General features: G+C 33.4%; 9 protein-coding genes and 3 pseudogenes across 10 annotated transcripts; 7 read left to right on the forward strand and 5 right to left on the reverse strand.

Annotated features, from left to right (window-relative positions):
• The first annotated feature begins 4350 nt into the window (after window positions 1–4350).
• Window positions 4351–10778, forward strand: LOC120143011. Of its 2 annotated transcripts, XM_039157441.1 has the most exons (9): window positions 4351–4743; window positions 5642–5794; window positions 5865–5942; window positions 6033–6227; window positions 6314–6391; window positions 8097–8162; window positions 9126–9191; window positions 9285–10176; window positions 10451–10778. In XM_039157441.1, the coding sequence occupies exons 1-8, from the start codon at window positions 4480–4482 to the stop codon at window positions 10128–10130; spliced, it is 1746 nt and encodes a 581-aa protein (XP_039013372.1). In that variant the 5' UTR covers window positions 4351–4479; the 3' UTR covers window positions 10131–10176; window positions 10451–10778. The 2 variants fall into 2 exon arrangements, with proteins under 2 accessions (XP_039013372.1, XP_039013373.1); XM_039157442.1 differs by lacking the exon at window positions 8097–8162.
• A 15269-nt stretch (window positions 10779–26047) lies between these two features.
• Window positions 26048–30298, reverse strand: LOC120143070 (transcription initiation factor TFIID subunit 12-like). The gene is given in 10 exon segments (XM_039157490.1): window positions 26048–26251; window positions 26522–26714; window positions 26892–26927; window positions 27044–27108; window positions 27200–27278; window positions 28018–28092; window positions 28568–28650; window positions 28653–29052; window positions 29578–29721; window positions 29803–30298. Coding segments are annotated over 9 exon segments (1482 nt in total). The 5' UTR covers window positions 30259–30298; the 3' UTR covers window positions 26048–26251; window positions 26522–26570.
• Window positions 30299–38044: 7746 nt separating this feature from the next.
• On the forward strand, window positions 38045–40013 carry LOC120142987 (protein SELF-PRUNING-like). The gene is made up of 4 exons (XM_039157419.1): window positions 38045–38300; window positions 38392–38453; window positions 39617–39657; window positions 39766–40013. The coding sequence occupies exons 1-4, from the start codon at window positions 38100–38102 to the stop codon at window positions 39981–39983; spliced, it is 522 nt and encodes a 173-aa protein (XP_039013350.1). The 5' UTR covers window positions 38045–38099; the 3' UTR covers window positions 39984–40013.
• A 1914-nt stretch (window positions 40014–41927) lies between these two features.
• Window positions 41928–45220, reverse strand: LOC120142986 (CAAX prenyl protease 2-like). The gene is made up of 8 exons (XM_039157417.1): window positions 44816–45220; window positions 44492–44551; window positions 44168–44380; window positions 43598–43709; window positions 43045–43116; window positions 42773–42835; window positions 42384–42461; window positions 41928–42269 (listed from the first exon to the last, which is right to left on the reverse strand). The coding sequence occupies exons 1-8, from the start codon at window positions 45023–45025 to the stop codon at window positions 42136–42138; spliced, it is 942 nt and encodes a 313-aa protein (XP_039013348.1). The 5' UTR covers window positions 45026–45220; the 3' UTR covers window positions 41928–42135.
• Window positions 45221–53757: 8537 nt separating this feature from the next.
• LOC120143145 (HVA22-like protein j) lies at window positions 53758–56234 on the reverse strand. The gene is made up of 7 exons (XM_039157539.1): window positions 56178–56234; window positions 55963–56061; window positions 55419–55475; window positions 55194–55257; window positions 54808–55026; window positions 54529–54721; window positions 53758–54104 (listed from the first exon to the last, which is right to left on the reverse strand). The coding sequence occupies exons 1-7, from the start codon at window positions 56207–56209 to the stop codon at window positions 53758–53760; spliced, it is 1011 nt and encodes a 336-aa protein (XP_039013470.1). The 5' UTR covers window positions 56210–56234.
• A 2919-nt stretch (window positions 56235–59153) lies between these two features.
• Window positions 59154–59750, forward strand: LOC120143146 (annotated as a pseudogene).
• Window positions 59751–64709: 4959 nt separating this feature from the next.
• Window positions 64710–65668, forward strand: LOC120143147 (annotated as a pseudogene).
• A 2447-nt stretch (window positions 65669–68115) lies between these two features.
• LOC120143013 lies at window positions 68116–71684 on the reverse strand (annotated as a pseudogene).
• A 3568-nt stretch (window positions 71685–75252) lies between these two features.
• Window positions 75253–77720, forward strand: LOC120142961 (protein ORANGE-LIKE, chloroplastic-like). The gene is made up of 8 exons (XM_039157395.1): window positions 75253–75457; window positions 75671–75788; window positions 76037–76156; window positions 76347–76433; window positions 76679–76755; window positions 76881–77008; window positions 77173–77309; window positions 77397–77720. The coding sequence occupies exons 1-8, from the start codon at window positions 75276–75278 to the stop codon at window positions 77472–77474; spliced, it is 927 nt and encodes a 308-aa protein (XP_039013326.1). The 5' UTR covers window positions 75253–75275; the 3' UTR covers window positions 77475–77720.
• A 1840-nt stretch (window positions 77721–79560) lies between these two features.
• LOC120143014 (protein ABHD11) lies at window positions 79561–81648 on the forward strand. Its single transcript, XM_039157444.1, has 5 exons — window positions 79561–79844; window positions 79923–80161; window positions 80265–80377; window positions 80981–81121; window positions 81231–81648. The coding sequence occupies exons 1-5, from the start codon at window positions 79577–79579 to the stop codon at window positions 81484–81486; spliced, it is 1017 nt and encodes a 338-aa protein (XP_039013375.1). The 5' UTR covers window positions 79561–79576; the 3' UTR covers window positions 81487–81648.
• A 2991-nt stretch (window positions 81649–84639) lies between these two features.
• LOC120143024 (40S ribosomal protein S14-like) lies at window positions 84640–85980 on the forward strand. Its single transcript, XM_039157451.1, has 5 exons — window positions 84640–84645; window positions 85105–85109; window positions 85447–85566; window positions 85648–85693; window positions 85859–85980. The coding sequence occupies exons 2-5, from the start codon at window positions 85107–85109 to the stop codon at window positions 85963–85965; spliced, it is 276 nt and encodes a 91-aa protein (XP_039013382.1). The 5' UTR covers window positions 84640–84645; window positions 85105–85106; the 3' UTR covers window positions 85966–85980.
• A 4466-nt stretch (window positions 85981–90446) lies between these two features.
• Window positions 90447–93390, reverse strand: LOC120143077 (beta-fructofuranosidase, insoluble isoenzyme 1-like). Its single transcript, XM_039157496.1, has 7 exons — window positions 93190–93390; window positions 93041–93049; window positions 91569–92428; window positions 91287–91445; window positions 90947–91185; window positions 90775–90865; window positions 90447–90630 (listed from the first exon to the last, which is right to left on the reverse strand). The coding sequence occupies exons 1-7, from the start codon at window positions 93374–93376 to the stop codon at window positions 90451–90453; spliced, it is 1725 nt and encodes a 574-aa protein (XP_039013427.1). The 5' UTR covers window positions 93377–93390; the 3' UTR covers window positions 90447–90450.
• Window positions 93391–107216: the final 13826 nt, after the last annotated feature.

The raw sequence follows: 107216 nt of genomic DNA on the forward strand, positions 1-107216 counted from the left end.
TTATAGCGCCTATGATATAGCGGTAACGGTGTCTTCCAAAATGTTATTATTTGATCGTGACACTCGTAATCACCGTAATACCGTCTACTATACCCTCCATATAACGGTAATAACACCCTTCAAAAATACGACCGCAATTTGAATTCCCGCTCAAACCATAGAATAGCTATTAACTGCGAATAGGAAACATATGCAAACTCCTATCCAGGTACCACCATGGACCTTCAAGGACAAGCGCAAGTCTGCTATAGTGCAGATACACAGCCTCAGTAGACAAGCAACCATAACCTATACAGCGAAAGGCTCCAACAACTAAGGAACTAAAATCAGCAGCCATATTGAAGCTTGTAAAGGCTAAAGGAGAGTCAACATAGGGATGGTCACGGAGCAGGGTGGGCCGGTTTTTTTGGCAGCCCCAATCCTATCCCGAAAGTATATAGCTAAAATCTGACCTGTCCAGTCTGGATGACTTTTAGGTTTTTTTTCCATCCCAATTTTTAAATTAAAATCCACTCTAACTCGACTCAATCCGAATATAATAATATTTTAAAATAATTAAAATAATATATTTTATAATAATAAATTTATAATTATTTTTTACGTTTTAATAAGTTAAAGTAATATATTTTATAATAATTTTTATATTTTTAATAATTAAATATTATATTTTAATAATATAAAAATACAAAAATTTTAAAATATTAAATATATATATATATAACCAGGCCGAGTTTGGTTGGTGATTTTCCCCCTTAAGCCCAACCTCATCCCCTCCCGAGTCCCGAAGTTATATACTATATAAGTTGTCCCGATCCGAAACCAAAAATTTCCCAATAAAATGTCCCAACCTCATCAGTATGTATTCAAAGATAACTTTCAACCATTTGATATTAAACGCTAAACACTCCTAGAATTTATGGTGCTCAAATCGAGACCTCAAAGAATAACAACAATTCATTTACCGAGGTCGTTTAATTCATATTATTCCAAATATTAATGTTCATAACAAAGCACCAATTAGGCCATTGCGATTGCAAAAATCAAGGAAAATCAAGGAAATACTGCTTCAGGCCATCCCTGTCTATGTTATGCAGGCTGCTTGGATTCCTAAGGGGATTTATGAGGAAATGGAAAAACTAATCCGAAAATTTGTTTGGGGCGATCATCAGGGTAATGGTGGTATTCCTTTTGTTAAATGGGAGACGGTGCTACGTGGTATGAAGAAGTATGGTCTGGGGCTGCACAATTTATGCAAGCAGAACCAGGCGTTTTCTGATGAAAGTCGCTTTTCAACTAATCTCTCAACCGGATAAATTATGGGTTCAAACCGTTCGTGCGAGATATAAGTGGGAGGAGCCTTTCCCGGTTACTCTTTCAAATTCAAGCGACTCTATATTATGGCGGGGTATTTAGTTCATCTGGCATGATTTTACAGAGAGTATTACGTGGAATATCCGGGATGGAAAAGACACTGATTTTTGGTATGATCATAGGTTAGAAAATGAGAATCGACTGGTGTTTTCTTATACGGGGGGAGGTAACCCGAGCCCTTTACCGGTGTGTGAGATGATACCCCCGTCTGGTGCATGGAATTGGGAATTACTTTCGGAAGTTTTGCTAGATCATATTGTTCAGCGTATAGCTACGGTACAGCCGCCTAGATGCCATCTAGGCCTGATGTCCCGGGATGGCGATGGGAACCCGAAAGACGCTTCTCTGCCAGCTCGGCTTATAGTTACATTGCGAATTATGAGACGGGAGAGAATTCAAAACCGTGGGTCGTGGTCTGGAAATTGGAGGTGCCGCAGGCTTGCTTTGCACGATCGGCTCCTCATGCATGCCGAGCGCTCACGCAGTCATTTGTCAACTATGGATGGGTGCTCACTATGCAATGGAGGCACGGAGGATTTGGACCACGTATTACGTTGATGTTCTGAAGCGAGAGAGGTTTGGAACAAAACTATCTCATCTGATATTTTACATAGCTTTCTTTCTCACCCTTTTGAGGATTGGATCGAACAGAATATTAGTCACTGGTAGTTATGCTTCTCCTGTTAATAACTGGCCTGTGAGGCTTAGTATCATTTGTTGGCTGCTGTGGAAGGATCGTTGCAACAAGATTTTTAACCCGGAGTTTTGCATGAGGGAGGACATTATTTCTAGGTGTAACCGGCTGACCGAGGAGGCTCTCCAGGCCAATATTCCAGCAGGCAGAAGTGAACCAAGTGTGAACATTCCCCCCAAGGTTTGGTTGAAGCCAATGATTGGATGGATCAAAGCTAACTCCGATGGGGCTGTCCGGTCAATGATAGTATGGTAGCGGCGGGAGGCTTATTGCGGGACTGTAATGGAGATTGGATCTTTGGTTTCACTCGTAGTTTGGGCAGATGCTCCGTGCTAATTGTGGAGCTTTGGGCTGTACATGATACCCTCTCTTATGCTTGGAAGCTTGGGTATCGACAGATAGAGATGGAAACGGATAACCTCGAGGTACCTAAAATCTGGTTTAATGCTTCGGATGCACTTCGTGGTAATTCCTGGTGGATGCTTTGTTCGAGTTAAGGAAGCGGGATTGGTCCATAAAGATGCGCCATATCTGTCGCGAACAGAACAATGCTGCTGATCGCTTGCCTGCACTTAGCCGTGGGAATCCGCTGGGGATCCAGGAATTCTTGTCGCCTCCGAGAGAGCTGGATGTTATTTTACAACAGAACATTCTATGATCTAGTTTGATTGGTTGGTCTGTATTCATTTAATAACATGATATTGTTGTTTGCCTAGAATCATTGGAGAAGCATAAATCGAGCGATTTCAGTTGTTATTATTTGAGGTCCTGAGTTCGAGCACCATAAATATCAAAGGTGTAAGCGTTCAATATTAAATGGTTGAGAGTTATCTTTGAACAAATATTATCTCATACTTACCCCATATTAATAAAAAATCATTTGAGAAAATCAGTTTAATCCTTAAAGTTTAACTTTTATTTTTAAATTATGAAAATATGTATGGTTGAGATTAAATCTATTATCTTGTCACCTACCATCAAAGTTTAATGGTTGGGTGACTAAAAGTATAATTGGTCAAATGGTGGTGACTAAACTATAAATTCTTATAGCAACCAAAGTATAAGTTTACTAAGCTTGAGTGACTATTTAAGTATTTTACCCTACTAAAATAAAAAATTAGATAATATCAAACCAATTGTCGTTAACATTTATCGAAAATGATGATGTGGCAATTAACAAAATTGATATAATTATACATTTGGTCCTCACATATATATATTAATCATTTTGCTCCCAATTTAAATTAATTTTATAAATTTAAACATCTAATTAGGTGGTGGCATGTGTCACAATTAGGGATGAGCACGAGATCCGAACATGTGAGTTAGATTTTCTTTAAAAAAATTCAGGTTCGGGTCGGGTCAGGTTTTTTCATATGATATGTTCGTGTAGGGTCAAGTTCGAGTTTAGGGTGAAAGATACCCGACCCGAAAAATAATTTAAATTTACCTTATATTTAGGGATAATTGTAATAATAACCCTATATATATATATTATTTTTAATTAGATCTCTGTATTTATTGATTAAAAAATGATATATATGTATATATTTATTTCAATTTGGGGTCGGGTTTTATATAAAAAATGGGATCGGGATTGAGTCAGTGAATTCACTCCTAAACTTGGGTTGATTCGAATTTCGGGTGAAACATATATATTTTTATATCTGTTCGAGTAGACCGAAACCCGACCCATATTGATCTCTAGTCACCATATGATTAAAGATTTTTTTATAATTTATATTTATTTAATTTAATTATTTTTTCTTCCATAGGTGCAAGGTGTTATATTGTGCGTGCCTTTGGCCCTTTGCCATTGAGTCAAGCTTAACATGTGGCATATACGATACACAATAGTATATATATTTTACGTATATATTTTATATTAAAGTATTGAGGATCAAATTAATATGTAAGTATTAAATATTAAATATATAATTATATAAATTCTGTTAATTATTACATCATCATTTTTATTAAATATTAAAGATAAATAATAAAATAATTCGATTGATAAAACTAAAAAATCACATTGAAATAAAAGGAAAAAATAGTGGGGCTCATTGTTATATCTGGTCCTCCCGTTTCCACGTAGAACCACAAATGAAAAATCCACACGTGATGATCCGTCACTCTATCCACGTGTCAGATCCCAATTTCTGCTCCTTTATTATCTCCCTTCACTCGCACGTGCCGGACCCGCACACGAGTTATTAGATCGTCTACGTTGCATAAAAAAAGTTGTACGTGGCACTCCCAGATGCATCCTCAAGGCGCCGCAGGGACTTGTAAGAGACCCCTTCTCTTTCCCGGTTCCTTACAAAGAAGTTGAAATGTTTTCTGTTTTGCTCTCTTTTTTATTTTCTTTTTCCCTTTAAAATTTTGAAAATTTTGTTTTCTTTTTCTTCTTTTGGATGGACTTAGAGGGAGGTCTATCTTCGAGTTCGTTGGCTTCGGCGGCGGAGGATGCGGTGGCTGTGGATCGGATGGATGTGGAAGCGGCGGAGATATTGGCCGCCTTGGCACATTCGAATGAGTGGGCTGCTGCTGCCACTGCCTTCTCCGGGGAATTTGGAGCCAAATGGGGATGCAAAGGGAGGCGAGTGAGGAAGCGAGTCGTTACTAGTGGTGATGAGTCACTGCCTTCTGGCATTGGTTCGAACCCGGTTCTCGCTGAGGTTGGGTTTCAACCGCTGAATTGTTCTATTTCGTCGATTTCTTCCGTCTATTTACATGTTTCCACTTCCATTCACTGTCTGCCCGGAATTAGTAATTCAAATTACCTTTTTAACATAATTCACATTATTGAGAATGTAGAAATAATAAATGCCAAATTATAAAAAAGGTTCTTTCGTGGTTCTATTCAATGTTTCGAAACTTCTTCTCTCCTCATAATACTTGAATTTCATTTGATAAAAATAGTTCTGTATTGTAAATGTTGGAAAGGTCGTTTTGAATTAGAGTACGAAAAAGAAATTTACTGTTTCTTTAGTTAATGAAATATAAGCACTCAAATAACTTATTGATTTTATTAGAACCTGTTAAATTCTTGATCATCCCGATGCTAGTATGTTAAACATGATTAAATATAATAGTAACAAATATCTACAGGTTGAAGACTAATTCTTTTTTGGTCAGCTTTTATTTCATTTTTCTATTCCTGGGATTAGAAGGAATTAAAGAAAATATGGAAAAAAAAGGAACATTGATGAACTAGTAAGAAGCTGCTGATCAGCACGAATCAAGCCATCTATTGGTAAAGGAACTGTTGTTATTTATTAAGGTCTCATGTTCAAGCAACAGGAATGTTTGGGTGTGAACCTTCAATGTCAAATGGTGGAGAATTATCTATGAATATATATTGTCTTGTACTTACCCGGATTAATAAAAAAAAAAAAAAATTCCAAGTCAAGGTCACACAACTAATACTCGTTTAGAGATGTGATTAGCTAGAAAAATTGTATCTTAATTGGACTTCGTCTAGTGATCTATCATCAAGCGGCACTACTTTTTATTAATCACCAATTGAGAGTCACTATTTTATGCAGCACTTGAAATTGTTTTTGTTTATGGCAGGATCAAGCTGTAGTGGACCAGGAGCAAAGTCCAGTGATGAGCACATCTGTAGTTATTGAGTCGGTAGAAGCTGAGTCGCTTCACGGGAGTCATCCTTGTACTGAAAGATGCACATCCAATGGGGTGGTGAGGTTGAGACAGAATGTAACTGAGGTAGACTTCTTTGATTTACTGTTGTGCTTTTTAAATGCTCCTAATTTTGACTGAATCTTCTTTTGATCAGGTTGAAAAAGAAACATGTAGCTTGCATACAATGCTAACAAATAAGGAGTCTGGTTGGCAGATGATTCATGAACAGCCGGTCAGCTGAGTTTCTGATATTACTAAATTCTTGATTTATATGTTTACTTTCAGGTTTTTTCAGTCTACCTGTACTTCATTTTATTTATAGATATTATTCAGCACTGTGAGAATGATGGAGAAAGATATTTGGGAGGATAGTCCTCTGGATGAAATAAAAGGGAATAATGCTCTCATAAAACCAGTAAAGATTGAACAGAATCCTGAATATGTGAAATCAAGTCCTACAAGTGCAACAAATCACGTGTCAGGTGGTGTGGGAAGGTCAAGACAGAATTTAACCGAGGTAGAATGACTATTTTAAAATAAAAAAAAAAACTTTTTTGCTTAAATGACTGTTCCTTAGATTTCAACTGAATCTTTCTCCATCAGGCTGAAAAGGAAGAACGAAGGTTACGTAGAATATTAGCAAACAGAGAGTCAGCTAGACAAACGATTCACCGAAGGAAGGTAATTATTTTATTTCATGTTTAGGTTTTATGTTAGCATTAGGATTTTTGTGTTACATTACATGGTTGTCAATCTTCATTTTTATGTTACTGGCATCTTTTTCTTGCTTTGACCATAAATCTTTTATCTGAAAGATATTTTGAGGAAAGCGTTATCCATTTCCAGTTTCCTGTTATTTCGTCTAAGTCAAAACCTCAGCTTTGAGGCACAATCATATTGATAGTTAACTACATTTCATCTTTTTATTGTACATATTTTGATTACTTTTGTTTCTAACAATCGAGTGAATAGTTAGTTAGTGTTAAGTCATTTATATTTGGTTGTCATTTAATGCATAGTGATATTGCTTTGTTCTTATGATACGGCATTAACTTGCTAGATTTCGACATACCCGTCATACATGTCAAAAGAAATAATAGTTAAAAAAATTTAAAAAGTTTTTTCTAAAGGAAGTTATTGGACGGGTAAGTAGTTTTTTTTAATAAAGTATTTATTATTATTATTATTATTGCTATTATTATTATTATTTTTTGAATAAAGTAGTTTTTCTTAAATGAGTAAAAAAAGATTTTTTTAATTTAAAAAATGATTGCATAATTATAAATATCGCTAATTTATTTATTTTTATTGTAGTTTAATTTTAGGTTTTAAGTAATCATAGCGGCTAAGTTGGTGTTTGGTAAACTCATGACACCATTGGAGGATCTTGGCAAAACAGTTTTGAGGGGCTACTTAAAATTTTGAGCCATTTAATGAGAAAATTAAATTTTTTTGGAGAGGACTTGATGAAACTATTAAAACAAATTGAAATTTAATGAGAATTTTAAAAATCTTGAAGGGGTCAAAGTAATTTTTTTAATTTTTTGATGGGCTAAATGTTAATTTTGAAAATTTTGGAGGGAGGGATGCCCTCTGGCGCCATTATCTTCCTCCCTTGCATGATACCATCTCGGTCAGCGACTTCAATGTTAGTGTAAATAATAACATTGCTGGCAACCTTACCCTTGTTTACAGTTTTAACAAATACTCTTCTACAAATCAGTAAATCATCACTGGGATCTGTCAGGATTGTGTATTTAACAAAAGGAAAAGTTCTAAACTTCGATTCTTAAACCCATATGACATGGTATTTTCCAAACAGTAAACATATAGTGAATAATATACAATTAATAGAAAATAAGTCCTTATTCTATTTTAGTATGCTTCAGTTATTTTATGATGGATTCCTTAAAATGCATTAATTACTTTTGTTGGACAGGACCTTTATATATTAATCCTTGTCCTCTCTGCTCTACACCAGTTTAGGCATATGGTTACTTGTACAAATGTTATGCTTTCTTATTGTCCTAAGATCTTAGGCTCTAAAAAAACAGACCCAAGATGTGTACCTTGTACCATATCTCTATTATCTATATTTGAGTCCATACTTGGTTCTTTAAAACATCTCTAGTGGAATCATGCATTGTAACAACTAGATGTTTCCTAAACGGATATTGTTAAGTTGTGTAATTCCACATCTATTAAGTATTAGGTTTCATCTGATCTTATCTTCCATTTCGGCGCCTCTACCTATCTGCAGTTATATTTTACGTTGGATGCTTAATAGCAATAATGATTTGTCTTCATTTCCCGGGGTCAACATGTGCTATTTGATATACGGCTAACTACCATTGAGAACTTATTTATGGCTAACTTTTTTATTCAGGCTCTCTGCCAAAAGTTGACCCTGAAAGTTACCAATTTAACAAAGGAGAATGAAAATCTCAAGAGGGTAAGCGGGCTTTCTTCCATATAAGTATCCAATAGCGCCTTTTTTTTAAAGAGAAATGGATGTCCCTTGTTCCCATATGTAATGGGGTAAGGGGGAGGTAATATAGTAGGCTGCCCCCAACACTAGGTGAGAGCAGCTTCCGTAGGAGACCTCCGAATTATGAAATGCCCTCCATGGGACTCGATCCCACGACCTCAAAGTTAAGAACCTCGTTAAAAAACCTCCCTGACCCTATGTGGAGGAAAAAGAGTGCACCCGAGCAAAGCCATTACAAAACAAAGCTGCTCCCAAAGAACAACACAGCCTAAAACACCCAATGCAGGCCGAAAGCAGAACAAAGCTTCACCCCAAGAACATCACAGCCAAGCTAAAACACTAAACCAAATTTAACCAGAGAACAGGGAGTCTGCAGCTATATTCCTGCTTCTAGGAATGCGTTTAATTAAGAAATTTCCTTTAAAAACAGTCTCTGCTACCGGTCTAAGGACTCCCTCCCACTCGGGAGGAATCAAATCCGGGTTTTTAAGCCATTTCACAACCGATTTACAATCGCATTCTAGAATAAGGCCCGATGAATTGACCCAAGTAGAGCCGGTAAAATAATTCACCGCGTGCTCCACTGCTAATATTTCTGCCAGAATCGAAGACCCTCGCCCTATAGGAATCGAGAATGAAAACAGCGAACTACCGATGGAATCCCTCAAAATTCCCCCGATGCCTCCCCCGCTTCCTTCAGCCTGCATAGACCCATCGATATTAAACATTAAAAAACCGATAGTGCCTTTTATATACTTTTTATTTCTACTTGACCTTTTCAAGTGGAAGAGTATATCTATTATTCTAGTAGTTACAGATGCTCAAAGTTTTTAGGTCCTAGCCCTTATGAATTTCTTGTTTGTTATTGAATTTATGTTAGTATCGCATGGTAGCTTATTCACTTTTGATTACATTCCTACTGCGAAGGAAAAAGAGTTGGCCCTAAAAGAGTATCAGTCTCAAGAGAGCACCAATGAGCACCTGAAGGCTGTGGTAACATATATTATCGTTGATTTTGAAATTACTTTACCTATTTGACAATCTTAGTCCTGAAAATACTCCTTTTCGAAATATATTTTTCTGCAGATGGCTAAGGCAATGAAAGCTGAGGAAAGGAAAATCTGCACGGAACTTAAGTTAGACCATCAGATTTCTGGTGCATCTAGAAACTATCCATATTCATTTTACAACCAACATCCTTTCCCCCCTTTTTGTTGGCCGTCCAGTGTTACGCCTTCACATCCTGTTCAATCACAATATGGGCACCAACATGCCAATTTTTTCCCATCTAGCATTTCATCGCTAACTAATGGTAGGTTTGATTCATTTTTTAATCAAGAAAATCCCGTAGACGTGAATGGCCCCAAGACCGCCCTATATGTAGTGCCTTATCCTTGGTTCTTTACACTTCCTTATAATCAGAGTGGACTGCATCATCTGCCTTCTCGTGGCTTAAAAGATATGGAAGATGAAAATTCTGTGAGTAATTGTTGTAATGCTGTGTGTTCTTCGAAACCTGTCATAAAAGAGGAGAAATATAATTCCTCTTTACCTGTAGAAGTTGAAAAAGGTCCTAATAACCTGAATTGTACTCCGGCTGGGCTTCCTGTCGATGGAGGTGATCAGTGTTTGTTCCACATTAAAGAAGAGGTCTTTGTGCCTACGCCTCTGTGTTCTGCAGGGACTTCATTTGTTGCTCAACTGGAGAATAAAACAAATCATGATGTCAAGACTGAAGAGGCTCCTGTAAGAGCATTTGATTTTGGTGGTGCATTGCCGGGGGCTGATCAAGAATCAACAGATTATACAAGTAAGAAAGTACTGGATGCAGTGGCTGCCTCCGAGGCGAGAAAGAGGAGGAAGCAACTTACAAAGCTAAAGAACCTCCATGGCCGACAACATACACCGTTGAGCATATCAGAAAAAGTTTAGACAGTTGCTCTGACTATATTCTCTCAATCAATTCTCAAGGGTATAGGTATTTTTCTCCAGGCCTTTTCTTTTTCCTTTTCAAGGACTGATTCATATGTCCTGTCTGATGTTTTCATTTAGATCAACAGATGAACAATCTTCCATGATTTTTGTTTTATTTTTTTATTTGTCAGATTTAGATGGGAATAAATACTTCATGAACCTTTCTGTCAAGTAAATAAACTGTTTAAAATCTTAACACAAATCACTATGACATGCTATATTCATCGATTAACGAATCTGTAACCTTTGTTTTCGATAATGCTTCATTGTATTGGCAGGCACTTGAGACATGCAGGAAGGCCTTCCTGCAGCACTTGCTAAGAAGCTTGTTGGTAATTTAGTCTACTTATTGCAGTTGAAAATACTCTCTTCTTCTTTTATTCATCTCGTAGACGATGTTCGTTTGATGTTCTCGTTTCCTTTGGAGAGATGCTCTTTCCGATCCATCGCACTCTTTGATGCCAACTTTGAAGCTGAATTTGAAACCGTCACTGATCTTTCTATATGTGATGCTTTCCTCTTAACAACTTTTGGATATGGTAATCATGGATGATGCAAGCTCTACACTCAATGAGAAAATTAGTCTTGTTAAGGGGGAACAATACATTGGGCATTTTGAGCATGATGGTTGGTGTGCAGTTAATCAAAATATAATGTCAACTCAAGTAAAACTTAAGAAATCATTCTTGTAATATAACAAGTTTAAATTTTAAAATTGGATTCATATATATATATAGAAGTTAAGAATTTATTTGATGATGTTATAAATAAATTTGATAATAAAATAAATATATTTAATTTAATTTTAATAAATTAAATAAAATTTAGTTATAGTACACAAACGAATCCCGACTATAAAGTTAAATTCTTCGACTATTAAAAGTTAGAAACGGTCCTTTCACTATAAGATATTGCATTGTTGAGTCCATCGACTATTAGAAGTTACAAAATGATCACTCGACTATTTATATATTCCAGATTCATTATTTTTTGTTAAAATTTGAAGGCAATATGAGCTAGATGTTAACTTGTTGGCTGTTATGTGATAAAATCTAATTTCAAAATCACAAATGACTATCATATCTTAGTCAACAGGTTAACAATAAAGGACGAGTTTGGAGACTCAACAGAGTAATACTTTACAATTGAGAGATTATTCTGTAATTTTTAATAATTGAGAGACTCGACAAAGTAACATGTTGTAGTAGGGACACTATTTATATAATTTACCCAAAATTTAAATAATAAAATATAATTTATCAACATCATCAATTTAAAAAAAAATCACTCAATCCAATAGGATACACATGCATACCAATAAAAAAACTCCAAATTCCAAAGCTCCTATGTATATTCCATTGATTTTTTTAGTCTTTTAATTTTCTTTATAATTTTTTTTGAATAATTTAAAATGATTACAAGATAATTTATAAGAAAATAATAAATTGAGAGATAAAAATTAAAGACAAAATTATGTGTTATGTTCTTAATAAAATGTGTTTAATACTTCGATCTCTTAATAGTAAAATACATTAAAATCTATTATTACATAGCTCCTTAGGGCCCAAGGGCCCCCCGACCCCTGTTAAAATTTATATATTCAATATAATTTTAGTTTAATAGTATTTTGGTTCATGTAAAAATAAATATTTAAATTTAAAAAATATAAAAATTTATTAAATATTTAATCAAGAAGCGGTCGAACTAAAGAATGACAAGTCTGAGTTCTCAAATTTTTGGTCGAATTACAATTTAAGTCATTGTAAGTTTAAATATTATAACAAATTAGAAATTGTCTTTTGAGTTTTTTTTAATTTAGGGTGAATACAAGGTAATATATGTACAAAGACTTTCAAGTATTTGACAATGAAAGCTCATACCCCTGCATATGTGCTTGAACTCGGGACCTCAATGATAACAACAATCCCTTAATCACTAAGGTCGCTTGGTTCATGTTGAATTTCGAGTTTAAATACTTAATAAATCTTTATATTTTTCTTAAATAGTATAATATTTCGACCCTACTGTCGTAACCGTCTTTCGGTTGGGCCCCGGAATTGGGCTTCGACTTAGGAAAATGGATTGGAGTCGCCACCGATTATTTATTTAAAAAAAATAGGTTAATCGGATACCTTATATCTTACCTGATCTGCGTCTTACCAAAGATATGTCGGATTCGGGAGTCGGTTACGGTCAAGGAAGGATTAGCACCCTTGAACCGCCCTTTCGGTACTATGTAATTTCCAGTTGTTTTTAATTAAGAAAATCGAAAGTTAAAATTTAAAGGTAACATATGATCCAAAATTACTTACCTCCAATCAATTTGAAAGAGTACCCTTAAAAAGTCGAGAAACGCGTTAAAGTAAAAAGGAAATAAGAGTAAATGAAATAAAGAAAATAGAAGGGAAAAAATAAAAAAAAATGATGAAAAACTAAAAGAGGAATAAAAATATATAATTATTAAGTGCAAAATAATAATAATGATAATAAGTAGTAAAATAAAAAAACGCAATCACACCAAAAGAAAGTAAAAAAAGAAAGTCAAGGTTTGGTGAAGTATAACTGTCGGGAAGGAAAAAGACGATAAGGGGTAGGACCGTAGTTAATAAATGAGTGTGATGTATCCCTATAATATAGTAAGAATGAATAAACAAAAAAAAACATTATGATATATATATATATATAATAAATATAATAACGAAAAAAAAATAATTTAATAAAGTAAAATAATAATAATGTAATATAATATAAATACATGAAAACAAAAAATAAAGAAGTATAAAATATAAAAATATAATTAAATGTATATATATGCATATGTTTAAAAAAAAGTAAAAATAAAAAATAAAATACAATAAAAAATATACATATAATGATAATAATAGTAGCAAAAGAGAAAAATATATTTATATACGTTAATAGTAAAATAATAATAGTAGCAAAAGAGAAAAATATATTTATATACATTAATAGTAAAATAATAATAAATATAATAGTTATAAATATATATATATATGATAACTTTAAAAAACATTAAAATAATATTAGAATAAAAATAATTAATATATATATATACTTAATAATACGAATTATCAAAAAGAAATAAATAAAAATATGAAAATAATACATAAGGGACCGTTCATCGGCGACAAACCTCGAAAAAATGATTTTTAAAATCCTTTCCTTCCCTCGTTTTAAATATTCTAGTATTTTTCCAAAACGGCCTCGGGGTTGTGTAGATCTAAAAGAAAAGTTTCGAACGACAACCCCTTTTCCTCGGCCAAAACTATTTTTTTTCAAGCACAAAGACGAATAACAACACATGCAAGTGAAGAAAAGAATGCGAAAGGTAAAAGCTTTCACCTTTTATTGCTCCTAAATTGTTTACAATAGCTTCAAAACAATCTATTTGCTCGTATTTTTTTCTGGTAATTTCGTATGCCCATCGTGTCTTACAATGGTGAGTTACAATGGCTATTTATAGTGCTTGTGGATCCTATCTTTAGGAATTTAAATAATAGTAGAACTCTATCCTATTTTTAGGAGTTTGAATCCTAGCAAAATTTTATCCTATTTTTAGAAGTTTGAATCCTAAAATTCTATCCTATTTTTAGGAGTTTCAATCCTAGTAGGACGAAAAATGTGTGTTGACAGCTGCCCCTCTTTGCCCATAGTCGTGTAACGGGGATAGGGCAAAGATTAAAAGACACACTTTTCGTTCAGTGGAGTTGAAAATTAACTCTGATGTTTCAATAACTCCCTGTCGAATTGAGTTACGGATGACTCCTCCATTGTGAAGTCGAGTTCATCTTGAAATGATATGAAATTAAAGCCGTAGTTCGGAATTTGAATCTGCACGTGGCTTCCCGTTACCCTTCGGTCTTCTTCTCGGTTTAAAGACCTTGGATCGGAATCGAACTCAGAAATCTTCATTGACAGATAGCTTTTTCTTGACTTAAGCTATGCTGTTTGAAAATGGTTGCTTGTCACTAAGGCACGGCTAACCCAGGTCCTCTTCTCGACTTGAAAACCTCGACTGCAACCGGAAAGTAGTGTGATTGATGTGTCATCGAGCTGAATGGAGTCGAACTCGACAATTTTGATGTCAGATAATCTTTCTTTGAGTTGAATATCCTTCGTCGTGAAGTTGAAATCCAAGTAAGTAGCATTGTTCCAAGTCTAATATCCTCCGTCGTGAAGTTGAAATTGGCTCTGGAACCGGGAAATTGTTTGTTGACAACCAGTCGTCCTTCGTTGTGAAGTTGAACTTGTGTTGTCTCGAGTCCAATATCCTTCGTTGTGAAGTTGAAATTGAATCTGAATGAAATTTTGTTGACAAGCAGCGGTCCCTTCGTCGTGAAGTTGAACTTGCGTTGTCTGGAATCCAATATCCTTCGTTGTGAAATTGAAATTGGCTCTGAGATTGGGAAGTTGTTGTTGACAAGAAGCGGTCCCTTCGTCGTGAAGTTGAACTTGCATTGTATGGAGTCCAATATCCTTCGTTGTGAAGTTGAAATTGGCTCTGAGATTGGGAAGTTGTTGTTGACAAGCAGCGGTCCCTTCGTCGTGAAGTTGAACTTGCGTTGTCTGAAGTCCAATATCCTTTGTTGTGAAGTTGAAATTGGCTCTGAAATTAAGAAGTTGTTGTTGACAAGCAGCGGTCCCTTCGTCGTGAAGTTGAACTTGCGTTGTCTGGAGTCCAATATCCTTCGTTGTGAAGTTGAAATTGGCTCTGAAATTGAGAAGTTGTTGTTGACAGGCAGCGGTCCCTTCGCCGTGAAGTTGAACTTGCGTTGTCTGGAGTCCAATATTCTTCGTTGTGAAGTTGAAATTGGCTCTGAAATTGAGAAGTTGTTTGTTGACAACCAGTCGTCCCTTCGTTGTGAAGTTGAACTTGTGTTGTCTCGAGTGCCACGATATCCTCCGTCGTGGAGTTGAAATCGCAGATGGCCCATTCGTTGTGAAGTTGAGCCTTGACTTGAATATCCTTCGTCGTGAAGTTGAAATCCAAGTATTGTATGTTGCGGGTGGACACAATTCCCTTCGCCGTGAAGTTGAAACCGTGGAGACCCCTTTATTGTGAAGTTTGGCTTCGAGCTAGATATCCTTCGTCGTGAAGTTGAAATCCACTCTCGAGCAAATTGTGTCGCTTTGAGTTCAATATCATTCGCCGCGAAGTTGAAATTAACTCTAACTAAAACCTGAAAAAGTTATGCATATATGTGATGCTATGGATGCAATGCTCTTAGGTGTGCCTAAAATGCATATGCAACATATGTTATCTTGGGGCTCTGGAGAGAAATCTCGATCTCTAGTTGCCTGTCTAGAATCTTGATTCTTGAATCTTCAAATTTTGATCCCTGATCTTGAATTCTTCAAATGTTCAAATTTGATGTGCACATTCTATTTTTGATTTGAGAAATGCTTCTCGACCATCTCAAGTATGTGCCTGAGCTGAGTGTAACGGTTCAGATGATGCTTCAAGAGAAATTGTCTCAAAAGAGACAGAACTTGTTTCAAGGGAAACGATCTCAAAGATATTTGTTGTTTCAAGGGAAACGACCTTAAGGGAGACAAAATTTTGTTTTAAGAAAAACTGTCTCAAGAGAGACAAAACTTAGTTCCAAAAGAAATTGTCTCACGGGGAGATGAAATTAGTTCCAAGGAAAACATATTCAAAGATGATGCTTCAAGAGAAAACTGTCTCAAGGGAGACAAAATTTTGTTTCAAGAGAAACTGTCTCAAGAGAGACGAAATTCATTCAAGGGAAATGTTTTCAATGTTTATGTTTCAAGAGAAACTATCTCAAGAGAGACGGAATTCATTTCAAGGGAAATGTTTTCAATGTTTATGTTTCAAGAGAAACTGTCTCAAGGGAGACAAAATTTTGTTTCAAGGGAAACTATCTCAAGAGAGACAAAATTCATTTCAAGGGAAATGTTTTCAATGTTTATGTTTCAAGAGAAACTGTCTCAATGGAGACGGAATTTGTTTCAAGGGAAACTATCTCAAGAGAGACAAAACTCATTTCAAGGGAAATGTTTTCAATGTTATGTTTCAAGAGAAACTGTCTCAAGGGAGAAAAAATTTTGTTTCAAGGGAAACTGTCTCACAGAGACAAGTTTGTTTCAAGGGAAACTGTTTCAAGAGAGACAATGGTGAGCACGATTCCCTTCGTCGTGAAGTTGAAATCGTGGGTGGCCCCTTCGTCGTGAAGTTGAGCCAGGAATTGGATATCCTTCGTCGTGAAGTTGAAATCCAACTTGAAAATGCGAACTGGATCGGTTCTGAATTATCTCTCGAACTCGTCTGAAGTTGATTCTAAGATCTGTCGATCTTTCAATATGTCAAATTGGTTGAAGTGTAGCTTCTTGCTGCTGAGTTAAGCAACCAACATCAATCTTTAAAGGTGCTTTTGAATCGAGTATCCTTCATCTTGAAGTCGAAACTTGACTCTAAAAACTGCAAAAATTATGTATGTGGGGAAAAAATGATGCTCTAAAATGTATGCATAAGATGCATATAACATGAATTGGTTATATTTATCTCTTGAAAAAGGCCTGATAATTCGCATTAGGATATTGAATCCCCAAGATGCCCAAAAAATGCCCAATATTTCATGTTGAATCTTCAAAGATGCCCCAAATGTTCCTCATTTCTTGCTTCATCATTGATTCTAAGCATGAGCTTTGTGTTTGAGAGTCACATGTCATTTACCAAGATCCACTCAAGAGAGACTGTCTTGTTTAAAAAAAATGTTTTTCTTTCTCTTTTAATATCAATTAAAAGAGTTTCAAAAACTGTTTAATCCCAAGTTTTAAAAATATTGCCCCTTTCACGGTTTTACAATTGAGATGAATCATAAAACTAGAGTTCATTGGATATCAAAGAATTAATTACAATGTTAATCCTTCAATAAATTATAGCTATTTGACAAGTGTCAAGATCAAAGCTATCTTTGAGAGATGGTCAAGTAAAGAAAGGATAAAAAGTTTCAGGTCATTGTGTTTGGTCAAAGGTTTGGCATTTGATGCTCAAAGGTTTGGTATTTGATGCTCAAAGGATTGATGGGGTAGCTTGCATACTTCTCTACTGGAAGTGTTCTCTGACTCCCATCCTTCGTTGTCACACTCGGATTGTGCGATGCCTTATCAAGTAATTTGTGTGATCGCCTCAGTTGCACAATTTTTATATTCGAGCCGCCTTTTCAGGTTTTCAACTCGAATCCTCCTTTGGTTTCAAGACGTTATTCAGGATTTACGTCTTGAACCCCCCTTTGTTATTTTTCTCTACCATACATTAATTACATTGTTTTTTTTGCAAACAAAGATTAATCCTGATGGGCGGGATGAAATCTGAAGATAGTCTCTTCTGTTTAGAAATCCATGTATGATTAGAAGGGACTTTTAAGGCACGTAATGTAGGCCAAGGCTCATGGTTATGAAAGAAAAGGATAAATAGGCCCAAACAAGTGTTTCAGGGTGTTGAACCAAGGATCAATTCATTCTGATGCCTTCAATTCTGTCTTGTTCAATTTGGATCTGCTCATATGTGTTTCTCTGGATTTTCTCTGGATGTTCCATGATCTTCGAGTGAAGTGATTCAGAGATTCGGGAATGATTGTGCTTGATCAATCTCATAGTTTGAAGCTTGATGTGCCATTTGTCTTTAGGGAATCTTTGCATGTGCTTTTTGTCCCTTTTTCTTTTTGATTTTTGCTTTTTTTTCCTTTTGTTCTTGTTTCTCTTTTTCTTTGTTTTTTTTTTTGCTTTTTTGCTTCTTTTCTTTTTTGTTCTTGATTGGATCTTCGCACTTGCCATTTGGTCCACCTTTTGGTGTCTCCTTTTGATTGATGTCTTCACTCATGTGAGCAGATTTCTTACCTTGCCCCCCAATGTGAAGGGTGATCCTTGGTTAGGGTTGAATCAGAAGAAAAATACTACAGGCTCAAAAGGGGACACAAGGGATATATTTTCTCCTGTTGTAAAGGATAAAGAAAGAAAGCCGTTCATCATTTCATACATGGAAGTCCTCACAGAAGAGGTATCCCCAGGGGGATAGATTTTCAGGATTAATTTTCTTCACATGAAAACAGTGTAGTTAATGTGTGATAGAATTATTTCGAATGAATTGTTTTTTTTGCTCCTTGCTCCCAACATATCTCAATGTTCAGGCTCCCGGCGAGATGCCCCAAATTGTGTCTTAGAAGAATGCTCATGTTCAAATGAACAACTCAATGCCTTGGGTATTAAATGTCAATTGTGAGTCTAAAAGACAATGGTGTGACTTTATTTGACTCAAAGAAAGGTATGGGTGTATCAAAAAGATAAAGACAATGTTCAAGAATTTCAAATGGAAGGTATGTCAAAATTTGGTCTTTTTGGTAATGATCAAGGTATTTCATTTTGGGGTTTGAGACATGATAAGAAAGGTCTAATCTTGTCATATGTCAAAAATCTATAATTCTTGAAGAATTAAAAGAATCCTTAATTCATTTAATATTCGAAGAACTAAGATTAAAATTTGTTCAATTGCTCTACCTTAGAAAGTAGCATAAATTCAATCATTTAACAGATTAAGCGAAAGATCAAAGACGTGTTCAAACAAAACAATCCTCTAAGTGCAAATGGTATATGCCATGCCCCCTTCTTCGGCAAGCACCTTACAGGTTTCAGAGGAATGTTTGGGGCTTCTTACGTGGTAACAGCTAGTAGCTTCAACATCGTGGCCCTTAGGATATGGGATTCTTTCTTAGATCATCCTGGCAAGCTTTGTCCTACAATCAGCTGATCAGGCTCCTACTGTTACAATCTTGCTTCCATGTGGTTAATTTCGCTTCATCGAGCCCTTCACGACTTAATTTCATGTTTGTGAAAATGCTTAAAATGTAGATGAAAATGCAAAAAGGAGAAAATGCAAAATGCAAGAATGCATGAAATGTTCGAGGCATTGATCCAGAAAAGTGTCCATTATCATAAATAATCCTTATTCAGACAAAAATGTTTTATCTTGTAAGAGACAAAAAAACAATAAAAGGTATGTTCGGACTAAATCTTCTAGACATCCATCCGAGATACTTTCTTCCATGACTCGACTGCTTCTTTGATCATCTTCTTATAACTGTCACCGTGATACATAAACTCTGATATAGATAATCCATATGTTGCTGGGACAAACTGATGTGCCCCATACTGTCTAAGTGCCAACAACGGAGCATACCCAACTGCACCTCAAAGTCCAAATATGGTCATAGTGTCAGAATTCCCATACTTGAAAAGAACATCACTGAGGAACAACCAGGGGGCTTTCCAGGTAATATCCCGGTCATGTAGATGAGTGAAGACTTTCATCCATTTCTCTTTTGAAGCGCCTTCATATCCTGTCATGGTGATGAACTCTCTCAAAGGTGAATACGTAGTGTTAAATCTACAGTAGGCAACCCCATTAGTCTTCTAGAAGTGGATGTGAATCCAGACTTGAAGGAACTGAACACATCCAATGAATCTACCTCCGCCAGCTCTTCGGCAATGGTTGAGAGACCAAAAGGTCTCGGCTGAGATGGTCGGTGTTTCGGAAGTTGCTCAAACAGTTCCACCACGGCTGCGTCAATGCATCCTAAAACCTTCGGAAAGATGATCAAGCCATACAGACCTAGTGCAAAAAGGTCTATAGTCTTGCCCGTTACCTTTGTTTCGGAGTCGGTCAGTCACCCATTTTTCATCAACTCCTGCAATCTTAGCCAGTCCGTTCTTGAAAGGCTGACTCTTGATGTGTTTGATGTAGGCTCGCTCCAGTTTAATGCTTTCACAGTGCAATAGTGTAGTATACTCCTCGATGGTAGGTACCATGTCCTCCTGGTTAAAAGTGAAGCAACTGTATCCCAGGTTCCAAAATTGAACCAAGACTCTGATTAAGGGCTCATTGGTCTTAACATGAAGCAAAAGTGCAATGTCACCATACCGCTGATTGAACTTCTGTTTCCGATCATTCTTCCAACTATCTCATATGTCTCGAAGTTCTTGCACATTATTTTGTTTTAAACTGATAGAGGCGTAGCTAACTAGCTCTGACACATAGCTTCCTTGAAGACTATCTCCATTTTCCTTCTGAGTCTTCTCGGACCATAGTCGTACCTCGGGGTTTTTAATCTCTTGTATTACAACACCTTTGTCCATGGATTCAGATTATTCGAGTTTTAACAAACACGTTTTAGTGGATCAATGACCTCTTTTATGATGCAAGTGATGAAAATAAAATAAAATAAAATAAAGATGAAAAGAGTTAGTGAGGTGAAAAAAATAATAAAAAAAGATCATAAAAATGAAAGTCCTACCCCACATGATATCTACCCCACATGCTTATTATTCCTACCCGGACATGATCTCTATCCCGCATGCTACTTTCAAACAAATCCTAACCGCATATTTGTCTAGTTCACATGCTTTGAACAGAAACTAAAGCAGGAAACAAAGCAGCCTAGGGTTTGGAATGAGATTTTGGGGTGGGCTCTAATTCTCCATGGTATCCCGGTTTAGGTGCTAAAAAATGGTACCCGAGTTCTCCTTGCTGGTGCCCCATTGGGCTTGCCAGACCCTTAGTCCTAAACCCATCACAGGCTTGTGTGGACTAAGTTAAACTCGAGAGGAAACATTCCCTTATGCCCATACGGAGAATAAATTCACACGAAGGCATAAGGTATATGAATCCCGAAGGTTACTTGCTAGGCCCATACGGAGAATAAATTCACACGAAGGCGTCGCTTTCACCCCCACTTAAATAGGGTTCGGAGCTCGGGTATAGAGCCTTTAGATGAAAAATCTTTAAGGGCTGAAATCATTAAAAAACGGTCAGTACAACTATTTATTTCGAAAATATAATCAAAAGTAAGCAATAAGGATCGAAATGTTACCTTAAAATTTAAACTTACCCTTTTCGTTAAAAAGACAATTGGAAATTACCTTAGCCTGACTCACTTACATGTGTCCCCAGCGGAGTCGCCAAGCTGTCGTAACCGTCTTTCGGTTGGGCCCCGGAATTGGGCTTCGACTTAGGAAAATAGATTGGAGTCGCCACCGATTATTTATTTAAAAAAAAAAGGTTAATCGGATACCTTATATCTTACCTGATCTGCGTCTTACCAAAGATATGTCGGATTCGGGAGTCGGTTACGGTCAAGGAAGGATTAGCACCCTTGAACCGCCCTTTCGGTACTACGTAATTTCCAGTTGTTTTTAATTAAGAAAATCGAAAGTTAAAATTTAAAGGTAACATATGATCCAAAATTACTTACCTCCAATCAATTTGAAAGAGTACCCTTAAAAAGTCGAGAAACGCGTTAAAGGAAAAAAGAAATAAGAGTAAATGAAATAAAGAAAATAGAAGGGAAAAAATAAAAAAAATGATGAAAAACTAAAAGAGGAATAAAAATATATAATTATTAAGTGCAAAATAATAATAATGATAATAAGTAGTAAAATAAAAAAAAACGCAATCACACCAAAAGAAAGTAAAAAAAGAAAGTCAAGGTTTGGTGAAGTATAACTGTCGGGAAGGAAAAAGACGATAAGGGGTAGGACCGTAGTTAATAAATGAGTGTGATGTATCCCTATAATATAGTAAGAATGAATAAAAAAAAAACATTATGATATATATATATATATATAATAAATAAATAACGAAAAAAAATAATTTAATAAAGTAAAATAATAATAATGTAATATAATAAATACATGAAAACAAAAAAAAAAAAAAGTAAAATATAAAAATATAATTAAATGTATATATGCATATGTTTAAAAAAAGTAAAAATAAAAAATAAAATACAATAAAAATATACATATAATGATAATAATAGTAGCAAAAGAGAAAAATATATTTATATACGTAATAGTAAATAATAATAGTAGCAAAAGAGAAAAATATATTTATATACGTTAATAGTAAAATAATAATAATAATAGTTATAAATATATATATATATGATAACTTTAAAAAACATTAAAATAATATTAGAATAAAATTAATATATATATATATACTTAATAATACGAATTATCAAAAAGAAATAAATAAAAATATGAAAATAATACATAAGGGACCGTTCATCGGCGACAAACCTCGAAAAAAATTGATTTTTAAAATCTTTTCCTTCCCTCGTTTTAAATATTCTAGTATTTTTCCAAAACGGCCTCGGGGTTGTGTAGATCTAAAAGAAAAGTTTCGAACGACAACCCCTTTTCCTCGGCCAAAACTATTTTTTTTCAAGCACAAAGACGAATAACAACACATGCAAGTGAAGAAAAGAATGCGAAAGGTAAAAGTTTTCACCTTTTATTGCTCCTGAATTGTTTACAATAGCTTCAAAACAATCTATTTGCTCGTATTTTTTTCTGGTAATTTCGTATGCCCATCGTGTCTTACAATGGTGAGTTACAATGGCTATTTATAGTGCTTGTGGATCCTATCTTTAGGAATTTAAATAATAGTAGAACTCTATCCTATTTTTAGGAGTTTGAATCCTAGCAAAATTTTATCCTATTTTTAGGAGTTTGAATCCTAAAATTCTATCCTATTTTTAGGAGTTTCAATCCTAGTAGGACGAAAAATGTGTGTTGACACCTACCAATATTTAAATCTGACTCCGTGGCTACATACAAGTTTAATCACGATGAACATATATGACCATAAATATTTCTAATAATTAAAATTTATTATGTATATTTTACTTTATGAGGGCCTCATTTTCTTCTTCAAAATTATCCTGATCTTAATTTTTTTTCATTTAATATGAACTTTAAATTTAGAAGAAAAAAATTAATCTCTTTGATGAATAAGATGTGTTATTAAAGAAAATGAATCCAAAATGGATTGAACCCACGTTGAAGCACATGGCAATGGATGGTATTTGTTTATTATAAGAAGTTTAAAACTTAATTCGAAATAAATAAATTACATTCCATTAATTTAAAATAAATAAATTACATCTCATTAATTTAAATAAAAATAACAGTAAACTATAGTAAATACTATTGAATTTTGTCCATTAATTTGTTTATATTATTAAACTTTTAATTTTGTTGGTTATAATACTAACAGAGGCGGAATCTCCTTAGGACTAGTGGGGTCATGGACCCCACTAAAATATTAAATATATATATATATATATATAATTATTAAATTTAATTTTGTAAAAATATAATTTAAGATTTAATAAAGGAAAAACTTAGTTTTCTCTTATTGGTGTGTTGTTCATCTCTTTTATTTTTCATCTTTGTTGATTGGTTGACGGCACCAAATTTAATGTTGGTTGCCAATCGTTAATGTTCTTTATTGTTTTTTTCTTTTTTATATCGTATCTTTTTTTTTTGCTTTTCAATAAGTCTGCGTGCATGACACGTTTTCATCTGTCTTTATGTCATATTTTCTTAAACTTTTTGTCATGTTTTTAGGTTTTTCGGAGGTTTTTTTATTTATATTTTTTCTAAGGGTTCATTTGACATCGTCACGACTGATCAAGATAATGCTTATCTGATTTCTTGTTGATCTTCCGCGCGTGCGCGTGTGCGTGTGCGTGTGCGTGTGCGTGTGTGTGTGTGTGTGTGCGCGCGCGCGCGTGTGTGTGTGTGTGTGTGCGTGTGTGTGTGCGTGTGCGCGCGTGCGCGCGTGCTGCGTGTGCGTGTGTGTGCGTGTGCGTGCGTGCTGTGTGTGTGTGCGTGTGCGTGCGTGCTGTGTGTGTGTGTGTGTGCGTGCGTGCTGCGTGTGCTGCGTGTGCGTGTGTGTGCGTGTGCGTGGACTTTCAGATGGGATTTGGATACCCGATTTGCATTCGTGGATAGCTTTTCACTTCGTTCGAATCTGATTTACGGTTTGTCGGTGATCTTTCAATAGTTTGATCCCCTTTTATGGGTCGTTTACCGATGCGATATAATCTATTTGTATATAACTTTTTTCGAGTTTTTTGGTTAAATTTTTAATCTTTCCTTGTATGATCTTTATGTGATCTTAAGTTGTTAGTGTTATTTCAATAATTATAAGAAATTTTCTTAATTATGTATTTAATTTAAGAATGCAATTTCAAATCTTTATTGTAATTTGAGATATTTTTATTTTAAATAAAATTAATTGTTTCTATAAAAAAATTATAAAAAATATATAATTTAAATTTGGTTCTTCCAAAAAAATATTTATATTATTTTAAAATTTGGAAACTACCTAAATATCATTTATTAGAAAGAATTAATATCTATTTTTGTATTATTATTTTATTTTTAAATAAATAAAAAAAATATTTTTCTTTGTTTTTATTTTAAGATAAAAAAATTCTTTGTATTTTTTATGCTTGGTTCTACACCTTTTTTGAGTTGAGAACTTCAATCAAGTTATTAAATATTTCATTTCGATTGAAGGCAATTTTTTTAAAAAAAATATTTTCAGTTTAATTAATATTTATAAATTTATTTTAAATAGTTATATTTATTATACATGTTCATGAATTTTCATCTCTAAAAAAACCTAGACACAAATTTATATATATTTTTAAAATATTTCTAAATATTTTGATTTTATAAATATAAATTTAAAATTCATTAGATTTGTATGTCAAGTGAAATTAGTATGAAATTAAATTAATATATTTTGTTGGTTATATGTTATAAGTTGCGTGAAATCATAGGAAAACGCAAAATATTAGATAAATATTGTTCATTAAATTTTTATGTGAACGAATAAATTCTAAATTTTATAATTTTTTTATTAATATGATATATTAATATATAATTTTTAATTATATATATATATATATATATATTGAAAATGCCCCCTAATAATTAATGTTGAGTTACACTACTGAGTGCTAAATTTTAGTTATACATTTAATTATGTCACTCCGTCGTTGAGTCACTAACAAGACGATGACATAGTTAGTAGTTGCTGACATGGCATGCCACACTAAAACTACGTCATTTTGGTGTAGCTATTTTGATACTTAAAACGACGTCGTATCATATATTCAATTTTTGGGTTGTATCGATTTTGTTACTAAACTTTTAAACAATTTTCTCTTTTGCCACTTCACTTTCCGGTCGTCGCCGACAGCAATGCACCACCATTCATAATCACATTTCACAACAAGATTGATATCAAAACGTTCGTATTTCACTTATATTTCTTCTCCTATGATTGATTTTCATGAAACTCATTCTAAATCGACGAAAATCTGTTTAAAAGTTCAACATATTAATACTCTGATCTCTTTCAATGACCAACTGATGAGACTAGTTTTGAGGTATATTATTCGTCTTCTTGAAATAATGTTTTTTATTGTTCAGATTTTTTAACAAACGCCCCTATTCCCGTAAATCTAATAAAGTCTCAAAACTTCTAAAAAAATGATTGATTTTTTGTGTTTAATTTCGTTTTTGAGTAGGTTTCTTGGAAACTAATCATACGAGAAGAATGAAAAGTCAAATGCGAACATTTTTAGTACCAATTTTGCTGCGAAAGATGATCGGTGACGAACGACGATTGGCTGTCAACGGTGATTGAAAAAAGCAGCGATAAAAAAGAAATTTGTTTAAAAATTCAGTAGCATAATCGATATACCCTAAAGTTTAATGTCTAAGACAACATCGTTTTAAGCATAAGAACAACTGCACCAAAATGATGTCGTTTTGACGTGACATACCACATCAACAACTGTTAGCAATGTCATCATCTCGTTACTGACGTAACGGCGGAGTGACAAATGAAATATATAATGGAAATACGCAAATCAATCACAGAAAGTGGGGTTTGGGCTTAGCTTCATAAGATTCTTTCATTTTCCAGATATTGATTTTACATCATACAATAAAAACAAGGTTTGGTTGTTAACAAATTCCTACAATTATCTTCTTCTGCACATGCCCTACCCTCAAACAGCAACACATGAAAGTTGTAGGGTACCAACCAGTTTAAGTTTACAAAAACCCTCAACTTAGCTTCCGATGTGGAGGAATTAGATTAAGAACAAATTCAACATCTTTATTCACATCCCAGATCAAGCAAAAAAAGTCATGCCCATCACCAATTCATCCTGATCCTGCATGGACATCAAGTAAAACTTCGATTAATTCATAGGCAATCAGGCACACGATAATCCATTCCATGCCCATGACTCATGAAACCACATGCCAGGTTCATCTCTCTTTTGATAAAACATGGCGGCGACTGCGATTCGAATCTAACCATCGGGGACCAAGATAGTACTAGCTCTTTACATTACTCGCAAAGAAACATGCCGGCTATGATTTAGCATAATGACTAACACAACCCCATAAACGTCAATGGCATGCACCAATAATTCCCATACCTTTAAAGGAAAAACGTTTCAGATATTCAACAATGTCAAGAGAGGAGCCTCATGTCACTTCTCGGATTTTAACATTTGGTGAGCCCAAGGTATTAGCAGCCGCTTTCCCATGGTTACCTTTTGCATTTACGCCAGCTTGGCCGACGAAGTGCTTCCCACTGGATGCCTCACTAACTAAGATTGATTTCTTAATCTGCCAACAAGAAACGGGCACCAGAAAGTTCAAAGGAAACGTAACCGCACCTACGCATAGATCAACAAAATGTCTAGGGCATAGAACCTCTTCCTTTCACACACTCGTATGTAAAAATACAAAAGAAAAATACATCTTAGCTTATAATTTGCGATGAAATGAGAAATAGGCACTTACAGCTGCTAGCCGCTCTTTGTGAACCTCATTTGTATGCTGCAAAAAAGAGAAAAATATACATACAACCATAAAGCTGTAAGAGCAAATTCGATTCCCTTCGAAAACAATCATGCATCCAAAATCAATTTTATAGATAAAAGAGAATAATATACCGGTTTTCTGTAAGTCTTAATCTCATCACCGGTAAATCCGGGTAGAGTCGTATTCCAATTTCTTTCTGTATCAAGCCATAAAACAATAGAAGTTGAAGTACTAGATATTAAAGACGAAAAGCAAACCAAAGTAAACAATTTTACGAAATAACTAACCAAGATGTAGGAGAATGTCTTTTGCTTCCAATGTATCTGATTTTCTATGCTTAGCCAGTGAGCAGCCAAATGTTGTGATCTGTTGAAGAAAACAATGAAAAGAATACGAAAACGGATTGGATGATGGTCATATATTAATGGGAAAGCTTCAAGAATGAAGCAGAAATTGTAATATTAAGTTCCACAGAACCAACGTAAAATGTAGCGAGACAAAAACCAAGAAAACTACAGAGGAAAAAGGAAAATCAAAACATCCTAATTGAGTAGAGCAAATAGAGTATAAGACTTCTCATCCAACATAGTTTCGCTCTTCATATGAAGCTCAGGTCCCATTTCAGCTGTGGAATGGGACTCATTGTTCTTAAAATTTTGAAGACATTAAAAAGAATTCAACAAAGTCAAAGTTTAAACTCAATTAGTTGATCCACCAAGTATACTTCATTGACTTTTTTAATCATTTAATATTTTTTAATTATTGGTTGACGTAGCATGTAAGACATAGTTCTACGCCGGTATGAAGTACATGAGGACTACCACTTCAAAATTTAATGTTTTAATCAACATTTTCATTAAAAAAATCAATTTGCCTGTCTTTTAAAAGATTGAGGATCAAATTTAACTCAAAAAAGAACGAGGGCCAATTTGACAAATTTCTATGCAATCAAAATCCATAAACCAAAGTTTGATCAAGGTGTAACAAATTTTAATAAATATGATCTTAAAAACATCCTACTTGAATGGTCCTCATGTATCTTGAGATATGCCCAACCCCAAGTACACACACACGATAAGTTCTTTGAATAAAAAGTTCAACTCACAGAATCCACAAAGTCTTCTGCAATATCCACAAGAATATCTTCAACTTCAGGATCCAACTTCTCAGATGGATCAATCTGCATACAAATAAAACAAGTTATACTTTAAGATAGAGAAGCATGGAAATCCATCGCTCTTTAGTCAGGATTTGAGCAATTGAAATGCTAAAGACCCGCCTCAGAAAGATCATTCAATAAATGCCTTGACAAAATTGATATTCTGAAAATTAAATTCATCGAAACATAAATGCTGAAAATCCCTGAGTCACTAAAATGATCACAATTTTGTATATTGGTCCTTCCTAGTGAAAAATTAATATTATACAAATGTAGAAATGGTATAATGCAAAATCCCTTTACTATAAACTAAATATATGAAGGGCATTTCGAGTAATTAATGGGTATAACACAACAGATTTAAGGACATTTTTTAATCACTTTTACAATGCATAGATTTGGATGATAATAGAATAAGTTGACAAGATCTTAAGATCCTGGAATGTAATCTAAGGATCCAAAATGCAGGGTTAGGTCCAGATAGTTCACTGTTCACCTGATTAACTAGATCATGAATGCTTCTTTTGCTAAGAATCTTGCCACCAGACTCATCACCCTCTGTAAGAGCCGCTTTATTTGGTTCACCAAGTGAACCGTGCTTGATTGTACCATTGCAAGAAAAGAAGGCTTTTGATTTACAGAACCCTGGGCTCTCGTAGCTTGTTGGTAGGGTAAAGATTGAGAGGCCCTCGATGTAGGTGACATTTGTTGCCTGAAATGCTCCTGTTGTGGCAATTGTTGAGATGATACATGCTGTTGTTGCGGAACTGTTGGCAAGGAATGATGTTGCTGAGAAATATGTGACCTTTGCTGCAAGGATGGTGAATTAATCTGTGGTCTATACGAAGGGGGTGGCAGAGGAGGTTTCCCTTGTGATCCCGATGATAGCCACGGCTGATTAGTGGCTTGTGTAGTTTGTGATGTACTTGGTGTGGAAGAACCAGTAGCTGACACTCTCATAAGGCCATGCCCTTGGAAATTCTACAAAATATTAAAAGACATAAATCAGTCACAAGCCATTACACTCAGCATTCATAATACAAAAGATAATAATTAGTAAAATAGAAGATTTTAGCACTTTAGCCATCTTTACAAAATACTTAAAACAGATTATTCAACCAACCACTTGGATATTCAAGCTCAGATTAAAAAGAAACACAATTCCGTAAATTCAGCTGAGATGTTTTAGGCGTTTGTTAACATTTTTAAGTCTTGGAATATGCTGAAGCTGTTATCGACCACAACGGATGCCATTTTATTGCAATTTAAAAAGAAACAAGATTTTACAAAACCAACAAGTGATTAAAGAACATATGTTGGATTTAAATAGCAGTCCGCTATCGGAATTGCGGCTGTTATATTACAGCTATTTCACAACCCTGATACCCGCAATGGCCGCAATAGCGCCGCTATTGCCTCAATTGTGATAAAGGCAATGCAACCGAAAACGCAAAGGCGACCACAATTTAGATCCCTATTATGTAATCTTTTGACAGGGTTACTAACTTTGGCAGTAGGGGATTGGATATCTGATGAAGAAGGTGGTCTAAGAGATGATTGTAGAGGTCTCTGTTGATGTTGAGCAGAAATTCCAGGTGGCCTCATTTGAGAATGTGATCCAATTCCTATTCCTTGCATCGGCGGCCTTGACTGTTAAGAGAATCGAACCAAGAACAGAAGGTAAACGTCAAAAACTTAAAATTTGTAATTAGAAAGAAAACAAAAGCTTACAAGGTGGGAAACATTGGAACTGGAAGCTCCGGTGAAGGAGTGGCCAAAGGAACCCGAAAATGGAGTGGGTTGCGAAGGTGAAGGAATGTTGCCTCTCGGCTGAGAGGAAAGAGTTGGCGTAGAGGTCGGTGTGACTGAGGGAGAAGAAGAGGAGGAGGAATTCGTGAGCTGGGAAAGCTGCTGTTGCCAGGTACGTGAGAATGCGGCAGCGGGTCGGGGCTGAGGAGTGGGGAGAGCTGGTTTCGGCTGAGGTGGCTGTTGGGGTTTCGGGTTTAGGTTAGGGCTGGGAAGCGTTGAGGGTGTTGTGGAGGGAGGGGGTTGGCTTGGCTGTTGTTGAAATTGTGGCGTTTTCGGTTGCTCCGGCTGCGGCGGCATTGGTGGTTGCGGTGGTTGTTGAGAGGGGTCAGTAGAAGAAGTGGAGGCAGGGGCGGTGGAAGGAGGTGGCTGTTGGTCCATGGTGAGCGAAGGAGGGAAGGCGAAGGTTGACAAAGTTAATGCTGATGGCTTGGGGTGTCGCCGTGTCGAGTTTCAATTTTTTATATTTATTTTGAAAAACAATATTTTAATTAATTATATAATATTTCAATTATTAAGACGTTAAAGATCTTAAATTTTCAGTTCATTAAGTTTTATATCTTGAATTTAAATTTAAAATCTCTTTCGTTAAAAAGATATGTCAAATTTGATAAATATAATATAGGGTAAATTACATATTTAATATTTAAACTATTAGTTTTGATCTATTTTAGTATATAAACTTTAACTTTTTTTCAAAGTCATACCTAATGTTTAGTTTTCATTTTATTTTAGTATCCGTCGTTAAAAAATTAACACGTTTAGTACCTAAACTATCATCTTTAATCCGTTTTAGTATCTAAATTTTCAATTTTTTCAAAACTTAACATTGAATTTTGAGTAGTGGTACTAAAATAAAACAAAAATTAAAGCTTTTAACGGTAGAGTACTAAAATGAAACAAAAACTAAATTTTACGTATAATTTTAAAAAATATAAAATTTAAGTACTAAAATGGACTAAAACCGATAATTTAAATATTAAACGTGTAATTTACATTATAATTTACTACCTTTGATATACCTTAAAATTAATGATAAATTATGCCAATAGTTTATCAGTCTTTTTTGTGTTTTCGATCTGATCGATTTTGGTCACCGAATTTTTAATTTAGTGCGCTTAATTTCTTATATTATCGATCTGTTCGATTTAAGTCCTTCTGTCGTTAACTTCCATTAGTCCATTAACAAAAGTTTGACTTGTCAATAAAAAAATTAAAAAAATTATATATTAAAAAACCCACGTTGCCTTCTTCTTCTTCACTCTTTTATCCTTCTCTAAAAAGCCTAAGAAACCTCATAAACCCCCAACACCACCAGCCTCTCATTCTCATCCGCCCATGGCTCCTCCTCAAATTCCCCAAAAAATCCAACCTTCACGTTTCTTCTCCCTGAAGATCCTCTCGTCCCCTCTCCCCACCAACTCTTTCTTCTATAACTTAACTCTAAAAAATGGCGACCAACCCCAATACATCCACCCTTATCTTATCAAATCGGCTAACCTGAATACACTCGACTGATTTAAGTTTGTCGAGTGTATTCTCTGCCATTTTTCATAGACTTAGCAGACTGTTATCTGAATTCAAATTAACGAAGACGGCTGAGGCTTTCTCTCTTTCTACTCCTGCTAATGCCGCTGGGAATATGATGGTTGCTGTACCCCAAAATTCAGTCATAGGCGAAATGCAAAAGAGAATTGCAGGTGGCATAACCTTTAACTTTGAAAAAACGACCGAACCCGATAGAGCGAATAAGTTAGCGAGTAGCTTGGAAGATGGAAAGTTCGTAATCCTCGATGATCTGTGGGAAGCGTGGGATGATGAAGATCACTTGAGGAAGATGGGCATCCCATTTGTTGAAAATGAAAAGGGTTTTAAGATCATTTTAACGACTCGTCGCGAGACAGTATGTGAATCTATGGAGTGTCAAGTTGTTGTTCCAGTTGATGTCTTGGATGATGATGAAGCACGGGCTTTTTTCAAAATGAAACCTAATATAACACCCTCAACCCATATACGTCCTCGTATACCAGTCAAATATGTCACATCAGACACATGAAACATATACTATCCGAAAGTCAATAATTCTTTATTTAAAAACGACTTTAAAATAAGTAATTGTATTTAAAAATTATAATATAAAATATTTAAAATACTATTTGTTCATCACACAGAGCTCCAAAATATAAATATGTACATACTAACTAAGGAATATAAAAAACATCGAAAAGATGTCATACTGCTTCTGGCCGTTTGAAGTAGTCCTCCAAAATGTATAGGATGTCCTGTTTGACTCCTCACTCGGCAGACTTCTCCTTACCTATATGTGAACCAACAACACGCTAAGTTTTTCACTTAGTGAGGCAACGTATTAACATAAATAAAATATTTAACATATAAAGAAAACAAATATATGTATATATATAGTTTATATCTAATCAAATATTTGTATTAAAACAATATTAAAAATTCTATAAATCACTTAACATAGTCGATCTAGTTTTATACTTTTCTATTTCAGATCATATAATTACCCACTGTATTTTCATGAGAATATATGGTAAGTGAGTCAGATAACAAGTGAGCACGATATACTCAGTTGAAATTACCATAACAGATTGCACTGAGTCACTCCACCTCATGCATCACTAAGATATGCTGAGTCAGAGCACGAGTGACCCATCTTGGTGCCATATAATACACATATAGAGCCAGATAGATCGCACTGGATCACTCCACCTCGTGCACCACTGGGGTACACCGAGTCAGAGCACGAGTGATCCATCTTGGTGCCAGATCTGAAACAGATATAGATTAACTCCACTAACTCTCATTCATTCTCATACAATGGGCTTTATTTAAAATCAAATACTAATTTGCATAAAAAAATAATTCATATAATCGAATATAAAATCATTCTCATAAAAATCAGATTTTGGACCGTTTATATCCAAAAATATTTAAATTCTATGAAATTAAAGAATAGTAAATTGTACTTCTTTTAAATATAATTTAAAAACATTTTCTTTCAGATCTATCGAGTTTGACTCGTCGCAAGTCGCCATCGTATTATTTTTTTTATAAAAAGTTAGTTGCCTCACTAATTTTAATGCTATTTTCGTTCTACTCTCGAACTTATTTTTTATCTTTCAACTCGCTCGGTCCCGAATTTCGATCGCGATCTTCACGACGATCAATTCTCCATTGTAATCAATTTTCAACGTAGGTTAGTACTTTAACTAATATTATAATCATATACACAAACAATTTCTAAAAAAATACAATCAATACATATCCGAAACTAATTTCTTTCCTTTAATTTTGTACTTCCATCCTTTCACCACTAAGCTTTCTCCAAACTTATAATCGAGCCCCTAGATTTATGAACTCTTCCTAATCGATCCAATTTACCGAATTACGTCTTTCTTACAAGCACCATAAAATCTCACAGTATCAACTTATAATCTAACTCACTCTCTGTGTATCCCATTTACTTGGATTAAGTTCTCCCTTGGCCGAAACTTTGCAATAATATATCCGCTAATGGCTCCCATTTTGGTTCAATCGCAATTTAATCCTTAATACACCATTTCTAATCCATTCTAATCAAATTCAAATCAATACAAATCAAATTCACACAATTACTCACTAAGTCCTTCAATGGCCAAATCACTAAACTAATCCCTCCAACAATTTTTATTCAACTTTTATGCTTAATTATAATTCCACTACACTCGTAAGATCGAATTTCAACCTTAACTCAATCAAAATCAACTTCCCCTTCATCCTCCTAAATCACCCATTTCCACAATTCAAGCATAAAATCAAGAAACAATTATACCAACTTGTAGACCCTTCCATTACGATTCTTAGTACCTTTTAAAGCTCTTGCTAGTGTTACAATGGCTACAAGTAGACCCTTCCATTCTTGTGAAACTTTCTTAGCCTCCTCGACAATATCTCTTGAAACTCTTTCATCAAGGTTAGCTGTAATATCTTGAATTTTGGACTAGTGACTGGAATGTAAAAATTTTAAAGTTTGGGACTAAAGTGTGAAGTTGTAAAAGTTTAAGGACTAAAATATACATTTTTAGAAGTTATATTTTGGTTCAAATTTGGTTAAAAAATGGACTTAAAATGAATGAGAAATTGAAGAAACAATAAAATAAAGGACTAAATCGTAAAACTATCAAAATACTTAGTCAAATTTTTGGTTTTTCGAGTAACTTAAAAATTCAAAATTTTCGGTTTAGGAGCATATGGTTCAAATTTAGTAAAAAAAATAGACTTAAAATGAAGGAGAAATTGAAGAAATAATGAAACCAATGACTAAATCGTAAAACTATCAAAATTTTTGGTCAAATTTTTGATTTTTTGAATAACTCGAAAATTCAAAATTTCAACTCGACTCGAACTAAAAAACCGAATTTATAATTTGAGTTTACTCCAATAACTCGACTTAAATAACTCAAAATTGAATAATAAAATCGACTTTTCGAGTCGACTTTTGTTCACCCTTAATCCCTGATAACGCAATTGGATATTCAAACATACTTTCCTTAAAAAGAAACTTTTGTGCCGATACACTATCAAATATGGGTTGTAGCATTGAGGAGGAGCTGTTGGTTTTTGACTCGCCGCCTGCTGAGATTGTGGGAGAAATGGAGTAATAATCATCGAATATCATGATAACGCCGATATAAAAGTATACCATATTTTTAAGGGTAAATTATGCATTTAGTACGTAAATTATTAGTTTTGGTCTGTTTCAATAGTTAAACTTCGAATTTTTTTCTTCAAAATCATACTTAATATATAATTTTTATTTCATTTTAGTATCCGTCATTAAAAACTTAATGCGATTAGTACCTAAACTATCAGTTTTGCCTAAACTTTCATTTTTTTTGTTCAAATGTTAACGTTAAATTTTGAACATGGGAACTAAAATGAAACAAAAACTAAACTTTAGGTATGGTTTTAAAAAAAATTAAAAGTTCAGTTACTAAAACAGACAGAAGTTGATAGTTTAGGTACTAAACGTCACATATATCAAATCAAAATTATTGTCAAGAATCATTATAATTGGTTGAGATTGTGTTGATAACATATTTTAAAAATAAGAGAATTTATAACAAGAACAAAAGAACAAACAAAAGAGAGAGATAACAATATAAAATAGAAGTATTTTCAATTATTTGTATAATATGAGCCTTACAAAGTTGCTATTTATAGGACTAAAATTATAGTCATAAAAAGATGTATTATAAGTAGGGTCGGTTTTGGCTATTTTTTTATTTGGGGTAAAAATGTAAAAAAATAAGCCTCTAATTTAAAAAAAAAATAAGAAACGTGTAATATACAATTTTTATTATAATCATTTTATTAAATTAAATAAATAATAATTCATTACAATTTCAAAAATATATTATTAGCTGACCCTATTCAGCTATGTAATGGGATAAGGGGGAAGTAGGGTAGTAAGCTGCCCCCAACGTCATGTTAAGAGTAGCTTCCGTAAAAGACATCCGTTATGAATTGCCCTTAGTGAGACTCGATCTCACTGCCACAAAGTTAAGAGCTTTATGTTCTATCAACTAAGCTAGACGGGCAATTCTGATAAAAAAATTATAAAAAATATCAAAAACTATATTTTAGGATACAAATGCTTATAAAAAATATTGGGGTAAACTACGCAAATGGTTACTAATATTTGAGTAAAATTTTTGTTTACTCCATTGAAGTTTCAAAAGTAATAAATTGGTTGTTAACGTTATTGATTTATAATAAATCGGTCACTCGTCATTAATAACCATTACTGCAGTAACAAAATATGACTTGGTGCGTTAAACTAACCGACTTAACACGTTTGATCTACGGTTCAAATATCATTTGGGGAAAGTAGGGAAGGGGTGAAATGGCTTTGACATGTTTTCTCATTGGTTTTCTGGTTTGATTCTATGGATTCTGGTGAATGGTATGTCTTTCTATGAAAATACATGAGAGGTCTTTGTTTTAAGTCTTGTCAAAGTAAAAGTGAGGTTCTCTATTTTTCTTTTTCCTGTCTTGAGAGTAGTATTTTTGGTAAGTAAATCAAACAGTGACTATGGGGCAGAAGAAGAAACCCAAAAGTTTTCATCCTTGATTGTAAAAATTGATTTCTTTATATAAATTTTTTTATTGCACTGCTTTGTCTATACCATCTAATCTTCTCAATTGGTACCTGTGGAGTTAGCTGGTTTAACGTGATACATCAGCATTTCGTTACGAAGAAGAAAAGGAGTCAAATGATTAGTCAATCGTGTTGAGTCAGCTGGTTTAATGCACCACATCAGCATTTTGTTACTACAATAACGATTATTAACAACAAGTTACCAATTTGTTGCAAATCGATAACGTTAGTGACTAATTTTTTACTTTTGAAACTTTTGTAGGGAAACCGAAAACTTACTTAAACATTAGTGATCATTTGTGTCGTTTACCTAAAAATATTGCCTTCGAGCATTTCTTGATCACTGATGATAGTGATCAATTTATTAATAAATTCAAAATTTGAGAGGAAAAGTAAAAACAATCAAACTTTGCCACTAAAGATGAAACATAGTGTGTGATATACAATTTGAACCGAACAGGTGTCCCAAGAAAATGAAAAAAAAATAGATTTTTTTTGCTCCCACTTAAGGGAAATTCACCATTTTTGACTTAGCCAAATTATAAACTTATAGGGTAAATTATGCATTTAGTATCTAAACTATTAGTTTTGACCCGTTTTAGTATCTAAACTTTCAATTTTCTCAAAACCATACCTATTGTTTAGTTATCATTTCATTTTAGTATCCGGCTACTAAAAACTTAACGCGTTTAGTACCTAAACTATCTGTTTTGGCCCGTTCGAGTACCTAAATTCTCATTTTTTCTTCAAAATTTAACGTTAAATTTTGAACGGATGTACTAAAATGAAAAAAACTAAAGGTTTCTATGGCGGGGTACTAAAATGAAACAAAAACTAAACTTTAGGTATGATTTTGAAAAATTGAAAGTTTATATACTTAAACGGACCAAAATTGATAATTTAGGTACTAAAACAGACCAAGATTGATATTTTAAGCACTAAAGGCATAGTTTGCCCTTGTTTATAACTTTGAAATGACCTGTGAGCTTTAGGACTTATGTTGCACTCTCTTATGGTGGAGTCCCCTTTATGCTTCTCTCCCAAAAGAATATCTCTAAAAATGGTAAAATTTTCTATCAAAATGTGCATCTCTAGTTTTGGAAATGTTCTAATAAAATTAATCAAAAAAGAAAGAACAATAAACAATTCCTTAGGGGCTTCCAAATATTCCAGATTTTGTACATTTTTTTTAAAAGATTACAATTTGCACACTAAAGAAAGCTTGCAGAGATTATTTATAATCCAATCGTGTTAAATGAAAATCGGGCAAACTATGCATTTAGTACTTAAATTATCAGTTTTAGTTCGTTTTAGTACCTAAACTTTCATTATTTTTCAAAATCATACCTAATATTTAGTTTTTATTTCATTTTAATACCTCTTTGTTAAAAACTTAGCGCATTTAGTACCTAAACTATTCGTTTTTGTCCGTCTTAGTACCTAAACTATCAGTTATTTTCAAAACATAAAATTAAATTTTGAACAGGTTACACAAACGTAACAAAAACTAAACTTTAGATATGGTTTTGAAAAAATTGAAAGTTTAGGTACTAAAACGGACCAAAACCGATAGTTTAGGTACTAAATGTATAATTTACCCATGAAAATCACGTTAAGAGTTATATATAACATAGAAGAAGGGAAAACAGCCAATGAAGAACCAATTCCAGGGTCCCCCAACTGAGAAATAATCATATAACTAAAACAATATGATATTCAATAGCAAATAAACAAAGGTGTTTCCAACTATTTCTTCCTTTATTTCCCATATATTATAAAGCTTTATACTCTTCAGAACGCCTATCTGGACATGACAGGTATCTAGAGAACTTATATACAATTTTCTAGAATTCAGTCTTTTTTTCTTCATACGTAACTACTCGAACCTTATAGAGTAATACTCACTTTTATCACTGAAGTCGTTTAATAGGTTTCTCGAGTTTCGAGCACTATAAAAAGGGTTTGTTTTCTTACTTACATCACATCCTTCAACATTATCATATAGAAGAATCCCTCCTTTTCAGTGTCACTGACCTTTCTTCTTCCCTCTCTTTCAATGTCATCAAGAACGGGAGAGCCTCTCATTGTTGGGAGAGTTATTGGAGATGTTCTTGATTACTTCATTCCTAGCATTAAAATGTCAGTCGCTTTCAACAACATGCAAGTCTTTAATGGACAAGAGTTTTACCCTTCAACTGTTGCCACCAAACCTAGGGTTCAGATTCATGGTGGTGATTTGAGAACTTTCTTCACTCTGGTCAGTTTCTTCTTCTTCATAAGCTCTTTGTTCCCTTTCTGTTTCCATTTTTGGTATGTAAACCTTGGTTTCTCTGTCTGTTTTGTTGCAGGTCATGACCGACCCAGATGTCCCTGGACCTAGTGACCCTTACTTAAGGGAGCACCTTCACTGGTATAGATATTTTACATCTCTTAACAATATATATATATATATAAGTTAAAATTATTTTATACATGTCAGACATGAGTAACTTCAATTCATTTCAAGATTTTCATATATTTGAGAAGTCTATAACAATCATGTCCTATCCTTTCAAATCTTTCTGATCCTTGAAGAACAATTAGAAGTAAAAGTAACATCCGGTACACATGTAAACATATATACGCATGATTTTATGTTAGGAGTGTAAATTTAGGAAAATATATTAAAAATATTTAGGTGTGTAAACTTATTCCAAATTAGATCATTAATTGAAAGTACAAAAAAAAGTACCTAAACTATATAAAAATTTGAAATTTTCAGAAGATTGGATATAACTCTAGTACCCCTCTATCCATTCTTGCATGCAAGTCCATAAAAGAGTTCAGTACTGTTGAGATATAGTATACCTTAATGTAAAGTGGGAGAGGTTACCAAAGTGTCTCTAAATCCATTATTTTTTTTCAACTCTCTTCCACGATCACCTCCTCAGGCGTGTGTGGACGCAAACTAGTACCGGAAAGCAAAGCTTTGATATATTATATAATAATTAGGGTAAATTACACATTTGGTACCTAAATTATTAGTTTTGGTCCATTTTAGTATCAAAACTTTCAATTTTTTAAAACCATACATAAAATTTAGTTTTTGTTTCATTTTAGTACCATTGTTCAAATTTAATGTTAAGTTTTGAAAAAACTGAAAGTCTAGGTACTAAAGCGGATCAAAATTGATAGTTTAGGTACTAACCACATTAAATTGTTAACGTCAGGTACTAAAATGAAATAAAAATTAAACATTAAATATGATTTTATAAAATTTAAAAATTTAAATATTAAAACAAACAAAAACTAATAATTTAAGTACTAAATACGTAAATTACCCTAATAATTAAAACAACCACCATAATCTTATTGTCCTGTCATATCTTTAACACTCTAATCAACTACTACTATTTAAGAGTTGACACAAAATTAATCTTCAACTCTGTAATAATCAAGCCTGCAAGTGTTGATAAGACAAGGAAGTGTTAGTTATTAGCAACAAATAGATAAAATAGAAGATAAGAGCACTCAAAACCTGGCAAAATAGAAGAAAAAGCTGACGGATTTCATTTGATATGGACCATTTAACAGGATTGTGACAGACATTCCAGGCACAACAGACGCCACATTCGGTAGGTTTGATCTTGTAATTAAGTACCTCTTGGACTGTTTGAAGAATGAGACAAGACAAAAAAACAGTTATTTCTTTTTTTGTTTCATTGGGGAATTTCATCGAACAGGAAGGGAAGTTGTGGGGTACGAGATTCCGAGGCCAGATATAGGGATCCACAGGTTTGTTTTCGTTCTTTTCAAGCAGAACCGTCGCCAGCTAATCGGGTCGCCTTCTTCGAGAGATAATTTTAGCACCCGAGATTTTGCTGCCGAGAACGATCTCGGCCTCCCTGTTGCCGCTGTTTATTTCAATGCACGGAGAGAAACTGCTGCAAGAAGACGATGATTAAACCTTCATTCAATTGCAGAAGAAGAAGAAGAAGAAAAACTTGGTGTTTAACGCAAACTTTGAGGTTATAAGCTTTGCTTTTTGTGTTGTACATTCTCAAGATCAAAATCATTCTGTCTATTGTGGTTTGTAAAAATAATTACTTTTAATAATTTTGCGCAGTATCTATTTAAAACTTGGGTAAAGTACACAAATGGTCCCCGACTTTAGGATAATGCTTTATTGAGTCATTTGACTATTAAAAGTTATAAAACAATCCTCCAACTATAGGGAGTTTCATTATTGAGTTCCTCGACTATTAAAAGTTATAAAATGGTCACCCAACTATTTTTTATATTCCAAACTCATCCTTTTCTGTTAAAACTTTGACAGTAGTCTGAACTGTACATTAACATGTTGACTGAGATATGACAAAATCTAGGGATGGGCATAGGTCGGGTCGAGTCGGATTTTAGGTCCACCTGACCCAACCCAAAAATTATATACCTTTCATCCAACCTGAACCGACCCGAAAAATATTCCACCCAACCCAAACTCGACGCGATTTTTTTTATATAAAATACAAACCCAACTCGACCCGAAATAATATATTTATTAAAAATATTATTTTATTCAATAAAAATAGGGATTCAATTGAAAGGAAATAATATATAGAGGGGTATTATTGCAATTATCCCTAAATATATAAGGTCAAATTATAATTTTTTGGGTTGGGTTGGGTTGGGTTGGGTATTTTTCACCCTAAACTCGAACCCGTCCCGCCCAAACATAAGCTCAAAAACCCGACCCAACCAAATTCAAACCTGAAATTTAAAAAAAAATCCGACTCAATCAGGTCGGGTCGAGTTGGAACTCGTTGGGTTCAGCTCAGACGATTGTTAATTTTTTAACAAATAAGGACGAGTTTGAAACATAATGAATAGTCAGTAACCATTTTGTAGCTTTTAATAGTCGAGAGACTCAATAAAACAACTCCCTATAATCGAGAGACCATTTTATAACTTTTAATAATTAAGGGATTCAATAAAATAATATTCTATAATTCATGGACTATTTGTGTACTTTACCCTTAAAATTTGTGTAGTCTATAACAATATATACATAACCTGTAAGTTGAAGATGCAAATATTAACCTGTCAGGTATGATTTTGAAAATAATTAAAAGTTTAGATAGTAAAACATACCAAAACTGATAGTTTTGATACTAAATGCATAGTTTACCTTAAAAACAAGACAACATGTTGAGTACCTCTACTATTATTCTTGTTCTATTTTGGTCACTTAATTATTTTTTGTTTTAAAATTATACTTAATATTATGTTTTGATTTTATTTTATGACCCATCATTAAAAAATTAACAATAATACTGATATATCATCACATAATATCACATTATCATCGACTTTAAAAAAACATCAGCAGTTCAAACAAAAACAGAGAGATGATGAGATCATTACATTTCATCAGCCAATGAATTTGCCTTTTGAACAATCAGAGGGATAATGAGATCAGTTCATTACATTTCAGTTCAGACAAAAACATCAAAATGTTGTTATCTCAAACCGGTTAGGATTCGAAAAATTACTTTTTCTTCTGTTAATATCCAAAGGTAAACTTAGCATTTAGTACCTAAACTTTTCAGTTTTTCAGAAACCTAATGTTTAGTTTTATTTCATTTTAGTACTTTATTATTAAACGCTTTTAGTACCTTAATCATCAATTTTGGTATGTTTTAATACCTAAACTTTAAAAAAAAATCAAAACTTAACGTTAAATTTTGAACGGGAGTACAAAAAAAAAAAAAAACTAAACTTTAAGTATGATTTTTAAAAAAAATTAAAAGTTTAGATACCAAAATTGATAGTTTAAGTACTAAACGTATAATTGACCCTAGCTGATAATGTACAACAATTGAATGCGCCAGGTCAAAAATCCAGGCCTAAAGAGTACAATAAGATTTGATAATGAAATGGCTCCATAGTACATATGCTTCTAATGCCTAATTACACTCATTTCATCATTTGCTTATACCATTACCGTTCCATCTAGTCAATACTTCATGTCGATCGTAGACGCACACCCGATTCCCATCGCTTACGGTCCGTCATCCTGATCATGATTTTTCCCATCCTTTGAGGGGAAAGGTGTTTTAATTCCATGAGCAATATCCTTGCCAACATCTGCAATTATCTGTATTCTCATTGTATAGGTCGGGCCGTGTTAAAGGGCACAAAAGCCCCACAAATGATATCATTCCGGTCACGAATGCAGCGCTAACTAGCCCTAAAAATATAATGGACACAAAACGTAAGCGAATTGTCCGGGCATGCATAATAGTATGCTATGACAATGCAAAGACATAAGGGGGTTCAACTAATAGAAACTCCGGTCACGGACCTTTCCTCTGAACAAAGAGCACTGGCAATCCCATATAATTGCAAAATGCATGAGCAACTAAAGGAGCAACAATGTTTCCTGCCAAGGGTTAATATAAGCTGAATCAGTAAGGCCGGAGGATTAATTGTAATGAGACAATAAGCTAACCGGTACTAGTGAACCCGTATAGTGTTTTATATTTGCGTAAGCGGAAAAAAATACATCACAAAAAAGGAACAATAACAACCGAATTTTACCTTTATCCGTTCTATTTACGAAAAGCTAAATGAGTATTGAAATGAAAAATAAACATCTTGCCAGCCCATGTACAAAACAGCTATGGAGCACGAACCAAAAGTACATTAGAGGGAAAAAAATTAATAACATTTTATCAGCAAACAACCGCTGACCTGTTCGAATGAAGAGAAATGAAGCATATGAACCAAAGACAACAGTGTAGCCAAGCTGGAGACCTGAGAAACACATACAAGCAATGGCGTATCAGCACATCCCAAAGACAGAAAACATTCTAATTCCTAAAACAAAGGTGTCAAAAGCTTAAAGCCAACCGAAGTTTCCACCCAAAAAAGGAACAGCAAGAAACCAACTCGAACATCTATATATTTTTTCCCTATTAAACAAAAAATGCAGCTATGACTTCCGAGGAAAATCTAGTTTGTACCTACAACCATGGAGGCTTTAAGCAAGCTATAATGATGCAGACTGTAGATCTCCATTACATGGTTCAAATGTGCTGCAAGACACCGACAAAGCAGAGTTAAAACAGTTTATATTCAATAGGAATTGCAATGCAATGGAGCACATATCTCAAGCCTTATGCTTTAATGAATCCCAAAAAAGCACAAACACATGCAAACGCACTAACACCAGCAAGTATTAAGTGATAACAAGGACATGAAACAGTACATAGGTAACCTTATCCCTTTAAACAACACAATTTAACCAAAAATCAATTTTTGCCAACCTTATCCCTTTGAACTTCTTTAGACTGATAAAAAATTAAAAACGGATTTTGGAACAGGCACAACAACAGTATATAGGCAATGACAATGTGTGTAAACTAAATGTAAATAAATGCTATAAAACATAAATCGAAATAAATTGTACTATAAGGCATATTATAAGTACTTAACACCAGAAGAAAAGAAGATAATAAATCCTGCCAACATTAATGATCAAACTGTATTTAATAACTCAAAAATAAAACAACTCACCTAAACTGAAGAAAGTAGGACAGAGAAAAACGACTTCGTAGGCTTTAAATCCCCCACAAAGAAGTAAAGGAATCATACATGCTCTAAACACCAACTCTTCTGTTACTGGTGCCTGTTCATTAAACTACTATTAAAGACTGAAGGCTGAACCAACAGGAAACAATTTCAAAATGTTTCCTTTAATTTTAAATAATTATTATTCTCCTAAGCATGATCGTTCAACAAACAAATGGAAAAACAACATATTAATCAATTGATCAGAAAAAACTATTTCACAGAACAAGCAAGCATATGCAACCTTTTTCATAAAAAAAAATAATTCCAGACACTTTCCTCTAATTTTCAATAATTATTATTCTCCTAAGCATGATCGTTCAACAAACAAATGCTAAAACAACATATTAATCAATTGATCAGAAAAACTATTTCACAGAACATGCAAGCAAATACAACCTTTTTTAAAACAAAAAAAAATAATTCCAAACACTTCCTGATCGTGGACCTTGCAATTAGTTGCATTTTGGCATCCAACCCAAAGATGAAGAAAATTGAAATGGTGAACATACTGACCACAACGAAATTCCTCCAGAATAAAATATTTGAAGATACTGAAGACATCTGGCCCGGGAAGCCTAGAAGGGTACTTTTGATACAACCGAGCAGTGGCTCTCCATACTGATGCCTACGCTCCTTCCACTTATTCAGCAATAACATAGACTTGAGCATCAGGGATCCAGCATACATAAGAGAAGTCAAGAACAGAGGAAATACCACTGCTTGCCACTGTTACATAAAATTGCATTTCAATCACTGATTTCAAATCAGCAGATCATAAAACATAAACAGTAAATCGATAAGAATGTAGGAAATATACTCCAGATGTGTGATTCTTACAAAATGATCCGATCGAATGCCATAAACCGCAGTCGAGTAAGTTGGCTCCCCATTTCTTATCTAGCATAACCGAACATGTTAAAAATTCATGATAGATTAACAAATAAAACACTTTTTCTAAAACGCACGAGGGAAGATTTTACTTTTTACATGAAACAGATTAGTTTCAATGCCTGCAACAAATATAACATTTTCTCATCTCTGATTATGAATAAAGTTCCTATTTAGCTCCTACTTCATAGGATGACAAAATTTTCAATCTACAGCAATGCATAAAAGACGAGTGAAATGAAAACGGGAGACGAAGGAACCGTAGAGGTGTACTGGAAGAACGAGAGCGCAGAAAATAACGGACGCGACAGAGCAAACGGCGGCGCAAATGAAGCGTCGGATCATGAAATTCTCGTAGGATTGCGGAGGCGGGAGGCGGAGGATCAGAGTAGGAGCATAGAGAATAGCAACATAGAACAATGTCATGGCGATGCAAGCAATCACTGCTACTGGCTTCGATAAGCTACCTTCGGTCTCTTCCATGTATGGATTCGCTGTGGCGGCGACCTGGGACACCGGAGAGAGGAAGTGAAGGTAGGAAAGAAAAGCCGGTTCAGGTTCAATCTCTTCTCCTTCTTTTGATCCCCTTTAGGGTTTTGACCTGGGCAGGTTCTTGTTAGTCAATTTTTGAATTACCTAAAAGCCTCTCATTAAATTAACCCTTTACTTCCAGTTGAGCCGGCTGCCATGATAACCTTTTTTCTTTTCTTTTTGGGTACAGAAATGAATTAGAAGAAGGGAAAAACAAGAGTAAACTATGTATTTAGTTTAGTACTTAAATAATTAGTTTCGATCCGTTTAGTATATAAAATTTTATTTTTAAAAAAAATATATATAACATTTAGTTTTCATTTCATTTTAATATCCCGCTGTTAAAAACTTAACGTATTTAGTACCTAAATTTTTAGTTTGAGCCCGTTTTAGTACTCATACTTTCAATCTTTTCAAAATTTAACCTTAAATTTTGAACTGATATTAAAATGAAACAAAAATTAAAATTTAGGTATGATTTTGAAAAAATTAATAGTTTATGTACTAAAACAAATCAAAACTAATAGTTTAGATACTAAACGTGTAATTTACCAAAACAAGTCTCCATGAATTGCATTAGAGTAACATATAGAAGTATAAGAATAATGTAAATACTTGGTATTAAATAGATTATTGTATATGAGAATATTAATTATTTTTTAGTAAGTTAATGTGATTACAAAGTAGTATCTGTTCGAAATACTCCCAACTATTTGACAATGAATGTTCAATCACCTTGTTGCAACCACTGGTGCTCGAACCCATGACCTCTAGGAATAACAACGATTCCCTTAAGCACTAAGGTTGAATGATTAAGGATTTTCATAATATTTTATTTCATGTGAGTTCAAATTTGTAGTGTTTTATTTAGGGTAAATTATAGGATTAATACTTAAACTATCAGTTTTAGTTTATTCTATTACCTAGACTTTAAATTTTTTTCAAAACTATACCTAAAGTTTAGTTTTTGTTTAATTTTAGTACCTCTTTCAAAATTTAAAGTTAAGTTTTAATTTTTTTTGAAATTTTAGGTACTAAAACGGATCAAAACTGATAGTTTCGGTATTAAACACATTAAATTTTTAATGATATGTGCTAAAATAAAATAAAAACTAAACGTTAGGTATAGTTTTGAAAAAATTGAAAGTTTAGGTACTAAAACAAACCAAAATTAATAGTTTAGGTACTAAATGCGTTGTTTACTCTTTATTTTTAGAATGTAACATCATTATTGGCATAATGCGAACAAATACCCCTAACATTTGGCACTATATGCATTTGTGCCCAAATCGTTTTTTTAGCAGTTCTACCCACAACGTTTGATTATGAGGCATAAGTCCCCCTATTGGATGGAATCCGTCAGTCAACTAACGGTCAACGGGTCCATCTGACGTGGCATGCACATGTGATCATCGATGATGATGTAGCATTTTCATGTCATTATTTTTACTGGCGTGGCATGTCCATATCATAGATGATGATGACGTGGCAGATCCACGTAGACTAACTGCTGACATGGCATGTACACGTGTGATGCCACATCATCAATTTTTTAAAAATTAATTAATAATAAATAATTATTTTTTATTAAATTAATATCAATCAATCAGATGTTGCCATGTGGCACATGAATTTTTTATTAAATTAAGAAAAAAGAGATTAAACTTCCACAAATTTTGCAATCCATGGGATTTGAACTTGGGTCTAAAGAATTAAAGTCTTAATACCTAACCATCAGGACAAGTCACATGGTTGTTATTAAATGGCTAATAACAACATTTAAAGTATATTGTTGCCATCAAAACCACCATTAACACAAACACTTTTTTTAAAATATAGTTAGATTTAAATTGTTATAATTATTTGAGTAAATTTAAATTATTCATAGGTCTTTTAAAATTTAAATTTATAAATCGATCTGGGTCTTAATTAATTTTAAATTTATAAACTTTAAAAAAATCATAGGAAAATTGATCTGGGGATAAACCATAGGTGTTTTTTAAAGTTTATAAATTTAAAATTAATTAAAATTTTATCTTCGATGGTGTATTTCATGTGGCAGTTTCAATGGAATTCGACGCCAATTCGAAGGATAATATTGGTAAATTCTGCATTTTTTTTATCTTCAATGCATTTTCATTCACGTTTCGGCAGTTCATCAATCGAACAGAGCATTTGATTTTTCCAAGAATCCTATGTTAGATCAAACATCATTTACCCTGCAATCAAAGGCACTGAAAACCTCCTCAAATCTTGCTTGAAATCCACACAGTGAAAAGGGTTGTTTTCACATCTTCCATAAGCACTATCACTGCTAAAGACAGAAATGGAGATTGGAGATATGTTGTTGATGAATCAAAGTAAAATTAAAAAACTGAAATTTAAAATTATAATTAATTTTAAATTTATAAACTTTAAAAAAGACCTATGGTTTATTCCCATATCGATTTACCTATGATTTTTTTAAAGTTTATAAATTTAAAATTAATTAAGACCCCAGATCGATTTATAATTTTAAATTTAAAAAGACCTATGGATAATTTAAATTTACTCAAATAATTATAACAATTTAAATCTAACTATAATTTTTTTATAAAAAAAAAGTGAATGTGTTAATGGTGGGTTTGATGGCAACAATATACTTTAAATGTTGTTATTAGCCATTCAATAACAATTAAGTGACTTGGTTTGATGGTTAAGTATTAAGGCTTTCATCCTTTAGACCCAGGATCAAATCCTATGAATTGCAAAATTTGTAGAGGTGTAATTCTTCTTTTCATAATTTAATAAAAAATTAATATTCCACATGGCAACATCTAATTGGTTGATATTAATTTAATAAAAAATAATTATTAATTATTAATTAATTTTTAAAAAAATTGATGACGTGGCATCACACGTGGATCTACCATGTCATCATCATCTATGATATGAACATGCCACGTCAGTAAAAATAATGACATGGAAATGCCACGTCATCATCGATGACCACATGTGCATGCCACGTCGAATGTACCCGTTGACCAATTGACTAACGGATTCCATCCAACGGGGGGACTTATGCCTCATAATCAAATGTTGTGGGTAGAACTACTCCAAAAAAAAAAACGATTTGGGCACAAATGCATATAGTGCCAAACGTTAGGAGTATTTGTTTGCATTATGCCATCATTATTTAATCAAATAATAGAGTATTGTGTATAAAGAAGTTTGTAATAAATATTAATTGGTTCAATGAGTCTGAGATTATATATATATTTTTAAATAAGATGATAGGTATGAATAAAATAAATTGAATAAAATAAATTAAGTTAGAAAATTAATTTTATAATAAATTTTTATAATATCAATCTATATTAATTAAGTAAATACAAGGATTATATCCAGGGGTGTTTAATGAGTTGAGCAACTCGTGAGTAGCTCGAAATTCAAAGCTCGGTAAAAACTCGACTTGGGTTGACTCGACTCGAACTCGAGCTCGACTCAAGACCTTATCAAGTTGAGTAGGACAAATTCTAACTAGACTCGCTAAGTTCGCGAGTAGCTCATTAATTTTTTATATATATTTTTTAGTAATTATCTTAAAAAATTATTTCATACACTAAAAAATAAAACCTTAATTTTTTAATGTATTTGTAGATTGTTATTTTGGAGTGTAGACTTTAAAATTACTTCATACACTCTTTTGATAAATTTTTTGGTTAAATTTATTAATTTATGTTTATATTAAGTTATATATGGTATTAGTATATTTTACTTATAGTTAAGAAAATAAAGTAAAAATTTCGGTGAGCTTAACGAACAATTAGGCGAGTAATGAGCATCGAACTTAACGAGTAACAAGCTTAATGAACAATGAGTCGAGCAACAAGTTTTCTTAACGGGCACGAGTCGAGCAAAATTTTAACAAGTAACGAATCACTTCGAGCAACAAATTTTTTTAACGAGTACAAGTCGAGCACTACGCAACTAACGATCAACTCACTCGATAAGTACCCCTAATTATACCCCCAAAGAAAAAAAAGGAGCATTGTTATATGTAAGAAAATAGATCCTCCCTCTAGTTTTAAAGATTTAAAGTAAGGCCTTCACTTATGTCCCGTAATTTTTCGCATCACCCAGTATGCGAGTAGGGATGGCAAACGGGTACAGTTTCGTGGATTCCGCACCGTATCCGCTCCAATTGGGGCGGGGATGGGTATAATTTTAGCGGGTAGTGGGCCGGTGTGGATTTAGAAAGTGGTACCCGTCGTGGGTGGTGGCGGGTAATGGGTTTGAGACATTACCCGCCCCGCATCCGCCTGCCCCACATCCGCGGGCCCAGCTAAATATCCATTAAATTTTGGATCATTATGAATTTAGGTGTAATTTTATAGACTAATTTATAAATTCTAATATTGTATAAGATATAACATGTAATTTATCAAACTCTCCAACAAATGGCAAAAGATATTTTGGGCATTCCTGTCTCCACTATCCCATCAAAATCTGCATTCAGTATAGGTGGAAGAGTAATTGGTCCTTATCGTAGTCGACTACTTCCGGAGACGATTGAAGCATTAATGTATGCTCAAAATTGGCTTTGGGCCGATATTAAAAGTAATATTATTATTTAATTTATATTAGTTGTCAAATTGTGCTTAATTATCTTATTAAAGTTTAGTTACTAACTTATATTAGTTTTACTTTCTATTATATATGTAGGTAGTAGTGAATTTAAATTGGAGCGCTCTCAGTTGGAGGAAATAGAGAATGATGATTGTAATACTAGAGTATTATATGTCACAAATATTGCCTGAAATTTTAGAATGTTGTGCCAAATAACAAAAACATTATGTGTTTGTCATTTATGTTTCTAGACTTTAATTATGTCCTTTATTATGGTGTTTTATGTATTTTAAGATCTATATTAACACTTAACTTAGATAATCCTTAGATTATTTTATTATGTTTCTTAATGGACATGTTTTTTTTATGTTTGTTGCTTATGTATAACTTAAGTTTGCTGTCAGGCGGGTCTAGACGGGTACGTCGCTAGAGGGTAGTGGGTGTGGGGATGAATTTGAGAATGTACCCGCGTGGGCGGGTGTGGATTTGAAAATTTGTACCCATCATGGGTGGTGGGCGGGTGGTGGATTGAAAAATATTAGGTGGGTATGGGGATGGGGAAGGGGGTATCCGCACCCGACCCGCCCGTTTGCCATCCCTATATGCGAGGCAGCAATATTAGATCTATAGCCGTATAATTTGGGGTGTATTCGGTTCGATTCGGTTTGATTTTTTCATTAAAATATGAATTGAATCATACTTTATGAGTTTTAAAAAATTAAAACTGAAACCGAATAGTATAAAAATTGTAGTTTCGGTTCAATTTGGTTTTGCGGTGTTTCATTGTTTACAAATTTTCAAACTCAACCTCCAAAAAGACAAATTTAAAGCTTAAATTGAGTTCAAATATATAAATTTAAATTTATAAAAAATATTATTGGGTTTAAAGTTTTATTTATTTAAATTTATCTTATAATAATTCAAAAAGAATTTGTCTTAGATACTTATTTTCTTTTATTTCTGCAACTCGATTTGATTCAGTTCAAACGAATTCCATATGAAAAATTAAAATCAAACCGAATTGTATATTTATTTTTTTTAAATCGAACCGAACTTGAATTATAAATTGAAAAACTCGAATCGAACTGAAATGTATAGTTTGGTTCATATCGATTTTTTAATTTTTTCGATTTTATTGCTTAACCCTGAGTATAACTCATTTATTGATGGAAGAAAATATCCTATAACGACTTTAAGTAATTTATCTATTTTAATTTAGATAGAAAATTATGACTAGTGATGATTTAAATGTTTTTATTATCATTTTTATTGCCTGGAGAAGAGTTATGAAGAATCACGTGGACCAACCAGCCTATAAATAACTATCATCATCTTAGGTTCAATATCAACACTAAAGGAGCGTTTGATTCACGGAATGTTATATTACTTTGGGAATAAGATTATCGGATTATTACATTATTTATTATATCACTGAGAATGTTGTATTACTTTATTTGATTGTTTGACATAAATCTAAGATTAGAGTGCTTGGTTGAGGTAATATAATATAATATATATATATTACCAAATTGTCATTGAGATATATTTCTTTTTTAACAAGTTTAATTCTCACTATTAAAGTCAAAATATTTACACGAAAGTTAATAAAAAAATATAACTTTTTTATTATTTTTAATTTATATATTTCTAAATAAAATTCGTACATAAATTATTTAATATATTTTTTATTATTTATTATTTCTTTGAAAATACAGAAATATACTTATACAAATATAATTATGTGTTTATTTTTAGGTATCAAGATGTTGAGAGATGTACATACTTACACTGATGTAAGTATGTATGTATTTTGAGGTATCAAGATATTATGAGATGTACATACTTACATCGGTGTAAGTATGCGTTAATTGCTACACTATTTTATTTCATTCATGCTACATGTATGAGTTGTACAATAAAATATCATATCGAATTATTTGACAAAATTAATAGAAAACATAAAAAATATAATATAGAAAATATTTTATAAAAATTAATCCTAAAAATAAACGTAATAAAACACATAGCAAAAATGAAACCTGAATCAAACACATACATAATAAACAATCAAAATAAAATAAAAATTAATATTTTTGTTTTACTTTTTATTTTATACACATCATATTTTCTTATAATAAGTATCAAAAAAATCTGAAATCATTAAAAAGAAACAAAATAAATTTATAATCTTCTAATTATATACAAAAGTAAGGATTATTTTTGAAATAACTATATTAATTTAGGGATATTATTGTCTTAAAGGGAGAAAATAGTATAATACCTAAGAAAATGGAGGGAATGGAATTTTCGAAAAAATATTAAAGAAAAGTTCATAAAGGTATTATTATAATAAAATTGCCCATTTTTCTATTAAATGTCGTATTTAAAAAAGAGTAAACCACTTGAATTACCATCTAACTATGAGGTTGGTGTCGAAATGACCAATATTTTCAAAAAATTAGTTAATAATGATCACTTAACTATTTTATTGGTATCATTCAAGCCACATGTCATTAATATTAAAAGGAGGTGCTGATGTGTAAGTCAACATAATTTGTATAATTATACATTTGATCCTTAATATTTTTACATTTAATTCATTTGATCCTAGTTTTAATTTAATTTAATAAATTAACCCTCCAATCAGATGCTTACATGTTTCAACTGTGACATGTGTCATGATCATATGGTGACATGTGTCACCTCCTAATTGAAGGGTTAATTTATTAATTAAAACCATGACCAAATTGATTAAATGTAATTAAGGATCAAATGTGTAATTATATTAATTATATTAACTGACACATCAACACATCCAATTAAATAGTTAGATGATCATTCAATTAGTTTGCCCTTTAAAAAATAGTTGCAGGAAAAAACACAATTTTTAAATAGAAAAGATTTTTTTCCGATTAATCTAGGGTAAATATCAGGTTGTCCTTGGGCCAGGGTAGGAGGGGCGCCCACTCAGGGTCCACAAATTTAAAAAGTTCTTAATATAATTTTTTTATAATAAATTTTTTAAAAAAAGTAAAAATAAAATAATAGACCATGTGTTTGTTAAAGTGTCAATTGTCATCATTGAATATTAACGTTACTAAACTATTCAACTTCTCATAATCTCTACTTCAATATGTCTTTCTCAAAATTCTCAATATCAATTCACCGAATCCAATTGAATCTCTTTAATTTTTGTCTTTCCAAATTCTAACATCAGTCCATCAAATCTCTTTCCTGATTTTCCATATCAATAGAAAATTTTATTAACGTTATTATTTTCCCTTCAAAACTCAATGAGAGAAAAAAATTAAGTATAATTAGCATGTTTATTTTCTCTTTTATATTTCATAATTCTTCTGAAAATTATTACTCTCACAAATTTACTTTATAACCAAAGTTTGTCTACTTAATCTTCTCTATCAGCAGCCCCTACTTGGCTCAATCAGTGACAATTCCAAACTGTAATTAACACCCTATTACAGTAAAGCACTGCTAGAGTTCATAATCTAAATTAAAAGTATTACCAAAACAAGTCTGTTGGACTTAAGTAGAAAGTGAGCCCTGTGTCATATGATCTGCCTCCTCGTCTACCCCGATTGTCTTCATCGCTGTCATCGGATCACATTGTCAACAATCACAGGAGTAGAATTATGTTATGATAATTCCAAAGGGTCAAGCTTAGTAGGTACCTTCTACTTGATATTAGGGCAATGATTGTTGTATAAACAAGAACAATTGAAGCTATAAGTGCTGCCCCAAAAGAAACTCTAACTAAATATTCAAGTGCAGCCTGCCATGCAAGAGAAAGACATAAAGGACAGCACCTTCATCTGAAACCTGTTAAACGCTTCTTGAAAACAATGGTACTCACTAATCAAGAACTTCAAAGATACCAGAAATAGATATAATAATACTAAAACATGTCCCGAGAAACAATATGATAGTTCCCATACAGAGATCAGCAAAGGCTCACAATAGGTCAGTAACGCAAGCTGGCTCCATATTACTTCAGCAAAGAGAAAAAGAAAGACATCCAGCATGATTATAGACAGCATATAGTTACCTTCAAAATAAAACTAAAAATGATAGCAGCAAGAGCTCTTGGTATTAACATTTTTAAGGCCAACTAAACCATTAGTATCGGAAGCCAACGCTTGAAGAGCCTTTTGAGCTTGATTCAAGTTAAGCCCAGCTTTACTCGAAACATCTCCAACAGTAACCCTCCCCCCAAACGCGTCAACGGCCTCCGTTGCTTGTTTCCTCACACCCGACGGTAACTTATCAGTCTCGACCGCACCTCCGGGTCTAATCGCGTTGCTTCCGACATCAAGAGTCGCCTTGATGAGCGGAAACGTAACCCTAGATCTCCAAAAACTCCCGGATTTTCTCGAGAACGTTGAGGGTTTGAAGTTAGTAGACGAAACTTAGGATTTTCTCCAAAAACCCTACATAAAAGAATTAAGCATTAAGTACCATGAAATCGGGGTATGTTAGGTGTGGAAAATTTGAGGAGGTGATCTTTTGGTAATGACGATGTGAAATGGAACAACGGAACATGATCGATGTATTCAAGCTGCAATTTATTTAGGGTTCTCAGCACTTTTAAAGAGATCAAACATAATTATGTTTATAACACGTACAAGAACGCATATGTTTATATAATTATGTTTATAACACGTACAAGAACGCATATATTTTACAGAAACAATTTTTTTTTTCTTTTGCACTTCATGCCTATGACACAAAATTTACAAGAAAAAAGAATTTTGTTTGCTTTATCACAAACTATTCATTTTCCGGTTTGGTGCGTCGGAGCTTAAGACGAGCATGTTGGATCCTGGAGTTACTTGGGGAATACGGAATTGAGTCGTCGTCGTTGTCGAACTGGTGTGCCGACGGACTGTCCGGTTGACCGTGCCTTGGTGAGTCTACAAAGTTAACACGGCTCAGTACCGAGTTAAAAGCCCTGGCCGATGGACTCCGTAATCCGTTCGGAGATGGTGGTGATGGGATGTTGTTAAGACTCCGATCTCTAGATTTCTGATCAATTGAATAACGGAAATTATCGTAAAATCTCTTGTAGCAAGCTGAATTTTGTAGGTTCGGGGTTTAGGATTTAAGGTTACCGGATTGCTAGGTTTTGCAGGACTGAACTTGGTAGTTTGACCTACTATGTACCGAAACATTTCAAAGAATTTAGCCAACCCCATTTCCGAGCAATTCGCCGAGTAATGTGTGAAAACGTCCCATGCTCGAGCTCTCAGCTCCATGATCTTCCGATCCACTTCGGTTTCATGTTCTGCCATGAAAGGCCGAAAGATGGTGTCGTACACAAAAACGGTTCCCTGCATTGATAGAAATATAGATTTGCATTGAAGTGAATATCATAAATCGATTAAGTGGTCATGGATGATTATATTATCTCGTCTTATGTAAGTTCAAGTCTCGACATTTATCTTAAAATGTAATACATTTCATTTAATAAAAAACGAACACCGATTTAATATATTACCTTGGTTTTAGGATACCATAGGTAGATAAAAAATCCAAGCTTCATCTCTCCATACATGGGCAACCTTCAGGATAGTTCAAATCTAATATTAATAACCTAAGCAATCAGAATAGAGCTATGAAAGTTGAGACCAGGGCTAAATATTACGACCAAATCTCGGATATCACATAATTCAGAGTCGAATTCGAATATAAGGTGTTACAATATGTATATATATATATATACCATGAAATGAATATGTCGGTTATCCTCTCCAAAACAGTAATAAAAGCCACAAGGATCCTGGAAAATCCATAACCACCATTAGATTTCCTTCCAACCAAGTGCATTAGGGCCTTAATTTTTAGTTTAACAAAAATATAAGTCGAAAAAAATGAAAATATTGTACTTTTTTTACGAGACACGCAACTTAGGTTCAAGTACAGGGCCGTGACAGGGTTTTCGGGGGTCTGTACAAATTTATATAAAGGGCCCCATATTTTTTAGATATATTCGATTTCGGGGCAACAATAATGGCGTTTTCTTAGAAAACGCCGCGATAGATCCATCGGCGTTTTATTAATAAAGTTGTAATAATAGTACCTTTTTTTTTAAAAAAACGTCGCAATAAATCCATCTATAGTGGCGTTTATTGGAAAAATGCCACTATATATATACTTTTTTGGGGCCATGCGCTGTCGCGCAGTTCCCGCCGCCCCAGTCACGGCCCTGTTCAAGTATTATTAATAAATATCTCGCTGAGAAAAAGAAAAGATTGTAACTCTGGTACCAATATTTGCACCAGAATCTGAGTTCATCAATCTCAACCCTGTTCTTCTCCACCTTCTTGAAGCACTCAAACGCTGGATATGCATATCCAAAAACCAACCTGAAGTTTTAACACACGAATAAAGAGAAACCCTAAATTGTAACACAAGTAATAGAAACCCTATACTAATATAACAATTAAGATCCGTTTTCTCCACTATTTATTACAAGACTTACACTAGCAATCTGGTCAGGAAATCGCCCAACATTTTTTATTGATTAATAATTTTTTTTCTCCTGCTAATTTCCCTGGGATAAATGAAATAATATTCCATAAGAAAAAATTTAAAAATTGAATTTATTAAACAAAAAGGGAAACTCCCCCAGAAAATAACAAACTTGAAATAAAAACAACACACAAGTTTGAAAGAAAAAAAAACCTCGGAAACAACTGACAGACAAAACTAAGATAATCAGTTTGATTCTGAGGAACAAATGGAAGAACTCTTTAAGAGTTTGTCTGAAACTGGATTGGATAATTGATGAATTTATAGCAGTTGTTAATAATATATAGGTTTAATTTTCATGATAAAAATGATTGGCTATAAAGAAAGTAGGGACTTTTTTTTCTTCCTTGGATTCATCCAACGGCTTAACCGTTTGTCAATTATGGCTTCCTCTTCCCGCTAGTTACGACTTTTTTTTAAAGAAAGAACTACTAAAAACAGAGATCGGAAGATGAAGAATTCGAAGAGTCCATCGTTGGTTTGGGGAGATAGGAGTATTTTCTGGTGAAACAGAGGCCAGGATCACGTTCAGTGGGTCAAAAAAGTGCGGGTTGAAAAGTTTGAGCTTCACCGGCCGACGAATACGACTATAGACGTGGCAACCAACGAAGTTAGGTCTGTAAACGAACCGAACGTTCAACGAACAATTCGGTGGGAAGTTCGTTTATTTATTAAATGAATGAACAAGAACAAGATTTTGTATTCGTTTAATTAAATGAACGAACATGAACAGAGGGCTCGTTCGTTCATTTACGTTCGTGAATGTTCGGTAATATGTTCGTTCATTTATGTTCGTTCGTTTATGTTCGTTTATATGCGCTTATTTATGTTTAGCCCAATCTCTCTAGACCCATTTAAAATATTAAGGCTCAATAAGTTTTAATCTGATACACATAAATATTTTAAAATTCAATTAATTTTAATTACTAATAAAAAAAAGCTCAAAACAATTAAATAAATATAATCCTAAAATTGTTAGGTAAGAAAAAAATATTTTCATTTACGTTCGTTTATGTTCATTATTGTATTTTTTTACGTTTGTTCGTTTGTGTTCATTTACGTTCGTTTATTGTGTTCGTTTACATCCGTTCGTTTGTGTTATTTAACGTTCATTTATTGTATTCGTTTATGTTCGTTCATTTGTGTTCGCTTATCATTTAAATGAACGAACACAAACAAGCTACATTCCTTAACGAACGAACACGAGCAATAAATTTTTTGTTCGTTTATGTTCGTGTTCGTTCATTTGTTCGGTTAAAGTTAAACGAACGAACATTAACATATTCTCGTTCGTGTTCGTTCGTTCGTTTACAGGTCTAGACGAAGCATGTATGTTAAGCTTTTAACGACGAGATACTAAAATGAAACAAAAATTAATATGTTAGGTATGATTTTGAAAAAATTGAATGTTTAAGTATTAAAACGAACCAAAAACTGATAATTGAGATACTAAATGTGTTGTTTACCCCCCAAAAGAAAAGACAGATGTTAATGGCCAACATTGAGAATACAATAGTATACGTAGGGCTGTAAATGAGACGAGACAGATCGCGAGCTACTCGAGATTGACTCGATCAAGGCTCGATAAATACTCGGATCGAATGGACTCGACTCGAGCTCGAGCTCGACTCGAGTTCTTAACGAGCCGAAACGAGCTACTCGATATTCGACTCGAAAAGCTCGTGAGCAGCTCGAAAATATAATATATTAAATTTTATTTTTTTAGAAATAAAATTAATAATATTAATATTTATGTATTGATTTTTATTAAAAAAATACAGTAAGATTTCTTGTATTTAAGGTTCTTGTTCGAGTTTGAGTTTGAGGCTTCAATCGAGTTAAGTTTAAGAATTTTTTTTCTTCATTTCGAGCCTTTTCGAGCTACTCACGAGCTTCAATTTAAGATTTTAAGTTCGAGTCGAGCTTAAAAATTTTAAGCTCGCGAGTTTTCGATTCGAGTCGAGCTCATCAATACTCGAGCTCGACTCGGCTTGTTTACACCCCTAAGTATACAGAAGGAAAGTTTTAACTACTCAATTTTACATTTTATAATATATAGATCGCATTAAAATTCATGTCTTATAGGGACTACGTTCGCTATTATCCCTAAAATGAACTTAATTAAACAAGGGTGAAGAACGTAAATGGTCCCTGACTATATAATATTATTTTATTAAGTTCATCAACTATCAAAAAGTTACAACACAGTTCTTCGACTATGGAGTGTTGCTTCTTAAATCTCTCAACTATTAAAAGTTACAAAATGGTTGCTTAACTATTGATGATGTTTTAGACTCGTCATTTTTCATAAAAAATGATGGTTGTTTAAGCTAGACGTTAATATGATGACTCGTATGTTACAGTCTTTCGAGATTTTGGAATCAAATTTATCATATTATAGCCAACAAATTAACGTTTAGCTCAAAATATCAGTCGTGACTTTTAACTCAATACTTAGTTATATCTCATAATTAAAGGACTTAATAAAATAATATCTTATAGTCGGGATACCATTTACGTTCATATATTACCGAGGCTAAAGAATTAATTTGAAACTGCTATACACTCAAGTCTGATCCCAATATCATTCTTGCAGTACTCATGTCAGTTCCTGCAATTAAAAATGTCATCTTCTATCGTAATCTGATTAAGATCCTCCATTTTTTCCAATAACAAACTAATCCATAAAATCAAAACCAATCTTTATCATCGAAATTGTACGGTTCTGATCAAATCGTAATAAACGTGAAAATCACAGAACAGTGACTGTATCAGCCATGGACCCTCATTGCTCACATGCAGGATTTTAGGTGGAAAAAAATCTCCATGGTTCTCGTCTCAAATGCATCAGTGTCAGTCATTTTCTTCTTCAACCTCTCTCTCTGTCTCTCTTATCTCCTAAACCTTAAAACCCTAAAGATTCGCCATGTTTAGCAACAAAAAGAAGCTGACACTTAACACGGTTTCAGTTAGCATAGGTTGCAGCGGCTGCAAGAAATCCAAACTCGCCAGCTTCTTCAACCCCAACCGAAACCCAAGCAGAAACCGAAACCCCGTTCTCGTTACACCTACTCGTCTTCTTCAAGCTGTTCCAGGACCGCCACCTCTTTCTCCGAGCACCGGCACTCCTCCTCGATGCCCCGACGTGGTGGACTCCAAGTGTTCGACGGCGACTGTACGGGGCTTCGGCCGCGTCGGAGGAGAGATCATGGCGGTGGATAAAGACTCCGACGACCCTTATCTTGATTTCAGGCACTCGATGTTGCAGATGATACTGGAGAAGGAGATATATTCCAAGGATGATTTGAGGGAGCTTCTCAACTGTTTCCTGCAGCTGAATTCGCCGTATTATCATGGGGTTATTATCAGAGCCTTCACGGAGATCTGGAATGGGGTTTTCTCAGTCAACCATAGTGGCGCCGCCGCCGCCGGTTCGTCACCGATGCTGCATTCGGGTTCGGGTTATCACGTGACTTGTAGGTGCAGCTGCTGCCACGTTATCCATGCTTGGAAAACAGTCTAGTGGGTTAATTAATGTACATGTAATAAATTAGTTAGTAAACACTGATTAAGGTAGTATTTAAAGAAATATTTCCGAGCTTAATGCAATGGCAAGTGAAGGTGAAGCCTTTTATTGCATTAAATGAAAATATTTCTTTAAATAAACTCTTATTAACAAGTGCTTTTATGGTAGTCTTTAGCTTAATCTTAGTTATAATCTCCTAACCTAACTACTGAAGTTGTATTATGGGTTATGTTTGACAATATGATAGTGTACATGGGAAAGTCTCACGTGTAGCAGTATTAATATATTATCAAGGAAATGTATTATCGGTTTGTTATTATTTTTTAACAAAATCGGTAAAAAATTACCGGAAACATTATTATTTCTATTGATTTTGTTATTATTGGACGTTTTACGGGTTTTGTTAACATATCCGATAAAACGCTACCTAAAACATTATTTTTTTTATATTGATTTTGTTATTATTGAGCACTTTACTAGAAATGTTAAAAAATATTAATGTTTTAGGTAGAAATAATAATATTTTAGATAATTTTTTATCGGTCTTATTAAAAAATAATAACAAAATCAGTAACGTCTTTTCTTAGTCGTATATTAAGGTTGTCGCACGGTAGAACTTCCTGGAAATGGAAATGAAAAAAAAGGCTTTGTTTTACTTTCTTTTTCTTTGTTTATGTTTATATAAATGGATAATGAGAATTATAGTGTGTAGGAATGGATCGAGGGGGACTGATGGGGTTTTTGTCGTTTAAAACTTTATAAATATGTTTCATAACATAAGATCTTAAATCGTTTCTAGTGATGTAAGTAATGGTTAACAGTTAATTAGTTATGTTTTTTTGATATAATTACTCGTATTCAATCTATTAATTGATTAGGTTACTGTTGAGATTTATTATAGAATAATACTCTTAAGTTAGTTATAAACGTTAAGATTTAAACATATGATCTTATATGAAAATTTAATATATTATCCTATTAGATCAATTAAAAATGAGTAACTAGTTGAATTTTAACAAGGCCTGTTTCACAAATAAGTATTTAAAATACCTAAAGTATTTTTTTTATCAAAATAAATACCTAAAATTATATTTTTAGTTAAAATACGTACCTAAAGCATTGTATGTCAAAATAGATACCTAAGCTATTCAAACTTTTTCAAATAAGTTCTAAAAATTTGACATGTGACATTAATTAAAAAATACTTTAAATACTTAAATGAAAAAGTTGAATACTTTAGGTACATAATTTGATAAAAAAAAATAACTTTAGTTATTTAGTTTAACAAAAATATCTTAAGTACTTAATAAAAAATATGGTATACTTTATGTACTTATTTGTTATATAAGCTTTTATGACGGTGGATCATTAGGGTATTACTTTAAGAGTGCGTTTGGTTCACGGAATGTAAGATTAACAGTGGGAATAAAAAATTACCAGGGAATATGATTACTGTGAATGTTGTATTTTGTGTTTGGTTGGTTTAACAAGAATGTAAGATTACCGTGTTTGGTTAAAGGAATAAAAGATTATTAGAATGTATATTTAACCAAATTGTCCTTATTATATATTTGTATAATATTACAAGTTGGAAAATATTTATATATTTTCTTTAAAAAATTTAAATTCATAAAATTTATATAATTTTTTTTACAAAATTAAAAATATAAAAAATATTTAATAAAAGGGTAAAATTTTATTTTAACACCTGAACTTCATATAAAAGTTTAATTATAGATTTTTTTTGTAAATCTAAAATAGTTTAAGGATAAATTTATAATTTAACCTTCGTAGAATTTTTATTATTCAATGACAGAATAAAGATATTTTTGAAAGAAAAAAAAATTAAGGGCATTTTAGTCCAAAATGTCAGTAATTTTACAATACTAAAGGGAAGTGAGGTAATGACATTCCCAGAAATATACTCCAAAAAATCCACTATTGATAATAAAACATTACCGAGAATGACATTCCCGACCAAACCAAACGGGGGAATGTGAATTCCATTCCCGAAAAATCCCACGTTCCCCTATCCAAACGTCCCTAAGGAGTGGTCTTAGATTACTACATTTAACATCAATAATTAAAATTATTAACTACAAAATTAAGAAGATTTATTGGACACATGCTCAGCATTTATCCTCTTTTGGGAAAATACGTGGCAAGCTTGTGTTTGTTTGTGACCTGCCGGAGTACTGAGAGTAACGTTCATGTACTAAAGATGGAGTGTTTATGTAATTTTTCTAGGGTAAATTATGTATTTAGTCATTCATATATTCTTATGATTTTGTTTTCGTCGTTTAACTATTTTATTATTTAAAATCATGCCTAACATTACGTTTTTTTGTTTCGTTTCAATCTCTCATTGTTTAGAAATTAGCGATGCTAATATGTGTCACCATAAGATAATATCACATCATCATGAAAAAAAAAATCACCACGCCAACAATTTTGTTTATATTTTAACGGCGAGTGGTCAAAATAGAATAAAAATACAACATTAGGTATGATTTTGAAAAAAATAGTTGGGTGACTAACTACATAATTTACCCTATTTTTTAGTATCAATAATTTACATTGTCATTTATTTAAGGGTAAACTACATATTTAGTATGCCAACTATCATTTTTGTTCCATTTTGGTCATCTAGCTATTTTTTATTTTAAAATCATACCTAACATTATGTTTTAATTTCATTTTGGGCATCTATCGTTAAAATTAACGGTGATGTTGATATGTCACAATAAGGTAATACCATGGTATCATTGAGTTTTTTTTTTATAAAAAAATACCATGTCAACAATTATGTTAATTTTTTAACGGAAGTTGACTAAAATGAAACCAAAATGTAGTATTATATGTGATTTTGAAATAAAAAAATAATTGAGTGATCAAAACGGAACACAAATTATAGTTGGGACACTAAAGATGTACTTTACCCTGTATTTAAATAGGATAAATTACATGTTTAGTACCTAAATTATCAATTTTGATATGTTTTAGCACCTGAACTTTCCCTTTTTCCAAAACCATATCTGACGTTCAGTTTTTGTTTCGTTTTAGTACCCCGTTAAAAAACTTAACGTTAAGTCTTGGAAAAATGAAAGTTTAGGTACTAAAACGGATCAAAACTGATAGTTTAACTACTAAAAACTTTAAGTTTTTAATTGAGAGGTACTAAAACAAAATAAAAACTAAACGTTAGGTATGATTTTAAGAAAAATAAAAATTTAAATACTAAAACGAATCAAAATTAATAGTTTAAGTACTAAAGGCATAGTTTATCTCTTTATTTAAGATGAAATTTTCTAGTAGTGAAGGACCTCAAATCCTGGCCCCAAACTTGTATGCGGATGCATTGGGATTTGAAAGAGTAATAATTGGAGAAAGAGTGTCGTATTCTGTATTCTGAATGCTGAAACACAGCCTGCTTCAATTGAATGCGGGTTTTAATTGGAGTAATTTTGAGGACAGCCTTTTTTTATATTTTCCAACACAGTCCCTCTCTTTGTTATTACTATTGACTGTCTCTGATGCACCTGGCCCATCACTTTCTTTTACATTTGAATTAATTCCTTAAAACATTTGAATTATTTTTTTATTATATTAAAATGATTAAAAAATAGTATCTATTTTATATATTCTTCGAATGTTTTAGATGTATTATATAAATTTCGAGTGTGTACTGGAATCTCATGTAAGTCGTCGATGTCGTAATTCATGCAAATAATGTAAGAGAAAATAATCCGTCTGAAATTTTAGAAACTCAAAATTATGAATTTGTGTCTCATAGATTGTGATCTACTAATGCTCCATATGTTTCGTTGATTCTCCTTTCAGTTCGAGTCCATTTTAAATAATTTATTTATGTATTTTGATTTTCAAACACGGGGTTTCGATTTTACAAAATGTTGTACTTTTCTTATCTTAATGGTTCGTTAAAAAATAGTTAGTCTTTAGTGATTCTGTGTAGCACTTAAATATCCGAATTTGAATCGTATTAGGATGCTACAAGGTAATTAGGCCTGCTAATTTTTCGACTACCATTGTTTGATATGCCATGTTGATTTGATTTATAATATTCATGATTTTATGTTGATGCTTGATTGTTTTAGATGACACACTAAGCTCAAGCTTATTCTTTTTATGTTTCTCCCTTTCAGATTATCGAATGTAAGATCGATTCAACAATTAGATGTTGTTCTCAGTTTTATATTACTCAGTGTTTAAATATTGATTTTCAACATTCTTTTAACTGAGGTATCAACGACTTTAGCAGGGTGATTGAGCATCAACGACTACAACAGGATCACACAATGATCCTGTATGATGCTTTTGAGAGTTATTTTGGCATCTTATTTTCAGGCATTTTTACGATCTTCTTAGTACCAATTTAACAATGGAGTCTTAGACGCTTCTTCTTCCTCTTTTGAAAATTCTACATGTTTCATTAAAAATCCCTTCTACCGTCTATAAAGGGAAAAGAATACCCAACAACTACGTTACGGAATAGAATTATTGTTAGATACATCAGTTGGCAATTATCTCGGGACAAACCGAATTATCGAACATCGAATTCCCAGATCTAAGAGTCCAATTAGCAATACTATGAGCAACCTTGTTACAAGATTGGCATAACAAACACTGAAATCGAAGAACCACCTTTTCAAGCTAGTCGAGACATCGTTTGTGGAGGCGTCAGCATTGAAACTTCCATATCTAGTGGAAGCCACTGCCTTCAAGAAATGTTGGTGCAGTGCGAGGTTGAAGACGATCATCGTGCACCACTAAATTACGTCCACTCCAAATGTTCCAAAGCAGAACTAGAAAACCTGTAAAGCCTTCAAGATCAAGTGCAGCTACCACAGTTTCAAGCCAATTCAATGGAGATGTCACAGTTTCGACCCGGATACCACACGCGATAAGGACGACGCGTGCAGGGATCTGGAGGAAGATATGGAGCCAAATTGGATCGTGATCGACCCGATCGGGAAAACGTGCGATGAATCTCTCGAGTCAAAGACGGTAACCGTACACCGGCAGTGGCTGAGCGGAGGGTGCTGAAGTTCGTGTCGGTGATAACCGGAGGGGGGGATCGGAGAGTGTCACAGGGGAGATGCACCTGAGAGAGTTGAGGTTGCGACCCGGATACCACACGCGAATAAGGACGACGCGTGCAGGGATCTGGAGGAAGATATGGAGCCAAATTGGATCGTGATCGACCCGATCGGGAAACGTGCGATGAATCTCTCGAGTCAAAGACCGGTAACCGTACACCGGCAGTGGCTGAGCGGAGAGGTGCTGGTGAAGTTCGTGTCGGTGATAACCGGAGGGGGGGATCGGGGCGGCGAAGGAGTTGGTGCAGTGCGAGGTGGTGGTCACGTGCGGCAGATCGGCGGCGAGAGGGAGATGCACCTGAGAGTTGAGGTTGCGGTTGGGGGATATCGATGGGATGTACCTTAACGGGAAGGACACTTTGGTAATTTGAAGAAAGCATGGAGGGCAAAAGAGGAAAAGGAAGGAAGGAAGCGGAGACCTTTAGATACGCTTTGCGTTGCGTTTGGAGTTTTGACGTTACTTCTTCCGCATCATTTCTTTTACTAAGACAAAGAATAACACGTTTATTTTTATTCTTAAAATATTTATGATATTTTAATTTATGTAATAATTTTTATTAAAATTTTAAGTAAAAATAATTTATTATATTGTTTATTATTTATGTTATAATATTTTCTATTATTATAAATTAAATCTATGTGTTGAGTAAAAATATGTGATATAAATGAATTCTTATACATTATAAATTTAAAAAATAAATCAAATCGAAGCGGGTTATCAAAATGAAACAGAAATTTAAGTTTAATGATGATTTGGGGGGAAATAATTGAGTAACTAAAACGGATCTGCAGGAATAGACGAGCGGTTAAATATGTAATTTACTCTTGTGTTTTAACGGAGTTAACGATTGGAGACAAATGAAAACGAATTGATACGTTTGAAGAAACACTCCACCTATATTATTTAAATAAAAAATTAAAATTTTAAAAATAATATAAAATTAAATATAAAATTATTTTTTTACCCCTTAAATAATTTAATAAGTTCAAGAGTAGATTTATTGAATATCGAACCCTTTAAACATTATGTTCTGGGAATGAAATTCCTCCTCGTTTGGGTACTAAAATTTATATTTGGGTACTATATTTAAATTATCAATTTTATTTTTTTAGTACTTAAATTTTTATTTTTCAAAATCATACATAATATTTAATTTTTTTTCATTTTAGTATTTGTCGTTAAAAACTTAATGTGTTTAGTACTAAATTATCAATTTTGGTCCGTTTTAGTACCTAGATTTTCATATTTCTTTTGTCAAAACTTAACATTAAATTTTTGAATGAGGTACTAAAATGAAAAAAAAACTAATTTTTAGATATGGTTTTTAAAAAAATTGAAATTTTAGATACTAAAACAAAAAAAATGATAGTTAAGTACTAAACGCATAATTTGCCCGGTATACTTACCTTTTATTAACGTCCTATTCTTTCCTCTCTTCATGTTCTTCACAATCTTCAGTTGAGATAAAACAAGAATTTTGAAAAACAAATGAATTCTCCGTTTTATATAGAAGTTTATATGCAGGTTTCTTGTTCCCATATAATCGATATGTTTTTTTATATGTTTTCGGTCGTTTGATCGTTTTTTTATTTATTTTTTAAAGATTGATTCGACATCGTCACGACTAATTAAGATGATTCTTATTGATATCTGGTTGATCTTCTTTCTTTAAACCCTCGGATTGGATTTGAATTCCCGATTGTATTCGTAGATAGATTTTCACCTCACTCAAGTCTGATTCGCAGTTTGTCGATAGTCTTTCAATAGTCTGATACCCTTTTGTTATTCATTTTCCGATGCAATCAGATCTGTTTGTATCTATATTTGTTGGAATTTCTTAATTAGATTTTAATATTTTCTTGTATGTCTTTATGTGATCTTAAGTTACTAATTTCGTTTCAATAATTATAAGAAATTATCCTAATTATACGTTTGATTTACGATTATGATCGTAAACCTTCGTAATAATTTGGTATATTTTCCATTTAGAATAAATTTAACTGTTTTTATTATAAAAAGGATGTAAAATATAATTTAATTCTAACAATTACAAACACATTTTTAAACGAAGAAAAAGCAAACTAAGACATAATCATACATGACATCAACTTGTAATACGCCAATCTCTTCCATTTTCAGCGTTTACGATAACCCGTTGTGAAAAGCTATTTACGAATACAAATCGTGTTCAGGTTCCGTTGTGAGCCAAGTACACTATGGCCCGCCGCCGTTGTCAACAATGCGACTGCATGCCATATGCATCAACCGAAACGTACATAGCAGATTGTTTTTCATATGGGAATGAAGTTCCTAACATGCATGCTGAGGCTTACTTACAGCGTCCAAAATAAGAGCAGCAGTCTCGGCGCAACCGCATGAGGCGGACGATGGTGACAATGGAGAAAGGAAGCGAAAGGACGAGATATCCGGCAACTAGTACCATTACGATAACAAACGACCTGCAAAATAAGTTAATATGTCCATATATCTCAGTATAATTCGTACTTTCTTCACCTATATAGCTATGAGCCTATTATCATAATATATATGTGTTAATGTTAAGCATGAATGTGGGGAGATCATCATAAATGGCTTCGAACTGGAAGAGTGAGTAAAGAAAGGAAGAGTTTCATCCCTGGTTCCCATGGTGGCAGCTGCAGCTAAAGCTGCAATAATGGCTCCTAGTCAGAAGGAAGTCAGCAATGCCCAATCCTTTCTTGAACCCGCTCTTTCGGTCCCTGGCAGTAGCAATGAGCGGTGATCTCCGCTCTTTCTCGACTCCGGGACATTAATGGCCGAGTGGTCTCCGCTCTTCGTTCTTCTTTTTGGGAGGGGAAAGAGAGGAGAACCTGGGGTGCTTAGCTTATTAGATGAATGAGAGAAGAATAGAGGTTGAAGCTTTTTTTGTGATGGAAACATGGGTGAATGGACGAGGCTTTTATAGAGGGTTGAAGACAATACTTTTTTTGTTATCTCAATGGAGTAGACAATATATATGCATTGAAGCAGGTAGAGATCATTTCAGTGACAACGCAAACACACCCTGCAGACGTATTTGTTGTCACCCGAAGTCTATAACGAGAATAACATTCTCTTTAACGTATGAGCCACTAAATGAATTCTTAAATGAATATTTAAATTCATTTATGGTATCCACTTTTCAATTTTGTTTGGTATATTTATTTTACAAAAATGGAGTTGGAACTTATAGTTAAGGTCAAATAGAACTTTGACAAAATACCAACTCACAGATCATGTTTATTCTCTTAATCAGTCAGCTAAACCACCTGAACTCCCTAATCCAACATTCCCAAAATGGGTTCAAAAGATCATCCTGGGTACAAGACTGGATGCAATTATGTTCAATGGTGGAAGCAATTGCAAAAGCTTGCCTTAAAAATCAAAACGCAGCGAATGAATCACGCGCGTATCGTCCATCCACGTGCGCCGAGTGCCTTCTTCACCTGGCTAGCAGCCTCTACGGCGTCATTTAATGGTGAATAGCTCCAGCTCTTAGATATCTGTAAAATTTCAAACCAACACATTTAGCAGGTTTAACAGGAATGCAAAATTACATGTTTTCTCAACCACAACTCACAAAATGGTTCTATCTTTGATTATTATGGGTTGCAAAACAAATTCAAGGTTCTCAATCATAGTTACTAGCCTATTTGAAGGTACTTTCAGGGTCGGCAAGGTCATCCGGGAAGGGGATCCATTGTCCCCTTGAATCTTCGTAATGGTTATTTCACTTTCGTTGCAGTCCCTAGCAAGATCTTCCAATTTCACCCGAGAACACAGTGTCAAGTCGACGCGTCTGTGTGTTTTGCGGATGACTTGCTCGTATTTGCTAGAGGTAATGTGGAGCTTGTTATTGGAATTAAATGTGTTTCTCGAGCAGTTTTATTGTCTTTTTCTAGCTTGAGGTTGAATCCTAGCAAAAGTGAAACGCTTGCAGCTGGCATGCTTCAATCTGAGTTGCGAACCACAAGGACGTGGTGAAGATTCGCTGCAGGGTATTCGAGTAAATCGGAATGATGCTGCAAATTATTCTTTGCACGGCTTGGGTTATAGATATACACACTTAAGATATATACTGATGTAATTTGTTGTTAATGGATAAAGCTTATAAGAAAACATCGAGCAACTTACATCCTCTATGCCAGTGAAAGGGCGAACCGCTCCTCGTTCCGTAGAGACTTTTGGAAGTCGGCGAACTTCCATGTACATCTTCAGCTCCTATGACATAGACTGGTTTCTGATGCAGAGGATTTGAGGATGTTTAGATTCAAACAGCAATATAACCAATTAATAATTGGAGGTGGCATACAATTTGTCAAGACCTACCCTGTAGTGCAAGCCTCACTCAACAGCTTATCGAGTCGGCCGTGATAACAAAAGCATCGGCCCAAGCCAGATGTCCCATGTGTGGATTGGGACCTACACAGCGTAGCACCAATCGATGGATGAATAACCTAAATACCGTGAAAACGAAGGGAAAAATCTCTCAACAAGACTGGGAACAATTTACCTTCACCATCCCAAATGTAAACCTTTGGATTAGAACTAAACTCCTCCAGTAAGATTTTCGATACCTATCGGCACAGTTCCAAAGAAGAATCTGAGCACTCATTAGAAAACCAATTCGGCAAATAGAAACTTTCAAGCGTTCTACCTTCTCGGGCGTTCTTCTCGAGAAAGATATTCTGACGCTGCCGCAACTCCTAAGAACATTCTGCAGCATAGCTGTTAACTGCTTTGCAAGATCGCACCATATCGGCAGTTGTCTGTGCAAAGAACATAAAACGACCGCATTATGATCCTTAATAAGATGATAAATCGAAATGATAAAAATTAAATCTTTCACTAAATTATTACTTGTTGGCCCTCCAATGTTGACGACGAGCAAGGGCTTTGCAAGCGGTGCAAGTTCATCATGCCAGACAGAAGCAGCACTTCTGAGTGCAGCAGAATCAGCTAGATGAAGAGCTCCCAGGGTGAGAACCTGATATTCAGAAACTGATATTGATGAGCTACCTACCGATGAACAAATCAATAATGAGAGCAGCTACGATTTAACAGCCACCAAGGATTTTCCTATCCCAAGATGCATTATGAAAGAGTTTAAAATTGAAATAGTACCACATGTCTGTCGGGAGGTCTACGAGGAGTTATCCACAAACGGAGAAACCAAGGAATTTGCCTCCGTGCATGAGGAGTCAATGGATAATAGTCATGCTGAGTAATCACTAAATCAAACCTATTCAACTGTGACCGTGGATGTTGTATCTGAAAAATGGAATCGTTAGAAAAAAAATTGAACCACAAACTTCATTATTTTCATCTAGAAAGGAAAAAGTTAACACAGCAATAGTTATGAATAAAAATAGTCGATAATTTCGAGCAATTTTCCCGGAACATTCTTGTGAGTTTTAGCCTACTGTGAAATCAGCCTGGTCTCTAAAGTCTAAACAGTTGAACAACATCAAAGGAAACATACAAAGAAAAATCACACTCCAAAAAAAGAGGGAGAGCAAAACAAAAGTTTAACCTGCACAACAAAAACATTGTCAGTGGCTAACCGTTTAATCGAGCTCGCAATAGAAATTGTATCCCGACCGGATGCGATGACCAACAGAGGGCCTTCCCTAAAAGGGTAAAAATAAAATAAGAACATGACACAATTTAATCACAAAGAAGAAAATTACCACTAGAAAGCTAAATCAAATAGCTTCAAGCGTCACAGCCGGGCAACAAAAAAGTAGTAGTAAACAAAGGAATTCAAGTAAGAAGAATATACATCTCGAATGTATCCACCGCCATCGTCGCAATCTGTTTTGCATCAGCTTCTATAATACTGGACAAGCCTGCACCACAGCCATTCGCATGAATTTCAATTTCGGAGGTACCAAAGAAATAAAGGGACAAATCAGTGAGTTTTCAACCTGAAAGGGTGTCATCTACTCATCTTAGTGCTATGATCAGGGATTTAAATAGTGGTCCGTTATTGGAATAGTGGCCCTTATATAACCCATAAAGGTGCCCAGAACCGTTATTTGCCATTGCCGCAATCGCAATAAACCAACGCAGCCAAAAATGCTACAACCGCAATTTAAATCCCTCTGGCTATGATATGAATACATACAATTCGAGAACTCAAAAAGAGACAAACTATTGAGTTTCAACAAAAAGGGTGTCATCTTTAGTTCTTCAATACGAAAGCATAAAATTTAAGAGCTCGAAGCACAGTTACCGGTTTTTCAACTGAAAAAGGCACCACTTTCCTCCATGTAGCATCAGTTTGAACCCCAGAATAGATGCAAATTTGCCTTATAACATAATCCACTTTTTATGAACAGAAATTGGGAGCCAATGAAGCCACCTATTGATCCCTCCTTGGCCTTGTAACGCGCTGTGTGATAGCATACAAATAATAACAATCATAATTTCTCATTTGTTACATGCAATTTGAATCTTGGGGCATGTAAAAGAAACCAAAAACGAAATAAAAAGCTGGACTTTGAAATGAAAAGATGAAAAATAGAAGCCTTACATATAAAGTGTGATGACCCAAGAGTCCTAAAGCCCGAACCAAACCGATGCACTGATTCTCAGCTCCCGGGAAGCCATTTCCAATCACTGCAGCCCGTTTTATTACCCCATAAACCCCGGCTTCGAAAACCTCCGCCGTGCTCCGCCGAGCTTTGGGCGGTTCAGGAAGCCTTATGGGTCTCATAAGCCACCTCTGGAATGACCCAGTCACTTTGTACTTGAAGATTCCCCCCCCCCTTTTTAAAGAAACAGCGAACAGAGTCGAATTGGTTTGGCAACTCGGCCGAAAATCAAAGCATTCCTATAATGTTTGAAAATGAAACATGAAAGGTTATTTCACGGCCCATATCTCAATTATAATATAGTGTTTATTGAGTATTTCGATTATTAAAAAAAATTTGATATTTAAATTAAACGTTAATTTATTGATTTAAATATAATAAAAATATTTTAGTGATGTTTATTGGTTTTATTGCTGCTCTTAATCATTGGCTCGATAATATAATGTTTCCAACATTAAATTGATAATATAATATAAACGAAGAGTTTATATAAATAAATACAACTCAAATGAGTCTGTGATTAAATTTTATCATATCCTAATAAACAAGTTAACGTTCTTCTCAAACGGTTATCAATTATTTAACATGAGATGATGAATTTAGAACATATTAATAATTGAGTGACTATTTTGTAACTTTTAATAATAAACTCAATAAAATAATGCGTTATAATTTGAGAAATTATTTTATAACTTTCAACAGTTAGATGATTCGATAAAATAATTTTTTATAGTCGGATGATCAATTATGTACTTTAACCTCTTTTTTACCCTTCTATAATTGCCTTTCCCATGACAAGGGCACGAATGTCTTTTTCAACTTCTCTTTATGTTTGTTCTGGATAGGGGTGTGTAAATACAGATACTCTGATTTTAGAGTAATTGATTTATCGGCTCGTGTTCTGATTTGAATGTTGCGGGTATCCAGTGATCGAGTATCCGGATTTTGCGGTTACTCGGATACTTGGGTTTTTTTCTTCAAATTATTAATTAAAAAACATACATAAATTTAAATGTTCGAAACTTCGAATTACATAGTTCAACATCCAAACATAAAATTTAAAAATTCGAAATAAAAAATCTAATAATCCACAATAGAAATAAAACATAAAAGTTCATAGCCAAATATATGAGTAGATATCTTGATACTTGAATCATGATCATAGTTACACTTCCTCATTTGTCATTCTCCTTTCGTACAAGTAATTATTTTATTAGATATAAATAAACCATAAGTTTAATATATAGTATTATTATTAATTAAATATATAATAATATAATATTATTGTATATATATAAAAAATCCCTAATAGGATACTCGGGTAACCTGGTACTCGAAAAAAAAAATCAATTTTGAGAGTCGGGCCCCACCGGGAAAATGTCGGGTCGGGTAATTTTTTTTAAAAAATTACCCAATTTTTTTAGGTTCGGGTTGGCGGGTAGACGGGTCTGATCAATCGGGTCGGGTATTTTTTGCACACCCTTAATTTTGGAATCACTTTTATTTATCTTTTGAGTAAACTACTTATTTGATCATCCACCTTTTATTTAGTTTTATTTTTAGTCATCTAACTATTAACTTTTTTCAAAATACACATAATGTTACATTTCGATTATTTTTGATCATTTGTCGTTTAAAAAAATAGTAATATTGATGTGATATTTTATGTTATTTGTCAAATGTTGACATGACATTATATTATTGGTGACACTTCAGATCACCATTAATTATGATTTATTCAAAACATAACCATAATGAAACGCTAACTATGATTTAAAATAAATAATTGAGTAACCAAAACAAAAACTAATTAATATGTAGATAAACAAATAAGTAATTTACCCTTATTTTTTGCTTTTATTATTAATTCTAAAAAATAATATTTTTATCATTTATATTATCGATTTATAACTTTTTAGTAAATGAGATATTAAATGCTGATAATAATAATCGACTAAATAAATAGTTCTCCTTAAATTAATGACTCATATGATGAGTATGTAAGTGTTTTTTAAATTAAAAAAATAGGGTTAATTATCTATTTGGTCACAATATATTACTTAGTTTTTTATTTAACTATTATTTTTTAAATCATGATTAATATTATTTTTTGATTTTGTTTCGATTACTTGTCATTAAAAAATTAATGGTGATGCTGATGTGATTTTTTTTTTCAATGATGACATGACATTTCATTATAGCAACATATTAACATCATCATTAATATTTTAACGCTAGACGATTAAAATAGAACAAAAATATAATGTTATGTATGATTTAAATAAAAATAATAATAGTTGAATGATCAAAATGAAAATTAAGTAATATGCGTGTAACCAAATATGTAATTTACCCAAAATATCTCAAGGGATTATTTGGTGAAAATACTTAAATGATTTATCTCTAGGTCTGTTCATAATCTTTCTTAATCGTTGATAACACACACATTAACAAACACGTCTGCTTGAGTCTAGAACCTTTAACAAGAATAACTCTCCCTTTAATTATTAAGCCTACGTAATGAGTTTTATTTTCACAAAATTACAATATAATTTTGATGAGATTCTAAATTAATGTGGCAGTCAAATTATTATTATATATATAATCATTTATTTTTGGTATAATTATCAATTTTCGATCTATTGATAGACTCCGGATTGGTTTTGTAGATGCGAGACTAACCCTTCTAATCTTTTGCTCCATTCGTAATGTCAAGATTTGAATCTTTATCTTGCTTAAAATATCCTGCCTCATTCTACTAGATTAACTGAAAATAAATAATTTATTGGGTAAAGTACACAATGGTCTCTCGACTATAGGGTATTGTTTTATTAAGTCATTTGACTATTAAAAGTTACAAAATGGTCATCCGACTATAGAATGTTACTTTTTTAAGTCCCTCGACTATTAAAGGTTACGAAATAGTCACATGACTATTCACTATGTTGCAAATCCATCCATTTCCATTAAAAATTTGACGGTTGTTTAAACTGGACGTTAACATGATGAATAAAATTATGAGATCAAATTTTATTATATCACAATCAACAAGTTAATGTTCAGCTCAGTATATTGTTCATTTTTTAACAGAAAAGGATGAGTTTGGAACATAATGATTAGTCAAGTAACTATTTTGTAACTTTTAGTAGTTGAAAGACTCAACAAAACAATCATATATAATCTGAAGACTATTTTATAACTTTTAATAGTTAAGATACTTAAAAAAATATCACTATAGGGACCATTTATAAGCTTTATCCTAATTTATTTTACTCCTTATTCAAGTAAATTTTTTTGTCTACCATAAAATTCAAGCATTTTTGCCGGCTTATTTTAAATATGCGAGGGAAGTTTAAGCTCTTTTTGTTAATATAAATAGGAAACAATACCTAAATTATCAATTTTGATCTATTGTAATATTTAAATTTTTAATTTTTTTAAAATCATATTTAACGTTTAATTTTCATTTTAGTATACTGTTAAAAACTTAATGCATTTAGTACCTAAATTATTAGTTTTAGTTCGTTTTAATACCTAAATTTTCAATTTTTTAAATTTTAATGTTAAATTTTGAACGGGATACTATAATGAAATAAAAACCAAAGCTTTTAACATTGGATACTAAAATAAAAGAAGAACTAAACTTTATGTACTATTTTTAAAAAATTAAAAGTTTAGATACTAAAATGTACGAAAATTATTCTATATAATTTACCCTATATATAAGACAAAAGGAAGAACGTCAGTTTTATTTCAGAAACCGTCCATCTCGAAAGAGATTGAAAACGAAATGGAAACTTTCCATCTCTGCTCTCATTATCTTCATCCTTCGGCTTCTCCAAATTTCAAAACCCTAATCCCAATTCATGGAAACACTAAATTCCCCTGCCCCCCAAAACACTTTGCTCCTCATAAATCCCTCTGTTTCTCCTCTAAAAACAACCCTCCCCCTCCTGCTGATAACATTCCCAGGTTCATTCCTTAACTCTCCTTTTCCTTTTTTTTTCCTCTCATTTTTTGGTTGAACTATCCATCTTCTTAAAGTCTCTGTCGTATTACATGATTTTGTAAATGGGTTTTTGATTTTATCATATAAAGTGTTTATCTTTTTGTGTTTTTAGTATTGGTTGCTTTCGTTGTGAGATTTTAAAAGGATTTTTTTTGTTTTCTTTTTTGGTTTTTCAGTAACTTTTGCATCATTGAAGGACCGGATACTGTTCAAGATTTTGTGAAGATGCAGCTGCAGGAAATTGAAGATAATATAAACAGTAGGCGCAATAAGATTTTCCTCCTTATGGAAGAGGTAAATAAATGAAGTTTTTTGTTTTAATTACATAGATTTATCATAGTTATTTGGAGCTTCTAATCTCAAATTATATGCATGAAACCAACCATTTTGTTCAAGCTGTCAAGGAATTTTATCTTCAATCCATGAAGCGCAGGCTAAAATGGAAAAGGAGAATATTATGCGTTTGTGGATTGGGTTAATGTATTTGATATTGTTTCTCATTTGATTTGTCCTTGTGGAGTCTTTTTTTTCTCCCCAAATAGGTAAGGAGATTACGAATACAACACCGGATAGAGAATGCGAAAGTGAACAATGAGAACGACGAGGAGGAAACAGATGAGATGCCTGACATTCCATCTTCAATTCCTTTTTTCTCTCATGTGGTGAGTTTTTAGTTTCATATCTATTGTATGTTTGCGTTTCAAGCTTAATTAGCTGAAGTACACGGGAAATGCTCGAAAAGCAGGTTTATGTTGGAAAATGCACGAAAACGCCCTTTCGAGATCGTTGCTTAATGATTTATTTTGATTTTGTCTTTGTTTTGTTACCTTGTTAACCTTCCTGTTGAAGTAGACACCGAAGACAATGAAGCAACTATATTTCACAAGCCTGGCATTTATATCTGGAGTAATTTTATTTGGAGGCCTTATTGCGCCAACGGTAAGTAGTAAGAACATCTAAAGTTATTCTAGTTTAACTCCATATTGTAGTATTAATTCTTAGATTTGATTTTAAGTTGTCATTTCTTTCCTTTAACCGGCAACTACCACGAGTAGTGTTTATAGACTCTTACTCGAGCCAAAATTCCAAGCACATGTCTTCTTGTATTGCAATTGATATAACTATATTTATTTCTACTTACTGGTTTTTTTGTTTTGTTATTGTAATCTATTTTTTCATGGCAGCTGGAGCTAAAATTAGGTCTAGGAGGCACCTCGTATGAAGATTTCATACGTAACATGCATCTGCCATTGCAGTTAAGGTATTATTAGTTGACCTTATCTTCATTTACAAAATTGTAAACCTAGAGTAACTAGTGCTCGGGTGCAAATGACTACAATTGAACAATTAAAGCTACCGTTTCAACCTTTTTGTTTGATGGTTCAGTCAGGTTGACCCTATCGTGGCATCGTTTTCGGGAGGGGCAGTGGGTGTCATTTCAGCCTTGATGCTAATTGAAGCCAACAATGTTGAACAGCAGGAGAAGAAAAGGTGTAAATATTGCCACGGAAATGGTACGCTTTAGTTTGTTGAGTGGACATGCACTTTTCCCCGATTTCCTTGTCGGCTTTTAGCTCTCTTTAATTCCTTCAGACTGTGAAGTTATCACTTATACTATCTTATGAACTTACATTGGTTTTGATCATCTTTTGTTTTGGGGGGTTATCCTACGGGCAAGGATATTTGGCCTGTGCAAGATGTACTGCAAGTGGTGTATGCTTGAGCATTGATCCTATCTCGCTATCCAGTGCTTCTGGACGGACTTTAAAAGTGCCTACTACCGAAAGGTGTCTGAACTGCTCCGGTTCGGGAAAGGTAAACCGAATATATGCACAAATATGTTATTGACAAAATACAATTTTGAGTTTTCAGAATCTAGAGGCTAATATCTTTGTACTTTAGGTGATGTGCCCAACTTGTCTGTGTACGGGAATGCTGATGGCTAGCGAGCATGACCCACGAATCGATCCATTTGACTAAGAAGACCGAAGACTCTTTCCGCCCCTCCTTGTTCCCCGGAAAGTTTATCGTTTCCACTCGGTAAAAGAAAATGAACGATAGACGGGAAACGACGGAGGGATGTTAGATATGATTGCAAATGTCATAACTCGTTATCGTTTATGGATTCTCCTTCTCTCTCTCCTATTCCTACAGAAACAAGTAATGATATGTACTCTTAAGCACTAATGAAATCGGGTTAAAGTGAAAACAGTTTTTAAATTTCAACTTGACAATTCATTCAATTTCAGCCTTTTTTGATCTAATTATTTCAATAGGAAATCTTAGTCCAGGTTTACTGTAAAATGGAGAGACCTAAAAAGAGCTCCAGAAAAAGAAATCATGGTTCCAACGACGCCGATAATCGTCCACTCAAGACAAGACCGGAACGAGTACCGGCAAAATCACGACACAGAGTTTGCAACCATGGCCTCTACAGCCAGTAACTTGATCAAACACCTGTATCGCAGAGAGCGTTGTGGGTCTAAGAGTACTGCATGTTACACTAACATTTCAGTAGCGCCTCAAACTGCATTGTATATGAACAGGTCGTGCACGATGTTGGAGGCAACACTGGTTCAGACAAATTGAACAAGTAAATCACTCTCCAAAGGTCCGAAAACATAGCTCCGAGCAGCCAATGCATGCCGGAACAGCGCATAGTCGGGCTAATACATCAACTATTCGTCTTTAAACGACAATGGATGCAGCTCATGTTGAAGCATCCATTACATATTCAACCACAGCAACTTGAAGTTGATAACAATAATGAAAATACAATCATTTTTGTATCAATCACAATGGAAATGATGCATGGCCTTCTCGACGTTACTGTTATATGCAGGTGACCTAATATTGGATGCAAGATTTTATGTTAAGAGTACCAATTTATACAATTTTAAAGGGGACTAACTTATAAAATTTTAAAAAGATAAAAGCATATTATCAATAGAAAATACACAGAAAAATTCTGAAATATAGAAGAATTTATAAAACGACTGTCATCCGTGTCCCTTTCAACTCCTTCACACAGTGCAATGTCTTCTATCTGCATATTTTCCTTGTTAAAGAAAGCAAGTTTTTGGAGGATGAATGATTTTAACTAGGGGTGAACAAAACTCGACTAGACACAAAAAATCGATTTCTATGACTCGATTCGACTCGAATTGACTTCAAGTTGTAATTTCATAAACTCGGCTCAACTCGAAAAAATTTCCAGTTCAAATCGAGTTGTAAAATGCAATTTGAATTAACTCAAATTTTTAGTAATTAGTGGATTTATTTTCAAATTTGAGTATAATCCTTAGACTTTGTATGATATATTTATATCACTATTAAAAAAAATGAAGAAATATATTTGTATTTTATATATGATTATAGAAAGGCACATAAATTGAAATCAAATAATATTATAATATTATAAATATTTACAATTAAATTTAAACATAAACTCGAAAAATCGACTCAAAAAAATTTCAAGTCAAATTTGAGTTGTAAAATAGGATTTATCAACTCAAATATCTCAAAAATTTTTTAACTCGACTCCACTCGATTGAACGATCATTCCTAATTTTAACAATAATTAGAGATTAGTTTTGACGATACTTGAACTTTTACAGTATCCTTTAGACTTTTCTCAATAAAAGTATTGGCACCCTGAATATATTACTAAATTACAGTTTCGGTGTTGCAGACGTCACGATGTGATTTATTTTCTAAATATATTTTTATGTTATAGATGCAGATTGTGGACGTCACGATGCCGATTCTTAATGGTAAATTGATAAAAAAAAATTAGAGTTAAATGGTTGGTCCAAACGGTGTCATATCAGTTGATTTAATATATCACATCAAAGTTTTTTTTATCTTAACAATCGCTGTTAACAACAAGTGAATGGTTTATTATAAATCGATAATATTAATAGTCAAATCATTAGGTTTGAAACATCAATGGAGTAAAGAGAAATTTACTTAAATATTAATGACCCTTTATGTAGTTTACCCTCTAATTAATTGCTTGCTTTTGTTCAATTTCTTTATTTAATTTTTGATTACAGAGTCGCGTAGAAGCACGAGTGTTTGAAATGGCTCGACTCGTTAGGAACAAACATGGAACTCCCTGCACTCTCCTGACTCGTTTTCTTAACTCACCGAGTTCCCTCCTGACTCAGCCCTACCGCAATACCTCAAACAGATCCCTCCAAACCCTAGCTTATGAAGAAATCCAGGTCAATCCAAACAAACCCTATACTCACACAGCTTTGGTCCTCCACGGCCTCCTTGGCTCCGCCCGCAACTGGCGTTCATTTTCCCGCAGCCTCGCCTCGTCTCTATCCACCTCCCCTTCTTCCGGTACTTAATCCCGAGACCGTTTGAATTCCTGAGAAAATTCGATGATTTATTTTTTCATTCATTCGTTCATTTTTGTAGAGTGGAGGATGGTGCTGGTGGATTTAAGGAACCATGGGAAGTCAACGGACATACAAGGGTTCGATCCGCCGGATGATATGGTGAATGCAGCCAAAGATTTGGGTGATTTGATAAACTTCAAAAACTGGGATTCGCCTGATGTTGTCATTGGTCACTCCATGGGTGGCAAAGTTGCTTTGCAATTCGCCCAGAGTTGTGGGAATAGAGATTATGGTGAAAATGTTAAGCTTCCCAAACAGGTAATTATTGCTCCGTGCTTTTGTTGATTGTATGTATTTGAGGATTAAAGTTCAGGAATTCTTTTTGTTTCTCAATTTTGACTTATTTACTGATGCAGAACAGCTTTGGGTGTTTGATTCTGTCCCTGGAGAAGTGAAATCGGAAAACAGTGATGGTGAAGTAGAAAAGGTTTTGCAGACCTTGCAAAGTTTACCTTCAACAGTTCCATCACGGAAGTAAACCCTCTGCCCTTCTTGTTTCTAATTCTAGGCATTGTTGTTTTTGTTTTCTAGTGTCAATCGGATCGTTTTAGTTAATTAACTAGCTTCTTAAATATTCGTTATGGTTGAGATTTGAGTTGAGATCAGTAAAATCTTTTCGATTGATGGTTTGGGTTCGAAAGGAAGATGCTTGCTCTGGTTATTATCCAATTTGTTGTGAACGATAAGTTGCACATTTGGAATTCTTTAAGTGGATTCAGTGGTAAAAGGGAATGTTACTTTTCGATTGATGGTTCGGGTTTAAGTGGTCGCGCATGTTGGGTGTGTGCGTTGTCAATAAGTTAAGAAAATTCTGAACGAACACTACCATTTTAATCACTTGAAGAATAAAAAAAAGTTGCACGTTTGTCATTTAAGGTAACTCAAGTGTCCTCTCCAGTTTTAGTTTAGGGGATGCTTATGCTTAAATGGCGTGTTGGTCATTCTGCTTGGTTTGCTTGGGTTTTACATTTGTTAACTGTATGTGGTGTGTTGGTTGCTGAAAATTCCTTGTTCTGTTACATAAAACGGTGTATTAAACCTGTTTGCGTATTGGGTACTTCCGGTATCTGCTCTCAGGTGGCTTGTTAATCATATGCTCGAACTTGGCTTCTCTAAGTCGTTGTCGGAGTGGATAGGCACCAACCTCAAGAAATCTGGGGGAGAAGAGACATGGGCTTTTAATCTTGATGGTGCTATTCAGATGTTTAATTCCTACAGGTAGTAATAACCAATGGTTCCACATTGATATCACTTATTCTACTTTTACTTCGCTTAGATCATTTTCTTTGTTGACTTATTAGTGAATTATCAATGTGAAATTTTCTAGGGAGATGTCGTATTGGTCTTTGTTGGAGCACCCTCCGAAAGAACTGGAGATAGCTATTGTACGTGCAGAGAAAAGTGATCGGTGGGATGCGGATGTGATTACTCGGCTTAAAAGACTTGCTAGTCAGGAAGGAGATGGATCTGCAGGGAAGATTTCAGTTCATGTTCTTCCCAATTCAGGCCACTGGGTTCATGTGGACAACCCGAAGGGCCTACTTGAGATTGTGTCGCCCAAGCTGAAGTCTCTAGCCTCTTAATGTAATTTCAAGAGGCCCCGATACCAGGTTTGAACCTATTTTGCTTTGGGATTCATATATTGTTCTTAGATTTGGTCCCAAGGGTGTTGGGATGGTTTATGGTGGGGCAAATGTTTCACCCATGAATTTTCTTACGACTGCAATAATCTCGCTGGATATCGATATCTGTTTTTGCTGTTTCGTTCGTCATTCTTGAAAGCGATGTGTTTGATTGGTGAATATCATCATCAGATATGCATGGCTGTGGAATGTTAAGATCAAGTGCGCTGCTTTGGAGTAGCTATATCATGAACATACGGTGTATTTAGTTTTCTGCCCTTTTCCTTTCATAGCTTCCTTTTGGCTCTGTTTACCCTTATCCTTTGCTCTGAAGTTGTCGACTATGTTAGCTCCGGGAGATTTGAAAGTAATATCTGTGCAAAACTTTCCGATCCGGATTCTACCCGAATTTAGAGAAAAATAGACCTAGAGCAAAGACCACCGGTCGAAAAGATACTTTAAGGGGTAATACGCATGTTGAAGGTAAAAAGTGTAAGCAATTGGTACTATGAGGTTAGCACTGTCTCTCCACAAATTCATGCACCCGAAAGTCAGAGTGGACAAACATAATTCTGAACGCATGTAAATATTCTTTAAACACGCATTGTGTCACGATCACGAACCCGATCGAGTTGGATGGGCGGTGACGGCTCTGCGTGTAGAGGTCTCGTCTTCTATCACTCAACAAGGAAAGGAAAGGAAGGAAATGTATTATAAATATCCTTCCAAAAGGTTTTTCCTTCCCTATGTGGATTTACACGCTCTTACACCCTTAAGCATTATCAATGCTCTCATTAATGCGAAAGAATTCTTTTAAAAACATAAAGAAAATAAGATATTGCGGTATTGAATTTCTTAATTATTAAAAGTTATAAAATTGTTCTCTAATTATATAATATTGTTTTGTTGAGTCTCTTGACTATTAAAAGTTACAAAATAATTATTCGACTATTCATATCTTCTAAATTTATCATTTTAAAGTAAAAAATTGATGATCATTTTAGTTAAACGTTGACATGATGAATGAGATATGATAATCGTTTGAGATTCTGATATCAAATTTTAATATATCATAGTTATCGGTTAATGTTTAGACATATTATTGTCAATTTTTTAAGAAAAAATATGAGTTTGAAATATATGAATACCTGAGTGATTATTTTATAATTTTTAATAGTTAAGAGACTCAACAAACGACGTCTTATAGTAAAATGATCATTTTATAACTTTTAATAATTAGTGGACTAAATAAAACAACATCAAATAGTTTGACGAACAATTTTTGTACTTTTCCCTTCAAAACTCAGGTTTTAATATAAAATAAGAGTAAATTATACTATTTATCACTGAATTTTATTCTCTCATGTTTTACTTATTGTACTTTCAATTTGCTCACTGAATTTTATATATTGAAATTTTTTAGTCACTCTACGATGATGTGACTTATTTTATTAATTGTTTCATATGACATGTCATATTTTTTAATATTTTAATACAAAAAATTATTAAAATAAAAATAATTTTAAATTTTTAAAATCATCCCTTAAATTTTAGATCCAAATCCTAAGTTCTCAAATTATATCTTAACCCCTAAACCCCCAAATTACAATCCCACTCACCTTCAAACTTGATAGGTTCACCCACCCATCGGTGGACAGTGGCTCACCGATGGCCTCACTGGTGGCTCACCGATGAATATTTCAAGATAAGTTCTAAGAGCAAAATCAAGAATCATGCAATTGAATTCAAAAGTTGTGAATTTCTTAAGAATTTGAAGGTTAATTCATACGGATCCCCAATGTAATCTCCGATCATACTCTTATCCAGAAGCAGTGTAGCGGAAGACGTAAGTAAGTGTAAGCTTCGATTATAAACGTCGATTGCTTGAAAAAATTTACAATTTCTTCCAATGCCACCTCTTGGAGTTGCAAAGATCCTCCTGGAGCTGTAATTCTCAACAACATGAACGAGAAGAAAGCCTCTAGTTGAAGGCGTAAGAACTTGCAAAAAAAAAAAAAAGGCAAAAGATAAACCATTAAATTAGCCAATTTCGATGAGCCACCGGTTGGCCGTCGATGAGCCACCGTCCACTGGTGGGTGGGTGAACCTATAAAGTTGAAGGTGAGTGGGATTTAATTTGAGATTTAAGGTTTGGGATATAATTTAAGAATTTAGGGTTTAGACCTAAAATTTAAGAAATAATTTAGTTTTTTTACATCTATTTTTTATTTTAATCATTTTTTTGTATTAAAATATTATAAAATATGATAAGTCATGAAAAATATAAAATAATCCACATCATTATAGAGTGGCTAACAAAATTTAATGTATAAAGTGCAGTGAGTAAATTAAAAATAATTGAAAATACAATAAGTAAAATAGGATAGAGTAAAGTTCATTGATGAATGTTGTAATTTACTCATAAAATAAAGACAAGGTGTTTTCAGTCATTTAACGTTAGGGTTATAAAGAAACCTATCTATAAATTAGTAGCAGACGATTCATCATCTTATCCTTTAAGTTTAGGTGGCGTTTGGTTCGTTGGAATATTTACGAGGGAATTGGAATCTGTGAAGGAATTGGAATCCGAAGGAATTAGAATTAGAATCTGAAACCTGTTTGGTTGGCAGTAAATTGAATTGGAATCCAATTCCATATTCTGTTTGGTTCGCAGACATGTCAGATGAATTTGATTTCAGTAATGTAAAATGACAGAATTGTCCTTCTTCTTCTTTTTTTGCTTAATTTTAGTTTGTTTTATAACTTATATGTAGCAATATATTATAAAAATTTTAAAAATATTAAATTTTTATTTTATTGATTGATTATTCATTTCAATAAATTATAAAAATCATACTAATAAACATCATAAGTTAAAATCATCTCAATTAGGGATGACAATGGGTCGGGTTTTTGGTCAACCCGACCCGAGAACAAGGGAATCTCCACCCGAGACCCGACCCGACCAAAATAAAGTTTCACCTGACCCGACCCGAAATAATAAAAAATATTTTTATTCAATAAAAACAATGACTTAATTGAAAAAATTATAGATAGAGGGGTATTATTGTAATTATTTCTAAATATATAAGGTAAAATCATATATTTTTTTCGGGTCAGGTCGAGTATTTTTCACCCTAAACCCGAACCCGACCCGAATATCACATTTAAAAAAACCGACCCGAACCCGATTTTTTTTTAAAAAATGACCCGATCCTGATTTTTTTAAAAAAACCCGACCCGACCCGAATATCAAACTTAAAAAACCCCGACCCAATCCCGATTTTTTTTAAAAAAAACCGACCCGAATACTAAAAGATTGATGATGGTAGTATAGTCAAATTTCACATTCCCTCATCCAAAGGATTTCAATTCCATTTCCATCATGTTATGGATGAAATTTACTTTCCCTCCCTTGATGGAATTGAATTCCAATTCCCTTTTGAAAACTTGAACGGAAAGTGGTGGAATTGAATTCCAATTTCCCCTAATTCCAAGGATTCCAGCGAACCAAACCTCACTTTAGAGTGGTAAGAGGCCAAAATCATCAGATTAAGCTCATTATTTCTCTCGTCTAAGCCATGGTAAGTCTGTATTTGCATCTATTCAGCTTCTCCATCATACGATCAATCTTGTTAGGCCTCCGATAGAAAATACATTTTTGATTTATGGGTTTTTTTCTCTTGTTTCTGTGTTTGGAAAACTGAATCAAAATATGTTTACAAATTTGCAGTTCTTTGTCACGTACATGGAATCGAAAACTTCAAATTGAGACCTTTTACCAATTAGATTAGATTTAACCTTTCTTTTTTCGCCTTGGGGGCTCCCTTTTTAGGCTTATTGCCATAGCAGATTCTTATATTTACATGGGTGCAAATAAGATTATTGATTTTTTGTTGTTGTTTTTGTTGTATTTTCTAGTCAAGGAGAAAGGTTAGGGAGCCCAAGGAGGAGAATACTACCCTTGGACCTGCTGTTCGAGAGGGCGAGTATGTTTTCGGAGTGGCTCACATTTTCGCTTCGTTTAACGACACATTTATAGTAAGCGATGACCGAAATTATTTACATTGTTCTTTTTTCTGGTAGTTTATCATGCATAACATGCTATTGTTTGATCTCCAGCATGTGACTGATTTGTCCGGAAGGGAAACGACGGTTCGCATCACCGGTATGGTTTATGATTATCATTAGAAAATGGGTTCTTTTGCTGCGGTCGGTTTTTGGGTCGAATGTCTATTTATGTTGCAACATTTGTGGATATTCATGTCTGAGGTTGAAATTATTGCCATGAATCGTATTTTTCGACCTTATTCCTTTCGTTTTTCAAATCTAGGTGGTATGAAGGTGAAAGCCGATAGAGACGAGTCTTCCCCTTACGCTGCCATGCTTGCAGCCCAAGATGTTTCTCAGCGCTGCAAGGTCTTATTGCTTAGCCTTTGACTCGAGGCGTGATACATGTTTTATGCATGGTGAACTTATATGCCTATTTGTATTTGTTTTCTTGCAGGAGTTGGGTATTACTGCTCTTCATATAAAGCTAAGAGCAACTGGAGGGAACATGACCAAGACGCCTGGTCCTGGTGCACAGTCTGCACTTAGAGCTCTTGCTCGTTCAGGCATGAAAATTGGACGCATAGGTACGGTTCATTTATTCTTTTGTTTCTCGAGTTTTCAATCGGTCCATTCATTTCAACTCTCATAAACCGACTCGAAACCTTTTGACCTCATAGTCCAAATTAAAGTTTTGTTATATCAACTGTTTATATTAGGGTTCATGATTTCATATGTAATTAATATATATGTGTACGGATCAATTAAATGTTGTTTGCCATATTTGTACTATATATGTTTCATCCTTGGTATTTTTCTTGTTAACTTTGTGCATATATTAAATGTTTGTTTTTTATATATATACCCAAAATCCTATTCAGTTAATTATTATTTCATGCTTCTTTGTTTGATATAAGATATATATTTTAATGTTACTCGAATATTTTCAAGAACACTTATTTGTAGAATGGGTGTGGAAAGACTATTTGGTTGAACTAGTGCGATCCGATACGACATTCGAACAAAATGTGAACTTGAAATAAATTGAAGTTATTTTTAAAGTGCTAGTTAATTCGTTTTTATTCAAACGACGCAATGCATGCTTTTTAATAATGTATTTTATGCAATTATCGATAGTTTATTTATATTCGATTTGTGTTTTTTGATAACTTTAGGGAGAGGGAATATTTCTCGTATAAAGGAGAAATAGACGAGATAGCCTTCCCATTGGAGGATGTGCAAATCTAGTGATTTCTTCTCGAATTAAGGAATGTTCAATAAATGGATCATATTTTAACTTTATATTCAATTTATAATTGTCACCATTTTGCGACAATGTATAAGCGACTAAGTACCAATTTTGGGCGTTGTAGGGTGTAAATCCTTCCCCACGCGTAATCGATTCCCGGACCCGTTAAATTGGAAGGTTAGGGATTGGTGTTCCATCAATGGAGCTTGAGTCTTATATCGAAGGTATGATAAAATGGATTGTTCTAAGTTCGTGGCTCTTATTATATCATGAAACCATCAACTCTGATCTTTCTTCCCACAGAGTATGTTTAGGGTTTGAGGAATCCTCCATTATTAAGTATTTTTGGTTCAAAAGGGATTTACTTTCTCAAAGCTTGAGGGCTTCACAAAGAGAGAGATAGTCAACAGGGATTTCATCGGTTCAACGTGACACTCTACTGTCTAGGTAAGCTTTTAAAGATCCAACTCGGTTTTCTGTAACAGACATTAACGGTTGTTAATGTCGAATATCCATTTTCTTTTGCTCGGAAAAAATATGATTTTATTTAAATTAAAAGACCGAGATAGGGGCGTCATTAAAAACCTTCCTAATCCTAAGTGAAGGAAAAGAGTACACCCCATCAAGGCAAGAGAACTACAACACAACTCGAAACATAATCACCCAACAACAAAGCTCAACAGCAAACACTAACAACAACTATGAATCCTCCTCATGGCAATCACGCGAGCACGAGAACAACAACAACACTATTGACTCAACTTCCCTTCTTTCGCCAGCTGATCCGCTAACCTATACCTTCTCATGGGACATACATGACCTACAACCTGGAAATATTGAGACAGCTTATCAAACTCATCGAACGTATCTCACCAACGCCAAAGGCCTCAAAGACGGGTTATAAACCATGTCAACGCCACTTGGGAATCTGTTTCAACTTCCTTATCTTTGAATTTGAAAAGAGTTGTGCAATTCACCTTGAAAACAGGCTCACTGAGCGGACAAACTGTTTCTCAACAAAGACGAGGCATTCGAATGAAGTGTGTAGCAACTCCAAAAATTTCCATCTTCCAACTACATTGTTGCATTCGAACAACAAAAATAATGTTGACAAAACTTTTCTCGTTCTCGCCAACATAGAATTCTCGTCTCCATCCTTTGACCTCTTTATGGATTCGCGATTTCCATCAGCTCGAGAAGGATCCTGAGCCACCATAATAATTCCTCCTCCACTCAATTCTGTTTCATTCGGATGGCGTGTTTTCTCGGGTGAATGAATGTCATCATTTCTATTGAATTCATTCCCAAAGCAACGTGTGGTTAATGCAGCATCCCTCACCTCTTCAGTTCTCTCAACCTTAGCCGATGACGAGCCAGAGTTATCCTCTTTCGACGAGCTCATTTGGATATCCTCCTTTTGATCACTCGAACCTCCCTTCATGTTTTGTTTGATTCCCCATTGATTTGATATTCCAATTTCTATCTCCACTGTTTCATTTGGATATCCTCTTATCTTGGTTTGTAGTTATCAAAATCGTTACGTTCTTATAATCGATGGAATGATCTGCATTCTCACCTAAAGATTCAAAATTTCCCCATAATTCTGCCACCCTTTTGAGGGTACTGTAATGGGACACCCGAGACCTTAATCCAGGTCGCCCTCTCTGTCCTATCCATCGATTCTGACCAGAGTTCGATCTCTGAGAAGATTTTTTTTGAGATATGACCAGTTCAAGTCTTCTAACATCATGAACAATTCGTCATCTTCAAAGCTTAATAGAAAGGATTTGCCTCCGATTCGTTGGACTTTGATGCTCTCCATTCCCCATTTCTGCAACCGAAAACTAATCACTCTCACGCTACAGACCGTTGACATCTTGCCCACCAGACTCTTTTCAATTTCCACAAGACCTCCTTCTCTACAAAGCCTTTTATTCGCTTCACTAAACTCACCTCTCATCTGCCCAACTTTTTTAGCTTGAAAATTGCAGACATGTTCTTGCTCTTTGTTCGAGTTCCTTTGAAATGCCTCCCTAGATGCCTTTGAATGATTGAACCTCCCACCCCTCCTCCTTGTCTCCCTATCAACGTTTCCTAGACCTCCCACTCTTGATAATCCTCTAGACTTTTCAAAATGAACCGATAATTTGAAACCATTTAGAACAAAATCGTTCAACTTCTCCATAACACATTATGCCTCTACCTTGCTTCCAAACCTAACAAAACCAAACCTCTTACCTCCTCTGCTTAGCTTATTTGCAATGAATGCACCAACGACATTCTCATATCGAGCAAATGTGAACCATAGTCCCTTCCAATGTAATGCCCTTGAAATATTTTCCACAAACAAGGAAACTACCTGAGTTGCTGCTGAATCGTTCAACTTCTCCATACTCTTCAGTTTTTTGGGCCACTTATCACCGCGTGACTGAGAGGAGACAAGCTGTGGTACTCCCCAACCCTGGAAGCTGATGGAAAACGAATGATCCTAGAGAAACATCCAACCACATTAGAGTGTCGAGTAGCCATTTTGTTACAAATCTATAACATTAGTTTAAGTCGGGTAACAACCCGACTTTTTTTTATCAGCAATGATTAACTTTATTAAAGAGAGAACTAACCTAGTTCAAAGTCTCGATAAAATCCTCCCTAAATCTAAGCTGAGGAAAAGAGTTTTTTAAGCCAGGTACACAGAACACAAGGAGGGGAGACACCATAGAGGCAGGCAATCACAGGAGGCAACAAACCAAATAAGGTCGATGCTGATCACTAAAGCAATCTTTCCTCGCCGAGAACAACACAGCCCAACCCTGAGAGACCTAAGCCAGCTATATAAACATGTGCTAAAGCACCGCACAAACCAATGAAAACAGGGGAAGAATCGTAGTTAAAATTACCACCAAGCCTTGAACCACTCATGTCTAGCCACACCAAAATTAGCCAACCAATCTGCCATCGAAGGGTAATGCGAGACAAACTTAAAAGAGACAGAATCGAACTGAGAGGACTTCTCATTAATAATATCCAGCAGATTTAAAAAGTTTAATTCAGGGATTCAAATAGCGATCGAATAGCGGTATCGTGACCGCAGCCGAAATATCACCAATAGCAGTGAGTCACGGCCGCAATAGTATCCATTATATATGCAACCGCGATACCCACAATGACCGCAATAGCATCCGTTATATCTGCAACCGCAATAAACGCAACGCGAACAAAAATGCGACCGTAACCGCAACTTAAATTCCCGAGTTTAACGGCCTAAGAAGGGGTTTAGATATCCAATTCAAAGCGACAAGGGAAGTGGATTGCCCTCCCAATGATCTCGTTCCTTCAAACTTAGCTTCTAAAAATACTTCCAAACCCACCTTAAAAGCTTCCAATTCCGAGCCAATGGAGCTGTAGATTTTCATTAACATTTTTATTAATTTTGGTCATTTGAAGTAACATAAATGCATTAAAAATATTAAAACCACTTAATTCTGTAAAATGTAAATCTAAATTGCACTTTTGATTATAGTACAAGAGCTTTGTTTATTCTTTAACCATAAACATACTAATTATTCAATAGACTAACACATGATAAACGTTCATGTTACTACTTAACTAGCTAGACAAAAACACCATCAGTTCATCTGAGGCTTATTCATGCTCCACGCATTAAGGTTCTTAATGGTGATGGTCTGATCGCCATTGTTGAATGCATACAAGTGAGCATTGTCAAGCACAGCTAATGTCGGATAAACCCTAGATGTTATGCATGTTTTTCCCCCTCCTCCGAAACTTTCCACTACGGAATGATCGATCTGCAACCCCAAAAAACAGAAATTAATAGGAAGAACATCATTAAAATTGAGCGGAGAGCGAAGATGACGAGCGGAAAGTCATTACAGAGCTTGCTATGCTGGATGGATTACAAATTAAATATTTTACTGTGTGAAAAAAAATACCAGACTCCTAAGAGAGAGCTTCTTATCAGCCAAATCAACATCAACGAAGCCTGCAAATGCTGGTTTATATAGCCCATCCCTCAACGAGGAACTGCAAAAAGTCGACCAAATCAAGTTAGAGTTATGAACAAAGACTTGTATTTTTATGGAGAAAAGTTCAAAAAAAACAGACCTCCTTGCATCAGAACACAAGAGAACTACATGGTTTTTTGAGCTTTTAAAAACTCTGAAGAAAACGGCGGTATATTCTTCAAGGTTTTTCGAAGCCAACGTGAAGAGTCCGAATGGACCAACTCCACCTTCAACCTTTGATCCTTTGTTGGCACAGAGATCTTCGGCGTTTTTCCAGTTAGGATTGAATGGCTCAGCTTTGTCCAGGGTTGGAATATAGAAGCTAACATCTATATCTGCCTGTCAAAAGTACACTACATACAACGATGAGTATATCTATATCTATATGATAATATGTGGGTGAGTTGAGCTGGTCGAAGTAAACAATCCTCAAACTCAACCTGGGCAGCTGTTATTCCTTTGATTTCAATATGATGGCCTGTTTTAAGCTCCTGATGGCTCAGTTGAACGTTTTTCCCTCTTAGACTGTTCAACTCTCGGATGGGCCATTGCCTCAATTGCCTTTTATTGGGATCAAGCCATACCCTTCTTGGAATTGCCTGCAGATAGTAAGAGTTCATCACTTTACCTCGATAGTGGTCCGTTATCGGAATAGTATATGTTATGTCCGCGATCCCGATAAACGTAATACGTGCATATAGATTATATATATATATGAATACCTGAATTCCGGCCCATCCTTTTTTAACATCATCTTCAGTAGAATCAGATTCATTAACCCAACCCCACAAAATCCTTCTTCTTTTTGCAGGATCGAAGAAAGTCTTTGAAGCATAGAAATTTCCATAGTCGTATCTAAGGCCAGCGCAGCCATCAACTGAAGTATTATCCGGAACATATTTATCTTCATCGGTTAAATATGTTCCAACTGTGTAGTAATCATACCTGGTAACATCCAAGCTCACTTTCAACACATGTTTAACATGTTTTCCATGGTCGGATGGATCTAAACCCTCTTTACCGGATAACGAAACGGGGTAAAAATCAGGGCATTCCCACATTCCTGTATTGGGAGCCGAATGCAAAGGGTCTTTAGCCTTAGTCCAGTGAATGAAATCCCTACTTTCATACAGATAAGCAATCCCTCTACGGTTCCTATTGCTTCCAACCAGGACTCTCCACCGCCCGTTTAGCCGCCAGGCGGTGGAGGGGTCACGGAACGAGGAGGCATTTACGCCGCCTTCGTTTTCGGGATCGATCAGCGGGTTGTTTCCGGGTTTGATCCATCTGCGGAGATACGGATCGGATAAATTTGCTGGCACTGCATAGTTTTGGGTTTCTATGCTGTTTGAGTCAAGTCCAGTGTATAGAATTATTGGCTTATTGTTGGGAAGAATGGTGGCTGAACCAGACCAAGCACCATTGATGTCATAGTGTTTTGAAGGATAAATTGCAGGTTCAATTGGTTCCCAATTGATCAAGTCCTTTGAAACTGCATGGCCCCAAACAATGTTGCCCCAAACCGCACCTTTGGGGTTGTACTGATAGAAGAAATGGTATATTCCATTGTAGTACATAGGGCCTGTAAAACCAAAAAAAAAAAAAGAAGGTAAAATACAAATTTGGTAACTCAAATTTATTATCTCTCCTTTTTCATTTAGTTTTACTTTAAATCTTTTAGTTTCCTCATTGAACTTAATACATTGAGTCTTTCTGGTCATTCAGCCGTTAAATAGTTAACGGCGTTAAAATGAGTTGTTATATACATACAAAACGATGACGTTTCGGTGAAATTTTTATTTTTTAAAAACGGCGTCGTTTTTAACTATTTAACGACGGAGTGACCAAAATACGAGAGAAAACAATATTCAGTGATAAAAAAACAATGTAATAAGTTCAGCGAGCAAATTGAAAATTTTTAAAGTCCAGTGAGTAAAATAGGAGAGAAATTAAAATTCAGTAATAAAATTTATAATTTATTCAGAAAAAAACAGAAACAAAACAAAATGAAGTCTAGAGGAATGAATGATTAAGAATGTCGAATTCATACGATGTTTTATATGGTCATCGCGCAAACCACATGCATAACATAAAAATATAATTATTTTTAGGAAATAAATAACATCGTAACGTCCGTAACAGTCGCAATCACAACACCGTAACTGCAGTTAGTGATGTGGTTCGTTGAACTCACCGTTTGGATCTGTTGTTGAAGAAAAACAAAGAGCAAAGGAAAACAAGAAGATAAATTAGCCATGAAACCAACTCAAAAACACAAGAAGAAGAAGAAGCAGAAGAAGAAGAAGAAGAAGAAGAAGAAGAAGAAGAAGAAGAAGAAGATACCGTTGATCCAGTTCTTTGTAGGCTGAAAGTGAAAGGCAGTTCGGTGAAGTTGGGCGGTGTTAAACTGAGTAAAAGACTGAAATTGAGGATAAACCTTGTGAGAGGCTTCAACTCCTCCATTGTTAACATTGATCGTTATGACAAAAATAATTAATATTTTAAGCCAAAGGAATTTCAAAACCGCCATTGGAGCCTATCACAAAAGATTGATTTCCCAGTTGGTTGCTGTAGGAGGATGGGGCTTCATGGGTATTTATAGTATAATACAAGATGAAGGTGGCCGTTAAATATTAACAAAATTTCAACTACATTATTTTTTCCATTGAAGGAGGGATCATAAGCATGCACATGAACCTTTTTTTAAATGATAAAGTACACAAATGATCCCTCGATCAAGGGAAGTTCTACCGTACACCAGCCTTAATATACGGCTAAGAAAAGGGACTGCCGGAAATGTTATTATTTTTTAACATTTTCGGTAAAAAATTACCTAAAACATTATTATTTTTACCTAAAACATTAACGTTTTTTAAAATTTCTGATTAAGTGCCTAATCTTAACATTTCCGGTAGAAAAATAATGTTTTAGGTAGCGCGTTACCGAATATGTTAATAAACCCGGTAAAGCGCTCAATAATAACATTTCCGGTAGTAAAAAAATAAAAACATTTCATGTGATAGTATATTAGGTTGCCGCACGTAAGACTTCTCCTTCGACCAAAGGGTGTTTACAAGTGATAGTATATATTATAAAGATTCTCAATCATTTAATAATGAACGTTCAAATACCCTACAGTTGTTGATACTTAAATCTAAGACCTCTAGAGATAAAAATCATATCTTTAATCACTTAGATGAATTCGTTCGTACAACTTCCTCCGATTTACTACTATTATTACTCTATTCAATGATCTTAGGCTATGTGACACGTGATTAACATGTTCATGTAAAATTATTTAATATATTATTAACTGTTTTTAAAATAACATATTTTATTATTTAATTAACATAATATGAAATTAATATAGAATATATTCAAGTATGCTATTAAATAAAATTAGAATATTACATGAAAATAATTATAAGGGTAAAGTATATAAATGGTCCCCTAATTATAGGGTATTGCTTTGTTGAGTCCCATGACTATCAAAAGTTACAAAATGGTCCCCAATTATAGGATATTGATTTATTGAGTCCCCTAACTATTAAAAGTTACAAAATAGTCACCCAACTATTCATTATGTTCCAAATCCGTCCTTTTTCATTAAAAAATTTACGACAATCTGAGTGGGATATTAATCTTCTATCCGAGATATGATAAAATTTGATTCCAGGATCTCAAACGACTATTATATATCAGACATCAGATTAACATCCAACTCAGACTATCGTTACTTTTTAATAGAAAAGGATGAGTTTGAAACATAATGATTAGTTAGGTGATCATTTTATAACTTTTACTAGTTGAGGGACTCAACAAAGCAACCATCTATAATTTGGGAACCATTTTGTAACTTTTAATAGTCAGTGAACTCAACAAAGCATTGTCCTACAGTCAGGGACCATTTGTGTACTTCACCCTAATTATAAATATCCTTTTCAACATAATTCACTAAATCGATCAATGAATTTAATTTCTATATAATCTTAAATATAGCCTTTATGCTCTAAAAGATTTTGTAACCAAAAACTATCCTTTTGTATCTCACTATATATCTTGTCTTTTGCAATTAGTAAGGGGGGGGTAATTATTAATCTAACTAGGAAAGAAATTAATTCAATAAATATACTTTGAATTTAATATGTATATATTTAGAAAAATAAGAATAGTGTTCTTATTTTTCTTTTTGTATTTAGTGTATTTTTTTGTATAATCACCGGTATTCGATCTATTGATCGACTAATTCAGATCAAGTACTACAGAGGTAAGAGCGACTCTCTCAACCCAGTTTTCTCCATTCATAAATGTCATGATTCGAACCTCTAACCTTACTTAAGGGATCTAGTATCGCATCTCACTAGACCAACTAGTTGTTGGTTTCGTATTTATATGTTATTTAAGTTCATGTGTTAGGTCATGTACGTGTTATATTTTAATTATTTGATTTTAATTACTATAAGAATTGTATATTATCACCATAATCACTATCCCCCCACCCAATATAGCCTTTAAGCTATAAAGATTTTGTAATAAATTGCAATATTTTTGTACCTCACTATCTAGGCTTTTGCAATTAGTCATGGGTAATTTAGTAATCTAACTAGGAAAGAAATTAAGCCAATAAATTTACGTTGAATAAAACAAGCTATATATTTGAACAAGTTGTTCCTAGTAATCAATTTTCATTTACAACTATTAATCTGTAACAATAACAATACCCCTTACACGAGGGAATTGCTTTAATGTGAAAAAGGCCCTCGTAAAGCAATACAACTTTTAATCAAAGACAATATTCAATTGAACACTTTGAATTATGAGTTGCAATTGGGGGTGGTAATTAAATTTAGATATGATGGATTTCGACCTGATGTGATTTGATAGTATTTATTTTTAAATGAAATTAGCTAGGGATGGTAAACGGGTAGGTAGGTGTCGATACCCCTTTTCCATCCTCATACCCATGTAATATTTTCGTATTTATCACCTACTCACCACCTACGATAGTTAAAATTTTTAAATCTATACTCGCCCAAGCGGATGCATTCTCAAATCTATCCCCACACCCACTATCCAACTGGATACCCACCACCCATCTCGTACCCGTTTATAGTTGCCCGTATCCACCCATACCCACCAATTTGAGATAGGAGAAACAACGATCTTCGATTTTAAAAATGTTTATACCTAACATTTGGATAAATTACAAGTCATGTCCTATAAAATCTTAAGATTTATATAATAATAATGGTCTAAAATTTATACGGTAAATAGTTAGTAAGTGGCCGGATACGGGGCGGGTAAGGTCTCAAACCCAACACCTACCCACTACCCACGGTGGGTATGACTTTTTACATCAAGTCTTGATTATAGAGGAGAGAATCGTCGGGTTAGAGTTCCAACAATTCAAGTTAGCAGAGTATGTCTTGATTGTTATAGAGGACATGTATTATTCAATGATATTATGTCAATTTCAGTTTTAACTTTATTTTATCAAACATGTTATTTGTATTCGGTTTGTAATATTTGGATCTCCATATTTATAACCCTAACTTATACTATTTATTTTGATATACGATGATTATGACTTATGATTTTGAGTATTTTTTTTAAAAAAAAAGAAAATGATTAGTCACTTTAATAATTTTGCAAGACACTTTAATAATTTATTTGATACAAAGATTATTTATTTTAATTATAAATTTAAAATTATAAACCATAGATTCTAAAATTTAAAATCTAAATCCTAAATTCTCAATCTCAAATTTTAAAATCTAAATGATAAACCTTAAAACGTATAACTATAAACTCTAAACCTTAAATAAGACACGTAAAATAAAAGTGTATACAAAATCTATCGCCGGAGGTAGAGTCTAGTAAATATAAACACTATATGGTAAATTTCATGTGAACTTAGTCATGCCATCCTCTATTTTATTAACTTCATAAGATATATAATTGGACGACAACCCAAATACACATTAATATATTTGTATAACAGTACAAACCAACATATTTTAGTAGTTAAAGGAATCGTTATTGTTCCTAGAAGTTACGGGTTCGAGCATTAACGATTGCAGTAAGGTGATTGAACATTCATTGTCCAATGATTAAGAGTATTTAGAACATATATTACTTTGTACTTTTGCTTAATCAATATATATATATATACACACACTTGTATAACAAATTTAAACGTTTAAAAGTGAACATAATTGATGCGGAATATAAATATAATTCTCGAGATTTCTAAAAAAAATAACATTTATTTTTATGATTGAGGTCCGTCAATGAATTCTAAATATCTTAAAATGTGAATTAAGATATTGATTACACTAGGACAAAAGGCCCGGAGATGATGATGTTCAAAGCATACAATGTAAAGCCATGAAATTTTGTGTTCTGATCCATGACAAATATTATGGATTTCTCAAATATCTATACGTGGAAGCTAATTTTGGGGTTGGGAGGTTTTTTTTTGTTCTCTCGATGTCTTAGAACTTTATTCTGATTAATTTGGATGATTTGTGTTGCACGTTTAATTTTGACAGATAAATCTTTTAACGAAAATTTTCTATTTACATAATAACTTAAATTCGATATATGTTTAATCAATATCAAACTAGTTATCACTGAATGAACATGTTGATTTGGATTGTGGAGAACTAAATGCTCTTCAATTTCCAAATAGTCCATACGATCCAACCAAGGAGCGATGGTTTTTTGGCCCACTACCGTTGGCCCCAAAATTATTTAGGGAAAAAGGGCACCTCATAAATTTTTTTTGGAATCTGTGACATTTTTACAGTGAGGGTCTTGAGATATAATTTTTTATTTTAGGCCCAATATTTTAATATTTTTTTTCTAAGATTAATAATTGAATTTATTTTTAAAAAAAATTACGTCGAGGTGATGAGTTCCTTAGGTTTAAAATTTATAGTTTTTTTAGATTTGAAAAAGAGCCATTAGAACTCGTCACTTCGAGGTGACGAGTTTCAACGTTCATTTCCTAAAATTTTAACCATAAATAGGAGTTGGGTTAGTTGATCGAGATATAGGAGAAGCAAAAATGCACTTGTGGGAAGAATATTTTAAGCAATTGACTTTGAATTGTAATTTTATAAATTCGACTCAATTTTTTTTAAATTCAATTCGAGTTATAAAATAGAACTCGAATAACTCGAAATTTTAATAATTAGTAGATTGATTTTCAAGTTTGAGTCGAATCCCTTGACTCAATATCATATATGTATATCACATATGGAAAAATATGAAGAAATATATATGTATTGTATATAGAAAACAATTTAGATTGAAATCAAATTGTATCATAATATTATAAATATTTACAATTAAATTTAAACAAAAAATAAAAAAAACTCGACTCGATTCAAATTTTATAAACTCGACTTGATTCGAAAAAAATATGAAATCAAGTTTAAACTATAAAATAGGACTCGTCAATTCGAATAACTCAAAATTCTTTAACTCGACTTGATCGAACGGTCACCCCTAGCTCGGAAGCCATTACAACCTGCAGGGATGGAGCAATATAGGGAGTCAAAATTTTTTGTTTAATAGCATTTTAAGTCCTTATTAGTTTAAATTTAAAGAAAATTGGACTTTCGTCCCTCCCAAATTTTTAGATTAAATACGTAATAAGTCCTTATTATTTTGAACTTAAGTACCTTGCCCTCCTAATATTTGATTCTGGCTCCTTTTTGTCTTCTCCATTCATTATTTTAGTTGAAGAAACAAATTATTTTCAATAATATTGGGTTGAAAAACTGGGTATGATAACCATTGTTTTTGTACCAATAAAGAGACACTAACATATGCTTAACTATAAGGTGAAAGTTCAGCATAATTAATCCATATAATTATATGTTAATTACATTTATTAATATCTTTTTTTATCAAATAGAGATGCATTATAGTTTTAAAATAAATATAGGATTTGAATCTACGTAATATGAGATAATATAAACATCCTTGATCACTTAATCATTTTTTAAATAAATCGTTAATTTTATTAAAACTAGAAAATGTCCAAGTTATAAGAAGGTTTGCAAAACTAAACGTATAATAAAGATTCCTAAACACGATAAAACTAGTCACTTAAGATCACAAGGATCAAGGAAAAGTTTAAAAATATAACCAAATAAACTCGGATAAAAGGTAGATACGAAAAAATCTGGTCGTATCGAAAAACGAATCACAAAAGGGGATGAAGCTATTCAAAGACCAACGGTAAATCGTAAATCAGAATTGAGCGGCGAGAAAATATTATCCTTGAACGCAAATCGTTGTTGTGTTTCAAAGAGGAGGATAGAAGAGAACTTAGAAGAGAAAAGATTTGAAGAAGGAAGAAAGGTAAGATTTCAATTGTTTATTCAATCAAAATTCTACAATACAATCTATGGGTCCGTTTGGTTCGCTGAAAACGTTTTCCGGAAAATGAAATCTGGAAAATGTTTTACAGAAATGTAAATCATTTTCCAAAAAACATTTTCCAGTGTTTGGATGGTACATTGTAAAATGTTTTACACTGTTTGAGTAATTTTCTTGAAAACTGTTTTCAGAATCTGTTTTTAATGAAGAGGCAGTACATATTGGATAAATTTTATTATTTATTATTTTTAAAGGTTCATTTTTTATATATAATTATATTTTATAAAAATCTGTATTTTAGATAATATTAATAATTGATTAAAAATATATTATAAAAGTTTATAAATCCTAAGAATGTTTAATTAATAGTACACAAAATTAAAACAACAATAGTACATAACCAATTGAATTAAGAACAAGTACTCTGTCCGAAAAGGCAAATATCATTAATCTAAAGATTTTTCGAACCAATGAAAAACTGGTTGATTCATTAAAGACTAGTAAAAACTGATTGGCAGGGAAGTAAAAGTTTCCTTTCATTAAACAGCAATGATAGTAGCAAGATCACAACTTAGAAACAATAAGGGTATCTTTACATCAAACTTCTAATACAATTTGGTCAAAAGAAATGAGTGATCAATCAGTACAACTATGGCTAATGCTAATATCCGGTAGAACATGAAATTCAACAAACCAGGGATTCCTGAACGTGCTATAAAGTCACCCAGCTTTAGATGAATCAGTTGACTGTTGTTGCAAGTTCTAACCGAGAAAATCAGACAATTTGGTGGCAGTAAAAATAATCATCCACTGGAAGAAGGATTCGAATAAAGAATATATTAGAATCAAATATTGCATCACAGATTATTTAAGCCAAACTAATACTTCAAGAGGCCAAAAATAAACATCATAGTTGTTACAACACCCAAATTACATACAAGAAAGACTTCAAAGGCAAGCAACTTCATTTCATTGAAGCTGGTATTATCAATTCCCAAGTTCTTGGTCCAGAATGAAAGCCAATGAAAGTGATGCATTCAGTTTATCTGATAGTAGCCTTAAATCTCCAAAAACATGAAAATCTTTGCAATTACATGTGACTGCAGCCATAAAGTAAACTTAAAATAAAAAGGAAAGACCAATAGACATCAATGAATAGGTTCACCTTGCACACTTGGTGATCCTTCAGGAAGGACTGAATGGACCGAGTTTGGGAAGACTAAATATGCAAATGCCTTCATTTTCTGTTATTATGAAAGACATCAATGTCAGTAAATAGGATCTAAACAAAATTTACAAGAAACCAAGGTAATTCAATTCATTCCTATATAAAGCAGCACTGACTTGTAAACAACTACAGTCAAAGTATAGTTTTCCACAAATAGCTAACAAATATGGAAGCCTAATCTTTGGAAAACTATAAACACTGGAAGCCTAATCTTTGGAAAACCGAAACTCATGGCACAAATAAATGAAACTGTAAAACAATCCTAAGGGAAATGTATAAAGGATACAACATCATCATCGTTGGCAACCTGCAATACAAAACATAAAAACTTGATCTATGAACAACTCGGCCATAAACAAGGTATACTTTTCCACAAATAGATAACAAATAACCTACCTATATTATAACTGATGTTGTAGTATTTGGATTAACAGTCAAAATACAAATACTCTGCAGGGTTCTCTTCAATATCATTTCATATTCCTTTTCTAGTTTCCCTAAACACCAATGTACATATTTTAGAAATTTCCCAGTTTACCAAACTTCAAACGCAAGAATAATTAAAAGGGGTATTAAGAAATCACCTATTTGTCCGATTTTAGGCTTCCAAATAACTTCAATGCAAGCTTTCTCGGGGTGATAATTGAAAAAGAGCCATTAGAACTCGTCACTTCGAGGTGACGAGTTTCAACGTTCATTTCCTAAAATTTTAACCATAAATAGGAGTTGGGTTAGTTGATCGAGATATAGGAGAAGCAAAAATGCACTTGTGGGAAGAATATTTTAAGCAATTGACTTTGAATTGTAATTTTATAAATTCGACTCAATTTTTTTTTAAATTCAATTCGAGTTATAAAATAGAACTCGAATAACTCGAAATTTTAATAATTAGTAGATTGATTTTCAAGTTTGAGTCGAATCCCTTGACTCAATATCATATATGTATATCACATATGGAAAAATATGAAGAAATATATATGTATTGTATATAGAAAACAATTTAGATTGAAATCAAATTGTATCATAATATTATAAACATTTACAATTAAATTTAAACAAAAAATAAAAAAAACTCGACTCGATTCAAATTTTATAAACTCGACTTGATTCGAAAAAAATATGAAATCAAGTTTAAACTATAAAATAGGACTCGTCAATTCGAATAACTCAAAATTCTTTAACTCGACTTGATCGAACGGTCACCCCTAGCTCGGAAGCCATTACAACCTGCAGGGATGGAGCAATATAGGGAGTCAAAATTTTTTGTTTAATAGCATTTTAAGTCCTTATTAGTTTAAATTTAAAGAAAATTGGACTTTCGTCCCTCCCAAATTTTTAGATTAAATACGTAATAAGTCCTTATTATTTTGAACTTAAGTACCTTGCCCTCCTAATATTTGATTCTGGCTCCTTTTTGTCTTCTCCATTCATTATTTTAGTTGAAGAAACAAATTATTTTCAATAATATTGGGTTGAAAAACTGGGTATGATAACCATTGTTTTTGTACCAATAAAGAGACACTAACATATGCTTAACTGTAAGGTGAAAGTTCAGCATAATTTGTCCAAATAATTATATGTTAATTAATTCTTACATTTAGTAACATATTTTTTTATCAAATAGAGATGCATTATAGTTTTAAAATAAATATTAGGATTTGAATCCACATAATATGTGATAATATAAACACCCTTGATCACTTAATCATTTTTTATATAAATCGTTAATTTTATTAAAAATAGAAAATGTCCAAGTTATAATGAAGGTTTGCAGTCACAATAGTAAACTAAACACATAATAAATATATTTCCTAAACACTAGAAAACTAGTCACTTAAGATCACAAGGATCAAGGAAAAGTTTAAAAATATAACCAAATAAACTCGGGAAAAAGGCAGATACGAACAAATCTAGTCGTATCAAAAAACGAACCACAAAAGGAGATGAAGTTGTTCAAAGGCCAACGGTAAATCGTAAATCAGAATTGAGCGGCGAGAAAATATTATCCATGAACGCAAATCGGTGTTGTGTTTCAAAGAGGAGGATAGAAGAGAACTTAGAAGAGAAAAGATTTGAAGAAGGAAGAAAGGTAAGATTTCAATTGTTTATTCAATCAAAATTCTACAATACAATCTAAGTTTAAACTGATGCTTATATACATGAAATCCCTTCTATGACCGTTGCAAGATCACCAAGTCAACCAGTTACCAATTATGAGGCTATTGGGCTTGACTACAGCTCACTACCAAAACGCCCCACTCGACCACACGACACCGTTTAATTCATTAAACCATGCGACGCCGTTTCTCCCCTTAACGTATCATCTTCAATGGACTAATGGATACAAAAAAAAAAAAAAAAGACAAATAGAACAAACCCTTAATCTAACAAGTCACCTAACCAATTAATGAATTTTTACATTCAATTAGAGTTTCAAATAGCGGCCGAATAGCGGTGTCGCGACTGTTATATTACAGTTGAGGCGGTATCCGAAATCACTATTACGAAAAATAACGGTGTGAAGCGGGATAACACCAATAGCGGCGGATCGCGGCCAATTGCGGTAATAGTAGACCGCTATTATTCCGTTATTTTAATTTTTTTAAAAAACATGTTTTTTTTAATAAAAAAATCAGCTCATTCGAAAAAAATTCATGATCGCGATATCTGCAATGACCGCAATAGTATATGTTATATTTACAATCGTGGTAAACGCGGCGCGACCGAAAACGTGACCGCAAACGTTATTTAAAACCCTGCAATCAATCATATTTTAAAAACCTTCTATTATAATATTAAGTCCTTAAATTTTGGATTTCTTTAAAAACATGTACGATTTATGATTTCTCCATAATATATGTAAATTAATTTTAAGTTGAAGGTGCATTTTGAAATATAGAACGATATAAAAAACATATATTACTTTGTTGCCAGTCCTTAAATTAAGGGATAATAACACGAATTGTCCTTAAATTATAGCAAACATTTCGTGTCATGTCTATACAATTAAAATATTTCATTCTTTTACCGGGAAAGAATGATGGTATTTCGAGACATTATAAAATTGAATGGTTTCGGACATTTAATTTCTTAATAAATAAATCAAGATGGTGGGGGTACACGTATTGAGTGTAGAATTAAATACATGTGGTAACCTACAATTTTGGGTGGTAAATTTAGGGTAGCTGGGGAAGGTTTCACCAAGGACCAAAGATTTTTCAATTACGAAAAAGTTAAGTCATTCAGATACGGGACAGATGTATGATTTTATATTAACACGAATAAATTTATAAAATTTTAGAGAATAAAAATATATTATCAATAAAATATATTATCAATAAAAAATATTAAAATATATAATAAATAAAAATTTTAGAAGGGACGACTGCTCCAATCACCCATTTGGATTCATCAACGTCCACTTCTTTTTTATATTCTTTGTTATAGGTACTATGTTAAAATGTCCTTAATGTTTAATTAAATAAATATTTAATTTTAATTTTTTGGAAGTATTATACTTTATAATGTTTTATTTTTGGGCAAAACGTCTCTTTACAATATTAAGCGTTGATGACTAACAATTTCTATCTACATCGTGACTTTTTATCCCTAAAATGAAATATTTGAGATAAAAATATTATAAGATAATTAAAACAATTATTTAATTAAATATAAATAACAATTCTGTCATTATGTCAATTTTAAATTATCAATAGATCGTTTCATCTATTGATTATGAAATCAATGTCAAATGTTTATAATCTCTTGTAATGATCGAACTCTATATTTATAGACAGAAAGGTGGTGGGTATAACTGGGGATGGCGACGGGTCGGATTAGGGCAAGTTTTTGGTCTATTCGATTTAATCTGAAAATATGTATTCTCCACTCGAGTCTAACTAAAAAAATTATATATTCTCTACTTGATCCAATCTGACTCGGAAATATATATTTTCCATTCGATTCCGGTCCGATCCTATCCGATCGGTATAAAATATGAATTTAATTAAATAATAATAATTTTTAAAAGAAGTTACATTATTATCTCGGGTCGAGTCGTAGTTTTTCACCCTCTACCCGAACCCTGCACTTCCTGACCTAAACCTAATTTTTTTTAAAAGAAAAATCTGATCCTACCGAATTGGATAAGCGGGAACCGATCAACTTCAGATTAAATTATCATCCCTAAGTATAACAAGTTCAACACAATAAATTAATTCGTACCAAATGAAAAGGTTAAAGGTAGAAGGGGATGAATATTGAATAAGAACTAGTTGACATTACATTACAATACAATTACCGTAAATGAGACGGGACAAATCACGAGCTACTCGAGATTGACTCGGTCAAATATCGATAAATACTCGACTCGAATGGACTCAACTCGAGTTCTTAACGAGCCGAAACGAGCTACTTGCTACTTGACTCGAAAAGCTCGCGAGCAGCTCGAAAATATAATATATTAAGATTTTATTTTTTAAAATAAATTATTAATAATATTTAACATTTGTGATGTTCAATTTTGAGTTTGAGTTTGAGGATTTAATCGAATTAAGTTTAAGATCTTTTTTCTTTTCGAGCATGTTCGAGCTTTTACGAGTTTCAATTCATGATTTCGATTTCGAGCTCGAGTCGAGCTCCATTTCAAAGTTTTCGAGTTAAGTCGAACTCAGCGATACTCGAACTTGACTCGACTCGTTTACAACCCTACACCTACTATAAATGTTGCATTTTAACTTCCTTCCAACTCTTTTTAGATTTGTATGAAATAGAGATAATATAAATTTGCTAAATTTCACACAAACATAAAATATATTTGGTCCAATGGAAACATTCTAAAACTATGTGTACCTAATAAAAAAAATTAAAGATCTAAAGCGACGAAAATTATCCTTTTATATAATTAAAACTCTTATATAAACTTAAAAAATAAATTATATTGTAAATTCTGAGGTCGTTTTTTAAAAAATTTAAAAAATATTTTTTTGAGTAAATTACGTGTTTACTACATAAACCATCTGTTTTGGTCCGTTTTAGTAGTTAATTTTTTTTTAAAAAAATTCAAAATCATACGTAAAGTTTAGTTTTTGTTTTATTTTAGTATCCACCGTTAAAAACTTTAGCTTTCGTTTCATTTTAGTATCCGTTCAAAATTTAACGTTAAGTTTTGAAAAAAAATAAAGCTTTAAGTTCTAAAACGGACCAAAATTAAAGAACGATATCAGAAACATATATTATTTTGTTCCCAGTCCTTAAAGTTAAGGGATAATAAATCGAATTGTCCTTAAATTATAGCAAATCTTTCGTGTCATGCATGTCTATACCATTAAAATATTTCATTTTTTTACAGAAAGAATGATAATATTTCGAGACATTATAAAATTTTATGGTTTCGGACATTTAATTGCTTAATAAATACATGAAGATGGTGCGGGTACACATATTGATTGTAGAATTAAATACAACATGTGGTAACCTACAATTTTGGGTGTAGGGTAGCTGGGGAAGGTTTCACCAAGGACCAACGATTTTTCAACTACGACAAAGTGAAGCCATTCAAATACGGGACAGACATATGATTTTATATTAGGACGAATAAATTTATCAAATTTTAGAATGTAAGAAAATAATAAAATTTTAGAGAGTAAATATATTATTAATAAAAAATATTAAAATTTTTAGGGGGAACGACTGCTCCAATCAACCGTTTGGATTCATCCACGTCCACTTCTTTTTTATATTCTTTGTTATAGGTATTATGTTATGTCCTTACTGTTTAATTAAATAATCACTTTAGTCTTAAATTTTTAGAAGTATTGTACTTTATAATGTTTTATCGTAGGACAAAAAAGACTCTTTGCAGTATTAAGTGTCGTTAACTAACAATTTCTATTTACAGAATGATCTTTTTATTCGTAAAATAAAACATTTGAGATAAAAATATTCTAAAAAATCAAAATAATTATTTAGTTAAATATAAATAATATTTTTTTTAATTATGTCAATTTTATGTTATCAATAGATCGTCTCATCTATTGATGATTATGAAATCAATGTCAAATGTATATAATATAAAACCTTGATAGTACACCTGTACAATAATGGAATCTTATAGTATAAAGCCTTGTAATGCTCGAACTCTATATTTATGGAGACACAAAGATGGTGGGTATAAATAAGGATGAGAACGGGTCGGATTAGGGTAAGTTTTTGGTTTATTCGATCTAACTCGAAAATATGCATTCTCCGCTCGAGTCTGATTCGAAAATTATATATCCTCAACTTGATCTGACCCGACCCGAAAATATATATCATCCACTAGATTTCGGGCCGACTCGATCTGGTATAAAATATGAACTTAATTAAAATAATAATAATTTTTTAAAATAAATTACATTATTATCCCCATATCAGTTTAAAATTTTTTCACTCTATACCCGAATCCTAATCCATCCTGACCCAAACTCCTTTTGAAAAAAAAAGATCTGAACGTAATAAATCGAGTAGATGAGAACCCATCGATTCCGGATTAAATTACCGTCCTAAGTATAACAAGTTCAACACAAGAAATTTATTCGTACCAAAGGAAAAGGTTAAAGGTACAAGGGGTGAATATTGAATAAGAAATAGTTGACATTACAATTACTACCACCTATTATAAATTCTATTGTAAATTTTGAGGACATTTTTAAAAAAAAAGTAAGAGTTAAAAATAAAATATTTAAATGATGTTTTATTATTATTATTATTT

Source organism: Hibiscus syriacus, unplaced genomic scaffold, assembly GCF_006381635.1.
Source record: "Hibiscus syriacus cultivar Baekdansim isolate YM2019G1 unplaced genomic scaffold, ASM638163v2 tig00110833_pilon, whole genome shotgun sequence".
Classification (NCBI taxonomy): Eukaryota; Viridiplantae; Streptophyta; class Magnoliopsida; order Malvales; family Malvaceae; genus Hibiscus; species Hibiscus syriacus.

Coding starts and splice junctions, on each gene's coding strand:
- LOC120143014 (XM_039157444.1), top strand. CDS start 79,577: ATGGCTCGACTCGTTAGGAACAAACATGGAACTCCCTGCACTCTCCTG. Junction 80,162..80,264: donor ATGTTAAGCTTCCCAAACAG/GTAATTATTGCT, acceptor GATGCAGAACAG/CTTTGGGTGTTTGATTCTGT. Junction 81,122..81,230: donor CAGATGTTTAATTCCTACAG/GTAGTAATAACC, acceptor GAAATTTTCTAG/GGAGATGTCGTATTGGTCTT.
- LOC120142961 (XM_039157395.1), top strand. CDS start 75,276: ATGGAAACTTTCCATCTCTGCTCTCATTATCTTCATCCTTCGGCTTCT. Junction 76,434..76,678: donor GAGGCCTTATTGCGCCAACG/GTAAGTAGTAAG, acceptor TTTTCATGGCAG/CTGGAGCTAAAATTAGGTCT. Junction 77,310..77,396: donor ACTGCTCCGGTTCGGGAAAG/GTAAACCGAATA, acceptor TTTGTACTTTAG/GTGATGTGCCCAACTTGTCT.
- LOC120143077 (XM_039157496.1), bottom strand. CDS start 93,376: ATGGCGGTTTTGAAATTCCTTTGGCTTAAAATATTAATTATTTTTGTC. Junction 91,446..91,568: donor AAGGATGGGCCGGAATTCAG/GTATTCATATAT, acceptor TACTATCTGCAG/GCAATTCCAAGAAGGGTATG. Junction 91,186..91,286: donor AAGGAATAACAGCTGCCCAG/GTTGAGTTTGAG, acceptor TACTTTTGACAG/GCAGATATAGATGTTAGCTT.
- LOC120143145 (XM_039157539.1), bottom strand. CDS start 56,209: ATGTTGGGCGATTTCCTGACCAGATTGCTAGT. Junction 55,476..55,962: donor AGATTCTGGTGCAAATATTG/GTACCAGAGTTA, acceptor TGGATTTTCCAG/GATCCTTGTGGCTTTTATTA. Junction 54,722..54,807: donor CTGCAAAACCTAGCAATCCG/GTAACCTTAAAT, acceptor TCAATTGATCAG/AAATCTAGAGATCGGAGTCT.
- LOC120143024 (XM_039157451.1), top strand. Junction 85,567..85,647: donor CGTTTAACGACACATTTATA/GTAAGCGATGAC, acceptor TTTGATCTCCAG/CATGTGACTGATTTGTCCGG. Junction 85,694..85,858: donor AACGACGGTTCGCATCACCG/GTATGGTTTATG, acceptor TTTCAAATCTAG/GTGGTATGAAGGTGAAAGCC.
- LOC120142987 (XM_039157419.1), top strand. CDS start 38,100: ATGTCATCAAGAACGGGAGAGCCTCTCATTGTTGGGAGAGTTATTGGA. Junction 38,454..39,616: donor TTAAGGGAGCACCTTCACTG/GTATAGATATTT, acceptor ACCATTTAACAG/GATTGTGACAGACATTCCAG. Junction 39,658..39,765: donor CACAACAGACGCCACATTCG/GTAGGTTTGATC, acceptor TTCATCGAACAG/GAAGGGAAGTTGTGGGGTAC.
- LOC120142986 (XM_039157417.1), bottom strand. CDS start 45,025: ATGGAAGAGACCGAAGGTAGCTTATCGAAGCCAGTAGCAGTGATTGCT. Junction 43,117..43,597: donor TCCTACTTTCTTCAGTTTAG/GTGAGTTGTTTT, acceptor GGTGTCTTGCAG/CACATTTGAACCATGTAATG. Junction 42,836..43,044: donor TAAAGCCTCCATGGTTGTAG/GTACAAACTAGA, acceptor TGTGTTTCTCAG/GTCTCCAGCTTGGCTACACT.
- LOC120143011 (XM_039157441.1), top strand. CDS start 4,480: ATGGACTTAGAGGGAGGTCTATCTTCGAGTTCGTTGGCTTCGGCGGCG. Junction 6,228..6,313: donor CAAGACAGAATTTAACCGAG/GTAGAATGACTA, acceptor TTTCTCCATCAG/GCTGAAAAGGAAGAACGAAG. Junction 6,392..8,096: donor AAACGATTCACCGAAGGAAG/GTAATTATTTTA, acceptor TTTTTTATTCAG/GCTCTCTGCCAAAAGTTGAC.